This window comes from Talpa occidentalis, unplaced genomic scaffold (genome assembly GCF_014898055.3).
Source record: "Talpa occidentalis isolate TD23 unplaced genomic scaffold, MPIMG_talOcc4v2.1 talOcc4.9, whole genome shotgun sequence".
NCBI lineage: Eukaryota > Metazoa > Chordata > Mammalia > Eulipotyphla > Talpidae > Talpa > Talpa occidentalis.
The window spans coordinates 29,241,685-29,353,469 of record NW_023605305.1 but is presented as its reverse complement, the minus strand read 5'-3'; the positions used below and the strand labels follow the sequence as shown (position 1 = coordinate 29,353,469).

Below are 111,785 nucleotides of genomic sequence, written 5' to 3'. Positions count from 1 at the left end.
CCAATCCCTGAGACTTCCCACTTAAGAGACTGGAGTGCCACTGCTTTTGGCCTGGAGCTTGGGAGTCCTGTCTTTGCTGAGACCTGGGTTGTCAGCGCTCACCTGAGGGGCCCAGTAGCCTCAGCCTTGCCTTTAGCCCCTCCCAAGCTGGCTAGGCTGGCTTTGTGGCCACTCTGTCCAAATATGTAGGTACCCAGTAGCTGCCCATTTCTTGAGCCCCTTCTTCACCCAGGCCCATGTTGGTCCGTCCAGCTTGCCAGCTACTGCAGAGTCATAAGCCTCGAGGTGCCTTCTTCGGGGTCTGGTTGAAGATGGCCAGTGGGGAGCCTGCTCTCGATTAGTTGGACCGGAGGGTCAGAAAATCCAGCACCTCTTAATTCAAAGCTCTGTTTTCTCCCCACTGAGACTGGCCTTCCCTATCCTTGTGGCTGTGGGCACCACGTCTGCAGCTGTGAATGCGCCCTGTTGGGCTTTGTGTGAAGGCAGAGAAAGGGAAAACAATTTGAGTGAAATTGAGCAAGAGCTATTTTGGGCATGAGGGCTTTACATCCTGTGTGTGTGTGGGGGGTGTCTCAGAGCTACCTGCCTGTATTCCCAGCTGCACATCACTGTTCAGGCTGGTGAATAGACGCCGCTGTGCTGAGGGCACATGTGGGTCCTGAGCGTAGAGGTGCGAGCCCACCCGTGCAAGCCCACTCACCTAGATGCCCAGGGGTACCTCCTGGCTGCAGAATGTCTGTCTGCTGATGGTCCTGTCTGTATTCTGAACTGGAACACAAATTCTGTCCCGTGAATTCCCAGCATTCGGAATCTTTGCTCGAGGTCCCATTGTAGGACCTGGAGGATCCAGTCAGAGCCCAGGCCCTGGTGAGACTGAACGTCGGCACGTTCACTTAGTATCATAAACACCCTCCATTGTGCAGCTTTCAGTCATTCAGGGTGTGTATGGGAGGATGGTTTAATGCAATGGGAGTGCCCCTCCCCCCAAAAAACCCCCCACAAAAGTTGTACATGAAATTTTTGTAAATCAAATCCTTATCCTTCATCTTTTAAAGAAATGCTACCACAAGTCCTTTTGTAAAATGAAGAATCTTTTTGTAGAGTGAACCACTGCCCCCTTGCTGACCTCCTGCTTCAATCCAGGTGTCGGGACATGGTATCCTTAAGGCTGGGCCTGCCTGTGATGTGTCACTACCAGTTCCTACAACTGAATAGAAGTTGTTGTACCCCCAAGTCAACCCAGCTGTTTTCCACCAGGCTCTGCCTCTGATGTCAGAGGGGAAACGACCCTGTGGCCCTGCCCTGTCCATAGTGATGGGGAAGAACCTTCGCTGCAGCTGTCCGGAAAGGCCCTTCGGTGTTTTGGGTTTCAGCTCAGTGTCTCACCCTCAGGTGATGGCACCTTGAGTACAGCCACGTGCAGACAGAGCCACCCTCCCTCTCCTCTCCCTGTCCTTTCCAGGTGTGAGGGCTGCTTAGTGGGGATGGAACAATCTGGTTAACTCTTGCAGCACCCTGATTTTCCATCCTGTCCTCTTTCACTCTCCCCAAATCACCTTTTGATGAACATTAGGGTTGATTCCTTTCCAATACTTGGAAGTGTGAGTGGGAACTCAAGCTTCTAGTTTCCCCTTCTGAGACTTGCAGGGTGACCTGGCTGTCGAATTTCTGCATGTCACTTTCTTTTAAATACCTTGCCTTGGCCTGTCTCCTAGAGCTGTGGTGTGGACAGGACGAGATTGAGAAAGCAACGCATTTGAGGCTGTAAAGAACTCTGTTGCCCTCAGTATCAAGTCCTGCAGTGCAGTGTCCCACTCCAAGTCCAGGAGGTAGGCAGTGGGCCAGTCTAGAACAGCACAGCATTTGGGTAATACAGGTTCTAGACCACTTTTGCCTGAATTATCTAGATTGTCCTCATTTCTCCAGATTGATGTCAATGCTGTCTCATTCCAAGGAGTGAGAATGGAAAAGAGATCTGGGAAAGTGGACAGAACTTGGAAAAGGTATTACAGATCCCCAGATGGGCCTGGAAAGGGAGGGCAAAGCTTCATGTCTTTGCAGGAACTAGAAAAGATCCTTAATTTTAATTTTGTTCTCTGACAACCCCTAAGCCCATCAGACCCTTTCTTTCCTCTGCCTCCTCATCCATGAAGAAATGGCAACAGTCTAAGAATAAATAGTATCTGTACAAAAGGGAAAACATGTAAAGGTGAAAGCCAGGAGGAGAGCAAAGATGATTGTAATGACTGGAGGGAATCACATCTCTTAAGAACAGCTCATACTCTTTTTGTTTGTAGTGGCAAATGACAAGATGGTACAACCTTTATCCTTTTTCGAAAATAAAACAAAGGGCACAGCATCTATAGTCAGTGGGTAACTATTTTGGCCTATGGGGGTGGGTCTAGTCGTACTTGTGATTTCAATGGTACGTGGCCCCCGGCCCGAGGCTTGCCCCCTGCCCATGTACATAGCGCGGTGTTTCTGTGGGCGGGCCCAGCACTTTCCGTCAATGTTGTACTGTACGTGATGAACTGCGTTGGTCTCTGCATTTTTCTGCAGAAGAGGAGTAACCGCTCCAGGTACCTGGACCTTTGTACAGCCCAGAGGCCAACACTGTGGGCGTGTGACTCTTGCAACAAAACCCATGTGGTGGTGATGTATGTATATATATAAGGATATATTGGGAAGATTTCTAAATAAAAGTTTTACAAAGGGGCCTGGACTCTGTGCTTGCATGTTGCACACCTAGGTCTGAGGGCTGGGAAATTAAAAGAAGAGGCTAGGAAAGAAGCTGTCTCCCTCGACATGGGAGGCCTCTAGGATTCAGCAGCCTTTTAAGGGTGGGGTCCTACCCTCTCGCTTCATGCCTCCCCATCAGGGTTTCCATCATTTGCCCTCTGCCAGGCCTCACAGAGAGAGCCTCTCTCTTCAGCACTGTGCACCCACACTTTCAGCTCTGGGCCATCCACCATCCTGAGGGCCTTCTGACCACAGCCAGGAGAGTGACTGCCCAACAGTACTTGGGGATCATGCCCTGGCTCACAAGGAAGCTCCTTGATTTTTGGAAGGCTCCAAGTGTGCCTCTCCTGGGCCCTGGACAAGGAGCATCCTGAGCAGATGGGTGGTAAGACTTAAACCTGGGTCTTGATGGTGGTGGTGGGTGGGCCTGGCTTGTGCCCCAGGCCTGAAAAGCAGCATGATGAAGAGATGAGGGAGGGAGAAGCGAAAGGAGAAGGAGAGAAGCGACACAGGCATAGGGGTGGCAGAAACAGAGTAGTCAGAGAAGTAGGAGAAGGACTGGGGGAACGTGGTGCTTCTGAGGCTAAAGCAAAGGGCTATTCAAGGCAGAGGAAGTGTCCTCCAGGCACGATGCAGCTGAGAAGCAAACGAGGAAAGGCCCCAAGTGTTGACTGGAGCTGGCAGCAGAGAGATAGCTGGTGAGCACAGTGACGGGATGCAGGGGGTGGGGAGGGCAGCAGCCTGACTGTCATGGACAGAAGGAGGGGAAAGGAGACACTCTCCCCAAGAAGACAAGATGGTCCAAATCCAGAGAGGTTAGGGAGAGGCCTTCGACTCTGTGGCTACCAGGGCAGAGACTACAAGTCTATTGAATGCCTAGGCCGGTAGGCCCTTGAAGATCATCTGGTTCCACATAGGTAGACTGATGCCCAGAGAGGAATGGACTCTACCCAGGGCCACACATCCCATGAGCAGTGACAGTGGGGGCAGGGAGGGCAGGGCCAGGCCTTCTGGCTCTCAGGACAGCCTCTGCCACCAGAGGACCTTGCCTGAATGGCCTGTGGCCCTCTCGCCGCTTGCCTTTATTTTCTCTGCTCCTATTGTACTATCCTGTCTGTCTGGGCTGCCACTTCCTTTTTAAAATAATGTCCAGTTTGAGGCACTGGTTTCTAAACCTTCCTCTGCTCTCACCTCCTTTCACCTGTCCACCCTGTGCTCGGCAGCGGGGAGGCTGTCACGGCTCTGGGGCCAGCTGTCTCTTGTGTGGCCTCCGGGCTCTCTTCACTCTGTGGTGTCTGATGTCAGGTTCACTAATCTGCACGTTGATGGCACACTTGGCACAGCCCCTAGGGGCAAGACCATGCCTGACTTGTCTCTTCACCTCCAGTGCCCTTGTCAGACCCGACCTGGGTCCCTTCCAATGTCGCTGAGAGACAAGCTTTCCTGTGCCAGTCTCCTCTATTGGCTTTGAGGCCAGCAGGGCAGAGTGGCTGATGGACGAGAGGCAGGGTGGTTCCTTCTGAGATACCAGATCTGATTCCTGCCCCCACAAAAAAAAAAAAAAAAAAAAAAGGAAAGAAAAAAGAAACGGTCCTGGGCTGGTTGAGGGCAGATGGGCAGCTCCGCCCCTTGGTCTGGCAGAGGACCTGGGGCTGTTGGTGGGGGGAATAAGGAGGCGGTACAGGCTTTGGACTGTACCCCAGCAGCCTGGTTATCATATTGGGCCTGGGTGGGGAAGGGGGTGATGATGATCAGGGGGCTGTTTATCTGGTTTGCTCATAGTAGCCTTGTCTCCTGTGTCCCTCTTCCCCACTTGCAAAACAGCCAACTGTTCCCCAGCAGCCAGTCTTCTTTCTGGCCTCATGGCCGGTGTGAGCCAGGCAAGTCCCTCTGACCAGCCCCTGGAGACAGGTTATGTGCTGGGCAGTGTCCTGCAGTAGAGACTCGGCCATTGTGAGTCAGTAAGGAGAAGAGCGAGTCAAGACAGCCCGGGCATCCTCTCCATTGTCCAGAGGAGGAAATGAGGCCTAGCGAGGGGAGGGGCCTACAAGTTTACCCAGGATTCAAATCCAGGTCTGAGTCCTGAGCCAGTGTGCATCACCCCTGGGAAGAGGACGGCCATGGGTAGTCGGTATCCTGAGAGCAGAGAGGCCCACACGTGCTGTGGGGGAGAGAGCAGCTCCAGCCTTGTGCCTCGGACCATGTGCATCCATGTGGGCACTGCGAACTTGCCTACAGCAATTGGCTTGTGGGCAGTGAGGATAGTTGATGTATCTATCAGCTCACGGGGGAGGGGGCCAGGGCATGGGTGGCATGGGATAGGAAAGGCAACCGGGCCACAGAAAGAGCCTGGCTTTTGGGGTCAGACTTATCGGGGTTTAAGACCTAGAACTGCCACTTACTTTATCAGCTGTGTGACTTTGAGTAAATCACTTAACCTCTCTGAACTTCAGTTTTCTCACCTCTTAAATGATGATATTATCCTCCATTTTACTGGGCTATTACAGGATCTCAAAATAACGCTGCTTATGTTTTCTAGAAAGTAACCCTTATTAGATGTTTCAAGGGCTCAATAGCTACATGGGAATGGGGCTGGGTAGAACTGTACTTGGGAATGGCAGAAGATAGAAAGACGGCAGAGACTTTCATCATTCACAACAGTAGAAATTCCTCCAGACTTCTCACATGCTGGTCAATGCCAAGGAGCCAGCAAGAGATCCCTATCTGCAAGGGGCTCGTAGACTGGGTGGAAGCTGGGGCGTCGTGAACAGTTACAGAGCATTATACGCTGCAGGCAAGTGCTAGAAGAAAGAGAGGCCCAGGCAACATGGGAGAGCTGGGCTGGCAGTGGAGGCCCAGAATCAATGTTTGCTGAATTGAAGGGGCCTGAGGCAGAGGCTGGGGAAGGCTTCCTGGAGGAGGTGCCATTTCCTTCTTCCAGCTGCCTCTGCAAAAAGCTTGGCCTGTCCTGAGCCCTGGCATCTTCCCCCGTGGCAGATGCACACTGCTCCAGGGATGCTGGCCCTCCCTCCTGGGTCCCCTACTCTTGTTAGGCCACCTGAGACCAGGTGGGGCTGGGCAGCTGGAGCTACCGGGTCTTCCCCATGACATTCCCTCTGGCTCCTCCTTACTCTCCACACTGGCTTGGACTGAGCCCTGCCTCCCTCCCCAGCTCCTGGCCTTCTCAGTCCACACAATAACAGGATGTGATCCGTTCAAGAGAGGAAGTGGGGAGGACGGGCAGTGCTGATACGCATTTCTCTTTACTCTCCGGGCCTCCCTCCCCTTGGACCAGCCCCCAAGACTGCCTCCTCCCCAAGGCCCTGCCTAGGCCTCTGTCTGGGTTCGGGGGGATGTTTGAGATCTCCAGGCTTCTCTGTACTCTTTGTGAGCCCAGGGAAAGAGACACATGATCCTCTGCAGGGCCTGCCTCCTGCCTCTGGCATTGCTGACATGGAGACAGTTGTCTGAGAAACTGAGACTCAGAGAATCTTGTCCAATAAACTTGGTACTCCAGGGTACTTTGTGGAACTGCTTGAGCCTGGAGGTGAGCTGGTGGGTCTGTCAGCCCTCGTATCAGGAGGGCTCTACCCACCCATTCTTGGCCTCTTCCCAAGGCAGTGGGCTGGTAATAGCAACCCAGAGGGCCTAGACCAGCACTGACTACACTCTTCTTTGCATGGAGTGTGGGATAGGGTGCAAAGATGGGGAAACTGAGGCCTAAGAGGCAAAGGGGCTTGTTTAAATTCAGCATGAGGGCCCTCCCTGGTGGCGCAGGCAGTTGAGCACCGCACTCTGAAGCTGTCCTCAGCCTCTGCAGTGCGGGTTCGATCCTGGCCAGTGGGCGAGAATCCCACATGGTGAAGCAGACCTCTCCTGCCTCGCCCTCTGCTCCCCTCAGCGGTGTATTTCAGTCAGTCTGCCTGTTCTGTTCCCCACTCTGTCTCTGGTGAATCCTCTCACCCTCCCGCGCACCTGGCTTGTACCCCGGTTCTTGTATAAAAATAAATAAATCTTAAAAAAAATAAATAAATTCAGCATGAACTAGGAGCTAAGCTGGAGCCAGAACCCAGATTTCTTGGCTCTCTCCCATCCCTCAAGGCTAGAGCTGTCCAGGAGAACTTTCTGTGATGATGGACATGTTCTATGTCTGCCCTATGTGGAAGCCACTACTCACATGTGGCTATTGAGCACTGGAAATGTAGCTAGCACAACTAAGTAACTGAATTTCAAATTTTCTTTAATTTAAAATGCTGCTCCCCCAGGGAATAGTGATACTGAGGCTCTGTTCTATTGCAAGGACCCTCCGTTGTTGTGTGGGCTGAGAAGCACCCCTGGGAGGGGTGAGGATGTGGGTCACCAGGTTAGCCTCCCCTGTGCTTGGCCTGCTGTTTATACCATAAGGCTGTGCTTTCAGCTCAGTTGTCTCTCCAAAGAGAGAAGCCCAACAGATATTCTGACCCAGGCTGATTGGGGAGTCAGTTCCCTTACCCCCATAGCATGTGAACCCCTGAATAATTGACAGGATCATGGCAGAGAGCATCGCTGTAAGCTAAATGGAGTTGGTCAGGCTTTTACTCCATTGGCCTTTGTGGTTATCACCTGCGGCTTTGATCTTGTTAATGTAGCGGACTCATGGGTACTGGGCACGGGTGCCTGACTATGTACACCGAGCATGGGTGTGTGCGCATGTGCAAGTGTGCACACCTGCGCCTAGAGGTCAGGGATATAAGGGTGGTGTTACTCAGAGACAGCGTGGCTATGAGGGGAAGAGGCCACAAGAGAATGCCGGAGAAAGCCCAGAGAAAAGAGCATGTAGAGATTTGCAGGGGCTCAAGTTGCCGTCTCCCCACTGGCTTGTTTCTCCTGCTTACGATTAAAGCCGATGAAGATGATGCCATAAGGCTCCAAAATTCTCCTTCAAATCCCTAGAACTGACAGTGAACCTACACGGCCTGGATGGTTGCAAAACAATCACCCATGCCAGGCGTGAGGGATGTCTCTGGGAAATCAGAGGTGGGCTCCCCCCCTATATTGAGGGGAGGGGGATCTGACTGTACGTTATTTTGTGTGTTCCTTGATTTGGGGGAGACACAATGTGTCTCGTGCAGATGGTGATCTGCAGATAACATCCCTCCCCCTGTCTGGCCCCTACCTCCTTGCTATCCCATAACTAAGCCCCCACAAGACCCCTGCCTTTCTCAGACCCAGTGGAGCTGCGGGACCAGAGTGGAAAACCGGTTCCCACCCCATGCCTGGTGATGGACGGCTCAGCCAGCTGAGACCGGACCGGGTCCTCAGCCCTTCCCAGCACTCTCTACGGTCTGGGACCTGCAGTGCTCCTGGGTCCCAGGCTCTGGGGGATTCCTGGGGGCTGAGCCTTCTGCCCTCTGGCCGTTCCCACACAGACTAGCCCCCGTTCCCTCTCTCAGCGCCCCACCCCTCTCTCCAGCAACCCCCTGGGAGCTGCCGTGTTCAATGGGCTATCAGGCTTCCCCATCACTCTCACGCCCCCTCTCCGTTTCCCCTGAATAGGTGGGATACAGACGGACACCGGCACTCCCAGCCCCAAGCCCCCAGGCAATCTCTCCCAGAACCGCCTGGGACCTCTTAGCTCTGTTTCGCTATTGGCCTTATAAGCCCAAGACTCAAAGTCTGGCCATGCAGATTTTATTGTTTGACAGCAGCAGCCTAAACTAGGGGCTAACCCACTCCCATCGGGCTAATCTATGAGACTAAGTTCAATTCTGGGTTTCACCACAGGTGAAAGAGAGGTCTCTAAGTCCTCAGGTTCTCTCACCCTAGGAGTCTCGGGAGTGAATGCTTCTCATGTTCCTTTGGTTTTTGGCAGCTGCAGCAAATTCTGTGAGACGACGCAAGGCGGGTGGGCAGGACAGGGTGGGGACTGCGTCTTTGGTTATTTTTGAGGGGGGTAGGGCTGGTCACAGGCCCCTTTAGGGTCCACATCTGCTCAATTGGGGCTCAGCCAAAGCTGGGCTGGCTGGTCCAGTTGCCCGGCTGCGCATCGCATCGTCAGGGCTTCGGCGGGAGCCTGGCTCACAGGCTGTCTGTATGATGCTAATGAGGGCAATGGGAGGCAAAGGAGGAGGGGGGTCCTGCCTTTGTCCTGCACTTGTCCTTGCTGGAGGATCCTCGGAGGGAGGCCAGGGGCGCCCCTCAAACCTAAGTGGCCCTGATTAGTCTGCCATCACTCACTTTGATGACTCCCAGCGCTCTGGGGGTGTGGATGGTGATTCTGGGAGGGAAGAGGGGAAGCTAGGGTGAATCTGTGTTTTCTAGGGAGTGTCCTGAAAAATTAGCTAGTTCAAGATCAGAGTGAAAAAAGGCTGCCCCGTTCTCATTCTCTCTCTTCTACCCTCCCTTAAGGGCCTGCTGAGCCCTCCACATTCATCATCTCTTACTTTCCCACCTCGAAGCTTCTGCATCTCTGTGGTAGCTTCCCACCACCAGCAATGGTTCTGGGCACCAAACTCCATCTCACATGCTATTTCTGCTGGTTCCCCCCATGGACTGGGGTGTCTCCTGTACCTAAACTCTTGGAGCCCTGTAAGATAAGTGAAAATGATATCAGGCTTTTCTGCCCTCCCGCCATTAGGATAGATGATGGAACCCTGTGGTCCTGAATGCATGCCTGATGGCGGGCACCTGGAATAGGGTGTGGGCATAGGTAGGTGGGATTCACCTGGGCTAAGACTGGGCTTTTAAGGGCGGCTTCGCTGGGACACCAGCAGAACCACGAGAAGAGCAGAGAGCAGAGAAGCAGAGGGTACCAGAGAAGGCCGGAGAGCCCAGACAGAGTGAAGACTTGCTGGGGCTGGGAGGCCGGCCCCCCAGCACCCCTGTCTGCTGTGTATCTGGTAAATCCCAATAAAGGCCTGAAAAGCCAGTGAGGGCTCCAGGACTCTCTCCTCCTTCACCCGTCTGTTCGGGTCATAGAGATCCTGTCCTGTGCCCACTCCTGCCGATACAAACCCCTAGAAGCAGATCTGGTGCCATAGGCTGACTGCCTGTCTATGCATCCTGGCCTCCCCTGCCCTATTTGTGAGCTGATTGGTGCCAGGCCTCAGGTGGTTCCTAGTGTGTGTGGAGGTTACCTACGAGGAACTCAGTACATATTTTCTGAATTATTGCATCAGAACCTCAGGGTGACTGGGCACAAGTGAATCATTACTTTCACATCGTTAGGACACTGCCAAATCTATATGGAAATAGAGCAATAAAATAAATGGCATGAATCCATCACCTGCTTCCACAATCGACTGCATGGGCAATCTTGCCTCATCGCTATCTCCGTCATCTCTCCCTGTGTTCCCTGTCTTCAAAATGGATTATTATGTAGAAAATGCCAAAATGTCATGTCATTTCATCTAAAAATCCAGTTAAAATCTTCATTAGTTGATTTAATTAAAAAGCACATCTACTGAATACCCATGCTGTGGGGTTGTGTCGTATATTCTAGTGAATTCCTACTCATCCTTTGAAGCTCAACACAAATGTCACCTCTTCCTAGAAGTCCTCCCTGATCTTTCGTTCCCTCTCAGGGAAATTTAATGGTTCTTTCCTGGGAGTTCTGCTTGTGTATCACCTTCAAAGCACTCCTTGTTTTTCAGTCATTTTTTTCTTTTTTAATGTGATGAAGAACTACAATAAAATACTTCAGAGTTTTTAGAATCCAATGAATGTGGTTTGAACAGGTGATTTACTTTTTGAGTTTAATTCTCTGAAACTCAGTGTCCTGAGTAACAGCGGTGGCACTCGCCTCACGAGGATTAAATGAGCGATGGATCCAAGGTTCCCTGGTGTGCTGGAACATAGCGGCATGACGTACAGATGGGGTGGCATCACTGAGCTTACCTGTCTCTCTCAGTCTGGGTTGGGCTGGAGGGCAGGACCTAGAGGCTTCCTACTTGTGCCTTGGCATCTGGGGGGCCTCTCTAGATGAGTGTGCTGGGGCAGCCTCCAGTTTGCCAGAAAATAGGTGCACTTCGTCCTGCCACAGAGCCCCACAGGTTGTGCCTGCCCGAGAGGAATCTTTGGCAAAAAGACTCTGGATTAACTTTTGGGTTGTTTCAGGGCACTAATAAAAATTTGGAAAAGTGACTTGATTTTGTCATTTAATGCACATTTATTTTATTTTTAAACTACAAGTTTCACCCCCAACAAACCACATTTATTTTGTTGATTTTTAAACAAACACTCCTCATTATAGAAACTCTGGAAAGAGCAGAAAGAGGAGGGGAAAAAAATCACAAACTCAGTCCAGGTCAGGACACTGATGAATGTTTTGTTGTATTTCCTGCGATAAAAAAGAATGTTTCTTTTTCCACCTGTGAAATCATAATTGCATTTTGTTTGACTTTTGCATGCAGCTCCAGCCTTTTAAAGTCCTTTTCATTTTGAAGGTCAAAGTCTGACCTTTCAGACAAAAGCTCCAAATATGAAGTGGTGAGATGGCTTGGGTGTGGCTTCTTCCAGACTAAGCAGGGGGTGGCCTGGCCTGCATGGGGCTGACCTGCTGGCACTACTGTTCTGAGAATGGACTGGCTGGGGCCAGGGCAGCAGGGCTCAAACACTTGATGTGCTGCTAACATTTACCAAGAATGCTACCAGGCGTTCAGATACCTTATCTCACAACCAATCTAGTGCAGCATCACTGGGAAACAGAGGCTCAGAGACGTGAAGAAACTAGCTCAGATCCCAGAGCTAGCAGTGGGTGACCATCTTGGCACCTCGTCCACCCCTGCTGGGCCCAGGCACTCTAGCAGCATTGGCCAATCCCGGGTCACCATTCCCTATTCCTCTGCTCCTTGCTGTGCTCCCCTCCCTCTGCAAGCCACACCTCCTGTGATGGGGGTTCAGCACCTCCTGGGTCATCTCTGCCATGGCCAAACAGCTTTTTGACATGGGTCCTTCTCTTACTAGACAAATCCAGCCTCTCTGTGATGTCTTTATCATCCCAGCTCTATGTTCAGAGGCACAGAGTACAATTTCTCTCTGATCTGGGATAGCCCTCCCTTCCCATCTACCCAAGGCTGCTTCCCAGGCTGAAAAAATTTCAGCTTTTCCAAATATTTAATAGACAAATAAGAAAATTAGTAACCAGGGAAGGAATCTGTTTTAGTGAGGATGAATAAAAATCAGTTAATGACTCCAAAGGCCCCGACACATGAAATGTGCCTGACGCTTGTTTTATTTTTTTATTTTTAAAATATTTTATTTATACAAGAACCGGGGTACAGCCCAGATGTATGGGAGGGTGAGAGGATTCACCAGAGACAGAGCGGGGAACAGAACAGGCGGACTGACGAAGTACACTGCTGAGGAGAGCAGCGGGTGAGACAGGAGAGGTCTGCTCGCCATGTGGGTTGCTCCGAGGCCCGCGGGGATTGAACTGGCACTGCAGAGGCTGTGGGCAGCTTCACAGCGCTACGCTTAACCGCCTGCACCACCAGGGAGGCTCCACTTGTAGTTTTATTGTAAGCGTGTGAAAGACAACATGCATGGCTTCTTTCTCTTCCCTTCTGTTCAGGTGGAGACCCACTTCCCACCCACCTTGTGGTGTTTCTCAGGACTGTCCTAGCCCAGCTTCTCATCCTTCTCGGCCCCAGGCCAGATCCTATCCTCCTGAGGCCTCACCACCCACACCCTGCAGCACACTAACCATCTATTTCCTGCTCTGACCTCTCTCAGAAGGGCCAGGCTGACTCCCCGAGATGTGCACTCAGCTCACCTGCTCTTGAACCCACAGCTTGGCCAGCACTCTGGTGGACACTGCCTGTGTCATCCCACTCCTACGGTGCCCCCACCCCTGCCGAGCTGCATACTATAGAGCTTAGGACAATTCTAAGTGTGGCACAGAACAGACACTTTGGAAAGTTTTGTTAAGTGACTGAATACACGCTCCCTCCTTGGCCTCTACCTGCTGTTCCTCGAGGTTTCTCTATTTGATCAAACAGCGCCCACATTCAAGAGTAGCCAGGACAGGAGACTCAGTGCCTGCATGATGCCAATCTTGTGTGTCCTCGCTTCCTGACACTATAGTCAGTTGTACCCCTTCAATTGCTCTTCGATTCTCCCACTCTCTCCAGGCACTGTACTAACCCAGCCACCACGGCTTCTTCCGGGTGCTATCATGTGGGCTTCACCCTCAGCATACATCTGATACATCAGATCACACCTCCCCTGCTCCAGGCCACTACCCTGACTACTCACACTGTCCTCTCTGACCTGGAGGACTGCAGTAACCTTCTTTCTGCTTCCCTGCTTCTGATCTTCTTGCTCCAGTGGACTCTCTTGTGCCCAAAGGCCTCCAATAGCTTCTTGTTTCAGTCGAATTAAAAGCCAAAGTCCTTACAGTCAGTCACAAGTCTTCAAACGAGTGGGCCCCGCACAGTCTTTCAAATTCCTCTCTGTCCCTCTCTCTGTTTTTACTTTCTTCTGCCACATCCCCATTCAATCTCTGCACCTTCCCCAGGGACTTTGTACCTGCTGCTTCTTCTCTTTGCCCGCAATCCTCTCCCCTCTGGCAGCTGGACATCTTGCTTCCTCACCTTCAGCTCTGTGCTAGTGGTGCCTCTCGCCTTCCCGTGTGGAATTTCACTAGCTCCCCACCAGCAGCTCCATCCTCCCCGGCCTTTCTGGTCTTCCCTATATTGCCAGTCCGTCTATTTCATCTATTTATTTGTTTCCTTCCCAGCAGATCCCTCTAGAATGGAAGTTCTATGAGGGCAGGGACTTTGTTTTGTTCATTTCTGTATTCCTGACGTCTTGAACAGCACCTGGCCCACACCAGGCATGCCATGAATAGTTGTTGGATGAATGAACGAATTTAAGACATGACCTTTTCTTGATTTTTGAGACTAGGTAGCACCCCATTTGCATGTTCTTAGTACTGTACACTGCCTTTGAAACACTCAGTACAACTAGAGTTAGATATTTTATATTGTAAGCTCTAGCTTGTTTGTGTCTCATGCTAGACGCTGAATATGTGTTGAGCGAATGCGTGAAAGTGACCCGGATTGCTGCTTGCGAAAGTGACAATAAGAGGGAAGCCCTGTACTAGACCGAGAGAGGGTTGGCTGCAGAGGAGCCCCATCTTACATACTAACTTGCTGTGTCACCTTCAGTTAGTGACTGTCTCTTTCTGGGTGATAGTTCCCCCAGCTAAAAAGTGGGGGAGCAAGTTCTTACCATTTAGGAGAGACTGATTCTAGAAATCAGCGCTCCCAGTGGTTCCACGGCCACCTGCAGCCCTGGACAGGGGAGCAGGGCTGTGCTAACACCATGGGGCAAAGATTTGGCCTGGGGACCTCAGTTGGCAGGCTAGACTCTTGACACAGGGCCAGCCCTTCAGTTTCTTGACTGAGTGAGTGGGCAGCAAGAAGAGGTGATTCATTTTCTCCCATTTGGGCGTCCTGGCTATAAATCTCACCGCCCCAGTGGGGTCGCCTAGGACCCAGGTGTCACAGCCAGTACATGCCTGTGCTTGGCAGACTCCAGGATGATGCTTTCTGCTCCTTCCAGCTCCTTGCATTGCCCCCCACCATAGGGATGAACACCCATTCAATCTGACTGTTGTCCCCAGCTCTGAGCCCCAGAAAGCCCCTGTCCAGAGAATGCCACTCTTTTGGGGGGTCTGACCTTGAGATAACTTGGCAGGCTTTGAGCAAACCTCCCTAGGCTCCTCTTCTTAATCTGTTTTGTGCCAAGGAAGCCTGGCACTGTCTGGTGATGCCTATGAAACCCATCTCCAAGGAATGTTTTCAAATGAATAAAAGAAAATGGTTAGCAGTACACAGGCAACCAACTACACTGAAATATAATTATCAACATAGTTAAAGTGTAAGTTAGTACAACAGCAACTGATGTATGTTTTTATAATGTATTAAATAATAAAATCAATGAGGGAAGGTCCAATGACTATCCAATGTCTATAGTGATGAGTATAAATGATAAATCCAAACACCTGCCCAAACTGTATGGTGGTATGAAACTATCACAGAGGGACTATGTTTTGTTGCCTGCATTTCTAAAGGAAGAAAATGGTACATTTCAATTAGAGATTAATGAAATTCAGAGGTTAGTGGAGTTCATGAACCCCTGGGTTCTGCAATGGACCCCTGTGAAGGAATAAATGAAGGGGAGCCAGGTGAATGAAATGCTGAATTCGGGCAGTGAGAGGCGCACCACAGTCCTGATTGGTCCATTCCCTCAGAACCTGAGTAAAATAACGTGAATCTATCATAGTCGGTAACAGTCATAGAATCACAGACTTCTGGGACTGGGAAGTGAGTGCCCCTCTGTGAACAACGTATTGGTTGGTTCTTGGCCTCTGCTCACACCTCTCTCGGGATGGGGAGCTCACTCCCATCCCAGGGCTGGGGAGCTCTAACTTTTCTCAGCGACCACACACAGAGATGGATCAGCCTAAGCTCTGCTCTGCCTGCACGGCTAGAGGGTAAGACGACTAGAGCTTCAACACTTCTTTCATTCAGCAATCATTCTCTGAGCTTCTGCTCCCTGCCAGGCCAGAGATAGGCACTGAATATACTGAAACTTACTTTCATAAAGTATTTGTTGAGTGTGTGCTCAACACTCGGTGCTGGGGGTGACTGGGAGATAATACTTTTCTTCCAGGGAGACAGTAAATAAGTAAACAATAAATATGTAATTGCAATTTTTGACAGTGGCTATGGAGAGGGGGAGATTTACAGAAGGGGTGACGTCGGATAGGGAGTGAAGGGAGGTCAAAGATGGCCCCTTGGAAATAGTGACATTTAAGGCAACACTGGGAGGATGGGTTAGAGTCCTTCAGGCGAACTGGAGGGGAAGAGCTGTGAGGGCATGGGGCCAGATGAGGTTGTCATGTCACATGCTGTTAGGTCATCAAACCGATACTTAGAATTTGCATGCCATCGGAAGAGCTTTTGGAAATCCTTGAAGGGTTTAAGCAGGATCTTTCTAAATGAATAGAACAAGCTCTACAGGAATTCTCGGGTTTACAGCAAATAAACACATCAAGAAGATGGAATATTAGAAGAATCAGTGGAAAAGTTTTTGTCTGCTCTAAACACTCTTCTTGAATGTGTCTCCTTGTTTTTCCTCAGGTTGGATGCCTTCCCTGAGCTGTCTTTCTGCTCAACCCAACAGTTATGCTATTTTTTCCCCTAGAATCACTTCCTCCGAGATGCCCTCTTTAACAATCCAGTTTTCCACACTTTCCTACATCACAGCTCTGAGCATGCCATGGACACTGTTCCAGCATCCCTGTGAGCATGTCTGTTTACAGTGTCAATGTTCCCCTTTTTCTTCAAGCCACCCCTGGGAGAAGATAGAAGTGGGGGGCTGGAGGGAACAGAAGTTGCAGAATCTTCGACTGCAGATTGGTTTCCTTGCCCATCTCAATCAGCCTGGACTTTGCGCTGCCACCTGCTGGCAATAACTTGAATGGCAGGCGAGATGGAGTGGGGAGAAGGGATTGACTTTTCCGGATGCTTATCCCCATGGTATCTGACTAGATGGAGACCTGCCCAAGGGGCCTGATGATTTAGGATGGCAGAATTTGGCTGGGAACAGGAAGGAGGAATTGAGTGTTGATGGAACAGTTGCTCATGGATGAGGACACAGGGTTTAGCCCTGCGGGGAAGCTGAGGCCTGTGTCTCAATCTTGGGCCCAAGCCAGACCAACTTGGTTCCATGGGAACCCAGGGCTATGTCCATACAGCTGAGGAGATGACCCCCTCAGCTGGATGAGGACACCCAGGGAGCAGGGTCCAGCCTCAAAGCCAAGTGTCCACCCACACCCCCTTTTCCGGAACAACTTGTTTTGCTCTAAAGCTTGGGACTTTGACCTGGGAGGTGTGTTTTCCTCCTGCTGGTCACCTGATGTCCTTCCTGCTCACCACTCCTCCCTCACTACCCCCAGCAGAGCCCAGGGAGTCCTTGTCCTTCCCCAGGATCTTTGGGTAAGGGGAGAGATCCTTGGCTGAGGGAGGCAGAACCTGTGACTCGGAGACTGTTGGGAGAGGCTGGGCTGCTCTTGGGGCCACTGGCTGTGTGTGTGGGGGTCACAACTGTGATTTCCCTGTGCATCCTTTCTTGGATTACTCTTTCCTGGGTTACTGGGACAACCAGGTCTTTTGAAGTTTTTTCCTCCGCCTCCATCTGGACTCTTCTTTGGAAAGATCCTTCCTTGTTGGGACCAAGCTGGTCTCTCCAGCTTCCCTTCTTTCCCTCCTCTCCTCTTGCCACCCCACCCCACACCCAGGGGAGATCATACACTCCAGACCCAGCTCCCACTGCCTGCTGGACATTTCCATCTGGTGGTCCCCAGGCATCCCAAGAACACCAAATACCCAGGCACAATATATCTAAGCCTGTCACTCATCACCATCTCCCAAAACTACCAACTAACCCCCAGTGACCGGAGGCAGAACCCCTAGTTGGCACCTGCCTGTCTCTCTACCACTGGCCGCTGGTCACTGTGTTCCAGCCACCAAGTCCTGTCTCTGTTACCTCCTAACAGGGCCCAAGGCCATTCCCACGGCCACTCCCTCGTTCCAGGCCACAGCTGGGTTGTGTGGCTGCTGCAGCAGCTCCTGGGGTGTCACTCTCCTGAGTCTCTCTCCAGTCTTGTTTTTAGAATTTTTTTTACATTATTTCTATTGAGGTAACATTGGTTTGTAACATTATATCATCATCAGATGTGTAATTCGGCATCTGTAAACAGGACCTCGACCTCATGCTCCCTGCCAAAAGCCATTTCCAGCCATTTCCAGCCACCGCCACACATTTGACCCTTCCCTTGTCTCACCCGCCCATGTCTCCTTCCCTCCTGGGATCTCCTGTCTGCTCTGTACCTGTGAGTTTGCTTTGCTCTGTTTTGTTTGTTCATGTGCTTTGTTTGTCTCACTTATGAGTAAAATCATCGGCATTTCTCTTTGTCGTATTTCACTTATCACAATGCCCCCTAGTTCCAACCGTGTTGTTGCAAATGGCTCGATTTCATTTTTTAAAAAATATATACCTGCCACTGAGTATAGGGACCAAGTCTTCTTTATTTACTCATCTGCTCATGAATACTTGGGCTGTTTTCATATCTTTGTTATTGTCAATGCTGCAGTGAACTTGGGGTGAATGCATATTTTTTTAAAGAATTATTTATGCATACAAGAGCTGGGGTGCAGGCCAAAAGTGCTGGGAGGGTGAGAGGATTCACCAGAGACAGAGTGGGGAGCAGAACAGGCAGATCTACCGAAATACACTGCTGAGGGGAGCAGTGGGCGAGACAGGAGAGGTCTACTGCACCATGTGGGTTAGCTCCCTGGCTGGGGATCGAACTCGTGCTGCTGTGGCTGTCCATAGCTTGATAGTGCTGTCTTTAACCCCTTCACCACGAGGGAGGCCCCAATGTATTTTTGCATTAGTGTTTTTGTGTGCTTTGGATAAGTATGCAGAGCGGAATAGCTCATCTTATGGTATTTCTTTTTTTTTTTTTTAAAGATTTATTTATTTATTTATTTATACAAGCACTGGGTACAGTCAGAAGCGCGGGAGGGTGAGAGAATTCACCAGAGCCAGAGCGGGGAGCAGAGCAGGCAGAAGGACCGAAGGACACTGCTGAGGGGAGCAGCGGGCGGCAGCAGGAGAGGTCTGCGCGCCATGTGGGACCCTCGCCGGCGGCCAGGGATCAAACCAGTGCTGCAGAGGCTTCGCAGCCCAGCGCTCAACTGCTGCGCCACCAGGGGAGGCCCCATCTTATGGTATTTCTTTTCTTAACATTTTGAGGACCTGCATGCATGTTGCACCAGTTTATAGTCCTACCAACAGTGTACAGGGTCTCTCTCTCATCATCCTCCCCTACACTTGTTGTTTCTGGTCTTTTGATAACAGACATTCTCACAGGTGTGCGGTAGTACCTCATTGTGGTTTTGATTTGCATTTCCCTAATAATAAGAGATGATGAACGCTTGTTTGTGAGCCTGTTGCCATCTGCATGTCTTCTTTGGGGCAGCATCTATTCAGATTCTCTGCTCATTTTTTAATCAGATTGTTTTTGTTGCTGTCTTTAAGTTTTAGAGTTTCTAATGTATTTAACTATTAACCTCTCACTGGAGCTGTGATTTTCAAGTAACTTCTTTCATTCAGTAGGTTGCCTTTTTGTTTTCATGATGGTTTCTTTCCCTTGCAGATGCTTTTAGTTTGATGTAGTCCCATTGTTTATGTTTGCTTTTGTTCTCTAGTCTTTGAATTCCCCTTTCATTCTCTACTCTGTGTCCAGAGGGGTTTTCTCAAATGCAAATCTGACCATGTGATTCCGTTGCTTAAAGCCCTCCAAGAGGGCATAAGTGGATGTTTGTTAAATCCAACCCCATTCCATGCATTCCAATCAGTGATTCCCTGGCTGTTCATTAACACACAAAGTGCCTACTCTAGCCAAACATTGTGCCAGAAGATTCTGAGGACACCAAGTTGGGACAGGGAGGGAGAACAGGTAGGGGAGGCATCCCTCAACTGAACAGCAAGTTCCCCTTGGAGACATGCCATCTTTGGATGGAAATGCCAGACACCACCCCCCTCCCCCCATACCCATATGCACACACACTTGACACATAGAGGGAGCAGGGACAAAACTGTCTGAACCATCCTGCAATAGAAAGTGCTGTTGCCCGCCCGGGAGGCCCTTGGGCAGGGAGGTTGTTGAGGGGTTTCCTGTTCAGGCTTCTGGGGACCACCCACCTCTGATCCTTTAAAGGCCCCTGGTCTGCTGGCTCCTTTCTTGGTGCCTTTGAAGGAGGCAGACTCGGCATCTCTGGCCTCCCATAGTCGTGGGGGTAGGGGGCATGAAAAGCCAGCATCACCAGCTCCAAGAGGTGCCTGGGACATTCTCAGTGCCTAGAGTGGAGGGCCCAGGGGACTGCATGTGATCCTAGGGGTTAACGGTACCAGGTTGGACCTTGCCTTTCAGGGGTGTCCTTCCTTTGCCCTCCACAGCCTGGTTCTGTTCATCCGCTTTCTGCCTGTGATGGGTGGTGATCAGAAGCTTTGTGTACAGGCCTCTGACTAAGCCCAGGAACTAGGCTAGTCTCCAGGGACCATATCTGGGGCCAAGAGGGAGAGTTGACCTGGACTCAAGTCAGTGGGGCTCGATAGGGAAGGCTGGGTATTGGGACACTCAGGCCTCTGTTGTTATCTGCAAGGAGTAGGTGGATTTAGAGAGCTATGACATTAAGTTGGGGCAGGAAGGGAGAACAGGTAGGGGAGGCATCTCTCAACATCAAGGCAAGTACCCCTTGGAGACATCCCATCTTTGGTTGGAGATGCCCCCACCCAAGGAATAGAAGGCTAGAAGCCAGGGCTGTTTCCCAGGTCTGAGGCCCAGGGTCTGGCTTGCCTGAGTAGGGACAGGTGAGGAGAGAAGGAAACAGGGCAGGCTCAGGGTGAGGGGGAGGAAGATTTGACCTTCCTGAGCATCTGGGGTTTTCCCCACACCGGCAAATTTCTTAACTCCATTATTTGCCTTCCAAGAGGCTCCTCCCACCAGACTCAGTCAAGGCAGGAGCAATAATGTGTCACTCCTTTTCCCAGCCCCAACTGCCAGGAAGGGGAGTTGACACAGAAACCCCTGGGAGGCTGAGGTTTGGAGGTGAGGCCTGCCCTCACGCCCTCACTGCATCTCCCTGTTCTCTTTCCACTTCCTTAGCCTGCCTCTGAAAGATGACCTGTGGGCTGGCCACCAGCCAGGGGAGGCCAGGCCTGGCAGCTCATTACCATGGGAGGGAGGGCAGTTTCTCTCCACCTTCCCCCTCCTTCCTCCCTTGCCTTCTTCCTCGCTACCTCCTCTCTTCCAGGGCTGGACTGAGCTGGGCTGCTCTCAGGCGCACCCTGACAGACCCCACAGCAGCTTCAGGAGCCAGATCCCAGCCACCAGAGGGAAGACCCAGGAGCGCCCCGCAGCCATGTCAGCCCTCCGTCTGGTCACTCTGAGCCTGCTGGTGACAGTGCCACCTGCCAGCTGTCAACAAGGTAGCACAGGCAGGGCTAGCCCCGGTGGCTGTGGTGAGGAGAGGGCTGGGCAGGCTGGGGCCGGCGGACCCAGGGGTGGTATCCTGGCCTCTCTCACTATCCCTGATACCATAGTTTGGGGCGGGAGAAGCAGGGAATGGGCAGACAGGAGGAGCCTCTAAAGGCAGAGACCTCAGGGCCAGGCTGCTGTCTGTGACTTGCTTTCCTCAAGTGAGAAGCGTGGGCAGCAGGGAAGAGGTTGGGTCTTGGACTTGGGAGAGGAGTTGACATTCAAGCTCTCAGAGCAGGACTTGCCCTGGAGGTGGCTGAGCCTGAAGATGTGGGTCAGGGACTCTACGGAGGGTGGGCGTGGGCTTGACGCAGGGGAACAGCAGTGCTGTCAGAGATTCGTCCATGGTTTGGTGTCAGCTCCCTAGGTTTGGGTGAGGGCCAGTGCCCCAGTGCAGCCCCCACCAGCTGCCCGAACTCTTTGGCCAGCACTTTTTCTATCTTGCTGTGACCTTGAGCAAATCACTGTCCCTCACTGACACTCAATTTTCTCATCCATAAAATGAAGACCATAAACCCGCCCTGCACCCCTCCCACAGCGGCTGTCAGGTCAGGGCGTAGCAGGCTCTGCACCAGCGAAGCACCACACCTCAGGATCTGGTGCCTGCCCCGCATCGCAACCCGCCTCTGCAGCCTAAGTCTGGAGACTTTGCAGGTGCGATTTAGGTCCAGAGGTGCCGGCAAAGGTGCTTCCAGACAAGCCACCTCTGCAGGTGCTCTGAGCGCTCAAGCATACCTGCTTCAACCTTCTCCCAGGTCTTGGAAACCCTTTGGGAAGTGAAGATCAGAGGGTTGAACAACTTGCATGGGTCATGCAGCAGAGCAAGAAGGGCCAGGGCTCTGCTCACCTCTTCCCTGCCTGAGGCTCTGCCCCTGGCGCTAGGGGTTCACCCCAGAGCCGCAGAGGAGTGGGGGAGTGTAGTGTGTCTGGAGGAAGCAGGGAGGGTCCTTCCAGGGCTTAAGCCCTGTCTCCCAGTCCTTGAGCAGCTACTGCTCTGAGGAAACAATGAGTCTGAACCATTGTTCCTGGGGAAAAAAAAAAAACATTGTTCTTGGAGCCATAAAGTCCCAAATACCGCTCTTCGGCATGTGTGGAACTTGGGGCAATCACACTGTGTTATACTTCTGATACCCGGGGGGATAAACTCAGTCTGCCTGTGAGTTCCTGGGGTCCCACCTTCCTCCCTAAGAGGTTCCAGACTCAGACAGCCTAGAGAAGGGCAGTGCCTGCCCTGCAGCAGGAGAGCTTTAGGGCAGACACAGGAAGGGCTTTTGAGTGGGAGTGAGGCAGAGTGAGGTTTTTGATGCCCAGCCTGGCTCCCCTCCAGCATTAGGAATGCAGGGGTTTTGCCTGGAGGCAGGACCCAGAGGCTCTTGAGGCTTCCGTTCCCTCTCAGGCCTCTACTGCTGTGTGTCTGTCCTCTTCAGGGCTGAGTTCCCTCAGGCCCACGGAGCACAGTGGTGTTGGGGGGCTAGGGGAGACCTTTGGGGCTGCCAGTAAGTAATAACAGACTTCTGGGAAGCCCTGAGAGCTAGAGGCCATGTGGAGGGCCAGAGGCAGAGAAGGAGCATGGAGAAGCCTAGTTTCCTGGCCACCGAGCTGGAGGGGTGAAAAGGGCCTCAGATTTTGAAGCCTCTTTCCTGGGCCCCCAAGACCAAGAGTTCCTTCCTCTTCCTTGCTTTTTCAAAGACTTTCTGTCCCAGCCCCCTTGGGCACCCCTGGCAGCTATAGCTGAGCAGTTGTGCAGTCCCACACCCCTGTGCTCTGCCCAGCACCAGAGAAATCTCTTACAGAACAGGATCTTCCAGATGCCAGGCGGGGTTCTGCCAGCTTTGTGCTGCCCTAGCTGCTGAGATCTGGGAGGAGGTGTGTGTATGTGGGGTGTTTGTCAGCTCCATTCCCAGGACTCAGGCTGGCTGTTGGCTGCCCTTTGGTTCCTGGGCCCCAGCACATGACCATGCTGGGGAAGGAGGCCCTGGGCTGCCGGGATCTCAGACACAGCACTCTGAGGTCTGTGCTAACCTTGGCTCCTCATTTCTTCTTTGCTTTCCTCTCTTCCTTCCTCCAAGTCATCCCTTTCTTAAGCTCAGCAAGGGAGTGTCAGATGGATCCTCCTTCCCACCTCTTGCTACCCCAGAAAGTTTCTTCTGGTCTGGGCAGCCGGCTGATCACCTCTAATACAGGCCCCAGACTGGGGCTGCTCCCTTCCCTGCTCTGCACTCTCAGCCCCACTGTGGCTGGGCCTGCTGCAGCCCCTCTATCTCTTTCTAGGCCTGGGGAATTTGCAGCCCTGGATGCAGGGCCTTATCGCCGTGGCTGTGTTCCTGGTCCTCGTTGCAATCGCCTTTGCTGTCAACCGCTTCTGGTGCCAGGAAAAGCCGTGAGTGTCCCAGGCCCTGGGACCAGGGGCGGCAGGGCAGGCCCCAGGACCTCTGCCGCAGCCCTAGCCCAGCCTCTTACTGTGTGGAAGGAGCACTGAGGCCCAGGCTCAGGCCCGCCACTCTGGTGCTCATGCACTGGGACCTTGGAGGAAAGTCTTCTCTTAGAGTCTTAAATTCGCATCTTTATAGTTGGGATAGCAGCCTGGTCTTTGGGGCTGTGGGAACCTCTGACATAGCATATTCTGTCCTTTTTGAGGGTCAGCTGCTGTGGCACCTGCTGGGGGGATAGAGTGGCGATGGGATAGACATACTCTTGTGCTCCTAACCATGGACCGAGCGGTGCCAAATACTGGTGCTGAAGACCGCAGCGCACAGCCCGAGGCTAGCCTGGCCTGGGGGCTCTCAGGCTTCCATCTGTACATTTATGCTGAAGCCTGAGGGTTGAGGGGGAGCAGTCACAGCAGAAAGTGGCATGGGAAGAGCAGTGAGGGAGGAAAGGCTCGGGGATTCTGAGTTAGGTGGGCCCCCAGGGGCATCAGGAGGCTGCACAGTCCCAAGGCCAGGCTTCATCTGCCCCACTCTCATGCAGGTGGCCTGGTCCATGGTTCAAGGGAGGGGTGGGGAGGCCTGTGATAGGCAGATGATGGCGGCAGCATCCGGGCCAAGCAGCCCTCGTACACCAATGCCCTGAACTTTGGATTTTATCTTTAATTCAAGAGGAATTCATTGAAATGTTTGTAAGCTGGGCTTGGGAGGATATGGTGCCTTAGCAGAAGCAGTCTGGCTGCCCCTGGAGCCTGTGTGGGGTAGGGGCCGGTCTCGGGTGAGAAGGCTGAGTTCAAGGTTTGGACTGTTGGGGAGGCCTAGGGGATGGAGGGAGGAGACATGTCTAAGAGCTTTAGGAGTCAGAAGTTGGTGGATGGGGCCGAGGGCAGGCAGAAGGGAGAACAGGCGTCTGACCGACCACTCATGGAGCCACAGAACACAGGAGGCAGTGCTGGGGGCACCTGCTGAGTTTAATTTGGGGCATCTTACATCTGAGGGGCCTGTGGGATGCCCAAGGACAGACGAGCTGTGGTAAGGATCCCTGATCCTGGGAGAGCAGTTCTGGGAAGCCAGGCCCGTGGCCACTCTGCAGCAGTGAGGAGGAGGCCAGGAGCTAATGTTGGAAATGCTCCGTTTTCCCACTGGCTCCAGCTCAGCTTTTAAGGGTTGCTGACTGGTTGCTCTGCTCCCCTCCCCCCAAAGTCTGGTGGAAACCTGGGGCAGGTACTGAGGCTGCTGGGGCTGCCCTGGGGGCTGAGCTAAGGACAGAATGTAACAGAGAGGGAGGCTGGGTAGACACTGGCACAAGCCCTAAGTCATTTGCAAATCTCCAGCTGGGACCAGAGGCTCCCGATATGGAGCAGGGAGTGGGTGTGAGGCCCACGGAATGGGGCCAGAACCAGGCTGCTGTCGGGGTACTTGGCTACAGAGAGGCGCAGACTCTTCCCTGGGAGTTGTGAAACCAGAGCCCAAAACAGGGCCTGGTTGAATGAGGGTGATGAAGGGGAAGAAATGGGGAGGGGCCCAGGGAGTCTTACTGATGTGTCCCGTTTCCAGGGAGCCTTTGAACATGGTCATGACGGCTGGAGACAAGGCCGATGGGATCCTGGCAGGGACAGAGGGAAGGTACTCCTCCATGGCGGCCAACTTCAGGTGAGGTGCTGGTCCAGGGCAGACTACTCTGTGCTCCTGGGGCCTGGGGCTCCCCAGCACCACAGGAGAGGGCTAGGAAGGATGGGGACTCCTAGGAAAGGCTCAGTGATGAGAGGAGCATCAGCGAGGGAGCGGCAGGTGAATGATGGGGGCTTTGTGAGGACTGCAGGGCTTCATGAGACGCACGCTCCATTTCAGAGAGAGAACCCAGGGAAAGGGCCGAGGAGGAGGGCGGAGTTCAGTGGGTGCACTGGGACTCATGAGGAGGGGTGCAGAGGGGAGAAGAGACCCAAGGGAGAAAGGGAACTCAGGAAGGGAAGGGGATACTGGACGGGATGGGATGAGGTGTGGAGAAAGGGTTCAGCAGGGAGGGGAGTTCAGAGGGGAGCTCAGAGGAGCTTGGGAAGGTGGCACTGAGAGGCCTCCAGTCTGAGGTGACAAGACCAGACGTAATCAGGGGCCTCTCCCGGGCCTCTCAGGACTGTTGCCCTCACAAGCGCAGGACTGTCAGGTGGTGGGGGGAGGGGTATGCCGGGGGGGGGTGGGGGGGTGGGGGGAGGGAAGGTCAAGGTGCGGTTCCATCCTCCTTCCACCCTCTTTCAGGTCCACCGAGCACAAAAATGCCTATGCGAACTTCACAGAAGAGGAGGGCAAGGTCCGGAGCACCCCCATGTGACCTCCATTTGCCTGAGGCATCCCCAGCCTAGACCCAGGCACCCGTGTCCATGCCCAGGTCGTCCTCGGTGTAGGAACCCACAGTAAGGGGATGCTCTGACCCCACACTGCCCTCCCCTCCCTTGAATCGTGCCTGTCAAGATCAGAGCTCAGATTGTGTCTAGGATAGGACTTGGCTGTCGCCCTTGGATGTCCTGGGGACGGAGGTCCCCCATCCAATTCAATTGACAGGAGCCTTCTGAAGAGGATGGTCAGCTCAGGGCTTCCTGTCCTGCCTCATGTCTCCTCCAATGGTGAACATTTTTGTGAAATAAAAATGTTTTATACTTCTGGGGGCTCCTAGGTCTCAGAAGCAGCCCTTGGTCTTCCATTGAGGCCCCAACTTGCTTTCTGAATAGTGACAATCCCCTTCCAAAGGCAATGTCATGGTGGCTTGGGAGGATCACCCAGGAAGCCCTCTCAGCCTTGGAGACTCTTCTTCCAGGCACACACTCTTTTCCTAACCTCGCCGAGGCCCCCATTCACCATCACGACCATTCCTTTGCTGTTCCAAATACCCAAATACCCCTGGTGGGGGGGGACCCATCTGAAACCCGAGTTCTGCCTTCTCACCTTACTGGGGTTAACGTGCAGCCTGCAGCAGAGGGACTAGCCCTGAGCAGGGGGCTGCCCTGCTGTGTGACTGAGGACAAGTTGCTTCACCTCTCTGGGCTTGGGCTCAGTGAGTTGTGGTTGTCACTCTTGTGATCCCCACTCTAGGCTTTTGCTCACATGGATGGGGGTCTGTTCATCCACCTCTGCCAGCTTAAACTCTGCATATCCCTTTTTTCACAGCCAAGCCAACTTTTCTTTTTTCTTTTAGGAAGTCTTCTCTGATTAGGCCACAGGGCAGAGCCAACCGAGCTTCTCCCTTACTGAAGGAGAGTCAGGTTCTTAGAGGCCCTCTGTTAGACACCAACACTCCTTTCTTTCCAGCTCATGGGCCAGACCTTTCGGCTGCCTGGATCTAATTCTCTTTGCTTGAAGCTACATTCATTCCTACCTCCACGGCCTGCAGTTGTACCTGAGGGGAGGTGGGTGTTGGTGTCGACCCTCTCCCTCCCGCTTACCTGCCAGGGACCAAGGCAGAGTCACCAGCCTCTGTCTCCTTAAGCACGAGAAGCCCTGCTACTCTCACCTGTGAGGTGACAGCCGGGGCCTGTGGCAGCTGCTATCCTGCCCTCCAGCCTGGGCAGGATCCCCAACACCCTGTCAAGGGGCATTCTCAGTCTCCTCCTTCATGCTGGCAGGGCCAGGATGCTGGGAACGGGGAGTCCTTGCAGGTGCCAGGCTAGCCGTGACCTTCGTACCCCCCCCTCCATGTTTCTGCCCTGACAGGGGCCAGGGGGCATGGAGCTCTGTGCCCCAGAACTGCGGGAGCCCCCATCCTTATCACTACTTCCCACCTGCCAGCCTGGCCAGATGAGGGAGGGAAAGGAGGCTGGGCCTGGGCCAGGGCGGTGCTTAATGACCCTCCAGAGGCCTAATCTCAGACTGGCAGCCGCTGAGTGGCTCAGGCTTGCTCCTGGAGGAGGCTGATAACGCACCAGCTGGGCCCCCCCACTGTCTATCGGAGCTACACAGCCAGTCCCCAGGGGGCTGCGCTGGGGGCCCTGGGGAGGGGAGCCTCTGGGCTGGGGCGGGGTTGAGGGGGCGAGTTCCCTGCTGGAGTGGGGAGGGGGGTGAGGGGGATTTTGAGCTTCTCCAGCCACAGGCGAGGGGGAGGGACCCCGCCCACAGCTCGGTGGGCTGGGCCGGCAGGAACCCCCAAATGGCCTGTGTGCCTTCACGCAGCCCAGTTCCCATCCCACCCTTTTCTTCCCATGTCGGGCCTCTTCCACCCAACTTGGGCTCCTCGTTGGCTTTCCCAGACTTTGTGGATCTCTGTCTCACAATTTCTGTCTCTTCCTGAGTACATCTCTTGGCTTCTGTTTTACTCTTCTTGTTTCTGTCTCGGCTCCGCCTTCTCCCTCCACCTGAGCTCCATACCCACCGTCCCATCTCCCTAGCGTCCGCTCTCCACCTACCTCCAGCTGTTGCTCCTCCTGCTCTCCCCATCAGTCTGTGCTGCCCTGATACTGCTTTTGGCAGGAAAGCCCCCTGTCCTCATAGGACTCACTTCTCTGTGTCCCCCCAACTCCGGCTCATCCCTCTGCTCCAGTTGCAGGCCCTGGCTGAGGGCCCAGAGTTTCTCTTACTGCCACAGAACTCTCTTGCTCCTCTGCTTCCTGGAACAGGGTTTGCACCCCCCAACACATGGATTTATAGGGTTATATCACAGGTTACACCCAAAGCCAGGCACTGAAAGCTCCACCCAGGAAGTCTGTCTTGAAAGCAGGGCCCAGCTCTGGTTACTTCAGCTAGACTTGAAGAGGAACTTCCAGTCTGGAGTTGACTTCAGCGGAAGGCTGTGGGGTTCTCTCCCGAGTGTCACCTGTTACAGGTCTGGATGTCAGGTGGTTGAGATGATTTTCAAGATTGCTTCCTCTGGGCAGTGTCCTCCCCAGGTCCAGGGGAAGGTGGGGGTGGGAGTCTCTCAGTGTGGGCAGGGCTGGGGGTGAGCTGCACCCCCTTGGACCAGGCTGGCATGTGAGTTACTGGAACCAGCAGGACTTGCTCTGGGTGCAGGGTGGGAGGCACCTACCTCCCCTCTAGATCTGATCCAGGGCCCACGCCCCTAGCTCAGCTCTGCTTCCAGATTTCAGTCCCTGGCAGTACACACAGTGGCTAAGATCTTGAGCATGGTGCGTTCAAATTCCAGCTCCGCTCCTCACTGTTGGGGGCACAACCTAGCCTTTCAGGTGCTCTGTTCCTTGCCAGGGAAATTGGTTCTGCCATGTCTTCCCTGTGGGGCTCCTGGGAGGAGAGAGGTGTGTGCTTTGTTATGGTGCCCGAGACTGGCCAGCAGGCTCTCCAGGCTTAGCTTAGATGGTAGTCCTCGGGGAAGCCCCTCCTGCACCCCCGGGTCAGGGACATCTTTCCTCCGGGTTAACCAGCCAGCTCTGCCGCACCCCGCACCTTGCCTGTGTCCAGGGGCAGGCCCAGAGCTCCTCAAGTGAAAGAAGGGGCCACTTCCCTTCTGTGTGCCATTGGCACTCAGGACAGGTCTGGGTCAGGGTGGGGAAGCCCTGGGGTAGTGAAGAGAAGGAAGGAGGGGACTGAAGTCTGTCCAGCTGTGTGTCTGTCCATACCCCTCAGTGCCACATAGGCACAGACATACATGTGGACACACACACAAACTCACAAACACATGTACTCACTCTGTTTCTGGTTGAAGGTCCTGGGGTCAGTGATGAGCCCTCCTGAATAGCCCTGCTCCATCCTCAGGTTGGGGAGGGGTGGGGGCTGTCTCTCTGTCTGCCTGTGGCCCTGGCTGCCATCTGGTGGTTGCACACTCTGCAGGAAGGGCAGAGTCAGCAGTCTTTTTTATTTTTTAATTTATAATTTTATTTTTATATTCCCCATACAATTGCAACCCCCTGATTTTGACCCCAATCCCTCCTTTCCCCGCCCACCCCCCCAAAGTGTGTCTCTGGTTCATAGTTGTTTATTGATTTTGATTTTTACTTTATTATAATTAGTCTTTTCCCTGGTCCCTTATTTAGGTTTTCTAGATTCCTGTTAAGAGTGAGACCATCCGGTATTTTTCTTTTTTTTTCTTTTTCTGAGTCAGCCGTCTTTGAACGTGAACTTCAGGCTGGGATTTTCACCCTTAAGTGGTGGGACATTCTATCCCATGACACAGGCCCTAGGGACCCCCACATTGTGCCAGCACTGTCTTTATTATTCCCATGGGTTCAGGGTCCTCAGTGGCCCTGGAGGCCAACTCTGTGCACACCTCAGCTTCTGTGCACTACTGGCAGGGGCCAGGCTCCTGGGGGCTCAGTCATCCTGCTCCTAATCACAGACCTCCCTTTCTCCCAGAAATGGTCTGAGTACCCAGGGGCTTCTGCCCTGGGACATTACTCCAGAGGACAAGGGATGACAAAACATCTGGGACCATGTTTCCCGAGAACCTGGTCCCCTGGACAAACTCCAGCCCCATCCTGAGCAAGGTGGAAGGTGGTGGAGCCAGGAATACCGCATTGGGTCATGTGGCCTGTGCCTCCACTAAGCAGGTCCTGCAACCTAGGCGCCCTTTTGTGACTCTCACAAAGGTACCATATAGGCTAGTGAAAGGCACTGAGAATACCAGGGGATGGAGAGCGGTGTGTGTTGGGTGAGGATGCATTTTGGGCATGTGGAATTGATGGGGCTTTGTGGAGTTGCGGGTTCTTGAGTTCACTCTGGGGAATGTTTCACCAGAGCTCCTGGTTCAGCGGCGCACGGTGAGTTCCCCAGCCGCGTTTCTCCATGAGACAGAGACGTTCGTCATATTTAAAGAACAGGTTTACTAGGGAAAGGGCAAGGGACAGGTTTGCTAAGAGAGGCCTGCATGGTTGCAGGTGGGCGGCCTTGAGGAGAGCGGCCTCCCCTGAGGAAGGTCAGTAAAGAGAAGCCCTGGCATGTACAGGTCTCCATTCCCTGGTATTCTCAGTGCCCTTCGCTAGCCTATATGGTACCTTTGTGAGAGTCACAAAAGGGCGCCTAGGTTGCAGGACCTGCTTAGTGGAGGCACAGGCCACATGATCCAATGCTGTGTTCCTGGCTCCACCACCATCCACCTTGCTCAGGATGGGACTGGAGTTTGTCCAGGGGACCAGGAGGAGGCTGGTGGGCAGGCAGGAGTCTGTGAAAAGAAGCATCTGCATAGTCACAGGTGGGCAGTGGACGTGCTGCCCCAAGCCTGTGCAGAGGCTACATTGATATAGTCCTTTTCTCTTTGGGAGGGGTCACTCCTCCGTGGAGTGGCCTGCTTGTTGCCAATGTTGGGTAACAGGCAAAACTAGAAAGGGACCAGAGATTCCACGGTGGGCCCAATCTCCATATCTTTACCCTCAGGCCTGTGCTCCATTCCCTATAGCAGTCTGATCCTGCTTGGGTCTCATGCCTTGTGATAAGGCACTGGTGCCTAAGGGTCATGACCTCTACAGCTGGGTTAATGGTCATGTTATTCCCCTCGACCCCCATCTCCTTGTGTGAGTCAGGTTTTAGTCTTGTGAGGCCTCCTTTCCAGTTTTTCTGTTCTGTCCTCCATCAGAATTACGAGCCTGGGGGACATCTACAGGGAATGAACTGCAGGGCAGTTGGGGGCACTGTGCAGGTCTGAAGCTCAGTTGGGCCAGAGAATTTTCCTTAGAATTCGATGCCACTGAGAGGTCAAGGGCCCAGATCTGGGTCAGGCAGCTTGGATACCGCAGTGCTCTGACATTATACCTGAGTGGCTGTGGATAAAACACCTCAACTCACAAAGCAGTAAAAGCAGTCAAATAAGTGGTGTGAAGATTAAAAGAAGCCTTGCACATAAAGTGCATAGAATAGAGCCTAGCATGCAGCAAGCCACAATAAATGTTAGCTTTTTATGTCTATAATTGATATTATAGGATTAACTTAATTGGATGAAAGATCATGGCACATCAGAGCTAGAAAATTCCTTAGAATCATTTAGCCCAATTTATTAATATTTCACTGTGGAATCTGAAGCCTAAGGGCAGATGGCATCTGCCCAAGGTCATGGGTCAAGCTTCAGTGGGAGGCAGGCTATGGGCCCTTCATGGTTGGGGGTACAGGACATGCCATTCTCCTGGAGGCTCCAACACTATGGGGCTGGCTGCACTGGCTTGTTCTGCATTTCAAGGCCTACAGTGTTGATGGACTTTGCAAATGAATAACTGGGCTCTTGACAGGTTCTAGCTGTGAGCTATATGGGTGGGGGCTCCTGAGGACAGGTGCTGACAAAGTAGGGGAAGGGAAGGGAGGGTGCAGCGTGAAGAGAGAGGAATGGGAGAGAGGGGGTTGGGGAGAAGCTGAGGAACAAATCTAAGAACTGACTAACTGGAGCAAGAGACTGGGAAGGGGTTTACGTGAAACCCAAACACAGTGGTGGTGGTGGTTTTCACATGGAGGCTGAGGGCTATTGTACGGTATGCAGGATTGCAGCCTGATTCTGATGCTATCAGGGTATAATCGGGCCCATGTTCCAGAGAATATAGAGTTCAGAGAGGGAGGTGAGTTGCTCAAGGTCACACAGCTTATTAGTGGCACTGGAACCTGGCTTTCAACTTTAGAATCCACTGTTAATTCTACCTTGTATAAGGTTCTCTGGTGCGTGTGTGTGTGTGTATAAAATGAGGAGCTAAACAAAATAGATATTTCCTTTTTTTTTTTTTTGCCATTGCAGCACTTCCAATCCATGTGGACAGGTGCATCTGGGAATGTGGCGATGTCTCATCAGGTCTCTAAGAGGCGTGGTTAACATTTGCCATTTCTGCTTTTTATCACTTCCGCTTGTTCTTCAATGCCTATAACCTCCATTTTACCTCCAACACTCTTCCGAGACCTCTCTCACCAAGGGCACTGATGGTTTACCTGCTCCTTCTGCTTCAACATAAGAGGCTAACAGCCATCGTCTCAGGGTTGCTGCTCCTGCCCACCGGCTTTCAGCTCAGGGGTTCCACAGGCCCACAGGCTCACAGCTCGCAATGTTCATGGCATTGTTCTCGAGCAAGACCGTGAACTCTGAACTTCTGGAGGCAGAGACCCATCTTTCTTGTTTATCCAAGCGTCCAGCATAGGTCTGGAACACAGGAGGTTCCCAGGAAATCTTCACTGAATGCTGATGCAGGGCCTCATCATGCCATTCACTTCCTCACTTCCCAGGACAGCAACTTCCAGACTAGCACCTTCTGCTCCATTCCCTCCCATGACTGCTGAACAACTCCATAGGAACCTCAGTCCAGCGTGAAATTCCTGCTCTTTCACCAATCCGAGTGCCCTGTTCCTGTTAGCAGCGCCACCTACCATCCACCCAGGCCAGAGCTCCCTCCCTGATCCCAAATCCGTGTTCCAGGTCTCCAGCTCGCCCAGGGGTTTGCGGCAGCCCTTCCACTCCCCTTGTTCTCACTCTTTTGTTTTTTGAGATTTATTTTTATTTTTTTATGCTTAGAAGAACTAGGGTATAAGCTAGAGGTGTGTGTGGGGGGAGAAGATTCGCCAGAGACAGAGTGGGGAGCAGAATAGGCGGATCCACTGAAATAAACTGCTGAGGGTGTAACAGGGTGGTCCCCAGGAAAGGGGGAGGTTCCAGGTTTCCTGCCCCACCCAAGGGGGGTGGAGATGAGCAGGGAGAAAAAAAGCTGCAGCAGGGAGGGAGGAAGGAAGGAAGCGGGATGGAGAGCCAGAAGGAGACCTGGAGGAGGCACGTGGAGCAGCAGAGAGACACGTGAAGAAACTGTGCTTGTCTTTTGGTCGTGGACAGTGTGACATACCCGTGGGGAGGTGACAATGGTGGTTTTTGTCTTGATTTTGATTTTGCTCTTTTCTTTCCAGCTTGTCTGGTTGTTTCTGATCCTTTTCTGTGGGTCCCCACTGAAAGGGGCTTTAGACTTGTGGCAGGCTTTGGGGCCTTGCTCTGGGCCAATCCTGCTTTGGTGGACTTTTACCCATGAGGGGATGGGTAACTTTGGGTGCTTGATTTAGAAACTATAGTCTTTGCCTTTCCTGTATTGTTTACTAATTGTATTAAAGTTTCTTTTCATAAAAGTCTCATATCATATGTTTTGTGTTGATGCGACGGATGGCTGAACCTATTTAGAGCAGGCAGGTTTGTGGGGCGTGGGGGACCCTACTCCCTGCCCTGTAACAAGGGGAGCAGCAGCCGAGCCAGGAGAGGTCTGCTGTACCATGTGGGTAGCTCCCTGGTTGGGAGTGGCTGGTGATAGCTTGATAGTGCAGAGACATAACCCCTGCGCCACCAGGGAGGCCCTTGTTTTCACTCTTACTGTACCCCAAACCATCTTCCACACAGCCACTAGTGAGAGATCACCCACACAGATCCACCCCAGTTGCTGGGGTCCCAGCTTGGTCTAGATTGTGACTGAAGGCCTGGTCTTGGCTACTCCCCTTGGCTCTCTGTGCTCTGACATCACCTTTGGGTGACCCTACTTTTCACGACCTCCCCAAAGCTCTGACCCTTAGGACAAGTTCCCAGGACTGCAATGACTCCATCAAAGAGTATGAGCATTTCTGAGGCTCTTGTAAGGTACATCCTGACTCTTGGTTTCCCGATAGGTTGAAGACATTAATGTTTATCAGCTTCAGCTGTGTCACAGTGTTAACTGTCATGGGATGGGGGAAGAATTCCAGTTTGCTTTAAGGCCAAACACTTTCTAAAAGCTCACTCACAAAATAGAGTGCTTTATTGCAGCAAAAACTATCAGATAGAATTTGGGGTTAAGTACAGAGTGAAAAACAAACAAGCAAAACAAAATGCATTGCTTTTTTGCCACATGCCTGTTTGTGTTCTCTTTTCTCTCCAGCAGATGGCAGAGCTTACACAGGCCAGGGAAGCAAGCCCCCTTTTCCTGCGCTGAGAGGATTCTGCTCAAGGTGAGGGTGTGAGTCCAGTGGCCACTGATACAGTCTCTGAAGAGATGTGGGGGTGGCTCTAGTGGCAAGACTCTGGTAGGAAGCTAGGCGTTTGGGTTTCTGTTCCTGCCGTGCCTCAGTGTAGTCATAGTTTCTTTCTTGAGGACTACGGGCATGCCACATTTTGCTCAGCCACCACAGAGGAAGCATCTAGCACGAGGGGTTGCATCTTAGCCCATTGGCTGTTTTATGGAAGTTGAAGGCAATGCAAAGCTCAAGGTAGCCCTGTGTGCTCATGGACAACTAGGCAATATTTATTAAAACGTAAGTTCTAGGTCTCCCTGGTGGCACAAGGGGTTAAGACGCAACCTATGAAGCTATCTGCAGTCACTGCAGCATGAGTTCGATCCCTGACCAGGGAGCAACCCACATGGCACAGCAGACGTCTTCTGACTCGCTCACTGCTCCTCTCAGCAGTGTATTTCAGTCAGTCCGCCTGTTCTATTCCCCACTCTGTCTTTGGTGAATCCTCTCACCCCCCACCCCTGCCCCACACCTCTGGCCTGTACCCCAGTTCTTGTGTGCATAAATAAATCTTTAAAAAAAAAAACCATAAGTTCTGATGACAGAATCTGCATCACTGTGATGCAGAAAATTGTGCTGACCACAGTACATGAGTTCAGTCTTGTTTAACAATGCTTTCTGGTAGGATTTGGGGCTTTGGGGAAAGAAGAGGTGGAGGAGCATGCAAATGCTAGAATGGGATGAGATTGCTCCCTGGTAGTCACTGACCTGTTCACCTGGGCACTGTTTTGGTTACTGAAGTCACACTTGATGATGCTGGTGTCCAGGGTCAGTAGGAATTGTGACCAAAGATTCAGAATTGTGACCAAAATTTATCTTATCAAATATTCAAAGTCACAAAGATATTGATTCAAAATATTCAGAGCAGTGTAGAGCGTGGCATTATTAAGAGATTTGGCAATACCTCCTCTAGCCCAGGTCTGTCTTAGGTTTCCACGGTCTCTTGGAAATCTGCTTTCTTAGTTCTGCCAGGCACTGCCTGTTCAATGTGTGCAAATGGAACTCACTCTCAGCACCCAATTTCCCAGCCCAAATCTCCCTCTTAGAGGTGTAGTCATGATGCCTGGCTTCTACCTCTGCTCAGAGCAATGCTGTTGCTCCCTATTCTTTCAGGCAACTTGGTCTCCTGGTCGATAAATACAGTGCCTTTGTGGCTCCATCCTGTTTTTCTGTATCTTCCTTCTTCTGTGGGTTCTGGCGTGAACTATGTCATGGCACAGAGGGATGTAAAACAAGGTGCCACAGATCAACATACCATCCTCTGTGTTCCTTGCTAGATTCAAGGGGAGTGTCCTCCCTCCTTGAACTTTGGATATCAAATTCTGTCCCCATTGCTACTGGCTTAAGTGATCCCTGCTGGCTCTTAGGATGTATGCCAACATCAGTTGTTTCCGATCTGGACCTTCCTATGGCCTATAATTCCTCTTCTTGTACTCTGGCTTTCTTAACAATTGTGTGTCTCCCGCTGCAGATATGCTGGAATTGCTGTATCTCTACCATGGCACATGCAGACCTGGGGACTAGGTTGTTCTAGGTAGACCCTATCATTGCCTAAACACCCCACATCTACCTTACTCCATGTTCAGCAAGAGTTCTCTAGGGTATATATAGTACCCTCTAAATATCCCAAATGGGATTTTCATGTGCAAAGCTTATCTGTATTCAGAATTCCTCTTAAGTATCTAGGATTCTGATAGCACTTTCTCAATTTATTCATTCCCTAGAGGACATAATGAGGCACTCTGAGTGGTACAGTTATTTGCTATTATGAGGGAAGATAACTGAGGACAAACAGATTTGCAACAATGAAATTAATGCAGAGATGTTGAGTTGGAGACTTGATCAAAATATACCTGGAAACCACCCTACCACTAGTTACATGAGCCAATAATTTCCTTTTGCAGTTGACATTGCTTGAGTGTTTTGTTATATTTTTATGGCAATTTATAGGATCCAGCAAAAAATTAGAATTACTGCTAATAATTTAAAACCAATTAAGAGATCCTAAATTATACAATTTATACCCAAACCATATATATATTTTTGTGTTATATTTATCTTTTTTTAATCTTTTGTTGGCAGCAAAACTGTTTCATTACTCATTATGCAAGAAGATTTAAAATTAGCAAATTTTCTTTAGGAACACATGGATTCCATTCTTGGATTTGAAGACAATTTGGCGTGTGAATATGGGAGGCCTGGCATGGTATGGAGCCAATTCAAAGCAGAGCAGAATCAAGGCCAGGGCCACTTTGCACTCAATCATGGCAAACTGCTGACCAATGCAGTTCCTGGAGAGACCAAGGGGGAAATATGGTAGCTGGTGAATTAATATGTTATTAGAAACCTGAGACAATCTTTTCATATATAACAACTTTTGCTGGGAAATTTGAAACTGATTCCATGTTTGTGGCAGAATCTAGTAAAGGTTTTATCTTAATATGCCCATTTAGTGTCAAGAAACATTGGTTCTATTTGTGCCCATCTTAGTAAGTGGTAATGACTTGTACCAACATTTTGATTCTGCATGATCCATAGAACTAGAAACTTTCCCTGAGATTATCATAAAGAAAAGCTAGTTCTTATTATCATTTAGAAATCTCTAAGGTTGAAGTCTCAGTCATGAGAATATTAAGGCTGGCCCATTCAGTGGCTTATGATATCATTCGTGAAAATAGAATTTTCTCATGCTATGTGGCAAAGGGAATTTTGTAACTTAGACTAACACTGTACCCTGCAGGAATGAGAGTTGGGAATGCCAGTGTTGCCTTGTCCCTTTAACAAGGTGGTATCACCAACTCTCTGCTGTAAATTGAAGAGTAGTTTTTGGGCCTACTGTGCATGCCCATATACTAAGAAACAGAGTTGTGCTTTGCGACAGCATGGTTTCTTTAGGGCTCATCCAAACTCACTGGCCACAAAAGAAGACAGGCTAGGTAAATGGTGGGGAGCCACAGGAGGGCCAATTAGCTGTGGGCTTACTTGAGCGAACTTCTGTCAGGTAAAACTATAATATGTTTCCATCAAGTTCACCATCTGAGTCTTTACCTGTGTCCAGCAGAGAAGGGTAGGAAGGCATAGGAGTGTCTTTTTTCAGAATTTTCCTTGGAGAATCTCAAGGGCTTAAAGACCTGTAATGAAAATGACAATCCCCAATCCCCACCCCCTCCCCCCCAAAAATCCTTACACACATTGTTAACACAATTCCAAAAGTTAACTATAGGAATTTACAAAGGCTGGATACTATAAGCCCAACCTGATGCTCTCCAACATCTGCCACTGAAAACATCTGGAGGAAGCAGGGATGTAAACTACTGACAGATTAAACAGGTCACTATGATTAAACACAGCAGTGAATCATTAAGACAATAAAACACAATCAGGCTTGACCAAATCTATTGACTTCACTATTTTCCCTTTATAGTAAATAAGTGCTGTTGTCATATAAAATTGACAATCACATTTTTAACTTTTTCCTTTTCCTTATTTCCCAGTGGACAGAGCTTATGACTTATGCAAAACATGGTGGGGGGTGCAAATCAAATGCCAGTCACCCAGCTCCTGCCCCAGCATCTGGTGGAGGGTGTGGGGTTTCTGACTAGTATATCCTGTTGTTCTCGGACTGTGTGGTTGGTCAGAGCACTGGCGGGGCCAAGGAACTTGCTTTTCCCCACCAGTGCTTTGTTTTTCAGTGTCGGGTTAGCCCTGGGTATGAGTGAGAACAATTCTCCCAAAGAGTTAGCCTCAAATATGCTATAATCCTTAAAAAACAGAGTTCATAATGTTGCTTCTTTGATTATGACCAGTAAGAAATTATTTGCGAGACATCCCAATCCATGATGAGTTTGACTACATTAGAAAATGAAAGCAGGGCACAGCGTGGTTAAACAGCACAGTGTCAATCCACCCATCCACCCCGTTCCTCTGACCTCCTAACTTCCTGAAAGGGGATGACAGGCTTCTGGTGAGGAGCCTCAGCATGGGACACTGGCAATGACAGCAAATGGGGACATATTTTTCTCTTAGGAATATAGGGGTTTTGTTCTTTCCTAACATGTAGATGTGCCCTCCACCGTGGCGGTGCTTCTCTTCCTTCTTGCCATGGACTCCCTTAGAGACACCAGGTGGGATTTGAGATAATCTTACCTGAGGGTCTTCCCAGACAGCGGGATTTTGGTGAAGAGCCCAAATATTGAGAAACAAGGACATTCCTGAGTAAACAGAGTAAAAAGGGAGAAAGCATATGAGCTAAGATTCTGTCACAGCCTCACCCATTCGTGAATGTCTTAATTAAGGGGAAGAATTATACATTTACCATTTATTTAATTATTTCAGAAGCATTCATTGTAGAGACCCTTCTGTCGGCCCTAAGGAGACCAATAGAATCTATTCCAGGCTTCAAGGAGCTCAGCCAGACGAGCAATTGGAACACAAAGTAATGAGTCAGAGGGAAGCCCAGGATGCTCTGGGAATCGTGAGGGGTTCCTCATCCTCAGAGCCCAGGGCCCTTTAAGGAAAGAGGCCCAGGCAAGTCCTTCTGAACTGAGTATCATGAAATTGGCAGAAGCAAATCAAATAACGAGGATTTGGCTAGGAGCTTGAGGAAGGGAGCAAAGCATCGAGATTTGAGAAAGCATGGGGACTATGGGTGACCAGGAGGCTGTATAATAAGGCTCAGGGAGGAAAGTGTCAAAAGATCAGCCTGGAGAGGTCAGCCTGGCCTGTGCCATGAAGCAGTAAAGGTCATGCCAAGGATTTTAAAATCTGAAAAGTTTAAGCAGAGGATGAATATATCGTTTACTGTTTTGTTTCTTAGCTTTTCTCGTCAGTCAGATGGAATTTTATTAAACTTTGTAGCCATTGAACCGCATGAGGACAGCTGATATGAAATGAATTATATTAGTGGATTCCTGATACTGAACTACATTTGCAGTTTTGGAATATGACCAACTTAATTGGTCATGATACCCTTGTTTTTCCATTTTTATGTATTTTATTTATTTAGATTCTGTCTACTGATATTGAGAATTTTTGTATTGATGTATATGAGATTTATCTAAAAATATTTTTGTGCAATCTTTATAAATCTTTATAAATCTTTATAAAGTCTGTTGTCAATGTTATCCTTCCCTAAGTTTTCCAGTTTCCCTTTTTATTTTTCTATGCTCTAGACAGTTTTCAGTAGTATTGAGATACATAGTCTTTATCTTTTTTAAAGATGTAGTTATTTATGTATACAAGAACTGGGGTACAGGCCAGAGGAGTGGGGGATGAGAAGACTCACCAGAGACAGAGCGGGGAACAGAACAGGCAGATTGACTGAAGTACACTGCTGAGGGGAGCAGCGGGCGAGTCAGGAGAGGTCTGCTGCATCATGTGGGTAGGTCCTTGGCCGGGGATCAAACTCGTGCTGCAGTGACTGCAGACAGCTTCATAGGTTGCATCTTAACCCCTTGTGCCACCAGGGAGTCCCCATAGTCTTTAGAATTTTTTTTTTTTTTTTTATATAGAGGCATGTTATTATTTATTTATTTATTTGTTTGTTTGTTTGTTTATACATGCACTGGGTACATCCAGAAGCGCGGGAAGGTGAGAGAATTCACCAGAGCCAGAGCGGGGAGCAGAGCAGGCAGAAGGACCGAAGTACACTGCTGAGGGGAGCAGCGGGCGGCAGGGGAGGTCTGCACACCATGCGGGACCCTCCTCCGGTGGCCGGGGAGCAGCCAGGGATCGAACCGGCACCACAGAGGCCGCGGGCAGCTTCGCAACCCAGCGCTCAACCGCTGCGCCACCGGGGAGGCCCCCCCATAGTCTTTAAAGGGCTGAAAATTTTCTGCAAAATTGGATAAACTTGGTTCCTTTTTAAGAGCTCTGAAAATTTTCTCTGTAATTTTTTTTCTAGTTCTAAATTGGCACATTTACACTATTTTTCTCTACCATGATCAGTTTTGGTAAAAGATATATTGTGAAATTTCTTATCTCAGTTTTTAGTTTTTCAAATCTATGTGCACAGAACTTAAATCTCACCACTGCTGGAAACCCTCCCCGCATCAGCTATTACATTCTATTATTTGTAGAGCTTTTTTACCTTCAGAAGCATTGTCTTTTGTGTTTATCTTCATTAATTCTTCCTTTGAATTCACTCTGTAATGTTTTTCAGATTTTGGACATCAATATTTATTTTATTTCTTGTATTTTGCATAAAAGATTTATTGTTATAACATTGTCTCTGAATACTGCTGTAGTAGTGGACCTACTGATTCTCATAGGTAGTTCTGATGTGACTTGTTTCATATTCTTCTTTGCCTCAAGAGTTAACAGATTTTTTTTTCTTTTAAATTTTATTTTTATATTCCCCATACAATCGCAACCCCCTTATTTTGACCCCAAATCTTCCTTTCCCCGCCCCCCCACCCTCCATAAAGTGTCTCTGGTCATAGTTGTTTGTCAATTTTGATTTTTTTTAAAATTTTTTTCTTTCTTACAGTTATTCTTTTTCCTGGTCTCTTATTTAAGTTTTCTAGATTCCTGCTATGAGTGAGACCATCTGGAAGAGTTAACAGATTTTAAGTCTCCTTGTGAGTGAGCCTTTTGGAAAGTGTTATCAAATTTCATTTTTATTTGATTGGGCTTAAAGACTTATTTTGTAATGTTTCTCTTTGAGAATTACATTTTTCTTGGCGGACTGATCTACAGCCAACTTTAAGGACTGTTCTATCTGCATTTGAAAGGAATATGTATTCTTTATTATCAGGGAAAGTTTGGTATTATATTTGTAAGGTCTACAATATTAATTAGTATTAAATATTATATAATTGTTTGCTTTTTTATATTTTTATTTATTTATTTTTTATTTTATTATTTGTTTATTTATTTGTTTGTTTGTTTGTTTATACATGCACTGGGTACAGTCAGAAGCGTGGGAGGGTGAGAGAATTCACCAAAGCCAGAGTGGGGAGCAGAGCAGGCAGAAGGACCGAAGTACACTGCTGAGGGGGGCAGCGGGAGGCAGGAGAGGTCTGCCATGTGGGACCCTCCTCCGGTGGCTGGGGAGCAGCCGGGGATCGAACTGGCGCCGCAGAGGCCGCGGGGAGCTTTGCAACCCGGGGCTCAACTGCTGCGCCACCGGGGAGGCCCTAATTGTTTGTCATTGCATTAGGAAAGTTAATTTTGTAGGACACAAACATTTAGTTGCCACTACACAACTATAGTAGCACAGCTGTCATGAAATACTGCTGCATTTATCAGGACCACTGCAATTGTCCACTCAAACTTAGCATTTGAAAGAGCATTAAGATTGGAGGAAGCATAGTAAAATACTTCAACATAGGTCAAAGATAAAATACAGCCTATTCATTCAGGTCTCTAATATTATCTTTTCTAACCCATCTTGCATTTCACTGGCAAGTTAACTTTCCTAAAAGAAGAACTATAATCACGCCACCCAGCTCAGCCTCAGTCTCCTGCTTGATCAACCCAGGCTGAACACGTTAGCTTGGCCTTCGGCTCTGTGCCCTGGCTTTGTCACGGCTCTATTTGAGTCCCACAGCTTTCCTCGGTGGCTCCTGGGACCTGGTGGCTGCAGGAGTGGCTCTAGTAAACCTTGCTGGTGTGGACAGGGAGGGGAGCTGGCAGGCAGCTGCTGCTTCATGTCTATTCTTCAACCTATCTGCAATGCTGCCTTCTCATCTCGTCTTTCAAGGCCCAGCACTAAAGCCATGGTGCCTTATTAAGCCTCCGGCCCCTCCCTCTGTGCATGTGGCAGAATTCTGCTCTTTGCACCTTGATTATCTTAGACCTCCTGAGTGTTCTCTGCTCTTTCTCTGCTCTTTTTCTCCCTCTAAGAACTAGGAACCCCTCTGGTCCAAACCATCACAGATTCTAAAGACAAATGTCGTTTGGAGACATGAGTGTGTTGTTTTACGACCTGCAGGTAAGGAGCGTCCATCTGGAAAGGTGATGGGTTCGCTGAGCTTCCGGGCCACGCTGGTGATGGGTGGGTAGAGGTGGAGGCACTCCTTGATGCACATGGTGGTGTAGGGCATCTGGCTCAGGTGTTCCCTGGTGGACGCACACCGGGGATGGGGAGAGGAGGTCAGGATTGAAAGCCTAGCTTTTTCCCATTTTTTCTCTTTTTTGTTAGGACTAATTTTTTTCCTTATCCAAAAGAGGACTCTGATGGGCCAAATCACTCTTCTATTAGGAAAAACGAAATGTTAACATGAGCCAGTTTTCACACATGTAACTGAAAGTTTTTCTCTCAGATATAGGAGTCTTGCCCCAGACACCTACTGTGTGGTGTGGACATTAATTCACATCTGTGAGTTAGTTGGATGGGCTTGTGGGTTCTGCTTATATCCTGACTGGGTTTTCTTCTATGATGAACAAATTAGTACTTCTGGTTAGAGTGTAGTAGGAACACAGAGTTCCCCTCTGGACGAAGAGTGAGGGGAAAAACTTATGAAACTTTAAAAACTATTTTTAAAAGCATCAATGAGGTAACTCAATTGTGAGGGAATCATGGAAAGGATTACCTTCCCAGAAGTGAGGAGCTATTTGCTGAGGTTGCTGCTCTGACCCAGAGATGGTATTTTGGGGGGAAAGCCCAGCTTTTGGTGTAACAGTAGAACTGAGCTATGACTCAGAACCTGGGGCTCTCCCTGGGGAAGGCCAGTGGTCACCCACTGTCAGCACACGTCTGGAGCTGCAGAGGGATGCACCCGGAATTAAGTGCGTGGGATGCCAAATAAATGTAGAGAAGCAGAAGAAAAAAATCGAATACAAGAGAAGCAAAAATGAGGGAAATAAAAAGCATAAAATCCACAAAGTTAGGAATGCTAAATAAATGTTCTTTGAAAAGACTAATAATTTAGGAAGCCTCTGGTGACAATGATAGATAAAAAGGAAAGAAGATACAAACATCCCAATCAAGGTTGAATAGATTTTTGTTTCTGGTAATAGTGTACTAAATAATTCAGACCCAAGCTCCAGCTCTGAAAACCAGAAAATTTGGACCCCATTCTCCAACCTGCAGCACACATGCACAGACACTCACACACACACACACACACACACACACACACACACACACACGCTCACTCACACACAGCTTGAACATATCAGAGCACTAATGACATAATGAGGAGACACAGGTCAGAGGGAGGAGGGCAGTGAAGAGATTGGATCCTGATGTGTGGGGACTTGCCAATTCCAGAAAGCTGATCTGAGAGGTTCAGAGCTGCTGTGGGCAGCCTCTTGTGGCTAAGTGGACAAGAAATAGAGTCCAGGACCCTCTGAGTCTAGATGCTTGGGAAATCTACTTGTGTTGAATTGGAATTTAAAGATGGCACCTGGTAAAGAGTAAACCAGAAGTACACAAACAGTTCCTGGATCAACAGCTCAGTTTTTAATTATCCAAATTCCTACATTTACATTCAGGGGACTCTGAGTTGCATGATTATAGGCACCTGGCATAAACAAATGAGATCCTCTCTGGAAGAAACTTACATCATCATAAGCCTATGAGCAATTCAGCCAATAATCTGTCTGTTACACTGTAAAAATTAGCCAGATACAAAATAAGCCCAGACAACATAAAAAAACAACAACAAAACCTCAGCAAGAAATAACACACACAAATACAGATCCACAGGGATTCTAGATATTGAAATTATGAAACTTAATTTAAAAATCTTTTTTCTTACTTAGCAGGAGATAAAATTCATGAATGAAAATTTTAGCAGGTAACTGTAAATTATAAAAACTATGCGGTAGAATGTTCTGGAAATGGTCATCAACACTAGAATGGATAAATGAATTGTGGTATATTCATAGTGGAATTTCATAAAAGGAAAATATCTGAAAAACAGTGACTCTGACACATGAGTGGTTCTCACAAAAGTGCAAAGGAAGCCAAAAGAAAGTACAATTTTATACTCCTCAAATACAAGGAACACTAAACTCTAGTGTCCGTGGTTGCATACTTAGGCAACAAAAGTATAAACAAGAACAAACAATGTAAGTCAGGAAAACACCTCTTGTGGTTTCTGGCAGCACTGGTTTTATATATATATAAATATATATATATTTTTTTGCCAGAGTGGGAATATGTTGGTGTTTGTTACACAACATTTTAAAATGTACATTGTATTCCTTATACTTTTTAAAAATGTGTCTTATGTTTGACAATTTGAAAAGTTTTCAACACATGAATCAATTTGGCTTTATTAGCACCATGAGATACCCAACAACCAAGGAGACTCAGAATGCTAAAGCTGCTGTTTAGACTTTTTAGTGTAAGATTCAAATCCTGGCAACACCCCAAATAGGGAATGCTGACAAAGGAATAGGATGGGTGTGTGTTCCTTTCCTCCTTAAGTCATTAGATTGCTCACTTGGACAATCTATTTGGTCAAGTCCAAAGTTCCAAGAATTCCCTTTCATATTCCTGCCCTCCATAACATAAACAAGCCAGGAGACCATCCCTTCTGCCCTGGCACCATTGCCTGATGTGAGAAAAGTAATGAAACAAGGCCCACCACGTCCTGTCTGATTGACACAGTATTTTTCTGCATAGGATTAGTGACTATCTTTAAAACAACATAGGGTACTAGCTTCCCTTCTTACCCTTTTAAATAGATACATATGATCTCTATACACTATTTTGTTCCTTGAAGCCAGAAGAGAAAATTAAGTTTTGAGGAGAAACATCAGATTTGGGACACAGAGCTTACCAGGTAACAGAAGACCCATCACCCAGGAGTTCCCTGACTTCGTCCCGGCATCTCTGCTGGTGCTCAGGGTACTTTGCCATGCAGTAAAGGATCCAGGAGATGGCACTGGACGTGGTGTCATGTCCTGCAAACATGAATGTTTTCACTTCAGCCAAGACATCTTCTTCAGAAAAGTCTTTTCTGTTTTCACTCTGAAAAAATATGATGATGATCTGTATACAAAGTTGACTATGGGTAATCATTTCCTTCCATCATCGTACTGGTCATAGAAAAGGTTAATGCTTTCAAATTCAAAATTAATTCATTGAATATGGTATGATTTTAAAATTTTTACTATTTTCAAAACTTAACTAGATGTACATCAAAATACTGGGTTTTGTAAAAAAAAAATCTACAAATCAACAGAATTCAGTTGGGCAGAATGAATCAAAAGTTCCACATGTTCATATTTTTTGATATAGTAATTCTACTTAAAGAAGTAAACTCTAAGAAAACATCTAAAATTGCCCAAGAAATTTATGTAAAGGATACTTAATATCATAGTCAAAAATTGGAAAGGTCCTAAGTGGCCAATAATAGAGAAAGGTAAAATAAATTATGGCCCATCTGTGAAGTGAGAATTATGTAGCAACTAAAATTATGTTCCTGAATAATTTCTTGTTGATAACAGGGAAGCTTGTGACTCAATATTCTTAAAAAAAAGTATTAGAAATACATATTGAATAGATAATACAGTGAAAGAAAACACATATTACTAAATGGGATTGCTGATAACTTTCATTCCCTTTACTGTTTTCTGTCTTTTCAATTTTTAAATAATGAAAGTATATTATTTTTATAACCAGAAAATATTATTTTGAAAGTCATCAACTTCTGAAAATTCTATTCAGTTTCCAGGTTCCCCTTGCCCCCTTCTCTATAGCCTTGATTTAGAACTTAGTAGGCTAACATAATGAGCACTGGGTACAAAGAATAGTTTTTTGTTCCCTTAAATAATCCAGGTCTATTTAATTCAGCAAAGGTTTACTAAACACTGACAGATGAGGGTGGTAAATTCTATTTAACACAGAGTATCTTTAAGGTACCATGAAAAGAGCAAGGGTTGTGTTCTCAGGGAGAAATGTCTCAAATCCTAATTTTGTTTCTTTCTAAGAATGTGACCTTGAGCCGTTGACTTTACCTTTTGAGTCACAGTTTCTCTTCACTCAAAGCTGGTCAAAGGTACCTTGCAGGGTTATTCTAGTAAAAGTTTGAGGCTCTTGGTGCATAAGCAAGTTAATAAGTGGTAACTTGTTTTTATTACCATGTGTCAGAATCTTTACATATTATCAACCGACTGGATCCTTATAGGATTTCTGGCCTTGTCAACTACAATGGTCAAGTATATGCGACTATCAAGTATGATTGTTTTGAGGGATTCTCTATTTAATCTGTACAACCTTGCCAAATTAGAACTTTACCTCATTTACAGAAGAAAAAATGGACTCTGAGATGTGAAGTCCTTGCTGAAAGTCTCACGACAAGGAGGCGGTAGACAGTGCATTTGAACAAGGTCTACTTAACCTCCAAGATTCCTTGGTTTTCTCATTGATACTACACAGACCCCCCAAGAGCTGATTACTAAGTACTGTGTTCCTCACTAGTGGATAGGAATAAACTGTAATCCTTATATTCTAGACAGGAGTTTTTAAACTTTAACTTACATGTGAATCACCTAGGGACTTGTTAAAAAGAAGATTCTAATCCTTGAGGGTAGGATTAATCCTTTATTGGTGCAGCTGGTCTATGGATCACATGTTTAGGAAGAAGGTTGTAGTAGCTGTGACCTTGGGAACAGGGAGACTAAAATGTGATATTGGAAGCCTGCAAAGCCCCAGAAGCAGAGAATCTTATCTTCACAAGATCAGTTCAGTCTACATCCATCAAATCAAGCAGGTTTTTCTAATACATTTGTTACTTTAATTTTATTTCTTTATATTTAATTATTAGTTAAGTGTTTTCAAAAGTTGGGAGACTTACTCTGGCTCTCAAAAGAATGTCCAGAAAGTCATTGTATCTTTTCTGGGTAGCATCTTGTTTGGGCTCACCCTTAAGCATTTCTTCCCGGTCCTGGATTATTTTCTCTAGATGGGAGGAAAAATACATATTTTTATATATTTTAATTACCATGGTTTCTAGAAAGCCCATCAAAGCCAAATGCTGTTCAGAGAGGCTGATGCTCTATGTTGATCCTCTAGTTTATCCTCTTTCTGAGGTAGTGATGGGTGGTACCATGAACTATACTTTTTCTTTAAAATGGGCCCATGCCTGGTCAACAGATTTTGAATCATAATATCTCTCATCAAATAAGCATATTCAAAAGTAACATACAAAGTTGTTGTCAAGGTTGGAGATGCTTGGCATATAAGTAGAGTTCAATGTTGTATAATTTGTTCATATTAGGTACTATTTCTAATCCTTGAGCAAAGTTTCTATAACCTATTCATTATATAAAAATGAATAAGATGTATTTCAAAGGAAATGTTTAGGGGAAAGCTGAGATATTATATCTAATGGTGGAGCCTGTTGTAGAACTATCATCGGATTGAATGTCAGAGGTGAGAGAAGGAGGAAAAAAAAACCATAGAGAGAAATCTTAAGGAAAATCAGTCCCTTCCTTTTGTTTTGTGATACCAAAACTATAGGTGAGCAGGTGATTCCTTTGTCTCAGTCACATATTAGTTCTGCTCCCTTAGACTATATTGGGTAAACACAGTTGATTTATCAGTTCTTTTCTTGTGTGTGTTCAGGTGAAAAGTTGCCTGCAGCAGCATAACACAGACACATACTCATCATTCTGGTTGCCTTATAGGATAGTTGTAGAATCTAACTCATTTAAGTCTTATGGGTAGTTCCTCCTGACCTTGCTTTGTGTGCTGGTACATTAACAAAATTGTTGATGTATTATTATAGGTCTGTCTGCTTTTGTAACTTTCATAGGGAAGAGATGAGAATTTCTTTAGAGCACCTGATATGTTAGGAAATGTCCTTAATGGCTATACATAACATTATCCCATTATAAACTATGCAGTGTAGGTAATATTATTTCCAAATTACAACTAAGAAAACAGAAAGCACTTGTTCACACAAATTGTAGGTGGATTTATCTAGTTTTGTCATCAAAGGAAGTCAGGTCAAGCCTATTCTACCGGGTGTAAATAATAACTTCAGTAGGTAACCCTGGCAGCATTCATTGCCAACCTAGAATTCTCATCTGAAAAGGAAAGGGAATAAAGTTGCTCTCCAGCAACAATTCATCACTGACAGGTTCATAAAAGAAATCCTGCAGGGAGTTTCAAGAAAGAGGAAATGGGTACAAAACCAGGGAAAAAACAACAAATTAACAAGCAAAACGACCACACAAATGCACAGTGGAATGAACAGCATTGGAAAGTGTGCGTGGACTCCTGTAAATGAGTACTGATGACATTAAACAACAATAACTATGTCTTCTAGGGTTTAAAACATTCATAGACGGAAAATACACGACAAAAGTATATTAAAGATGGAAGGAGCAGAGTGCAAATGTCCTAACATCTTTGCACTTTCAAGGAAGTGTTTAATGTAATAATTTATGCAAGTGTTTAATAACGAATGAAGACTACATGATGTAATTTCTGCCTTAACCACTAAAAATAAATGAAAGGAAAACTTATAAGCTAAAACAGGAAACAAAATACTATAAAATGATTCAGTAATTCAAAATAGTTAAAAAGAATAAAAAATAAACAGGTTATATAGGAAGCACCATAGTAATATGGTAGGTTTAGACTCAAACTTATCAATATTTCAATTATTGCATGATATATAAATATATAAATAGATTAAATGCATCAACTGAAACACGAAGATTTTCAGACTGGATTGAAAACAAAACCTAGATATGCATTGTATAAAAATACAAGAACACAGAAATGTAGCACACAAGGATAGAAAAATATACTATTAAATTACTAACCAAAAGAAAAAAGGGTTATTTATAATCATATTAGACAAAGTCTATTTTAAGACAAGCATTATAAGAGAAAGAGAGGCAAATTTCATCAACATAAAGTGAAAATTGGGGATATGGAATAATTCTAAATGGGTATTATGGTAGGCATATTGTAGATTCCCCTAAATTGTCCATGCCCAAAGCCCCAAAACCCATGCAAGGGAATACTCAGGGATGAACTTTGTTATGTGATAAACTGAGTACAGCGTGCCACCCACATATGCCCTGTGCTTATTCAGAAGTCATCCTGCCTCATCTTCCTACAGAAATTTGCCTCCTTGTACTTTTGTTTTTCTTCACAGCTGAAGCCACTTCACTGCCGAAGCCAAATCCGAAGCCAGATTTCTTCTGGCTTCAGCTGTGAAGTAAAACAAACAAACGAAGCAAATAGTGATGTTTGCTTATTGTATTAATTCTTACTCTGAACATTACGATGCAGATACATTCTCAGCAATGTAATATTCTCTACCAACAATTTTTGTAGCACATTAATTCAGAATTAATTTCTAAATGAGGGCCATGCTCTATGTCCACAACAGAGGCATCCTTAACCGGGGTCTGTGTCTCACACAATGCAATGTCTCAGAGAGGACTCAGGCAAGGCCGAGCCCAGGACGTACCTGTGTGCTGGTGAACGGCTTGGTTAGATTTAGAAAAGACTTGGCCTTCAGAAGTCAATTTGAAAATCAGGTCATTGTGATACAGAATATTATGCACATGTTGGAAGGTGAGGTTGCTGAGTTGAACGTGGCTTCCAGGTAGAAGTTGAGGGTGCTGGAAGAGGAGAGAAGGGACATCATCTCAGCGGGAGACAAGGCTGTTAGTGAGCAAGTCCTTTTCTTTGATCACTGACCTGTCCTTCTGCATGCTGCCCTTGTGGCTGAAGGCACACTTCATGATGCTGTCCAGGGTCATCATGGAGATGTGTTCAGAGATCTCCAGATAGGGGTCCTGGGCCGTGAACTTCTCCCACTTGTCCTGGGGCAAGAGATGACAACTCTACCCATACCCGTTTGGTTCTAATTTCTAAGTTCTTTTGTGTCCCTGGGTCCAGTTTGTGCTCCATATGGGGGCTTGAATTTGAACCCCAGCTCTGCCTCTAATTTGCCTTATGACCTTGAACAAACTGTTAAATCTCTAAATTTCAAAGTCCTTAATAGAAAAATAGGGATAATAATACCAAAGCTGTAAGACTGCAGTATGAGAGGATATAATGAGCCTGATAATAGTGCTTCATAAGGGATTGGCTATCACTGCATTTGTATGTTTCGCTTTGATTTTAATTTTAGAATGTGAGGTGGGCATGGTGACAATGTCAGAAATGGCAGCAGTGTGGCACCCTTGAAAATATGGGGCCATCAGAACAGGCTGAAATCCAAGGCGAGTCATATACTGAAAGGTGACTTACTTAGGTGACCCCATGTCATTGTTTCATTGAGTCTTTGCACATAGAACTGAAGTCCTGCATGTAGATCACCCAGTGTCTGACATCTACTAAGTGACCAAGGAAGGTGTAGTGTAAATGAAGTTGATCAGGCTTTTTACATTTCCAGCTTCTGTGGCTATCACCTGCAGCCTTCATCGTGTTGATGCAGAAGGTGCTTGTAAGCATGGGTGTGGGGCATGCATGTCTGATTGTGGACACCTGGAGCATGGGTGTGCACGCATCTGTAAGTGTGCACACCTGAGCCTAGAGGGCAGGGATATAAGGGCGGCATCATTCAGAGGCAGAGGACGGCTATGGGGGGAGGATACAAGGGCACGAGTGACTGCAAAACAGGCAAGACCATAAGAGAACACCAGAGAAAAAGATTCATGAGGAGTTGGGAGGCTCGGTTTCCTGCTTGCTTCATAGCAGCCCCCCCTGCCTGGCCCATGCCTGCCTCCTTGCATGCCAGCCTCCCTGCCTAACGGCCTGTGTACCTGGTTCCCTGAGAGCTTTAAAGTCTTAAAAATCCAGTGACGGATCCAGGACTCTCTCTCCATCTGCCCGAATTGAATGTGAATCTGGCTGTGCTTGCTGGCACAACAAAACGCTACTACTATTATTTTCTCTGTTTGCACCTTCTAAGTGGTGCCAACTCACACAAAACTAGAAAATTTGTTCCCTTTACTTCATTGGACCCAGCTTACAGGTCACAGAATTCAGCCTTCTGAAATCACAAGATCTTTTCTTTCACTGTGAAGTCAGGTTTGGTTGCTTCTCTGGCTCACCTGAGACAGTTACAATCTGTAAATAGGCTCTAAGTTCTCATACCACCTGTCAGGACTGCTGAAACATGCTAGCTTTGAATGCACGTGCCACCCAACCTCCAAGAGGACAGGCTTGGAGACTGTCTTCTCTATGGGTTATCTGTGGCCTCATGAAGCCTCTGCCCTCTACCTACCTCAGAAGAAGCTAAAACTCCATTCCCCCCCTTCCTAGTGGCCTGTTCTCTCTCTGACACCCATATCTATCTAGCTGATTATCCAAGCCCTGGTTACAGTCACTTTCCTTAGGAAGTGTTTCCTGATTGCTCCTGAGCATGGGGCTGTCCCCGGTATTGGCATTCCTACTTGTTGTATGAGCCATAGGACATGATGCTTGGCCTTTGTGCCTTGTACTCTTCCCGACTTGGTGAGTCTATTTGACTTATTCATTCAAGTAGCTCTTATTAAGCACCTACCCCAAGTCCACCCCAGTGACAGATGCAGGGTATATAATTCGGCAGGTCTTCATGATGCTCATGGCCCAAGGATCATGTGACCCCATCAATGACTGTGATCATAGTTCTGTGGGAGCTCAGAATCTCCTACTCCATGTGACTGGTGGAAACTCCCTGCAGAACCTAGCGAGAATCTCTCTTCTCTTACCAGCATCACCTGTACCTGATAGGAATCTTTCTTACCAGCATCACCTCTACATGCTCAGACATCATGGTGATGAAAATTTTCAGAATGCTGATGTTGAAGCCAAACTTCAAAATCTTGCGGTGCTGTTGCCACTTAGGACCACTCAGAGTCACCAGTCCTTGACCTTGTGAAATGAGAAGGGGACACATTCATATTGCAGAGAAATGAGGGAAAACTGGGAGTGCAGGCAGCAATCCTCTCTATGCTGCTGAGAGAGGACAGAGTGGACAGAGCTTTGAAGGAATGAATAGATCAAACACTGGGAAGTCATCGCAAACCAGAACATTAGTTTGCACTGAAATTTGAAAAGAAGTTCCATCCATCTTGTTTGAGGATCAGACACCTCAGTGTCTAGATGAGTAGAAGTCAAATTTAGGTTAGAGAAGAATTATCTAAGAGTTTATTAAATTCTTGTGTTCAATCTCTCAGAGTCACTAACTCCTAGAATTTGGAATGGAAGTAAAACCTCTTGAATTATAACAAGGATCCCAGCCAGTTCTGGCCCATACTTTTAGAAAAACTGCCTTAGGCTGACACAAAGTCCCAGACTCAAGCAGCATCGTTGGTCTCTTCAGGATGGGGACGAATGGGGGAGGACTCAGGGAGCTTTTATTCCTCATTCCCCATTGTGTAAATGGGCCCACGATCTCCACGAAACTCAAGAAAGGTTTAGTTTAGGAGAGAGTGGGTGCTCTCAAATTGATAACATGAGCAAGGTGCTTAGGGAAGATTGGTTTGTGGAAAACGGAAAGTGAAATTCAAGGTGAAAAATATCTTGAATTCCATGTCAGGGAGAAAATTTGGGGAGAAGATAAGAAGGTTCCAGTGCAGGGATCTGGGGATAAGAGGACCCACGTTCTGGACCTTCTGGCGTGAGTTTACCCAGCTGCAAAGGCCACTAGCCATGAATTGAGAAGCAGGGCTGGGAAAGTGGAGGGACATCTTAAGCAATCTTTACAAGAGCAGCTTCTTCTAGGTCACCATTATCATTCAAGTCCATGTCATCAGGCTGAGGGACCCTTCTTTTTCCAGGGCCCTTGAGATGGGGACTATTTGGGGGTTGCAATATTGGTAGAGGAGGGAAGAAATTGACAGAGAATGAAGCCCCCTGGCTACCTCCTCTTTTTCTACCTCTACCTCCAGTTATACCAGCAATAATGGACTGCTTCCCAAATTGACAGAATAAGAGGAAAAGTTAGAGAAGAATTGAGCAAAGGCCTCTGAGGCAAAAGTAGGTGTAAATGGAGGTAAAAGTGGATGTGGAAAATTTGGTGTCTACCAGAACAGCCTCCTCTCCTGGGTTCAAATAGGAATGGATCAGAAGATATATGTACCAACCCAGGATTCAATGAACTTGTGGCCAAGAGTAGTTTTGGGATCTGTAAAGGAGACAAAAGATGACGGTAGGTGAAAGTTATCAGTTAATATGAGAGAATGTCTGTTTTCATATGCCTTAGAGGTAACACAAATAGTCAAAGTGCAAAGTGACTGGAGGTTACTTCCTTGGTCCGTAGAATCTCGGGCAAAGTCAAGAAAGTCACAAGTACAAAAGGGGGGTGACTTATTTCCTCACTCACAGTACCTGGAGCTATGAGGTTAATGGGAATAGCAGTCAGGACCAGAGTTTGATTTCCTTTGTGGAAACCGAAGTGGGCCTGTCAGAGGAACAGTGAGGAGCCACCTCTGAGCCAGGGGTTGGTGCTCACAGCCAACTCCATGGTAGAAGGTGGAGCTTTCTAGACTTCACCTCTGAGGGCAACTTGATGGTAGAAGGTGGAGCTTTTCAAATTCCACCTGAAAGTGGGGGCTTGGTTTCAGGCCCAGGATATTAGAGATAAAAAAGCAAAATTTGTGAGTGTGTATGAACCCTGTCATGGCATTTCAAAGGTCTAATTTTAGCTTTAGTTACAGAATTACATGTAAAGCTAGATGAAGGTTTTTGATATGTTCTGTAGACTTGTTGGAATTGTTTGAGAAAGATGGACAGAGGAATTAGAAGGAAAGGTGAATGATACACCATTGGTTTCATACATCAAGGAAAACAAGAACCACTGTCCTTCATTCATCCCACTGAGGTCTTTAGCCTTTCCATAGGATACAGACAGGGAAGTGGAAATTGGGAAGGAAACATGAGCACCTGGAAAAGGAGTGTTGTTGACATTAGATTAACTTGCTACAAGAGCCCAGGTGATATAAATCTAGAAACTATTTTGGTTCAGGATCCTGTCACCTGAGAGGAAGGAGAGATCTTAAGGGCAGCCCCTCACTTACACTCCAGTGATCTTTCCTCTCTCTACACAAATACGTGTATACAGCAGTGTAAGACCACTGCCTTCTGCATAGCTCCCTTTTGTAACTCACGGGCACTTCAGTCTCAGGGTATCCAAACCAGATCCATCCCTTCCCCATCAGTTTCCTCCTTCTCTATTTACTTAAAGGCATCACCATATTTTCTATTTTCCCTACCCCAGATTTGGATCTTTCCTTAACTACTTCTTTTTCCTCATCCCCCACATTTGCTTGATGGGAGATAGTCCTAGAATTTTTGGATATCTTCTGAAGAGTATTGACAGTGTCGCTCTAAGATGTTTACAGAACTGTTTAGAAAGAGCATATATGCTTATATTTCAGACTAATCAAGCAAATCTCTTCTTGGATATGGTACAGAGTAATAAAGGATAAAATCTGGGAGTGCTATCAGTGACTATGTTGTCACAAGAATCACCCCAGGTTCTCCCTTCCCAGAGTAACAACAATAACAACAAAAAATCTGGCAAAAGTATCCTAAGCAACTTTATCACAGCTCTGGAAGATAGTCAATTATTTACAACAACTAATTAAACACTTAACCTGGAGAAAGTTTATTGAAACCGCCTGTAAAGGCAGGAAGGGCACTGAGCAGGTTTTCTATGATACCAGCAGACAGGGTAAAGGAGGAGAGAGTCCTGGAGCCCTCAGTGGCTTTTGCAGGCTTTTATTGGGATTTACCAGGTACACAGCTGGCAGGGCTCCCAGCCCCCAGCAAGTCTTCACTCTGTCTGGGCTCTCCAGCGTTCTCTGGTACTCTCTGCTTCTCTGCTCTTCTCATGGTTCTGCTGGCGTTCTAGTGACGCCGCCCTTAAAAGCCCAGTCTTAGCCCAAGTGAATCCCATCTACCTATGCCCACACCCAATTCCAGGTGCCCACCATCAGGCATGCATTTGGGACCACAGGGTTCCGTCACCTATCCTAATGGTAGGAGGGCAGAAAAGCCTGATACTTTTACCTTACCCTACACAGGCTAAGAAAGCTTTGTGGCATTTTAATGCAGCCTTGCTTTATACTCCTCTCCAAGGCAGGCTATCTTAAAGATGGTAGCCTGCATCCTTAGTGGTTCCTGGGTCCTGGAGAAAGCAGAGTGGGTCTTGTTTATGCTTGTCTGGGCCAAATTATGTTTTTCTGTTTTGATCTCTACGTGTACTCCAAAGTACTGGGGTCTTACCTATTGTAGGATAAGAAAATGTCAGGCTTTTCTGCCCTTCCGCCATCAGGATAGATGATGGATCCTTGTCCTGAATGCATGCCTGATGGCGGGCACCTGGAATAGGGTGTGGGCATAGGTAGATGGGATTCAGCTGAGCTAAGACTGTGCTTTTAAGGGCGGCATCACGGGGACGCCAGCAGCAGTAGTAGAAGCCGAAGCCGAAAGAGATAACCAGAGAGCCCAGATAGAGTGAGGATTTGCTGGGGGCTGGGAGGCCTGCCAGCCTGCCAGCCCCCCAGCACCCCTGCCTGCCATATGCCTGGTGAACCCCAATAAAAGACCTGCAAAAAACCACTGAGGACTCTGACTCCTCCTTTACCCGGTCTGCATGGGATCAGAAAACCTGCACTGTGTCCGGTCCTGTCCCTACACCTATGTTTTGCCTAGCTTGGAACTCTCTCAATGCACAAAATATTTCTCAGAAACATGGGGAAGCAAAAGAACTAACACTGCTGCCTTGGGAAGGAAAGAGAGTTGAGGCAACAATATACACACCAAAATCTGGGAGTTAGAATTTTGGAAGGTATTGGGACACTGAAAAAGTCCCGTGTGTAATGGATTACTTACACACGTCCAGGGCAGGCTGCATGACAGAGAAGACCTGAGCACCCTGAGAAAGACCATAAGCTTTCAACTTTGGCTAGAACTTTTACCAAGCACAAGAAGAAATAGAAGGCTAATGTAAGTCACAAATGGTCTGACGGAACACTGAAGTTGTGCTCCAACACCGAATCAACCTTCAAAGATTGGGAGAGTATTGTCCCCTCTTTTTGCATTTTCTTTTTCTCACATAAAATTTGAAATGTCTGTTTTTAAACAAAAATTTACAAAGCATGCAAAAGAAAAAAGAAAATATGGCACATTTTCCACAAAAAGTCATGACAAAAACTTTCCCCTGAGGAAGCATAGACATTGGACTTACCAGATGATTTAAAATCAACTGTCTTAAGTAGCCTCAGAGCTAAGCTCAAAAAACTAAAGAAACCATGGGCTAAGAATTAAAAGAAACCAAGAGAACGATATATGAACAATTAGAGGCTAATAATAAAGAGAAATTATAAAAAGGAACCAAACTGAAGTTCTAGGGTATAGACCAAGATAGCAACAGAAAAGTTTCCTTGCTCTCACTCCCAGGAGAAACATCTAATAATTAACCAGAGGGGCATTGTACTGGGAGACTCCTGTGACTTGCTGTAGGGTAAGGAAAAAGTATCAGGCTTTTCTGCCCTCCCGCCATTAGGATAGATGAGGGAACCCTGTGGTCCTGAATGCATGCCTGATGGCGGGCACCTGGGCTGAGAGACTGAGTTTATAAGGGTGTCGTCATGGGGACGCCAGCAGAAGCCAAGAACGACCGGAAGCAGGAAAGCAGAGAAGTAGAGAGAACATGAGAGAAGGTCGGAGAGCCCAGATAGAGTGAAGACTTGCTGGGGCTGGGAGGCCTGCCAGCCTCCTGGCCCCCCAGCACCCCTGCCTGCCATATGCCTGGTAAATCTAAATAAAAGACCTGCAAAAGCCACTGAGGACTCTGACTCCTCCTTTACCTGGTCTGCTGGATCAGAAAACCTGCACTGTGCCCATTCCTGCCACTACGCTTGTGGTGAGACCGAATCACCCCTTGCACCTCAGAAGCCAACACAGACTGTGCCAGAGGGTACATGGAGGATAGTAAGGCTTCACTGGACAGGAGGAAGATGGACAGAAATGCCTGGAAGCTGGGGTCAGGATAGGGGATACAACAGGACCGCTGGTCAAGCCAGAGGTCCTGGGGAGGGGAGAATGGAAATGGCATGGAGGCAGCCATCTTTGGTCCAGGTGATGCCCATAAGGAGGAGCTGGAGTACTGCACACAGACTGAGGGCCTGGTGAGAAAGACAACAGAAAAGGGCTCTAGACTACTCTCCCTCCTTGCCCTCAGGACACCGCTCACCCCTCACTGACCTCTTAATGCGTACTGATGGAAGACTGCTGAGTTTGATATCTGGGACGCAAGAGAGGAAAGATGTTGGTGGTACAACAAATATGAACCAGACTCTGGCACATTTGCCACAAAACCTAGACCCCTCCAAGCCCTGCCTCCCTCTGCAGACACAGCAACTATAAAAAGACAGACTGCAGTACATACAGAAGCCAGCAAAGGGGAAATGATCAAACTACAGTGCCATCTGCTGGAAAAGTAAATGCAGCTCAACCTCCAAGCTGATATTAAAAATATAAGGGCCTCCCTGGTGGTGCAAAGTGTTAAGCACAGCACTGTGAAGCTATCCACAGCCTCTGCAGCACACACAGTTCGATCCCTGGCTGACCAGGGAGCTACCCACATGGCACAGCAGACCTCTCCTGTCACGCCTGCTGCTCCCCTCAGCAGTGTATTTCAGTACATCTGCCTGTTCTGCCCCCCACTCTGTCTCTGGTGAATCCTCTTATTGACCCCCCCTACCCTGCTCCTCTGGCTTGTACCCCAGTTCTTGTAGGAATAAATAAATCTTTAAAAAATATATATATATAAGCTAAATAGGATGTTTTAAATGGCAAATTGGATGAGATGGACTTAATAGACATTTACAGAACATATATCCAAGACACTAGAATAAACATTTTTTGCAAGTGCTTATGGAACATTCTTAAGAATATATCATATGGGGCCTTCTCAGTGGCACAGCGGTTGAGCACTGGGTTGCAAAGCTGCCAGCAGCCTCTGCAGTGCCAGTTCCATCCCTGGCCACGGGGCAAAGGTCCCACATGGCACGCAGACCTCTCCTGCCGCCCACTGCTCCCCTCAGCAGTGTACTTTGTCAGTCTGCCTGCTCTGCTCTCCCCTCTGGCTCTGGTGAATTCTCTCACCCTCCCGCGCTTCTGACTGTACCCAGTGCTTGTATAAATAAATAAATAAATAAATCTTAAAAAAAAAAACAAGAATGTATCACATGTTGGGACACAAAAAAAGTTTCAATACATTTATGAAGATTGAAAAATATCAAACATATCTTTGGATTATAATGGTATGAAACTAGACGTAAACCAAAAGATGGAGGGGAAAACCATAAATTTGTGGAAAATAAACAACATGTTGGGTCAATGAAGAAGTCAAAGGTGAAATTAAAAAGTACTTGAAGGTGAATGAAAATAAAGACCTGACTTATCAGAAACCATAGGCAAGCAAAAGCAGTACTAAAAGTGCAGCTACTTTAGAAAACTGTAGAGGGAGTCTTCCAAAAATTAAAAGTAGAACTTTTGTATGACGCACAATTCTACTTCTAGGTATCTATCCGAACATGAAAACACTGATTCAAAAAGATCATGCATTCCTGTGTTCATTGCAGCACTATTCATGACAGCCAAGACAGGGAAACAACCCACATACCCATCGCTGTATGGCTAGATAAGCTGTGGTGTACATACACAACGGCATAGCACGGAATTCTAAAAAGATGAAATCTTGCCTTTTACAACAACACAGATGGAACTTGAGGGGATTATGCCAAGTGAAATAAGCAGGAAGAGAATGATAAATGCTGTATGATTTCACTCATAAGTGGAAACAAAGAAATAAAGGAAATGAACAAACAAGACAAAATAAAAATAAACTCTTGAATTCTGACAACAGAATGGTGGGTACCAGATGGGTAGGGGTGGGGTAGGGGTCCAAGGAATGGGTAGAAGGGATCTATTAGTTGGTGGTTTAGGGTTATTAGAACTTTGGTAGTAGATGTGGTGTGATATCAAATATGTGAACAGGTGTGAAGCTGTAATCCTAAAACCTACACTGTAATGTAAAACCAACGTCACCTTAAGAAAGACAGAGAGAGAGAGAAAGAGAGAGAGAGAGATAAGAAGGGATAAGAAGAACTCTCCACTATGGCTAATAAAAGGTGAATAATATTTAAGAAATGATATAAATCATCATTCTGTAACCTCCATCAATTCAGACAAACTCACAAATGTATTTTTAAAAGGCTGTTCAGTCTCTCTCTCTTTTTCTTTTCTCTCTCTTTATCTCTCTCTCCCCCCATCTATGTACTTAAAATCAAATATGGAACTTATACCATATACAAAAATCACTACAAAATAGTCTATAAGAGTTAAAATGATAAAACTCTAAGGGAAAAAATATACCATTGGATTTGGCAATGATTACTTGGATATAATACAAAAAGCACAGGCAAAAAAAAGAAAAAGTGAATAAACTGAACTTCATTAACATTAAATATGTTTGTACATCAAAAGACACTATCAGCAGAATGAAAAGGCAACCCAAATATTTGCAAGTCATTCATCTAGAATATATAAAGAACTCCTATAAATCAATAACAATAAAAGAACAAAGAAACTCATTTTAAAAATGATCAAGGGACTTCAAATTTCCACTAGAAATATAAAAGGCCAATAAGAACATGAAAAGTGCCTAACATAATTAATCACTAGACATAGGCAAATAAAAATCACCATGAGTTATCATTCCATACTCACTTAGAATGACCATTATTAAAACAGAAAATAAAGAGTAATGGCAGGGTGTGGGGGGGTTGGGACCCTTGGGTTTTGCTAGTGGTTATGCGCTGCAGCCTCTGTGGAGCTCAGCAGGGTCGTGTAGTAGCTCAGGTTGCTACGGCAGATCAGGCGGCTATTAAACAACAAACACTCATTTCTCACAGTTGTAGAGGTGAAGGTCCAAAGACAGAAAAACAAAAAATACAAGAAGGATCAAAGTTTAAAATGGATGCCCGACACAGTTCCTGCCCTGCCACCACGGGGGAGAGCCGTCTAGCTGGGAGAGGGAGGCAAAGATCCACCTTCCATGCGGGCAGGTGCTGAGGAATGCCCAGCACAGGATGCCTGTGGACCTCCCGGGTGAGAGAGGTGAGAAGCAGCCCTGTCTTTCTGTGGGATTTCCATACCACTGACCTTACAGAGAACTAGTGGTCACTTGCTAGAGCCTTCAGTCAGCACTGGCCATTCTCAAAGAAGGGACATTTTCAGTGGATAAAATAGCCACAGGGGTCACCCCCCTCTGTCCAACACAGGTGTTAAGGTCAAGCTATCAGCAAACCACCTCCTCAATCCTTACCAGTCTTGGTCTTCACAGTGGGTGGTGAGAAAGCAAGCCCTGAGGGTGTCAGGTGTAGTGGGAGGTTTAGGAGAGGTCTGTTATGGGGGGAGACCATGCTTGGAAATGGACCAGCTCATCCTCCATAACAGCCCTGTATGGTTCTGAGGTCCAGGAGACAGAGGACTTCCCTTCAATATGTCAGTATATGGTTTCCCTTCGACACCCTTCCATCTGTCTTTCCCTCACACTATAGACACCCCGAGACACCCTGTCTCGCTTTGTACTGTGGGCTCATCTTTGTTTTTACCTTTTCTGCTCAGCAGGATTTTGGCATACTCCGGGTCATAGATAAGGAAGAACACCATAAAAGGTCCGCTCCAGAGGGACATAGCACAGGGGTATTTTGTGATCAGCTCACCAAGCATCTCGAATTCTTTTTTTGGATAAAACTGTAATGAGGGAGTTTTGTGAATTAGTAATGGGAATCAATCCAGGAGGAAGTTTTCCCCTCTGAACGTAGCCACAAGCTACGTTCAGGGATGGTGGGACAACACCCCATCAGGTAGTGCCGCGCTCTGCTGAAGGCAAGTTTTCTTCTTCTCTGTGTGTCTTCAGCACCTCAGACATATTATCCTGAGCACCTGCTGATGACTGGCCTTCTCACACCAGTTTGTACCGTGCAGACTGTCTACACTGCTGAGTTCCCTTCCTGAAGCACAAACACATGTCATGTCACTTCTCCCCACATATATGAATTTCATGGCTCCTTATTAATGACCCACTAGAGCGGACAATCTGACCTTCTGCCTTTGCCGTCACATTGCTGGCCCCAGTGAAGGTTCAGCCCACCCTCAGTCAGCTACTCTTTCCTTGTGGAAGATTAGATTGAGAGGAGGGCCCAGTCAAGGCTTCGCTGGGTGCCAAGAAAAGCATTTAAGGAGGGGACTCTGGAACCGGGGCTAAAAGACCAATGGAATTTGTGTGAGGGAACAGGTAAGAGAGTTCTGTTTCGATTCAATGGACTGTGTCAAGTTATAGAGCCACAGAAGAAATCTGGTTTATCACAGAAAGGAGAATGAATCACTGAGAATGGAGGGGAGCCATGCGGGCTGAGTTTGGGAAATAAGTCAGGAGAGGTGGGCTGGGACTGCCTGGGAAGGGCCTTCTCACACAAGTTATGTCAGCCCTTGGGCAAAGCGAAGCGGGCAAGGTCACAGAAAACTGTAAGCAGGGACCTGCTACATCATATCCAGAACTTCCCAATTGCAGCAATGGATCCTGTGTCTGGGGAATGTTGAAAGAGCTGGTGGTGAGGCAGAGAGCAAGAGAGCAGGCTTTGGGGCCATAAAGACTCAAGTTCGAATCCCAACCTGCCACTGATTTAGTACCTAGAACCTCAGGTCCTCACTTACTTTATGTGATTAGTCAAGAAAACCATATCGATTTCATAAAACTGCTGTGAAAATCCAGTAGAATAGTAAACATAAATTCTTGGCTGGAAATTTAATTGATATTCACCATTTCTTGCTCTGTCCACATTTCCCCACTTGGGCTTTCTCTGCCTTGAAAACAGAGGAGTCTCATGTACGTTTTATGCCCTTCTGGCAGCTCCTGTCCTTTCTAATTTGCTAAATATTCCCCTATTTCCAGCTTCTTAGGCATCTTGGTGTATCTTCTGTTATCACCCAGCCAGCCCTCGAACAGAGGCTGCAGTTTGCTTCATAGTGCTGTGCTTAATCCCTTGCGCCACCAGGGGGAAACTGAGTGGCTTCTGAGCAGTAAGGACTGTGGCTTTGAATCAGAAGACTTGGGCTCAAATTTTTCCTCTGCACATAGAGGTGCAACATCAGAAAGTGGCATGTCTATTTTAGTCTTCACTTTTCTCGTCTGGGAAATTGGGAATAACAATAATTATCTTCCCTACAGCATAGAAATTTTTTGTGAAACTCAAAGAGGTATGAAACTATGTTACATATTGCATAATGCTCCACAAATCTGACTTTTATTAACACCTTAATACGTAATACTCCATGCCTCAACCTCCCCAGCTTATTTCTTACCTGCTTATGCCCATATAACCAGTGTGCAGGGGGTCCAGGAAAGAGGTGCAGGGCTTTGAGGAGCCCTCTCCTCCTCTGGTACAGTCTGACTATTAGCAGTAATAGCAAGGATGTGCAGAGGAGGAACAGCAAAGAGAAGGGTTGAGCCAAAATTTGTTGAAACCACGAGGGTGCCATCCTTTTCAGAGGTGCTGAGCATAGAAGTCTGGGAGAACTGAGGGTGCTTCCTATCCCAGGTCACTCATAAATGCAAGGGAGATGCCTTTGGGCAACACTGGACTCTTCCAAATAATATGTTCAGGGAAGCAGAAAGATACAGGAAGGGACTGAGTCTGCAGGGTAAAAATTATTGGCATGTCAACCAGCTGGCCTGCTTTCCAGAAGAACCAGATTTTCAGACAGAGGCTGAATGCATGACAAGCTGGACCCCATTGGAGACTCTGTAGTGGTATGTCCACCAGAGTCTCATCTGTTCATCCTTCATGCACCTTTATCCATTCTTGTAAGAAATCTCTCTTCCTTATACTGTATAATTTTTAAAATGGACTTTTTAATAGCAGTTTTAGGTTCACAGCATAATTGAGCAGAAAGTACAAGAGTTCCCATATATGCTCTGTCTGCCCCTGTATGTTCACAGCCTCCACTACTATCACTGGCCCACACAGTGGGACATTTGTTACAATCACCAAATCTTCACGACATAGCACTATAGCCCAAACTCCATAGATTCCATTAAGGTTCACTCTTGGGGCTGTATAATCTATAGGTGTTGAGAAATGTCTAATGACACATAACTACCATTACTGTGTTACACAGATTCCTTTTCCTGCCTTAAAAATCCTCATGCTCTGGGCTCCCTGGTGGTGCAAGGGATTAAGCACAGCACTATGAAGCAAACTGCAGCCTCTGTTCGAGGCTGAGTTCAATCTCTGGCCAGCCAGGGAGCTACCCATATGGCGCAGCAGACCTCTCCTCTCTCACCTGCTGCTCCCCTCAGCAGTGTATTTCAGTAGATCCGCCTGTTCTTCTCCCCACTCTGTCTCTGGTGAATCATCTTACTGACCCCCCACCCTGCACCTCTGGCCTGTACCCCAGTTCTTGTATGTATAAATAATAAATCTTAAAAAAAAATCTTTATGCTCTGCTTACACACCCTCCTGCCCTCATCTTCTGACAACCCCTGATCTTTTTACACCTCCAGAGATTTACCTTTCCCAGAATGTCATATAATTAGAATCACATAGTATGTAGTCTTTTCAGACTGGTTTCCAGGAACCTCAGAAATCAAGGGAGTGATGTTCAATATCACATCATAAAGGAATTGCTAATTAGAGATCACTACTATCTCACAGTGATGAGATAGTGCTACACATTTATTAGAGTGACTTAATTCCAAAACACTGATGACACCAAATTCTGTTGAAGATGTAGAGCAACAAGAACTCTCATTCATTGCTGGTAGGAATTGAAAATGTACAGCCACTTTGGAAGATAGTTTGGTAGAGTCTTACAGTGCTAAACATGCTCTTACCATATGACTGAGCAATTGTACCCCTTGGTATTAACCCAAATGAGTTAAAAACTATGGTAGCTTTGGTCATATTGCCAAAATCAGGAGGCAACTAAGATGCCCTTCAATAGGGAAGTGGGGAAATTGTGGTTTGTTTCTATTCCATGTGGTAGAATATTATTTAATGATAGAATTAGCCAATCGAACCATGAAATATATGGGGGATGAATTTATTTTATAAAATATTTTTTAAAATAAATTTTATTTAAAAATATTTAAAAACATGTTTTTACATTCATTTTATTATGTATTTAAACAATATATATATTCCATGTTTATCATTTAATATTGTTTTCCTAAAATTTAGAGTACAAAGAGATAATAAGTTGGCAATTTCTGTAAATAAGCAGCTGCACATCTGCAGTCTGAAGTAACACTTGGCTTTGAAAAAGCATCAAAACCCATTCATGATCCAAAAAAATCCCATCTCTGTCTCCAGATATTTGTTCAACATCTGCAGTGGGAGTCTGTGTTGAATGTCACTGAGGAGGAATGAGTACAAACCCACACTGAAAATATCCAAATTGAAATTATCTCAAAATGTTAAAAATGGATTTTCTTATGTTTCTTCTGCATTTTCAACATATTTTTTATCCGATAGTAAAATAGACATCAACCAGTCTAGTTTCATTCTTTTGCTTATGGTGGTCCAGTTTTCCCAGCACCATTTATTGAACAAACTGTCCTTGTTCTATTGCATGTTCTTTGCTTATGGAGGAATTTTAAATGCTTATTGCTAAGTGAAAAAAGACAGTTTGAGAAGGCTGTGGACTGTACGATTCCAACTATATGACATTCTAGAAAAGGCAAACCATGGAAACAATAAAAATGATTAGTGGTTGTCAGGGGTGCCAGAGGATGGGGTGGGGAGGGAGGAATAAATAGGTGGGGCAAAGAGTTATTTATGACAGTAAAACTGTTACTGGACAAGGGAGTAGGTCTGGGTCCAATGCTACCCTCTAAAACACCAACAGATAAGCTGGGAACAAACCAGCTGCTGTCCATGGCTCCACCAGCTGGGAATTGGAGGGATGGTTGGTGTGTGTGGGCCCTGCTCCCAAGCCCAGGAAGAGCGTCTTGAGACACTCTGTGCAAGACTGAAAAGTCCTCCACAGACACCAGTGAGGACGGACAAAGAGTAAGTGTGCATGAAAGAACAAGGGAAGACAGCTCAAGAGAGACCTCTCTAGGCATGAGAGACTCCCCAGGGTGCCAGGGCTAAGAGCTTATCTAGGTTTGGGGACTGGGGTTTGAGATCAAAGGACTTCAACTTTGTTAGACAAGAAAGCAAGGAGAGCAGACTTAACTAAACTCATTTATTGTTTCTAATTGTGGGCACCTGTCAGCTACAGCTTGGCGCTTGTGCAGGGCTTGTGACCACCTCCTAGGTGGGCACCTCACAGACGCTGTGTGCTTGCAGCACCAGTGTGAACTGGTCTGCCCTCAGGGTCTGTATCTCATTTCTTTGAGGTCTGGAACTCCCTTTATTCTACAGCAGCCAGCTTTGGTAAGGTGTGGGAAGACAGGCCAGGAATGCCGAGGCTGAGAAAAATTAGTATTAAAGACAATGGGCAGAGGAAATTTATGGCCACAGGTTTCCCATCCTAGAGTCATCGGGTTTATTTATTTATTTATTTTTGTATCCTTATTTTTTGTTTTTATTGCATTGAGATGTTTTTTATTTAAATATTTTATTTTATATAATTCTTACATCTTTTTTCATCTTTGCACAATGTATGCATATTCATTTTGGTTATATTCCTCATACAATTGCACCTCCCCCCTTATTTTGATTCTAGTCCTTCCTTTCCCCGCCCCTCCCTCCACCCCCCTCCATAGTGTATCTCTGGTTTACTTTGAATTGATTAGTCTTTTTCTTGGTCTCTTATTTAGGTTTTCTAAATTCCTGCTATGAGTGAGACCGTCCAGTATTTTTCTTGAACTATTAAACATAGAGCTTCCATACGATCCGGCAATTCCACTCCTAGGTATTTACCCAAATGACACAGAAACAGTAATTCCAAAGGGCACCTGCACCCCTATGTTTATAGTAGCACTATTTACAATAGCTAATCTATGGAAGCAACCCAAATGCCCAAAAATAGATGACTGGATCAAGAAGATGTGGTACATATACACAATGGAATATTACTCAGCAATCAAAAAAGATAAACACATGTAGTTTGCAGCAACATGGATGGAGCTAGAAGGGATCATGCTCAGCGAAACAAGTCAGAAAGAAAAAGAAAAACATTGCGTTTATTTTTTAACCTCTTTTTTACCATGCTGTGGGAAGAACATTTTGTCTCTGAGTCCTGTCGTCCTTTGTCCCAGGACCCTTCCTATCTCAACACTATTCTGTCAGATATTGTAATAATAAATACATGTCATTGTGCATTTGTCAAAACACATGGAATGGATAACACCAAGTGAATCCTAGTGTGAATTATGGACTTAGTTAATAGCAATGTATCAATAATGACTCAACAGTTGTAATAAATGTAATTCACTACTGCGAGATTTACTAGGAGAAACTAGGGGGAATATTGTGAGGACATATAGGAATTCTCAGTTTTTCTATAGATCTAAAATTGCTCTAAAATTTTGGTCTATTAATTTTTTTAAAGGCATATGACAAGCATTTTACAGGAAGTTTGAAGCAAACACTGGAAAAGGGCCATAAGGAAGAAGTGGATGTGTCCAACTACATTTGACTATCTAAATTGACTTCTGCTTATGACAAAGATTAATCTGCTTTTTAAAGAAGCCAAGACAAAGCTAGGATATTTCATAACCAGGATGCATGCATAACTTGGCTATGATTGGTACTGATTCAAAAATTATCAAAGAAAGCGATAGTATCTTATTTAGGCTTTCAGAGTCTCCTGGACTTAAAGAGCAGGGATAGGTCCTCCATGGTGATGCAAGGGGTTAAGATGCAGCACTCTGAAGCTATCCACAGCTACTGCAGCCCGAGTTTGATCCCCAGCCAGGGAGGTGACCCACATGGCACAGCAGACCTCTCCTGTCTCGTCCGCTCAGCAGCGTATTTCAATCAATCTGCCTGTTCTGCTCCCCACTCTATCTCTGGTGAATCCTTTCATCTCCCTGCAACTCTAGCCTGTACCCCAGTTCTTGTATGCATAAATAAATAAATCATTAAAAAAATATAAAGAGCAGGGATAGCCTTGAGGGAGAGGATGAAAGGAGAAAAACTCACAGCGAAGCTGAAAGGCAAATGTTCAAATGAACACTGGCTCAAAACAAAGTTCCCCGTAGGGAAATATAGACTTCTGTTCTAGAAAAATTAAGTAAACAGTCAAAGTGTCCTTGGCTACTGACTTAGGGTAAATCAAAGACCCTGCTCTGTGGTTTTTCCACATGCAAACAGGTCATGTCTAGATATGAAAATTGAGAACTATGCCCATTGTCAGCAGGGCATTTAAATATCTAAACTCCAGATTACATGCAGAGTTAAATGTAAATTATTGACAGTCAGCTGCACATCATTGACCCTAAATATGTCCAATTATACAGTAATAGCTACTCTTCCATTTTGATTTTAGAAACTATACTCCAGATTGGGATAGGCCCAGATGATTTATAAGAAAGTGACTTTGTATTTCACTTGGCAATAATCATTCCACAGCAGGATGCAAAATGGAGAACTTTATATGTTGTATTTCAATGTGTAAATATTTGGTTATTTTCAATGGTAATGTCCTTTACCTATGACTCATTCTTTGGGTTTGCTTTATGTAAACTATAAGCCTCAGGGTTTGAGTCAAAATGGCACTGGACATATAAAATATACAAATATAAAGTTGGGAATAAACTTACTGGTCAAATTATCCTAGTACACTTTATGAACTTTTTTTTTGTGAAACTGAGTCAATGTTGCATATATCCTATTTGAAGTTTAATTTGTAAATGTATCTGATGGTTTGAATTATAACTGTGTTAAATTGGCTTATGTATTTCACTGGCTTTTCTAAGTTGGGTAAACACAATACTAAAAGATAAATTTATTCAATGAAGTAACTTTAAAAATCGGTGTACTGGGCCTCCCCGGTGGCGCAGCGGTTGAGCGCTGGGTTGCGAAGCTGCCCGCGGCCTCTGCTGCGCCAGTTCGATCCCCGGCCGCTCCCCGGCCACTGGAGGAGGGTCCCACATGGCGCGCAGACCTCTCCTGCCGCCCGCTGCTCCCCTCAGCAGTGTACTTCGGTCCTTCTGCCTGCTCTGCTCCCCGCTCTGGCTCTGGTGAATCCTCTCACCCTCCCGCGCTTCTGACTGTACCCAGTGCTTGTATAAATAAACAAATAAATCTTTAAAAAAAAAAAAATCGGTGTACTGCCTACTTGTCATGAAAGATAAGTAATAATGCTGGTATCATAAAAATAAAGAACTAAATACTAGATTATGGGCCTGTGTCTCCACCTAGCCTCACTCAGGTTGGGGAAGTGAAGATGCCAGTCCAGGAATGCCTTTGTAGCAGAGAGCCTTTCAATAGCCTTTCTCCGTTCCTACAGAAATAGAAATTTTAGCTAAGCACATGGTTGCCAGCTAAGCACCACATTACCCAATCTCCCTTTGAGCTAAATAAGGGACTAGGTTTTTATGATTAGATCTTGGGCAATTATGAGCAGAAACGAGGTGCCACCCTCTAGCTAATATTTTCCAAAGAGAAAGTTCATGTCCTTTTTATATCCTTCCACAGGCTTGAAGGCAGATGTGGTGGTAGGAAGCGGCAGCTACCTTACATCATTACCTAAAAACCATCTATTGAAGCTGGAGGACTAGAAGATAGAAGGAGGCTGGGTGCCTAGACTCTGCAGAGCAACCTAGCCTGCTAGCTGTGAGCCACCTACCTCCTCCAGACTGTTTTATGAGGAAGACATTTTTATCTTGCTTAAGCTCCTCTATTTGGGGATTTTTATGTTAAAGTAGAGGAGGCATTAGGGTCAAAATAAGGGGGGTGGGAATTGTATGGGGAATATAACCAAGATGAAAATGCATACATTGTGCAAAAATGAAAAATGATGTAAAAAAAATATAAAATAAAATATACAAAGGGTGACAAAGCACTTACAGATTAAATAGTTTATAAAGAGCAATTAAGCACTTACAAAATCATTAAAGAATTTTCTTTAAGGGCCTCCCCTGGTCACGCAGTGGTTGAGCGCTGGGTTGCGAAACTGCCTGCAGCCTCTGCAGCGCTGGTTCCATCCCCCGCCACGAGCAAGGGTTCCACATGGCGGGACAGACCTCTCCTGCCACGCCCGCTGCTCCCCTCAGCAGTGTACTTCGTCAGTCTGCCTGCTCTGTTCCCGCTCTGGCTCTGGTGAATTCTCTCACCCTCCCGCGCTTCTGACTGTACCCAGTGCTTGTATAAATGAATAAATATCTGACTGTACCCAGTGCTTGTGTAAATGAATAAATAAATCTTAAAAAAAAAAGAATTTTCTTTAAAACCAAAAAAAAAAGTAGATGTTATTGATGTGACCAGCACTTTCTTTTCATTTTCTATCATTTCAGAGAGTCAAGATCACTTTGCTTTCACTGGGTAGGGGTAGTATACTTACTTTTATTTCAGGGGATATTAAAATGGTTTAACTCTTTGCCATAATTTTGTTAACAGGAGGCACATGTGGCTTCCATTACCATCTTTCAGGCCTTAACTTATATGTCTCCTTCTTAAGATGGGTTGTCCTAACAACCCGATGTAAAGAAAATTCACCTTGATTACTATTTAGCTCAACCAACCCATTTCCTTCCTGGCACTTACTCCACTTTGTTATGATCTGCTTGTTATCCATCTTCCACTTTAGAATATAAGCTTCATTAGGGCCATGTCTATTAATCCACTAATCCTCGATGATTATCACATCTGATAGGCACTTAAACATCAAATGAGTCTGAAAATTATTACAATATTCCCATATTGGTTGCATGAGAGTTGTTAGCACCAGGAAAATATGTATAATATCTTTATAATAGTCTAAAGAAGTCTTATTTAATACAAAAAAAAACCCCAACACAAAAAGCCATAAAGAAAAGCTTATATATTTACTTCATGAAAATTTAGAAGCTTCATATGTTAACACACACATAAATACAGTTTTTAGAAAGTAAAACAATGGGGAAAATTATAAAGGGAAGTTACAACCAAGGATTATTATCCACAATGCACAAATAACTCATAGGAATCAGGAAAAAGACAAATTCCATAGAAAAATAAACACAGATGATGTACTAGTTAGAGTACAAGACAAACATAAACACAATGGACAATAAATATATTGTATAACATAACTTACATATTCAATAATAGGAAAATAGCTAAATTATAGTGCATCCATACTATAGCACACTGAATGTTTAGTATTAATCCCTATAACTAGGAATGAGAGGTATTTTCATTAAGTGAAAAATGCAAGAACAATATGAATGTGATCCCACCTACAAAAATACATACACACACACATGTGAATATGAAATATATAGAAGTCTGAAAGAATGCACACCAGATGATTCTGTTTTTAGGAAAAAAATAGTAGGATTGGTTAGGACAGGTATGGGCTATGTGAAGCAGGAATTTTATTTTTTTACTTTGCAGACTTTTCTAGAGTTGGAAATCTTTATAGCAAGCACATATTCACTTATTACATAATTCTGAGAACCATTTTAAAAACCAACAGACAATAAAGTAACGTAGCAAAAATTATTGATATATTGCATTAATAGTCTGAATCAAACAGAAAAGATCTGACAGTCTCCCAAAGGTATATAGAAATAGAGCTAGGTGGGTCTCCCTGGTGGCGCAGCGGGTTGAGCGCAGCGCTGTGAAGCTGTCCGCAGCCTCCACAGCACTGGTTTGATTCCCGGCCAGCCAGGGAGAATCCCACATGGCGAAGAAGACCTCTCCTGTCTTCGCCCACTACTCCCTTCAGCAGCCCGCTGCTCCCCTCAGCAGTGCTTTCATCCTGACTGCCTGTTCTGCTCCCCGCTCTGTCTCTGGTGAATCCTCTCACCTTCCCGTAACTCTGGCCTGTACCCCAGCTCTTGTATAAATAAAAATAAATCTTTAAAAACAATAAAAAAAAAAAAGGAATAGAGCTAGGTAACACCCTGTGTCACCTGGAAATGTTTTTGGATAATGTACAGCTCCACAGAGTCCTCCATTCCCCGACCCTTACCCCTTCTACCATATTTTCATTCTTTTCATCTTAGACCATAGCTGTACTTTAAATTCAAAGCAAGTATCTAGAATATTTTTTTGGGGCTCTAACATTTGGTGAGTTTCTTCAGGTACACATGCAGCCCCTGTTGGGGTTTGAGGACAGACTGGGGCAAGAAGACAAGAGGTCTGGCGGGGTCTGGAGTCACCCTGAAGTGAAGCAGAATCAAGGCAATGGCCACCTTTAACTCAACCATGGCAAAATGCTGCCCGATGCAGTTCCTGCAAACATCAAGGGAAAGAAGGAAAGACTTGAAGAAATGATGTTTCTTCTCTCTGATAAGATATTCACAGTGAAGCAACATTGTCACACTAAATGCCACACACACCACTGGACTTTGTATTTACACTGTTTCCCGCAAGACCTGAGCTGGGAGGCTCCAAGACCATCCCCTCCTAAACAAGGTAGCAGCTAAGTTGCTCACAGAATTGTTTCTCCACCAGGAACTGAATGTAAAACATAGTGACTATAGTTGATGAGACTCTATGTAAAAAGAAAAATTTTCTTTAAAAAAAAAAGAAAATTTTCTAAGAAATCAGAACTTAAATTTTCTAATGCACTGAAAGATGATAAATACGTGAGGTAAAAGATGTATTAATTGATTAGATGGGGTGGGATTCTTTCACAATAAATCTTTAAAAATAATAATACCACAAGAAGGGTGAAATTAAAAAAAAAAAAACTCTCCTGCAGTGAAGGTGGACTGCACTGAGCCTATGAAGGTGGACTGCACCATGGGGTAACGTTCCAAGGGTTGGCTCTATAGGACTGATACAGAATGGCACTGTGATTTGTGAGATGAACTGGCCCCTTCAGGTGCTCAAGATGTGTCTTGTGGCCCTGGAAGAAGACAGGGTTCCATGGAAGAATTTATGGAACACAGGGGCTAGTGGGAGTGAGCTGTTGCCAAGTGAACACTTTTGTGCATTTTCAATAACCAACATTGTCTTCACCTGGGTCCAGCTGAGAACGGTAGGAAGGAATGGGGGTGCCTTTGATCAGAATTCTTCTGAGAGAACCTCAAGGGGTCAAAGACCTGAAACGAGAGGTGACACCACCATCATCCCCAAAACACCACGAGCTTATTTCTTAAGGTCCTTACTTAGCACAGATCAACAGAAATAGACTGTGAGTCATGTATGTAATTCCAAATGTTCTGGCAAGCCACATTTTGAGAAGATAATATTAATTTTAATCATAGAGTTTATTCTACAGAGTATATTATCATTGAATGGGTAATCAATTTAAATAATCGTTAAGAAAATATTTTATTTTATTTTTTAAAAGATTTATTTATTTATTTATTTATACAAGCACTGGGTACAGTCAGAAGCATGAGAGAATTCACCAGGGCCAGAGCAGGGAGAACAGCCAGATAGACAGGACACTGCTGAGGGGAGCAGCGGGCACAGCAGGAGAGGTCTGCGCGCCATGTGGGATCCTCGCCGGCAGCCAGGGATCGAACTGGGCCCAGCTCTCAACAGCTACGCCACCAGGGAGGCCCATTTTATATTTTTTATACTGGGGAAAACTCAAAATCCCATGTGTAATTTACATATTTAGCAAATCTATTCCAACTAGCTACTTTTCAAATGCTTAGCAGTCACTCCGGCCACCATACCAGAGAGGGTAACTCTAGACCTCCAGATCTGGTCTGCTTTGCCATTTGACTAGTTACCCAAACTAAGGGGAAAGCAGACATACAACAGCCAGTGGTACTATTTTCACTTTGGAGGTAAGCATGCACTGATTAGAAGGCAAACCAAAGTGATTATGTGATCATTGCTACTGAGACTTGCCTTCCAACTTCCCGTTATATGTAAGAGATCTTAAACCCCAGCAGCTTAAGTAAAAGGAAACATCAATACTTGTTGTGAGTGCTATAAGTTTCAAGAACATTGAATCAAGCTGACCTCTATGTGTTTTTCTTTGGGGGAAAAAAGCATTGACTGGGGATCTGTAGTGTGGTAAAGAGAGTGTCGGAGACATGTATTTCCTGGGCCCCTTCTTCCAGACAGTATCAGGCTTGGCTGCATGCTCTCCTGAAGACCACTATTTTGGTCTGATGACCTTCCCCAGCAGCAACCTCTCTCCAGGTTCTGTAACACCCCCCTTCTGTGTCCCATCAGTCCTAGAAGTGGCAAGCACTTCTGCAGTGATCTGCACCATTTTGCTTTTCCTGGACCCCACCCATATCTCTGTACATAATTCCTTTATAAAATTCTCCTCAAATCTCCCACAGAGAGAGTGTCATTGATTTCCTCCCAGAATCCTGACTGTTACAACCAGCAAAGGGGCATGTGAGTTGCTTGAATGGCTGCGTTGGCAGTCTACACTCATGCAGATATGCAGGGCAGCGCTTGATAGGCTCTCCAGGTAAATGGCTGATGTCAGAGTGTGATAAGTTAGAGCAGACTATGTGACATTATGCCAATCTAGTCATTTAAAAGTAAAGATATTGAGGGCCTCCCTGGTGGCGCAGTGTTTGAGCGCTGGGTTGCGAAGCTGCCCGCAGCCTCTGCAGTGTCAGTTCAATCCCCAGCCACTGGGCGAGGGTCCCACATGGCACGCAGACCTCTCCTGCCACGCCTGCTGCTCCCCTCAGCAGTGTATTTCAGTCATTCTGCCTGTTCTGTTCCCTCTTCTGGCTCTGGTGAATTCTCTCACCTTCCGTGCTTCTGACTGTACCCAGTGCTTGTATAAATAAATAAATAAATCTTCAACAAATAAATAAATAAAAGTAAAAATATTGAAAAAAAAGTAAGGAAAAAGTAAAAATGGGGAAGAGGAAAAGATTTACACTTTTGGTTATTATTTTGTTTGTTTTGTGTAAGCTGCTTTAACTGGACAGCCGCTTCCATGCATAGATAACAATAAGTGAACTGCACAGTATTAGATCTCTGAAATATTCACATGCAAGAGTTATACCTTTGGGTGTTCCCAAACGGTAGGATTGTGGTGAAGACCCCAAATACTGAGAACCACAGTTATTCCTAAGAAAGGAAGGAAAATAAAAGATTGCATGAGAAAAAGCAAGTTGTGGGCTACTTTTACACTGCTCTTCTGTAAGACTTTTCTTCTTGGAGGGCAAGAGCTGCTCCTGGCAATGTTCTGTGTTCAGTAGCTGATGCCAGCAGTGAATGCTCACAGGAAGATGAGACATGGGTGGCCCCTCGGTTTTCAAAGCAATGATTTATTTAATACCTGATTCGATCTTAAGAATCCTATTGACATGGCAAAATAACCCATGCTTATGCTTTCTTTTCTGCCTCTGAAAATTCCTTATCTGTTAATGAATATAAAGCAAGTCCTGGGGACAATTTTGGTTCACAAGGAGAGGACTAATTCCATTAAGTGGATCCAATGACAAGTTTTATTGGTGCTAGTCATATATGGGAGGTAGAGAATTTGGGCAAATATCCATGAGCTTTGGTAATTAAAAAAAAGAGAGGAGAATTAGAAGAATATTCGGTTACCAGAAATAATTCTGGGAAATTAATTCTGGATCTGTTAACAAAATCACAGGAAGTGATAAGCTGCTGGTGTTTGCTGCAAGTAACCCTGTTAGCTAGTTCCGAGGGTGTTAGCTAGTTCCAAGGGTTAACCGAACACCCAAGCAGAAAAGGAAGGTGTCTCCTGTGATCCCTCTGTCTCCTTCTTCCCCTGCTGAAAACACTGTGCTGTTCTACAGGACACTGGGTTCCAGCTGCAGGACCTCTGTGCAAGTTCCAGCTCTGCTCACTGCACATTTGGGTTCACAGTGGGTTTCTGGTTATACCACAAGCATTGGAGAATGCTTTTTAAACTGGAAAGCACCATTTAAGTGTCTGCTAAGATCATGTTCCACAGTTTTAAAATATGAGATAATGTGTTTGGAGGCTCTACATAAGCTATTCAGTATATTTGTATATTTTTCAGGGTGCTACAACAATGATGAAGCCAAAGACCCCTTTTGGGTCTTCTAGAGAATGGTGTTTATCTCGCATGATGTCTCATGTGGGGCTCAAAACCAGCCAAACAAGGATTATCTTAGCAAGAATGTCCTACAGTAGAAGAAACCCTGGGTTAGGATTCTGGAGACATGGGTTCTGGGCATAGCTTTGCTCAAATGGTTATGGGCCTTTGGGAAAGTCTCTGAAATCCACATCTGATTCTGCTCATTGCTACCGAGCTCTGAATAGCTGCACAATCCTTAAGATTGTCTTCTTAATTCTCCAAGAGATGAGAAGCCTGCCAGTCTTTGTCACTGTGGTTCCCAGGATCCCAGGCTATAGGAACTGGTTAGGAAAAGATTGCAAAGACCTGCAGGCAAGGAGCGTCCATCAGGGAAGGTCATGGGCTTGCTGAGTTCTCTGGAAACGGATGGGATGGGAGGGGCCAATCGGAGCGACTCCTTGATGCACATTGTGGTGTAAGACATCTCACTCAGCTGTTCCCTGTGAGACCAAGCGGGGCAGAGAAGGGAAGTGAGATTCCATAGCTAGTCTGTAATTGTTGATGTATTTTTCCCATTTGATGTTTGTTCCCAGGAAATATCAGCATCAGGTTAAGCTTTTTGCCAACTGGCTTAGGTCAGAGAATGTTGTAATGGGACTCCAACTGCCTCCGGATCAGCTGAGGTCCCATAAGAAAAGGGACCAAACAAGTATAAATATCCTCATACCGTGGGATGTTCTACTACTTGTAAAGGTTGTTCAGGAGGTTTCTGAAAACCGGTTTTGCTACATTTAGCTAATGATATAAATCGAGTGTATTATAAGGAAAGGCTAAGGACTGAAGAGAGGAGGTTTAAGAGTTTTGAGAGGAAAAAAAAATAATCCTTAAGAGAGAAGTGTAGGAATGTGGGGTACCATGGAGAATGGAGGAGGGCACCCCCACATCTTAAGTAAAAGGGGGCTTCAGAGGACCACTGGGATGATCTGACACGTGCCCCCTCGAATTTGGGGAACACAGGATGGATAGGAGAGGTTGTGACTCAGCAACACGTACAAGGCAAGAATGTCCAAGTGTGTCCTGTGGGCCAGTGAACCAGGAAGAGGGAGCTCTCCAGAACCCGCCTGAAAGGAACTCTCATTAAGACCAAAAATTGCCCTCCCCCATGAATCACCAGTGAGGGAATCTCCAAGAAGACCACAGAATGCACTCTGTGAGAGTAAAAGGAGGCACTCAATAGCCAAGCTCATAAGCAAGATCAGATTTGCAAATCTGCCCCTTTCTTCTTTACTTCCTCTGGGGAACAGTTCTGGAAGGATCAGAAACAGCAGCTACTGGGTAAGGGAGGAGCAGGTCAATATGCAGCCAAACACAACCTTCTCACCCACCACTGGCTTCCAGACCCAAAGAGTTATTGAGCTGTGATGGAGGGAGATGTTTCAAGAGGACAAGATTTATTTGATGTTCTTATTATTATACTGGAGCTGACAGTTTAATTGCACAAACGAGATTATTCTTGTGATTGAAATGGATGGGGACTCTATGAGATTTACTTAAGAGTTCAGTCCAAAGATGAAGAGAATTTGTCCATTAGAGTAAGTTTGAAGTAGCAGGAGAAGAGTTTATTTGTATTCTAGATATAAACTGACTGCATATCTTAGTCTATTTGCTTTATTATATTTCTGTTTTCTCTTCTGATTATTATTTTGAATGCAGGTGTTGGCTATTTGGTAAAATGAAATTTTACTTTTGCACTGTTTCCTGCTCAAACCCAGTATAGAAAGAATAATTCTGCTCGGCTTGGCACTTTGCATATTTAAGAAAAACAATGCCAGCCCTGGTATAAAAGGAAAAGAATAATTTTAATCAAATGCAGAAATAGGCTGATAAGGAGCCAAGTGGTAACACTGGAAAACTTTCCAGTTTTTCTAGAAAATGCTCTTTGCAGTGTGGTTTTATTATCTATCTAAAAGAATTATAAATTCCCAGAATGCTATGTGTAAATTTCATTAAAGTAACTATTAGGCTATATTGTAGTATACAAATATATTTGAGTTTCTGTAGTAATATTGTAATTTATCTTATTAAAATAAATGATTGTTAAAAGATCCTCTGGACTTTGCTTTCTCACCTGGTAAAGATTTTCTTTGTTTTCACATTTCATATAGGCCAAAAGACAGAGAGAGAGAGAGAGAGAGAGAGAGAGAGAGAGAGAGAGAGAACAGAGAGAGAGAAAGAGAAAGAAAGGTTAATATTTGAGTTATATGTGTATCTATCTGAATCAAGGTTGAAATATTTAGTTCATGTCAGGAGGTGGTATAAAATATTTCCAATTCAGCAAATGAATAAAAAATCACCAGCACTGCCTTTCTGCTATAGAGATTAGGACTTTCTGGTAGGGAAATGACTATTTTACTTATAAAAAGTGAGATTTCTACTACATGTAAATTCAAATTTTCCTTTACAAATGTTCTAAATGAACAAATTAGAGCTGCTTCAATTTCCATCTCAAATATGGTGTTTTCCTCTAGTCATGAGGCTGGACTGCCCTTAGCACTTCTCTTTCTGCCCCTTTAATCAGCAAAGCAACGCCATGGGAAATATCTCGTCGGGGGAAAGAGCAGCGTATGCCAGGGATCTATGTTTTCTTTGCAAACAGTATATCTGAAGGGCAAATCCACAACCTGCGCTTCATTAACTTCAAGATGTGCTCAAAGTCTAGCAAAATGGGGTTGAGGTTTCCACCTGGCAAATTAATTGTCAGGGTAAGTGTCAGTTTTCTCAGAAAGTCCCTCTGGAAGGGAAACACCAGGGTAGGTGTCTGATTTCTAAGTGCTCATGGAAGCCCTCTTGTCACCCTTCCCATCTTATACTGCAGTTATCTGTAGGGGCTCACTGGGCACTCGGTCTCCTGTACTAGAGTGTGAGTTCATTAGAGGCAGGACTCATACCAAATCCGGCACTTTGTTTTACTGTCTCAGTACTAATAATGTCCTCAGTCCATGTTCATTAACTTAGTTAAGTGTGTATCATTTAGTACGATGTTCAAAGTCCAAAGCTAACTCCAAGGAGTGAAATTTGTGACAAAAGCATCGATGACGATGTCTCCAATGAGGGCTACATAACACAGAGGCTCAAGCAGCCTCTCAGAAGAGGAGCCCCATTTGAGCCCTATCACTCAAGCTCTAAATGCAAATTCAGGATCAAATCCCCATCTCCCATGCACCAGAGACTTGGTGAAAGAAAGAAATAGGACACTTTGCATACCACTCATTAGGAAAACAGTGAAACAGATGTATGAGTGAACTTCTTTTGCCAAAGAGATAATTTTAGGCCCTTGAGAAAAAGAGCAGAATAGTAGCCTGCCTCCTTAGCTTCCACATACACACGTCTTGAAGCACCATAGTCACCAAGGTACCAGGGAACAAAGAGAGCAAAATACCAGGAGAAAGAAGACAAAATGTTTTGGGATTCAGATCTCACCAGGTGATGGAAGCCCCATCCCCCAGGATGGCCCTGATCTCTTCCCGGCATCTCTCCTGATGCTCAGGGTGCAGAGCCAGGTGGTAGAGCAGGCAGGAGATGGCCCCGGCCGAACTGTTGTGTCCTGCTAACACGAACGTGTTCACCTCGGACTGCAGGTCAGAATCTGAGAAGCTATCACCACTTTCAGCCTAGAAAGTACAGTAGAGACATTTTTATGCAATGTCAGTTTGTAGATGATTGGGACCACAATCAAATAATTTTTAGGGAAGAATTAGAGTTTCACAGGAGAATTCCAATTTTAATGCAGTTCAAAGACTATATAGATGAACCACACTTGCCCAGAGTATGAAGAAGAAAGGCTAAAATAGGGAACAGGCCTTGCAAGAATCCCTGCAAATATCCTATGAGATTTTCTAGCACCTCTTTCTCAGCATTTTACCAGCTTTCTTGGCGACCCATTTTCTTGTGTTTCCATGAACCCAATAATGGTTATAAATTATCTTTATGATAATCACCAAATCCTGTTAAATCAGTGAAAAATTAGTCTTACAGACTCCCTTTAATGAGAGTTGCAGAATTCCATCTTTACCTCAAACTGCATGGAGGCAACCCTTCAGTTCAACACTGATTAAATTTAGCTGACCTACTTTGCTTTTGCCTCCCCTTCTCAACGCTCATCCACATAATTATCTAGATAAATGAACAGGCTCAAAAATTTGAGACATTGGGGCCTCCCCGGTGGCGCAGCGGTTGAGCGCTGGGTTGGGAAGCTGCCCACAGCCTCTGCAGCGCTGGTTCAATCCCCGGCTGCTCCCGGCCACCGGAGGAGGGTCCCACATGGCGCGCAGACCTCTCCTGCCGCCCGCTGCTCCCCTCAGCAGTGTACCTCGGTCCTTCTGCCTGCTCTGCTCCCCGCTCTGCCTCTGGTGAATTCTCTCACCCTCCCGCGCTTCTGACTGTACCCAGTGCGTGTATAAATAAATAAATAAATCTTTAAAAAAAAAAAATTTGAGACATCTACCTGGGCAGAAAGGAGGAAGTCCAGAAAATCCTGGTAATTTCTCTTCTGAGCATTATCCTGCTCCTCCTCATCCTCGAGGGACTTCTTTCTATCCTGAATTACTTTTTCTGAGGTGGAATAATAATTCCCCATTACCAAGCGACAGCCAAGTCAATCAAAATAATACAAATTACAGAATTACAGAATAAGCCATAGCCCACAGATAATATCAAATTTTGCCCAGTTTCCTGAGGTCAGAATGGGTACATTCTATCAAGCACATTGAATTTTTGCAGATGTTTATTTTCCCATCAGATGCCTAACTTTGCTCAAAGCTCCGATGACAAACACAAAAGACCAAAAACACACTTTATAACTAGAGAGGCAATATAATTAAGGCATAGGTAATGCAGACGTAGGTGCATTACCTATGTTCATGCATGTATATATGTATGTGAGTGTGCATTCTGGATGTCTTGTTAATATCCTGGGGGCAAGTTTGCACTTATTCAGTACAGGTGCAGTCCTAAGCCCTTTATATATATTAACATATTTAATCATCACCACAAACCTATGAAATAGGTTTTTTATTCCCCATTTTACAGATGACACTGACACAAAGCAGCAAGTGACTTGCCCAAAGTCACTTGCACTGCTAAGAAGTGGTAGAGCCGAGGAAGGATTAATTAACTACTTAATAAATACTCTCTGATATGGTGTTCAGTAATGTTGAATTGCTTAAAAACTTAATCTATCTCAAGTTACATGTTTATGTTTTGCTAAAGCTATTTTTGAACTCAATTTCTTTTATTTTGAACTCAATTTCTTTTATTTTTAATTTTTTTTATGGTGATAACAACACTTTCCCTAAGATCTACACCCTCAGTAAAGTTTTAAGTGTACAAGACAACATTGTTAGTTGTACGCCCTATTCTATATAGCAGGTCTCTTGAACTTACTCTTCTTGCATAACTGAAACTTTAAACCTGTTAAACAACTCCTCATTTCCTCCTCCTTTTGAATTTATGTCCATGTTTACTCTGTTTCCCTACTGGCACCAATGTCACAGGAATGTTTTGGCTTTCTGGAATTACTGCTCAACAGTCATATTCCATGTATGTTTTGAAATCTGAAATGTCCACTCTGGTATGTTTGTACAAATAATAATTGTGCATGATAAAAACTTGATAATATACAGAAAACCTCTGACAGGACTACTACTGTGGACATAGTAAATGTATTTCATTTAAGCAGTGTCCATACAAAAGCTACAGGAAAGAGCAAGAAAACTTTCTCTTTTCACATAGAGGTCTATTGCTCTAGGAGACACAGTACAGTGATGAGTGTATAGACTTGGGCCACTCGAACCCAAGAAATACCTGTGCACTGATGCAGTGCGTTGCTTATCTCCTGTAAGTGGTGGTCCTCGGGGCTGAACTTGAAAATTACGTCTTGGTGATGGAAGAAACGATACAAGTCATTAAAGATGATTTTGCTGACTTCAACCATCGCTTTTACATACAAATCTTGGGTACTAGAAGAGAAAGTGGGGGAGCTATGTCAATAAATGACTTAATGGTAAATAGTATCTTCTTTTTTGCCCTCCTGTCACTGACCTGTTTATCTGGCAGTTGGTCTCCCAGCTCAAAGCACATTTCATGAGTATGTCCAGGGTCAACAAGCTGATGTGCTCAGATACCTCCACAGCTGTGTCCTGAGTGCTGCACATCTTCTCCCACTTATCCTGCACAAAGGGGCAAGATCAACAACATCACTATCATCAAATTGGAGGCTCCTCCCTGAGCCTTTAAGATATAAAGGACACAATTCTGACCTAGAAGAAGTTGAAGGTCATATATGTAAATAAGCCAAGTGCTTACTTCACATGAAGGGAAAACAAATGCACCAGCTGGAAGCAGTAAATGGCTAAGTATCTTTGTCTTCTCAATAACTCCATAATAAATCAGATCAGAGTTCCAATAAAACATACAATCCCTGATGTATAAAGGGTTTCCCAGGACTTTATTCATCTTTAGTCCTGAAATTTAGTCCCTTTTCATTACTTCCAACCACCATAACCTATAGTTAACTCTTAAACTAAACTTGAAACATTTAAAAAAATTTCAGATTCATAAGAAGCTGCAAGGAGCTGACTCTCTGCCTGTACTGCAAGAAATTAAATTAATTAATTTAATAATAAAAACAAGAGGCCTCCCCAGTGGTGCAGCGGGTTGAGCGCACGGCTGTGAAGCTGTCTACAGGCTCTACAGTGTGGGTTCAATCCCGGCTGGCTGGAGAGAATCCCACATGGTGCAGCAGACCTCTCCTGTCCTGCTGCTCCCCTCAGTAGTGTATTTCAGTGGTCTGCCTGTTCTGCTTCCTGCTCTATCTCTGGTGAATCCTCTCATCCTCCTGCGCCTCTGGCATGTACCCTACCTCTTGTATAAAAATAAATAAAGCTTAAAAAAAAAAGCCTGGTCATTAACCCTTTGTACAAACAGTTGGACTGTTTACAGAGATTAATCCTATTGTTCGAACAATGAGATACTGAGGGATAACTATGATGAGTCATGCTTGTGGAGAGACATCTGGATTTGCCTGTAGGAGTTGTCTCCATAGGCAATTATGCTCCCTGGCAACTGAGAAACTGATGCCCTTTTCAGGAACAAGTCCTAGCAACCGGGGCTTCAGTAGGGACAGCAGATCAGGGGCATAGGAAGAGTGGCTACCACAGTGCCCAGGAGCAGTGGCATATGCCAAGGATGCAAGATTTTTGCTCTTGAGATAAAGTCATGTAGTTAATGCAGTGATAGCATGTCCTGTGTGTTCTAAACAACATCCAAGAGAACTGCCTAAGGAGCCTGGGGCCATGCACCAGAGCCCCAACCTGTAAGGGGTAGGAAGATTGATTGTATTGGCTTAGTTCAAGCTTTCCCCTTTTACCATGCAAACCATACTGTCACCACAGGGGAATTAAAGAAGCTAACTGTCACCAAGAGATGCCCTGACTGAAGAGACAGTGATCGAGGGGTCACATCCTAAAGGTCATAATGTATAAGACTGGGCAAAAGAACATAAATGGAGGCTCCATCTCCCTTAGAACCCACAAGCAGCAGGGTTTGGTAGAAAGAAAAAATAGAATACTGAAGCAGCTAGTGTGCCTAAGGGAGATAGTAAGTCAATGATTCAGATCATGAGGTCTTTGGTGGAAGAAGCTGTTACTGATTTTTAGGGATTATCATCTTAACCTGTTTTCTTTTGCATGTCTCTATATTGTTGCTGTGGCATCTGCCTCCAGTGCAGCCAGACAGCCACCAAATGAGCCACCTCCATGCTAGTGAAACCCCTTTCTGACAGCTCAGGCACACTGCAGAAGGCGGGGTGGGGTGTGAGGTTGGAAGAGCTGGTCATGAGGCTGGAGTGCTAGGGGAGGCAAGCAAAAGAGTATGACCACTTGTTAGCTCCAAGAGCTGGACCTGGAAAGGCTTCTTATCCCTCACCCCTTGGAATGTGCATTCCCAAGTCATTCCAAAGATAGAGCCTTGAGAAAATGTGGAATATATCGTGTGCTGCTGAGACTAAGTGGACTGCATACCTGACTGAACAGTTAAAGCCTTCATAAAACTTCTGAGATTGGGTGGGGTGGACAACTCTCTCATCTTATGGCCACCTAAGCGAAAGCCATGTCAATTCCCTTGCTCATTGAAACTGCTACCGACCCGTCTGGAGTAGTTTGCCTTTGCTTCTTTTTCCAGGCTCTCCTTGCCCTCAGCATGTGGAGGCTGGGTTCAGATTACATATCAGAAGCACCTGGATTGTGCCCCAACAATAGCCATCAAGCAAGTCCATTCCAATCTCCAGACCCTGTTCATGCTAACTCACTCTGCACAAAACTAACTCACTCATATCATCCACAGATTCATGTGTACCTCATATTTTATAATAAATTTGAGTTTTCTCTATCTGAAGCTATTACAGCTGCTTCTGGTTTCCACACTCATCACCTTGCACTTACATCTTGAATCTTACTACTTGGTATCTGGCTTACTGTCACAGGATCTCAAAATATATCTGAAACAGACAAGCAGATCTACATCTATTTATTTTTTTTTTTTGAATCACCCAGAGAACCATAGCAAAGGCTTACATAGATACCTATTACTCAGTAGGTTAATTTCTAGAAATCATCCACCTTTGATTTTTCACTACCCACCAAACATATGTCTAATGTATTCTCTGTTGGAAGCATTTTGCAACATACCAAAGCACTTTTGTGCCTTCACTTACCAGCATCATGTTCACAGAATGGGCCATCACCTCAACATACGACTTCAAGATGCTAAAACTGAATCCGGGAGTTAGCAGATGACGGCGCTGGAACCACTTTGGTCCATCTAGATTCACCAGTCCTTTTCCTTGAGAAATAAAAGGAAGAAAACCTCATGCCATTTTATTAAATGATATGAGGAAGGCGGTAACACAGCTAACACACGCAGGTAGTCACGACATAGTGGAGTATTGGATTAGTGCTCGTATGTTTACATCTGGGGTGCATATATTTAGCTTGCTGAGAAAGATCAAGATCAAGCTTTAAAGCCTGATAAGAATCTAATCCTAAAATCATCAGTTATTACCTGTGTGGTAACTGAGCAAGTCACTTAACCTTCCTGAGGTTTGGTTTCTCAGTGATAAAGGGTAATGATAAATATCCACTTCACTTTGTTACTGTGCAGATTAAATGAAGGTATAGACACAAGATAACGAGCCTGGTCTCTAGCTCACAGTAGAATTGTGAGGGGAAAAGGATGTCCTGAGCTAATTCCATACAGGCTTTGTGGACTGCACCCCCACTCCAGACCAAACCCATCAAGACACTGGGAACTACAAATCCCATCATCACCAAAAGGAGGGTTGCTGGGACCTGAGGGCAGAGTTAAGCTGCCAGGTTTGGTATAAAACAGATACGTGAGCCTTGGGGGACTCACTCTTATCCTCATGGCTCTTGGGTCGTCGCCAGCTCTCAGCATGCCATTGGGATTCCAGGTCGGCGGAATAGGTAGGACGCATTCATGAGTTTATCTCCCTCTTTTTCTCCCTGAGTTATTCATTTCTTCATTTTCCCTTTCTTTTGTAAATAAACCTTTTATTAACCTTTTGTGTGTGCCTGCAGTTAGTAATAATAAGTCCCTTTTAAGCGTGCAGATGAGGACCCACAGTCAGGCAACCCGTTTTACATCGTGGTTGCCCTGTAACAGAAACACAACAAATACTCATCTCCTCTCTACTCCAAAACCATGTGTAAACTATAGCATCAACTCAAAAATTGACAAGGAACTAGACAAGAATACTCACTCTGTTCCCAGATAGCCCCTTCTCAACTCCTAGCTCCACACCTGTAGCTGATGCAAATGGGAACACTGATCAAGGCTAATGCCTCACAATCTTCTGTGACCAGGGATGTCATAAAGATCAGCTCTTAAAGGACCTTACACTTATTAATATGCAAATGTCCTCATCCCCTGATGCCTACAACCTGCTGGGCTTGTGATGCTGGGCACTGGCATAATGCCGGCCATTATAACTCCTAGAGATGTGACTCTGGGCCTCATTTTCAAAGACGAGGAAATGGAGGTTGAGAGAGATTAGATGACTTCCCCAAGAGCACACTTAACTAGTTAGTGGGACTAGAGGGGAGGATTCAAATGAATGTAGCTCTGAATCCAAAACCTAGATCCTTTCATTTAATTCCTATCTTGTCTAACATAAACATCTGTTGTATAACTGAAAGGCTTAATTTATCTGCTCAGAGAGTAATACCAAACTGTACCTTGGAGCAAAATTTTACATAAAGGAACTCAAAAAAGAAAGGAAAAGCTAAAAGAAAATGAGAGAAAGGGCATAATAAAAAATACAGATGGTGAGGCTACAGTTTTAAAGATAGAGATGTCTTTACACATAGGTGGCCTAAGAATAAGACTTTGAGGAAAGAAATGGACGAGGAGGGCTCCTCCTAAACTGAGCTATGTTTACCTAAGTGCTTGCTCTGGATCTTTCCCCAAAATAACTTGTAGTTACCACATTCTACCACACTCCATGGTTTTGAATTCAGATTTGAGGTTTTTTGGAATGGTCTAGCATGGAGAGTGGATCCCTCCTCTCACCCATACATACCAACACAAGGCATCGAGAACTTGTGCAGGTGCATGGACTGGGGATCTGCAGAACCAAACAGAAGAAACAAAAGACAGCATCAGAGGAAAATTATCCAAGTTGGGTAAGGTTCTCACCATTTCCTACACTAACCAAAAATGGCAAATAAAAGGGAGCCCAGGACTCACTCCCTGCAGTCATTGGCAGGCCCCAAGGAAACCTCAGGTCGTGGTTCAGGAACCAGAGAACAGCCATGAGGTTAGCTGGCAGATTCCTCCCTTGTGTATACTTCCTCCAACAGAAATGGAGATGGCCTGAGGGTTACAAAGTTTCCAAATGGGAGTTGGGACAACTGGTTATATCCTTTCATCTTGTTGGCAATGAGCTCTCAGAGCAGAGGCCAGCAGACACCAAAGAGTGAGGTACAAATCAGCGGAGGCAGAGGGGTGCTCATCAACCTGATGGGGTGCTTTACGGCTCTGTCCTTTGAGGTGAGCATGTAAAGGTCAGGGTTGAGGGTGCTGGGAAACATGAAGACTTTCAGGAAAAGCCTGTTTTATTAGGTTTTACTGAAAGTGATGGAGACAATGACACAGGGAAGAAAGGAAGATTGGACTATCAGACTTCAATTTACAAAGTCGATGGAGGAAAAACTAGATAGTTTCATTTTGTGTTATGAAGTAATTCACCATGGAATCCTTGAAAAAGGATTGGATGGGGGAGTTGGGCCCCAAAATAACTTGGGCCCCAAAAGGGAACAGAGCTGATAAATACACAGAAGACAAACACAAGATGTGGACCACAACCAGGTGAGACTGGCAAGTTAGTGGGCCTGCGTAACAGTTTATATATTGAACCAACAGAGCCAGAGCTACTTTTGAACTTCCCTGAAGACTTATGCTCAGGAAAGGCACAGGAGTAGGATCTGGAGCAGACACTGAAGTTTCAAAACCAAGAGAGGCAGGAGAAGCCTCTGGTCAGCTGGAGGTGCCAATGCACTGACTTGAAAGAGCGCAGGGGAGACTGACCTAAACAAGAGGCTGGGGCCACCAGGAATTCCATCAAGACTGGCAGGAACCACCCCACATTTTCTCCAGTGTCTCTTAAAGGCCCAATACTAATCTTTGCTTCAGAATTCCTGCCTTGGGATCGTACGTATCACCCTATGGGATCTGGTTCCTGAGATTCATCCCTTTTCTTACCTGTTCTATTCAGAAATATCTTGGCATAGTCCGGGTCATAGATATAGAAAAATGCCTGGAAGGGCCCAATCCAGCAAGGAAAGGCACAAGGGTAGTCTGCAACAAACTCCTCAAACTTCTCCATTTTACCATCTTGAAGTAACTGCAATAAAGAAAGTGTAGCATTGATATAAGGGTCAACATGTAGCTCAATGCAATATATTGGAGAATCCAGAAATAAATAAACCTTCATGTTTAAAATCAACAGATTTTTGATAAAGGTGCTATGAGATTACACGCAGAGTTCCTAAAACCCTTGCAACCTTGTCATTTCCTAAGTAAAAGAGCACTAGTAACATCTTTTGGTAGGAAAATAAATTGGTGCAACCATGATAAAAAACAGTATGGAGATGCCTCAAAAGATTAAGATTAGAACTACCTGATGATTCAGCTACCACAGTTCTGGGTATTTATCCAAAGAATATGAAAACACTAATCTCAACCCTTATATTCATCTCAGCATTATTTACACAGGTCAAGACAGGACACCACCTATGTGTTGATGGACAGATGAATGGATGAAGAACCAGTGGTATATATATATATATATATATATATTATATATATATATATATATAATATATATATATATATAATATTGCTGTCAAAAAACAATGAAATCTTGCCATTTATGACAATATAGATGAGGTTTGATGGTGTTATGCTAAGTTAAATAAAGTCAAATGGATAATGACAAATACCATGATTTTACTCACATGGAATATTAAAAAAATGAACAAACAAAACAAACTTATAGTTACAGAGAACAGACTTGTGGTTACAAGAGGGGAAGGATTGGGGGAGTTGGAGAAATGGACAAAGAGGGGTGTATGGAGACTTTTGATGGTAAACACACTGTAGTGTGCACAGATATCAAATTTTAATGTTATATACTTGAAAAAAGAAAGGCAAAACCAAGAGTTAGTAAGGAAGTGGAGAAACTGGAAACTTCATACACTACCAGTGAGAATATAAAACAGTCTGGTAGTTTCTAAAAAACTTAAACATAGAGTTGCCGTTTAACCCAGCGATTCCACTTCAGGTGAAATTCTCCCAAGAGAAATAAAAACATGCCCATACAATAACATGTCTATAAATGTTCAAAGAGCCAAACACTGCAAATAACCTAACTGCCCATCAACTGATAAGGGATAAACAAAATCTGGTATATCCATACAATTGAATGTTACTCAGTAATTAGAAGGAATGAAGTATTTAAAGGATCATGAATGATCCTTTAAAACATTATGCCAGGGGGCTCCCTGGTGGAACAAGGGGTTAAGACTCAGCTCTATGAAGCTATCCACAGCCTCTGCAGCATGAGTTTGCTCCCTGACCAGGGAGGTGACCAACATGGCGCAGCAGACCTCTCCAGACTTGCTGGCTGCTCCTCTCAGCAGTGTAATTCAGTCAGTCTGCCTGTTCTATTCCCCACTCTGTCTCTGGTGAACTCTCTTAATCCCTGCACCCAGAGCTCTTGTATGCATAAATAAATAAATAAATAAAACATTTGGAGTGCCTCACCAGAGCAGATGAAATGACAGCCAAACACCATCTACTGTTTGCGGGCAGCCTTAAACACAAACAACAAAGCCAAACAAACCGTGGTAGCCAGTCTTCAAAACCACCTCCAAGAACCCCCACTTCCTTAATATAGTCTCCTCCCACATTGGACAAGGACTTTTCAGTATATTTCATTTATATAGCAGATGTGACCATATAAAAGTCCCAAGATTAGGTTATAAGATTGCAGTTTTCACCTTAGATTCTCTCTCTCTTGTCACTATGAAGCCAACTGCCATGTGGAGAGTAGGGTGACTAACTCTTCCGACTTACCTGGGACTGAAAGAGTTCCAGGATGCAAGACTTTCGGAAATAAAACCAGCAGACAACCAGGCAACCTGGGTAGAGCTGGTTACCCTACTTATGAGCAGCCCTATGGAGAGGTCCATGTGGGAAGAAGAAAACCTCTGGTCATGAAGGATTGAGGAACTGAGACATGTCAACAACCATGTGAGCTTGAAAGTGGGTTCCCTAGTCCCAGTGGAGTCTTGAGGTGACTGTCACCCCAGACAACCTCATGCAACCTTGTATAAAACCCTGAGTCAGAATCACCTTGATAATTAATGCCATTTTCAAATTATTGACCCTCACAGACAGAGTGAGATAATAACTGTTTATTGTTTTAACTTGCCGGGGTAATTTATTAGCTAGCAATACAAAACTAATACACAAATGAAAAAAATGCTATTAATACTTTAGAAACATTAGAGCATTTTATGAAATAAGATCAGGATTTATAATAAGGAGAAATGTGCTAAACTGACTGCAGAAATGGTCTCAACTTAATGCTTCTCTGCATTTATACCCTTTGAGAGTGTTATCCCATGCTGACCTTGGGTTTAGCCACGCAACTTGCTTTGGTCAATGCAAATATGACTCAGAGACTTAGAAGGAAAATACTGGCACATTAAAGCTTGACCTCTTGCTATTCTTGGAATCCCGACACCCAAGGCCAGCTAACTGATGGAAGAATAATCCACCAAATGGAGGCAGACCAAGGCACCCAAGGTGACAGACAGCCTTTACCTAACCCACCAGCTGACAGCAGTCACATCCGTGAGCCCTCATACCTATACCAGCTCAAATGCTGACCAACAGAATCATGACCAACATAGGTAGTTGTCAGCTTAAATCACGAAGTTTTAGGGTGTTTTTAAAAGAGATTTATTTATTTACGCATACAAGAGCTGGGGTACAGGCCAGAAGGTACAGAAGTTAATCGTCTCTGTGTTCAACTTTAATATCTCCTGCAATTAACGAGAAGTATATAGGATACCAATTCTTTTTTAAAAGCATGTGGAAGGCTTTTTAAAGATGCAGTACATAAATGCAGGAGACTGGTGGAGCAGGTGGAGGCAGACCTGAGTTAACCACCCTTTATTTTCCAGATGCAGTCTCTTTAAACAGCGCCCTCCCAACCCCCAAAGCTTCCCCTCCAGTGTTTCCAGGGCGTTTCCCCTTCTCCGCAGAGTAGCGAGAGAGCAAGTCTAGCCTAAGGAAAAGATGCTGAGGCAGGCGAGGTTTCAGCAGGGGGAGGGCTGCAAGGGACGCGGGGTTCCAGCATCTTCCTCAGGCCCTCCCTTCCATCTACCTTCTGGTGGCCATAGAACCAGTGGGTCGGGGGCGCAGGGAAGGGTCGCAGGTCTCTCAGCAGCCGCTGCCTCCGCAGGTAGAGCTTGATCGCCTGCAGCAGCGCCAGGGCCAGGCAGAACACGAACGCCAGGTAAAAGGGCCGCGCCCAGCGGGTCTCCAGCCAGGAGGACTCCATCGCTCCGGCTGCGGATCGCGGGCGGTCGGCCCTTGTGGGTGCCGGCCAGCTTGGGGAATCCCACCCCCCCAGGCTCAGGGAGGATCCACCGCGCCCCCAGGCCTCCGCGAAGTTCCCTACTTCCCCGGGAAGGGGCAGGGCGGTGGGAGGGGCAGCCCAGGCTTAGCTGGCGCGAGTTCCCGGATTTCTAAAACCTTGATCAACCGAGGCAAACCTTCGCTCAGGACCTCTTCTGACACGTCCCTCCGCCCGGGGGATTAGTTATGCTTTAGTTGTGGCTATTTTCAGTCGCAGAGAGGTTTGAATTAGGTTTTGAAATAGTGCAAAGGCTGAGGTGATTGTTTTTCTTCTTGGCCACAAATAAATTAACAGCTTTGCAGAAAGACCTTTCCCACCCTAAAATGATATCAAAAGGCACAGGGGCCTGGGGGCTGGTCGTGGGTGGTGTGACCATTACTCCTAGGATGGTGTAGCAGGTCCAGCGGCTGATGTTTGTAAAAGCTGTGTTTTACAATGGCCCTCAACGTGTTTGCTAGGGTTTACTAAATGCTCACCATGTTCTATTTGGAGACAGCAATAGAGGATCCTGAACACTGAATTAGGAAGAAATGCAAAGTAGCAGGCCATTTACACACTTTCCCCTCCATACATCTGACACTTCACCTGTTCACATGTTATTTATTATTCATTCCACAATCAGCAATCTCATGAGGCCTCATGTATTTCTTTGTATGCTCAACTTATATAAAATATTAAAAATTAAAAAAAACAATGATAGTCTCTTTAATAAAAGGTGGTGGGAAAACTGTTTTTTTAATATTTTATTTTATATAATTCTTACATCATTTTTCATCTTTGTACGATGTATGCATTTTCATTTTGGTCATATTCCCTATATAATTACACCCCCCCTTATTTTGACTCTAGTTCTTCCTCTCCCCGCCGATCCCTAATCCCCACCACTCCTGTAGTGTGTCTCTAGTTTATAGTTGCTTGTTGATTTTGATTATTAGTTTGTATTGATTAGTCTTTCCTGGTCTCTTATTTAGGTTTTCTAAATTCCTGCTATGAGTGAGACCATCCGGTATTTTTCTTTTTCTTTCTGACTTACTTCGCTGAGCATGATCCCTTCTAGCTCCATCCATGGTGCTGCAAACTGCATGTGTTTATCTTTTTTGATTGCTGAGTAATATTCCATGGTGTATATGTACCACATCTTCTTGATCCAGTCATCTATTTTTGGGCATTTGGGTTGCTTCCATAGATTAGCTATTGTAAATAGTGCTGCTATAAACATAGGGGTGCAGGTGCCCTTTGGAATTACTGTTTCTGTGTCCTTTGGGTAAATACCTAGGAGTGGAATTGCTGGATCATATGGAAGCTCTTTGGATATAACTAAGATCTCTGTCTTGTGGAGAAACTCGCCTGGCACACTCGCTGATGGCGCTGAATGGGGAGCACTGGTAAAACTTTTCCCAGAGCTAACCCAAGGACCCCACTCTCTGAACCCAACATCTCAAAAAAAAAAAAAAAAAAAGACTTCAAGGAGATCTCCTCATTGTGCATCTAATTAGGAAAAGCTGGCTCAATAAATAAATAAATAAATAAAGCTAAGCAAAATGAATGGAATGGTCGAGACTGTCTCAAAACTAAAGAAACTGCACTGTTAGGACCCCCACCTAGTCCGCTGGCCTCCAGGTCAATGGGCAGGCTCGTCCCTGCCTGGAAAAGTGGCAGCAGTGGGTCTCTCAGTGCTTGGCTAGGGGTTGGGCAGGAGGGTGACAGGGGAGCATCCTGGACAGGAGCTTTGGCAGGTCCTGACCATTAGGCAGTGCAGAAGGGTTGTGCTGGCCCCCACAGAGAGCACAGTACAGGGGTACTAAGTCTCTTTGCCATCCTAGAGCCCAGTGAAAGGGGGGTGCTATACCAAGAAAGGGAAGTCTTATTGCTGAGTTCTAGGAGATGGAAGGTGGAGATCTGAGTGTGACCAAGAAATGTGGGAAGATTGGGCAAGAGAGGAGCGGGGCAACTGCTCTTTGTGTAGGACAGGAGCCCAGGTTGATAGTGATATAGAACGTCTGTCTCAGTTTCCCCCAGCCAATAAAAGGAAACAGAGTTTGAGGAAAAGGAAAGTGGTTTAATTTGTCAACAAATGAGGAGGGCAGCAGACTCGTGTCTGAAAGACCACCACCTGCTCTTTGGCAGAGTGCAGGGATACTTATACAAAGGGGAAATGTTGCGAGCCAGCCGCAGCAGTCTGGGTGTCAGGGGTTCCTGAAGGATGGGAAGGCGTTGGCGCAATTGTAGAGAAAATGGTAAGGGAAGGGGGAGGGGGAATGAGGAGACGCAGACACTTGATCAGAGTGCTGACATCATCCTGCTGAGGGTCTCAGCAGCCCTTTATTTATACTAAGCAAATCGTGAGTACACAAGCATAAGGTAGAAAGGTAATAATCATCACATGTTCTTTTTTAGGAGCCGCCAAGGGTCAGTTTGCCTTCCGGCAGAGGTGTAACATTTATTATTCTTTGTCTTAAAGAAGGCACAGTTGCTAAACAAATGTTTTCAAAATAGTTATTTACTTTAAATAATCCAACAGTTATTTTATTACTAGCAAAAAGCCTATGTGCCTGTAACTAACATTTCTAAGTTTGCCATGGTGAACGATTAACTATGGGCTAGAGGAAAACAAAGGGCAGGAGATTACCTGGGGGAAGGGAGACAAAGAGATGATTTCTAACTAACCTATAAAGTTTAGACTAACATATAACTAATTGATTAAAATAAAAAACAGAAGGCTTTTATATAGAAATCATCATCTATAGTATATTGTTTTAATATTGATTTGATATTTTTTTTTAAAGATTTATTTTTATTTATTTATGCAGGCACTGGGTACAGTCAGAAGCGTGGGAGAGTGAGAGAATTCACCAGAGCCAGAGCAGGGAGCAGAGCAGGCAGAAGGACGGAGGTACACTGCTGAGGGGAGCAGCGGGCGGCAGGAGAGGTCTACGCGCCATGTGGGACCCTCCTCCGGTGGCCGGGAAGCAGCCGGGGATCGAACCGGCGCCGCAGAGGCTGCGGGCAGCTTCACAACCCAGCACTCAACCGCTGCGCCACAGGGGAGGCCCAATATTGATTTGATATTAAGGAACCAAAGGCCTGGAGGGCGTTAATGCCAGGCAAGCCGCACTGACTCTTCCCTAGCCCCCAACTCTCAATTAGGGGAGGAAGTCTCCTAATCTAAACAAAGAGTTTTCTACCTATTCACTCCTCTACTTATCTAGTCAGTCTAGTTTTAGTATTTAACTATAAGATCAAAGGGCAATTTCTTCTTCCATAAGGTTGCTGGTTGTTGTTTTAAGGAACTACAAATATATCAGGGGCAAAAGCAGGAGATGGTTATAGCCTTTGATCCTCAAAAAAATGGTCAATATGTGACATATCAGTAGTTGTAACATTGACCATTTCCGAGTGCGTTACTTGTGCTGCTGTGATTACTAGCTCAACTATTCACAAATTGCTGTTGACTTATTCTTGAATGCATACTCTAACAGCTATCATACCAATTGTCACATCCTAGGGAATTAGCCCTAAACAAACAGGAAGAATTTAGCAGGAGTCAACTATGGCGTCTCCTGGTTTATCAGGAATCTTCTTATACTTGGAGCATGGCTCGCCTCTGCCACCCCACTGTTATCTTTAACTTTAAAGTAAAGGAATTTCTTTCTCCAATTAGCTCTTGCCTCAAGAGACCACATCTCTGTATCAAGGACTTGGCTGATAGATGTTTACAACCTATTGTTTCCAGAAGTTATTTCACTGGTTAATGTAAAGCCAAATGTTGAATTGCTGCCTTTTGGCAGAGGACTACTAATTTTATGAAAAATGTAATATTTGTATCATGCAGTGCCATTTGTCATCAATTTGGTTATTCAGTGATTGATCAGTATTTGCAGTTTTACTTTTAAATGCGTATTTTAGCAATGGTAGAAACTAGCCATAAACAAATGAGGCGAATCTTGGAGTCAGCTAATGAGATTCCTGATTTTTCAGAAATCTGCCCCATGCCCGGACTTTTGTCAGACGACATGAGTAGCACGGCTCCCCATAGGGAAAAAATGGGGAGATAGGCAAGGGTCTGCAAAGAGGAGAGGGAAGGGGCCTGCATGGAGACAGGTGGGCACCAGCTTGCTTTTATCAACAACTGCTGTTTAACTCCCTTTTCCTTGAAAGGAAGAAGAAAAGCCTGTCATAAGTGGGAAATTGCAAGAAATATAGGAAAGACAAACTTGTTAATGCTTATCTGAGAGACTGGTCATAAAGAAGGCAAGTCTGTCAAATAAGGGGGAAATTGCAAGAAATTGGGCAAGACAAACTTGTTAATTCTTATCTGAGATCAGTCATTTGTAACTGCATCAAATTCCCATCTGGAAACACTGCTGTAATTTGTTTCTCAGTTAAAATATATATAATAATAAAACCAACCACACCAACTGAACATGGGTAAACCACACTGAGAATTTTTTAATAGGGGTCACATCTATTTCGCTTATTTCTGTTTGCAGGCCCAGCATACTGCTTGGCACATACAAGGTGTTCGCTGAATGATCTGTGACTCTTATGGAGAGGGGATAGTGGGCGATTGCCACTGACAGTTGAAAAAGCACTGTTTTCAGAGGGTCATTCTCCCCAATTAATTACTTCTGGCAGCTGAACTCTGAGCTCTGTCCTCACCCATCACCCTCTCTACAGGTAAGCAGAGTAATCCTATGCCCAACGGAGGACTGATGTGATCATGGTGGTCAGGGTGGTCAGGGACAGTCACCACACAGGAGCTGCTGCACCATGAATGCCTCTGTGCCGAGCCCCTCCGGACCCCTGGCCAGTGTGTCTGGGCTCATGCAAGTGGCTTCCCTGCTCAGCCTGGTTCTGCTGCTGATCAAGGCTGCCCAGCTCTACCTGCACAGGCAGTGGCTGCTCAAAGCCCTCCAGCAGTTCCCGTGCCCGCCCTCCCACTGGCTCTTTGGACAATCTAAGGAGGTGGTGGAGGGGGGCAATGAGAGGGCAGGGAGGGCTGGGTTCTCATGGCACAATCAGGTTCAGCAAGTCACTGGCCATGCCTTGCTGTGCACCTATACTTGGCCTCCAGGGAAAGCCCAGGTCACCTCTCAGGTCTTGGCTCTTCATTGTAGTCAACAGAGAGTGCACCCTCAGGGCAGCCTGGGCTGGAGGCTCAGGTGTGTGGGAGACTGTCCTCTCTCAGGCCAGTCTGCAGGGTGTCCTGGCAGCCCTGCTCTTTGAGGACGACATCTGTTCCTCCTGAGTCTCCCCTCTGCTGCAGAGAGCCTCCGCTGTCTCCCTCACCAGGCTTCTAGATACTTCCCTGTACTTGTCATTCAATGCCCTCTTATACCTGCTCTGAGCTTACCTGGGAACACAGACATTCCCTGCTCTGTGGGGTTCACAGTCTGTGGAGATAATAGAGAGGAACCTCAGAAGCCGTCAGTTCACAGGAAAAGAGGACCACGAACTGTGGTGGGGGTGGGGTTAGGGAGGGGATGATGTCAGGTGTGGAAGACCAACCAGCTAGCCCAGGACTGAGGGATTTCCAGGCTGGTGATTTCAGTGCTAAAACCCTGACAAGTAGCTGGCACAGGTGAGCGGAGGTGTCTAGGATGACCCCACGTAAGGAGTGCTGACGTTTGAGCTGCAAAGTGAACAGAATTTGTTTACTTCCCAGCTCTTGTTTCCCAAACTACTGTTCTGTGAGCTCTTTTCGGATCTCATTCCTCTCACCCACCCCCCACACCCATCACAGAACCTTTACAGAGGGGTGTCAGTCCAGGTATACTGAGTGATAGAAGGAAGGAGGGAGGGGGCAGCTGCAGGCTATGGAGAGGGACAGTGCTAGACACCCTACTCTGCTTGCCCTGAGCCCTGGAGGAAGGGCTTGGAGGAAGTTAATGGGGCTTTGTGGAGAAGGGCTCACAAATGGTTTGTGGATAGAACATAAACTGAGAGGAAATAAGTGTGAGGCTGCAGAGAGCTGAGGCCTCTCTTTACTCAGAGAAGGGGGCAACATGGTTATCAGCAGAGTAGAGTCAAGGACATGAACTGGAAACAGCCAAAGCCTCCAGGAACTGTACCCAGTACCCTTCCTTTCTCCTTCCTCATCTCCTTGACCCTCGGTTACTCCTTGTCCTCCGCCTGACTGTGCATTCTGGCCTCGGCCCTCTGCTCACACTGCACCCTCCACCTTGAGTCCCTCCTCCGTCATCTGACAAAGCCCAGCCCAAATCACCTTCTCCAAGTTGTGTCTCTGGTCTCCCAGGACACAGGGGACACCTCTTGCCCCTGCAAGAGTGGTCTCTCCTGGAGCAGCGCCACCCTGCCCCAGCTCCTTTTGTCTGCAGTGTCCCAGCTGTGAGCTCTTCCAGGAGAGACGCCTCTGATCCAGCTGTTAACCCAGTAGTCTTGGTGAATCATGCGTCCTTCCTTGAATGAGCACGAGGGGGAGCTGTCTCATGTCCACTCTGAGTCAGGCCCCTTCTCCAGAGGCTTGAGCTTCCTTCTTCACATATTAATTATCATCTCTTGTCCTGCTCCTTAATCTTTCTTTCATCCCAACCAGACCAGAAGCTCCACACAGGTGAGGGTCTGTACCATAAACTGCCTCAGTGTCGGACCCAGTGCCCGGCACATGGTGGGTACTCGGAAACTGTGTGCTGACCGAGGGAGCCTGTCCACAGTGGTGGAAGTTGTCTCAGGCTGGTCAATCCTGGTGTCAAAAGGACAAAGTACAAAGGTCAGACACCTGTGAAGCATAGGTGGCTTTGAGTTACATGTTACAGTTGGAGCAAAGAAGAGTTGACTAAATGGAACGTGACTAGAGCCAAATGTTTCTGAGAATTCCAAAGATAATACATTAAGTCTGAGTCTTGAAAGTTGAAGGGAGGCATCTGCTTGTGCTGAAGAAGGTGCACCCCAGCTAGATGAGGAGCTGTGCTCAGACGAGGGGAGAGCAGGCCTAGCTGGGCCAGAGCAGCAGTGTCTGTAGGGTGGAGCAGGGTTCCTGGGGCTGCCAGCTCAGCAGGAGCAAGGGGAGAGAAGGGAGGCACAGGCCTTTGTGCTTCAGGAGTTTAAATGTGTACTTCAGGCCGTGGGGAGCTCACAAAGCTTCTTTGGGATTGGTAAGGGAAAATGAGACAGAAAACCCAAATTCCAAAATCAGACCGCAACACCATTCTCATAGGTGTTCGTCCAGACTTTGCTCTCTAAATGTTTATATATTCAGCTTATAAGATAATATTATACACACAATTTTGCATTTACTTTTTTTCTTTTAGGTATAAATACCCCCAATATGACTTCATATTAACATTTGATTACATGTGTGCCAGAAAGTTTGAAAATGTGTATGTATATTTGTTATAGAGCAGCCCCGATATTGAACGGGTTCCTGGCTGTGGGTCCTCACCCGCGCGCTTAAAAGGGACTTATGAATACTCCACTACAGGCACACACAAAAGGTTAATAAAAGGTTTATTTACAAGGGAAAAAGAAATAAGGAAAATGTACAACTCAGGGAGAAAATAGGGAAATAAAGTCTTTAATGCGTCCTACCCGATCCGCCGACTTGGAAACCCAAAGTCACTCTCAGAGCTGGCCGGATGCTGCGAGCTGGCGGAAAGCCAAAATGGGGATCCCCCAAAGCCCACGTGTCTGCCTTTTATATCCACCTGGCTGCTTAACCCCACCCTCAGGTCCCAGCCACCTTCCCTTTGGTGGTGATGGGATTTGGAGTTCCCAGTGTCTTTGGCTTTGACCTGGGGTGGGGGTGGAGTCCACAAAGCCTGTATGGAATTAGCTTTGGGACATCCTTTTTCCCCTAACATATTTATAAATAAAATGTGTTTCCCAACCCAAATGCCCAAAAATAGATGACTGGATCAAGAAGATGTGGTACATATACACCATGGAATATTACTCAGCATTCAAAAAAGAAAAACACATGCCATTTGCAGCAACATGGATGGCGCTGGAAGGGATCATGCTCAGCGAAATAAGCCAGAAAGAAAAAGAAAAATACCGGATGGTCTCACTCATAGCAGGAATCTAGAAAACTTAAATAAGGGAACAGGAAAATGAACAACTATTGTAACAGGGTGGTCCCCAGGAAAGGGGGAGGTTCCCTGCCCCACCCAAGGGAGGGTGGAGCTGAGCAGGAAGAGGAGAAGCTGCAGAAGAGACTGAGGAAGGAAGCAGGATGGAGCCAGGAGACCTGGAGGAGGCGCATGGAGCCTAGAGACACGTGAAGAAACTGCGCTTGTCTTTTGGACGTGGACTGGGTGACACAGATGTGGGTGAGACCCGTGGGGAGGTGACAATGGCAGCTTTTATCTTGATGTTGATTTTGCTCTTTCCTTCTGGGCTTGTCTGGTAGTTTCTGACCCTTTTCTGTGGGTCCCCACTGGAAGATGCTTTAGACTTGTGGCAGGCTTTGGGGCCTTGCTCTGGGCCAATCCCATTTGGATGGACTTTTACCCACGAGGGGACGGGTAACTTTGGGTGCTTCATTTAGAAACTAGACTCTTTGCCTTTCCTGTATTGTTTCCTAGTTGTATTAAAGTTCCTTCCCATTAAAGTCTCCTATGTTTTGTGTTGATGCAGCGGATGGCAGAACCCATGTAGAATAGGCAGGTTTGCGGGGTTTTGGGCTGCCCCTCTCCCTGTCCTATAACACTATAAGAAAGTGGAAATCAAAATCAACAAAAAATATGAACCGGAGACACTTTTTGTGGGGTGGGGGGCGGGAGGGGAGGGATTGGGTCAGAATGGGAGGGTTGCAATTGTATGGGGAATATAAAAATAAAATTTTATTTTAAAAAAAAATAAAATAAAATGTGTTTCCCAGTATAGCAAAAACAATTAATGAATGAATATTAAAGTGTAATCCATTTTATCTCTAAATAAAGAAAATTATCTGACAAATAATTGCTTCCCAAGTGATGCAAATTGCTGTAGAAATGGCTTATGCAAATATTTTCTCTAATGACATCCAGACTTTCCCATCATGGAGGCAATCCCTGAGGAAAGTTTCCCTAAGCTGTTTGGATTGAGGGCAACAGCACCACCCAACACTGGACAGAACGTGCTCTAAGGTCAACCTTGGGCAAGCACAGTCTGGATCAGAGCTCATGTTATAAGAAAACTTCTGAATTTTTAGTATTGATGATCGATACAGAACTAACGCCCCATGGCCTCCCTGCCCGTCAGTCCCCTCTAATCACACAACATAGAACATTTCCACTGATTTGTCTTTCCCTTGATGACAGTTCCAAAAAGATAAGCTAGCACCACTACTGAAAGGGTGGAAAAGTTTCCCTGTGCCTGTCCTCGCTGGCTCTGGGGGACAGAGGTCCTATTCTCGGTCTATGACCCTGACTACATGAAAGTGATTCTCATGAGGTCAGGTGAGAGCAAACTATACCTGGTGGGAGCAGCTCTTCCCACTTGGGGACATGCCCCCCAGGTCTGTGAAATTCCAGAAACAATTGCAGTTTAGTGATAACAACTGAACCTTAGCAACCATCCTCCCAGACAAAGGGTAGCAGTGTTTACTTTAAGTGAATGATTAAAATGACTGTGTTGGGTAAATTTCTTTTTCCCCCAAATTCTGATTATTTATTACAGAAATTACCCCAGCTGTGAAAGATCATTCGCTACCCACTGAGTTGGTTTTGGCTCCAGGTGTTGCCTGATCGGGATCATGGGGGGACTAAGCCACCAACATAGTAGAAAATTCACACAAATTTCTGTCTTTTTCTTTGCTCTTGAGGACAGAGCTTCTATTTCATGCCATCACCACCCAGAGGTGATCAGTTGCTGGGAAGCTGAGTCTGACTTCCTGAGGCCACATTGACTCTCAGGACAGAGCTGGGGGTGAGAGGCATTAAGACAAATGGGAGTGGTTTGAGACAAATCCCCTATTGACAATCAGCACCACAGGTCTTCTTAGGGGTACCTCTCTTAATTGGTCCCCTGCAGCAGAGTCCTGTAATGTCCTACATTATCTTTCAGACCCAAGGCTCATGGTTACAGATTACTGGCTCCCTGGATTGGTAAGTACATCTAACTCAGACCACGGCCACTGATCAGGTAGCTTCGCTAAGCATTATCGTTTTGGCACAGAGAATGACAGGTGACCAGCTCCCTGTCACACACTCATGTCTGCATCAAGCTCATTTCTTTGCTACTAAAACACTCACCTCTTTCTGAGGGTGCTGAGAGCCTCCCTGACGCTCAGCTCCTTCACGTCACTTTATTCCTCTCCAACCTTCTCAGCCTCAACTTGCACTCCTTCTACCACCACCCCCTGCTCTCTTCAACCTTTATTTTATAGAGGGTGTAATAACACCCTAGGGACCTACTAAGTTTGGAAAATTGTATCCTCAAATGTACTGGCCTTTTGATGAGGGAAGCAGAATACCTGACTCCCAAATACGCACTTTAGCATGTGGATTTTTTTAAACTCAATAAGGATTCAAAAGACTCTGGAAGAGCTTTTGCCTTGTCCCCTAAAGACCTAAAGGAATTAAGCTAGAAGGCCTGTTCCAGGTATATGATTAACACTTGAGAAATGTGGAGGAATTTGTCAGGCTGCTTATATAGAATAATTCTTGGGACCCTTGGTCTTAGCATGGCGTGGCAAGCATTTATTCACCAAACAGATGATCTCATCTTCCTGTGAATTGTCTACCTTCTTTCAAGCTGAGACTCCACCCCTGTTTCCTATGTCAGGAAGACTTAGATCCCATTTTACTTTTAGAATCACTAATGTCTAGGAAAATTCCCTGTGGGTATTTCATTAAATTGAAATATTTTCCCTGGCAATTTGTCTGGTGTTAATTTAATTATTTTCCAGTTGAAAGAACCCACAAGGGTAGAGGAAAATTTTTCCTTCCCCAAACCCACCTTGCCCATAATTTGCCTTCTTCTAAATTATTTTGCCCCTAGTCATGGCTCCCATCCCTTTCCCCTTCTCTAAAACACCCATCTGTGCCCCAGGGTACGGTCTGCTCCTGCTGAACGGGCAGGCATGGTTCCAGCACCGGCGGATGCTGACCCCAGCCTTCCACTATGACATCCTGAAGCCCTACGTGGGGCTCGTGGCTGACTCTGCACGGGTGATACTGGTAAGTCTGTCCTCTCTCCCCACCATATACACAGCGCAACCCAGACTCCACCCTCACATGTGTGCGTCCTCGGATGCCCAGACACAACCACCCAGAGGATGTTCTCAAGACACGCTCCCTAACTAGCGAGGGCAGCAGGTGCCGGTGCCAGCCTGCATCCCACTGGCTCAACCCCACTGGAGAAAGAGACACAGTGGAGAGCAGGTCCTTCTCCCACATCTTTGTCCCCAACCGCATGGACAGGAGTGTCTATCCCTTGAGCCGCAGGACATGCTCCCCTAGGCTGGCCCACATGGGCAGCGTCAATGCAGGGCGCACATCCCAGAATGCTGAGCCTCTGGCGCTCGGAGCTCCTCCAAGGACTGGAAGCCCCACTCCCTGAGGAGACGAGACCCGTCTGCATCTAGTGCTGCTCCTGCCTCTGCCTCACCTCTCTCAGGACTCGACTCCTCACCCGACTCTGGTCAACTAACATTTCATGACAAAAGGAACTAAAGTTCCTCATTCCCTGCCTTAGAAGACCAGGACTGGCCCTTAGTCTTTCTCTGGCCTTGACACTATTGCTTGAACTTGCCTCAGGCTAACTCCATTCTCAGGTCAGAAAAGATTCCCTTTGTCCCTGAGAAACTGTGTTCTTCAGAACCACGGTTTTGCAAAAAGTGATTATCATCATAAATTCGGTCCTAAAGTTCCAAGAACTGTCACAACATTATGGGTAACATGTCTTACTATACAGTAACAATTTCTGGGGGAAAAAAAGGCATCATTTCACAAACAATTTATTCTATAACGTAAAGTGATTAAAACACATCTATTTACAAAGTGAGGAAATCCCATCTGAATAGAGACAGGGAGAGCCCAGCCCCACAGCCGAGGCCTCTGTGCGGTGGAGGAGGGTCCATGTCCCCTGCCCCACAGGACAAATGGGAGCAGCTCAGTGGCCCAAACCCACGTGTGGAGGTCTTCGAGTACGTCTCCTTGATGACCCTGGACACCATCATGAAGTGCGCCTTCAGCCACCAGGGCAGCGTGCAGACAGACAGGTCAGTGGGGATCCTCCAATGTGGGTCCTTGTTCTTACCAACTGGTGTGGCCTCCGCCGACAGGCAGGCATTTCGGGCAACGTGGGTCCACATGGGCACAAAAAGTGAGAATCCAGTGCTTGGGACAGACCAGGGGCAAATTCCAGCCCAGACCAACCTTCATTGTCCCCAGACCCTGACCCCTGAACAGGGAGCATTTCATTCCCCTTCTAAGGTCCAGGGTGACAAAGCTGTACACAGAAATGACATGTGTCTTTGTCGCTGACCCCATTGGCTGAGGACACCCTCCCTGGACCCCACCCCGCTCCAGGTGAGCAGCCCGCTCCTCTCCAGTCTCTTCCTCCTCCTCCCCCTCAGGAGCTCCCAGTCCTACATCCAGGCCATTGAGGACCTAAAGAACCTGCTTTTTTCCCGAGTAAGGAATATTTTCCACCAGAATGACACTGTCTACAGCATGACCCCTACAGGCCGCAGGTACCTCCGGGCCTGCCAGGTGGCCCATAAGGTCAACACAGCCTTTACAATGACTCATGTTAAAGAACCAATATCAAAATCCAAAACCATTTTATAAACTCATCCATGCTATTCTGATCCTCTAGACCAACTTGATAACCAAATCTATATTGTACCCAGCTCCTGGGAAACTTCACCCCCTCCCCAGAGCTCTTACTATCTTGGCTATACACAGCATTGGCATAGTCAGGTTCACAGATGTTCTGGAAGCTAAGAAACTGTCCAGACTAGAGTGGGTAGGGATAGGGGAACTGTTTGGCTCAGAACATCACTTTGTCCAGGCTCCCTGGTTGCTGGATCTAATAGAAGAACTAATAGAATGGATGACTATTCTGGTGGAAAGATGACCCACAGGAAGGTGCCTTAGCTCCACTTAACAGGCCAGTTGAAATTTCAGCTGTCTCTCCCCTACCTCCCCTCCCAGAAGCTTAGTTTAGGATGTGCACATGGGGGCCAGGCAATCCACCTGATGGGATGACTTACTGCGTAGGGTCAGCACAAGAAAGATCCTGGGCACCCAGCACCAAAATTCTGGGATGAAAAGGTCAAGGAACCAATCCATTGGAGGAAGTTTCATGCTAATGAGGGACTTAGAATCTGCAAGAGAAGGAGATGATCAGGTGAACAGGAAATGGTAGATTCCCAGAGGAGGCATAGTGATAAATAGCATGAGAAGCCTAGGTGCCAAGACTGAGTGTACAGGCTCAGGAATCCTCCCCCACCCCCCACCTATGGTGTCTTTTGCTCCTGGGAAACTTCACCCCCTCCCCAGAGCTCTTACCATCTTGGCTATACACAGCATTGGCATAGTCAGGTTCACAGATGTTCTGGAAGCTAAAAAACTGTCCAAACTAGAGAGGGTAGGGATAGGGGAACTATTTGGCTCAGAACATCACTTTGTCCAGGCTCCCTGGTTGCTGGATCTGAAATGATGAATAAAAGCTAGGTGATCCAGGAGCTCAGCCTCACCAGCCAGTCCCCAACTGAACCAGGAAACCTCCTGGAATAAAAATAGTAATTTCCTTCAAAACCACAGCACCCAAATCTGTGGCACCCAATAAGGATTTACTGGGCATCATTCATAGGCACAGTCCTCTGTTCCATGCCATGGCAGCATCAGGATATAAAATGGCTAAGACAGCCCCTAAAGATCCTTATTTGGAATGTTGGATATCACGTACATGGGGTATATATTTATTGGTTAATAAGTATTGAACATTGCAAATGCAACTGTTTTAAAAGTTAATGCATGCTGTACATTCAATTCTATTTTCTTCTTGGATTACTTTCTTAGAAATTTCTCTCATATCACTAAGAACCTTCATATACTTTATTTTCAATGACTGCTACATCTAGTTTATAAAACGCTCCCTCACAAAAGCCTGGAAAGTGAGACACATTTACCCCAACCTGTAGAACTGATAACCTGAAGTACTCTCCTGCAATTTGAAAACACTGAATCAAACAGAGCAAAATGGAATACTCCAGGGAAAATTTAGGTGCTGCCATATGTGATCTGGTGGGTTGATTCAGTAATCATCTCCTTTAGACACCTGCACTCCTAGTTTATAGCACCACTATTTACAGTAGGTAAGCTATGGAAACAACCCAAATGCCCAAAAATAGATGACTAGATTAAGAAGATGTGGTATCTATACACCATGGAATATTACTCAGTGATCAAAAAAAGATAAACTCATGTCATTCACAACAACATAGATGGAGCTTGAAGGGATTATGCTCAGTGAAATAACTCAGAAGGAAAAAGAAAAATACCGGATGGTTTCACTTATAGGAGGAATGTCGAGGAAACATAAGGGATAGGGCGGGGGGTGGGGGGTGGGGGAGTATGTAATTATACTAAATTAAAAATCAACAGGCAACTATAAATCGGAGACATTCTGCAGGGGAGGAGGAAGGAGAAGGATCAAAACAGGGGTGGGAAGAGCACAAGGGACTATGGTGATAGGACACGCACGGGTGAATTGGTGGTGGGAATTTCCTGGGTACTACACCTGAGAGGAAAAAGCATACATTGTACAAAAACAAAGAATGATGTAAAATATATATATATAATTAAAAATAATAATTATCTCCTTTGTATAAACAACTAGTGACAAAGTTTCTAGAACCAGACAGTCTGAAATTAAATCCTGGTTCCAGCTCTTACCAACATGATCCCCCTGGCAAGCAGTTAACCTTTCTTCCCCTTACTTTTCTCACCTACAGTTAAATCTAACACATCTATTTGTGGGGTTAAAACATCTATTTGTAAGGTTATTGTGGGAGAAAACATATAAAGTTCTTTGTTCAGTGCCTAGTACCCACTAAATGTCAGTGATTTCCAGGATTATGAGTCTAATTACATACTAAATGAAACTGAAGACACAGGAAAGGAAAGAAAGTGTATGAACATAGTCCAAATCCAGGCTACCTAGCTCCAAGCTTTTTTCACTGCCCCTCAGGATTTAGGGGAGAAAGGAAAGAACTCATTCTTGTGGGTTGTTTAATGAATCACCTGTCACAAGGTAAGTTGAGGAGGAGGGAGTAGGAATACACTGCCCTCATCCAGCATGTGGAGCAGCTTCATGATGACAAGAATGATTGTTTATTCAAGGCTATATCACAAGTGTTTAGAAAATTTCTGGCACAAGGTGATTTTCAAGAAATATTTGTTAAGAGAATAAATGCTTGTCCATACAAAAAGAATGAGACCTCAGTGTTGGGAGCTTCAAGTCCCTGGTTCTGTCCCTTCCACATCCTGGCTGCTCCCCAACCCTTGGGCGTCTTGAGGTACCTCTGTCCCCTCAGCCTTCTTTTAGTTCTTTTCCCTTCTTACGTTAGTTAAAGTTTATATCAATTGGAATGAAAATTTTAATCATGTCTCACCCATTCCTTCCCCCAGGCACTTATCCACTCTTTTTTTTTTTTTTTTTTAAGTATATATTTAAAGAGCAGGTTTATTAGGGAATGGGAACAGAAGAGTCAGACACTTGCATAGACATGAGAGGGCGGGAAGAGCTGCCCCGAAAGGGACAGGTTTGCTGAGAGGCCTGCATGGTCACAGGCAGGCGGCCTTGAGGAGAGCAGCCTCTGCTGAGGGAGGTCAGTGAAGAGAAGCCCCTGCATAGTACCGGTCACGGGCAGGCAGGAGGCTGCTGCCCTGCGGAGGGAGAGAGTTGGTGAAAGGAAGCACTTGCACAGTCACAGGTGGGCAGAAGGACTGCTGGCTCATTCTATTTTTTTTAAAGGTATAATTCTTATGAGTCATGTTCTATGTTGCATAGATGTCACAGACATTAAATAGAAGTTTTCCAAACACAGTGCCCAGGAATTAGAACAATGGGTTGAAATGTGATAATAAAGACACCCAGGGGCTATAGTAACTCCAGGGAAGGTCACTGTGGGGTCAGCAGCTTTGGATAAAGGGATAATCCCTTCCCAATCATAGTTATAATTTAAGTCCTTCAATTGGTATATATGGACTGGAGATATATATATATCAGGACATGAATTGAAGGAATTGAAGGACATGAATCCTTGTTACACACACAGGAGGTAGGATTATGAGAATGTTATGTCAACAGACTACTTGTACTAAAAGGGTTAGAGAGAGAACAGATAAAGGAAGGCCTTTGTACCTTCAAACTGCCATCCTTCAAGAGAAAGGAAGAATGAATTCAAGGAAAAAACTCTAAGTCTCAGAGGGTAAGTGGCCCACATGGTGGAACCTCAAGCAATCAAGGAGTATTCCCAGGCTTTGAAATCTAATGGGAGGTTATCCTGGATTATCCATTGGGCCTTGAGTGAAATTCTTTGAATCCAGTTAACAGGAGCTAGCAGAAGTCTTGACACACACATGGAAGAAGACAGAGTAGAGACAGATTTGAAGATGCTGACTTTGAAGAAAGGAGCTGGTTGACTATAAACCAAGGAATTCCAGGGTCACTCTAGTGGCACAGGCGGTTGACCAGCTCTGTGAAGCTGTCCACAGCCTCTGCAGTGCGGGTTCGATCCCGGCCGGCCAGGGGGATACCCAGGCCAGCTGGGGGGATTCCCACATGGCACAGCAGACCTCTCCTGTCTCGCCCGCTACTTCCCTCAGCAGTGTATTTTGGTCAGTCTGCCTATTCTGTTCCCTACTCTGTCTCTGGTGAATCCTCTCGCCCTCCTACATACCTGGCCTGAACCCCAGTTTTTGTAGCATGAATAAATAATTAAAAAATAAAATAAAATATAAACCAAGGAATTCCAGCAGCCACCAGAGGCTGGAAAGAGAGGGCAATAAATTCAGCTAGAGCACCTGGAGAGAGTAAGATAATGCCAATACCTTGATTTTGGCCCAGTGATACTGACTCCAGACTCTGGCCATTAGAACTATGAGATTAAATTTAGGTTTTTACAAAGCAAAAACAGACAATTATAAATCAGAGAGATAATGCAGGGGAGGAGGCAGGAGAGGGATCAGAGGGGGGGGAGGGAGGAGCACAGGGGACTGAGGTGATGGTGCACGGGTGCATTGGTGAAGGAAACGCTATGGGGACTATACCTGAGGGGGGTGGGGGGAAGCCAATATTGTTTAAAAATGAACAATGATGTAAAAAAAATTTAAAAGGTAAAAAAAGTTAATTCAGAGTTTTAAATCACCAAATGTCTGGTTAATTGTTACATTTGCCCATAAACTAATATAGGAAGGATCAAAAGCCTTTTCCTAATAATTCTCAGAAATAATCACTCATTCACTTAAAAACATATCTTTTGAACTCGTATTTCAATGCTTAAGGGAGAAAATAAATGAGTAAAATAAATATGACAAAGGATATAGTGAAGGAATAAATGGCAGACTTAGGCCATCCAAGGAAGAAAAAAATAACAAATAGAGGCCTTGAGAATGATGATCATCAGTTGCACAAATGCTAAAAAAGGAATCAGAGCAGCAGAGAAATACAGGCTGCAAGAGTAAGGGTTGGAGACACATTTACCTTCCAAAAACCACAGCTCTCATTTTATTTCATGATTCTCTCCTTCAAAATTATATCCAAGAGCCATAATTCATAAAGTAAAACCAAATATATTTCAGGAAGAAACTGGAAAAGCAGCCTGCCACATGGCCCCATAACTTGCTAACCTGTTGCCTCACCCACCAAACCTCTTACTCCAGCACCTACAGCTTTGCTCACAATAGTTCTACAAAAAAGATTTTTTTTTTTTGGCAAATCCTCATATTCTGTGTAAAAAACTGAGTACAAAGATGTTCGCTCTTGCCCAGGTGAGCCTGTAGGTAAGAGGTTGCACCAGGATTCAAGTCAAAAAAAGCAGGATCCAGAGACCTTGCTATTGACCATTAAGGCAAAGAGGTGATTATTAGGTTGAACCTCCAGTCCATATATGGTGACCCCCAAATATTTAAGGGGGAGCATTTCACATTCAATCTAATTGATCTACTGTTTTCAAGTAGCTGGAGCGTCTTTCAGGTTATCAGCTCCCCATGTTGAGGGAAATGTGAGCCTCACTCTCAGGTCAGCTTCTGTAAGAAGGTGTCAGGTAAACCATGTGAATATCAACCATTGCAAATGATGTCTATGGATGTGAGCCTGCTAGAATTAAAGAACTGCTTCAGCCGCCATTCTGGCTATGCAGTTCAGCCTTCTCAGTACAAAGTCCATTTGGTCTAGTCAATCAATTAACTATTGACACTGCAGGTGTGCCTCTTAAGTTAAACAAGAGCAGGATGCTTAATCCCCTGGGACCATGAATATACATCTCATCCCTGGGTTAGTAGAAGAGCTCTAAATTGTTCTTTATAATTGCTCTGAGGGGGTGTAAGATTGTTACCCATGTTTCTGTGAAAGAAAGGAAAGAATGAACTGAAAACATCACAGACTGGGTCTGTGGTCCTTTTACCGTGCTGATTTGGAGGAAAATTAGATAGAAGAGACTCAACCGAAAATATCTTCTTACCGCTTCCTTGCAGACTCTGTGTCTGTGAAGCCTTTGAACAGGCTTGAGAGGACGTCCAGTTCCCTTTCCCCAGCTTGAGAAGAGGGGTGTGGGGTCCTGTTCGGGTACCACTTGTTGTGTCAGGCAACACCACACTGTTGAAGAAACAGGAGTAGTAGAGCAAACCGTTCTGGCTGGATGCTACCAAGAAGGCAAAACCTGGCCTTATTATTTAGTGAGTGATTTTACAGAGTCAATTACTCAGGCCAGGAGGATAAAGAGAAAAAAGTTAGGAGGAAAGAATGTACATTTAGGTTATCTAGACTTTTGGGGAGAGAAGGCTGTGAATTCAAATTAGATTTATAGCCTAGTTTTATGGCCCAATGTTTGAAGTTCAAAATCTGACCCTTGCTTCTGGTACCAATCTAGTTAACAAGGCATTCCGCTGATGATTCTCTGGAACACAAAGTTATATATCAGTCACCAGCTCCCCAAGCGGTCCTGGTCATGCCTCAGTGATGTACCCTCCTCGTCCCAGGGAATTAAGCATCCTGCTCTTGTTTAACTTAAGAGGCACCTCTGCAGGGTCAACAGTTAATTGACTGAGTGGACCAAATGGACTTTGTACTGAGAAGGCTGAACTGCACACCAGAATGGCAGCTGAAACAGCTCTTTAATTTTAGCAAAACCACGTATGGAGAATTTCTAATGATATGAGAAATCATAAAATAAAGTGACCAAAGCAGACCACAGAACTGAATAATAGTGAGTTCAATGCTTACAATTATGCTTGCAATGGTCAACATTTGTTCATCAGCAACAACTTTTCTGGTATTAGGTATACATAAAACCCAAGCAATGAGGATTCCCTGTCCAGACTCCTCCCATGGAACACACAGTGCTTACTGTGCCCAGTAAATCCTTGCTGATTTCATGAAATAATGGATCAGTAAATGAATGGATCATTGAGAAGAAAACTTTAGACCTTAGATCACCATCTTTAATGGACCAGATTTGATTCTGAGTGCCATTTTAAAAGGAAATGACTAATTTTATTCTAAATGCCTCCTGGTTCCTGTTTTAGACAACAGAAAAGCAGAGGAGAGTGGCAGTGAACCCAAGGTGGCACCTGGAAGAGATCAGTTCTGTGACTCAATCACCGCTGGAAATTCTTGTATTTTGGGGTTTGATAAAGTTGGGTTTCATTCATCATAACTTGTTTATTTTCTACAAACTACAAAGATTGTACCACCTAAGCAATGTGTTTAAGACTAAATATTAGACCGTATTTCCCATCTAAGAGAAGTCACGGAACTATCACGATTACTTGTGAGTAAGGACATTCTGTACCTCATTTTCCACTTGGAGTGAGAAGAGGTGGGGCAGGGAGGTTTTCTACTCAGTACCCTGCATGGAGCTGGCAAAAGTAAAGTTTCCCCAAATGTCTCTCATAATTTATGTAGCAATTGAGCTTTCCAAAGCACAAGTACAATTCAATGCACTAGGTATATTAACCTTATTTTACAAGCAAGAAAACTAAGACCCAGAGATGTTAATGGACTTTCTCATGGTCACACAGCAGGAAAGTCTCGGCATTTGGACAACCGCCTCAAATTTCTAACTCCAGTTTCTAGTACTTGCCGGCAACTCAACATGCTATAACAAACGTGTCATCACTCAAGAGAAAGGAAGAATGTTCCTCTCCCATCCAGGAACACAGAGTATCTTCCCATTTATGTGTGCTTTCTTATATTTTTTTAACAATGTCTTATAGTTTCCAGTGTTTAGGTAGTGTCTTATGCCCTTTGTTAACTTTATTCTTTCTGATGAGACTGAAAATGGAATTGTCATCTTCACTTCTCTTTCTTATAGATTATTGTTTCTGTATAGCAACATAACCAATTTACTTTATTGATTTTTATATCCAGTCACTTCGTTTTACCCACTAATTGTGTCTAATATGTTTTAAGTGGAATCTTTAGATTTTTTTATGAATGTTATCAGGACATTTGCAAAAGTGGTAGGTTTGTATCTTCCTTTCCAATTTGAGTACCTGCTATCCTTTTCTTGCCTACCCTGGGCCCACAGCTGAAAGCTGTAATTTTATAATTATTTTTTATTGGAGGATGAAAGGGAATTAGCAAAAGTCCCATCTTTAGAACTTCAGTGAAGTTGGACTGAACTGGTATTAGGCCTTTTAGAGATGATAAAAGGGAGGGCTGTCACCCTAATGAGCAGATGTTATGGTTGCACTAAAGTAAATGTGCTATTAGGAAAACATCATAACTAAGATTATTTAAAATTATTGAAATTCTCATGTGTTTGGTTGGAGAAGGAATCATATTATAGGTACTGCAAAACCAGTCTCTCCAATAACACATGAGATGGTGTTTGAAGGGCTGGTGTATTCACATCTCTTCATTCATACCATCAGCCAGATAAGAGAAAGAAAATAATTTTCATTTTTTCTCACCCAATCTATAGTTCAAAGAGGTTGCTAGTGGTAAATACAATTAATATTATGATAAGACATATTTAAAGATTTGGTTGATTTAATCTATGAATAAACATCAAAGTGAGAACTGATTGCATCATGTATCCAAAAGAAATGCCACTGAATAAACCTTATTGGACAACATTAACTAGAATGTGAATTCTTTAAGTCTGTGTTTACA

The 111,785-nt window shown here is 45.7% G+C and overlaps 3 protein-coding genes, 1 long non-coding RNA gene and 1 pseudogene across 5 annotated transcripts; 3 read left to right on the top strand and 2 right to left on the bottom strand.

Moving 5' to 3' along the window:
- The first annotated feature begins 20,560 nt into the window (after positions 1-20,560).
- Positions 20,561-26,318, top strand: PDZK1IP1 (PDZK1 interacting protein 1). Its single transcript, XM_037500551.2, has 4 exons — positions 20,561-20,784; positions 23,105-23,213; positions 24,817-24,912; positions 25,516-26,318. The coding sequence occupies exons 1-4, from the start codon at positions 20,718-20,720 to the stop codon at positions 25,586-25,588; spliced, it is 345 nt and encodes a 114-aa protein (XP_037356448.1). The 5' UTR covers positions 20,561-20,717; the 3' UTR covers positions 25,589-26,318.
- Positions 26,319-29,848: 3,530 nt separating this feature from the next.
- LOC129145089 (uncharacterized) lies at positions 29,849-36,555 on the top strand. The gene is made up of 3 exons (XR_008550143.1): positions 29,849-29,954; positions 34,047-34,113; positions 36,317-36,555. It is a non-coding gene; the product is annotated as an uncharacterized LOC129145089 (long non-coding RNA).
- On the bottom strand, positions 36,299-62,644 carry LOC119237237 (cytochrome P450 4Z1). Its single transcript, XM_037501366.1, is given in 13 exon segments — positions 36,299-36,467; positions 37,225-37,307; positions 38,323-38,387; positions 42,104-42,237; positions 44,910-45,100; positions 46,929-47,032; positions 49,563-49,682; positions 49,685-49,716; positions 49,796-49,920; positions 51,831-51,958; positions 53,169-53,213; positions 60,715-60,856; positions 62,468-62,644. Coding segments are annotated over 13 exon segments (1,515 nt in total).
- A 7,853-nt stretch (positions 62,645-70,497) lies between these two features.
- Positions 70,498-103,678, bottom strand: LOC119237233 (cytochrome P450 4X1). Of its 2 annotated transcripts, none has more exons than XM_037501360.2 (12): positions 103,654-103,678; positions 87,047-87,188; positions 85,866-85,910; positions 83,982-84,109; positions 81,311-81,438; positions 81,074-81,228; positions 79,716-79,822; positions 78,692-78,882; positions 75,578-75,711; positions 74,204-74,268; positions 72,229-72,311; positions 70,498-71,496 (listed from the first exon to the last, which is right to left on the bottom strand). In XM_037501360.2, exons 2-12 carry the CDS (start codon positions 87,168-87,170, stop codon positions 71,322-71,324), a joined length of 1,335 nt encoding a protein of 444 aa, XP_037357257.1. In that variant the 5' UTR covers positions 87,171-87,188; positions 103,654-103,678; the 3' UTR covers positions 70,498-71,321. The 2 variants fall into 2 exon arrangements, with proteins under 2 accessions (XP_037357257.1, XP_037357256.1); XM_037501359.2 differs by lacking the exon at positions 103,654-103,678 and adding an exon at positions 90,240-90,449.
- LOC119236751 (cytochrome P450 4A11-like) lies at positions 95,265-103,228 on the top strand (annotated as a pseudogene).
- Positions 103,679-111,785: the final 8,107 nt, after the last annotated feature.

Bases quoted from the DNA above. Each gene is read 5' to 3' on its own strand.
- PDZK1IP1 (XM_037500551.2), top strand. From the start codon at position 20,718: ATGTCAGCCCTCCGTCTGGTCACTCTGAGCCTGCTGGTGACAGTGCCA. The intron at 20,785-23,104 runs GTAGCACAGGCA...ATCTCTTTCTAG, and splicing joins ACCTGCCAGCTGTCAACAAG to GCCTGGGGAATTTGCAGCCC. The intron at 24,913-25,515 runs GTGAGGTGCTGG...ACCCTCTTTCAG, and splicing joins TCCATGGCGGCCAACTTCAG to GTCCACCGAGCACAAAAATG.
- LOC119237233 (XM_037501359.2), bottom strand. From the start codon at position 90,416: ATGGAGTCCTCCTGGCTGGAGACCCGCTGGGCGCGGCCCTTTTACCTG. The intron at 87,189-90,239 runs GTAGATGGAAGG...TCTTTATTGCAG, and splicing joins GGTTCTATGGCCACCAGAAG to TTACTTCAAGATGGTAAAAT. The intron at 72,312-74,203 runs GTATAACTCTTG...CTCTCGTTTCAG, and splicing joins CCGTTTGGGAACACCCAAAG to GTCTTTGACCCCTTGAGGTT.